The following is a 122,111-nucleotide window of genomic DNA, read 5'->3' as shown; positions in this document are numbered from 1 at the left end:
TGCTATAGATTAACAGCAAGTGAAAATAAAGTTCAAAAGAAGCGATCTGCTCAAAACTCCAGTCTCCATTAGCTGACAAGTCAGGCGACCCCTTAGTCATCTCATTTTATCATATAGCATGCTGCTTTTCCCGTGATTTTGATGTATCACCTTGTTAACTTTTGTGAGCGTTTGAACTCCCCTAAAAGTACAGTTCAAAGAGTAATCTGTCACCACCGATGCGTCAAGAGACACTGCTCTCGCTGCAGGTGCAATATATGGAGAGGTAATTGGATTCAGGCTGTTTAGAGCTTTTACATCAAAACGAAGCATCACTGTGAATAATTCCGAGCCAGAAAAAGCTCCTTTATTCACCCGAACGCCGCCCCGTTCTTTGTTTTTATTTTGCTCTCCTACCGCTTGTTTGGCTCCGTTGCTGAGTTAAGACTTGTTTATATGGGACTTGTTATTATGCAGACATGGCTATGTGAATTCTGGTATACAATGGTTTTATGGATTAGAGTGAGCTTGGTGATATTCTTCAACTTGGCAAGGATCCCAAAGGACGTGACACTGTCATGATGGACATGGAGGTGTAATAAAGAACAGAATTTAGGGGGCTGTAACAGTGAGATGTGTTGTTCAGCTGTAAGACAGCATCCCTAATTCCCAGGTTACGTTATCTCTGAGAGGCAGATGTTTCCACCAAAGACTACTATGTGTGCGCGCACAAAGCTACATGTGCGCAAATAGCACACGTACAAACTGTGTACGTCCAGAGATACATGAACACATTCAGTTATTGTACAATAGCAGCAGTGGGAAGTCTACAACAACCTTATTGACAAACCCACAGATCAATGAGGTGTATGACTTCTCTCTGGGTTTATTATGAGATATGATTAGGAAATGTAATCAGTGTCTGCAGAACAAACCAACAGAACGTTTTCCCTAGCAGTTATTAAATTTAAAAACCATATGAATTATGTTATGTACAATGACCTTTTGCCTTATTGATTATAAAATGTAAAACAAAACACATTTTACAGTGGGACACTAATTCAAAGTACATAATCTTTTAATGATCATATTAGGCAAAACAAAGCGTTGTGTATTAAACTGTCAATCAATCAGCTGCAGAGCTATTTCTGGGTCAGACACTGTAAGAAATCTGTTCTGTACAGGACATAAATTCACAGCAGAGGATAAAGATCACTTGATTCATGGCATCTCACAGCGGCTGCCAGGAAAACCCTTTGGGTTAGATAACCATCATTCTCTCTATGCTGTTAATTCGGTGTGAACGCATGGCCATGGTTATGACAAAAATAAGCACAATCTTGATAGGTATCAGGAAGGTTCTGTCAATCCACAAGTCAGCAGAGTCAATTTTGGCCTCGACCTTCTTTGTCCTTCTCCCTCGTCCTTCATGCGAAGCAGCTTATAATATTTATAAAAACAAGACACACAGATTGTTTGTACATTTTCAAGTAAATATAAGTTTATTTTGTTTATTAAAAAGGATCCCCATTAGCTGACGCCAAAACGACAGCTAGTCTTCCTGGGGTCCAAACGTTAACATACAAACTCAAACATTACAGAGTCAATTCATAGAAATACAATTCTAAATAAAATCACAAATAACAAATCACAAATAAAAACAAGAAACAACATCATACATATCATGTAAACTATAGTGATGTCAATAAATACATTCTTAGTTTCTGTTTAAAACTAACCTTTCTTTTAATGTCACGGATTTCACCTGGAAGACTGTTCCAATGTGTAACTGATCTGTAAAACACTGTCCTCCTCATAGATTCAGACCTAGGTAAGGGTGATGTTATCTGACCACTATTTGCCCTCCGAGTATTGTATGCATGAGTCTGAACAAGTAAATATAAGTGGTTTATTATAACTTTAAGGACGCAGTTTGGAGAATTAAACACAGGAGTGTATAAATAAAAACATGAGAACGGCCTCCTCCTGTTCCAGTTAACTGGTGTCGGCTTTAAATCTGCAGTTTTCAATGATTTCCTTCTTGATTTCATCGAAGAAGCGCTCCACTTAACCTTCTAGTTAGGATATAGAACAGTACATATGTTCAACACGAGGAAAACGGTGTGCAAGCGTCACCTAACTGTCGATACAAAGGCTGTCTGGATCTATTTTAAAGACACCTCTCTTCTAACACACGACCAGTTCCAGCTACTGCAGTCAGGACGAAGATATGGAGTACCACAATGCAAAACCAAATGTTTTAAACATAGTTTTATACCTACTGCTATAACCCTCCTTGGATATGGTTTTAGCCTTTTATGTTGTGATTATGGTCTATATTTATGTATGTATGTACTGATGGTGTCTTGTTGCTGGACTCGCTAGACCAACTTATTGCAAGGCAAATTTACCTTTGGGTACAATAAAGTTGAACTGAACTGAACTGTAACATTGATTGTCATGTTGATGTATTTCACATGCTAATTGAATGTTTGTGGGGCTGAATTTAAATGATTAAGACCCAATCGGGTTGTTGTTATGACAACACGTGCATTTTTTTCTAAACTGTTAATCCAGGATTATTCTCCCCTCCACTCATATCATTAATGTCGATTATTTAAAAACACATACAGGCATGCATACACAATTACTAATTAAGGGTTGGTTTCCCTGGAAACTGGAGACAGGCTGATTGGGCTTCTAATGATACCTTAATATAACCAATAGGTAAAAAAGAGAAATTTACTTCACTGAATGTTTGACCTTTCAGAGAGCAATTTTACAGCCGTAGTGGACGAGGATGCAGGAAAACAAGTGTCCTTTCCCGGTGATTGAATGCGTGTCCTTGTGTAGAAACTGCCTTCTCCCTCCTCTCAGCGGGTGATAATGTCCCTGCGGTGCTGAGGCTGATGTACAGGTGAGACAATGGCCAAGGATTTTGAGATCACCCGAGGCTTTGTGTCCACAGAGACCTGCTCACACTGGGCCAGCTCAGAATAACCACACAGGGCTGACCACAAGCTTCCGCTCAGGCCCGGAGCCATTAATCACACAGCACCGCAGATGAGCCGCTCAGACACACACGTTAACACAAAAATCCCGAGGACGCACAAGAGCCCATTTTAATAATAAAAAGGCAAATGTTAGATGACAGAATCGCTCCAGGTAGTCATTCCTTAAGGCATTTACTGGTACTTTACCAGGCACTAAACATCACAGACATGAATATTTCCGAGCAGAGCCGAATCCACAAATAGCAAAACATCATATCACATTAAGGTACTACAATGGGCAACACACACACACACACACACACACACTTTTATATGTGGGACTTTTTCTCCTGAGCTACATTTTATGCTCCTTAAACACAAACACGTACAATCAGATCACAGCATCTGAACCCCCCGTGTCCCCAAACAGGCCCCTCAGCTTGTAGCTGTGTCACTATCTGCAGAAGGATCTCAGATAACGCGCCGCTTTACCAGTTATGAAATTCTTCAAAGCGGCTGCAGAGCAATGTTTGCCCGTGGTGCGTTGTGTTTGCTAACAGGGACGGTGCACTGAGAAATACTTAATTGAGTGATTGTGTGTTTCTGTACATATGTCACATCATGCAGCAGTTTTGTTAAAAAAGTCAAAGTTGGTTTGTATAATAAACGCTTCAAGAGTACAGAAAACATGTTAAAATCCATACATTAAAAAAATGATATTCTGTTTTAAAGTGTTAAATTCAGGTTTTTCCTCATTGGATCTTATTTTAATGTTTGTTTATATTGTTCTTTTAGAATATGACAGCCATTATTTGAATGTTTGTTTATATTGTTCTTTTAGAATATGACTTTTTTTCCTTGGTTTATTGATTTTGTGGTTTAATTTTTTCTCAATAAAGGCTATGACTGGGACGTGAGTCCCAATTTCGTACTATATAATGTGTAAATGTGTGCTGGTATAACAACAAAGTGCCTTGTATTCTGGAAGCAGGTTGAAACTGAAGGAGAGGCCAGAGAGGCTGAAATTCCTAATAACAAAGAGTCCATTTTATCAGATGAGATCACAAGACCAGATACTTCAAACCCTAAAAACAAAACAAAAAACTTGGTGACATATAGTTCTTGTAAAAAAAGAAGTGCCTTTCTTCTTGAACTCAAATATTCTGGTATATTTATTGAGACAAAATGCTGCTTTGGTCTTCAGGGTATTACCTGAAAAAGCCCGGGAAAACTACAGCTGACTCAGATGAGTCCAGAGTCTCATCTCAAACAGAAAATGGATCACATCAGCCAACAGCTTCAAACACGCACCGGCTGTCTGGATCTTTTAGAATTGGCTTTAAAGCTCCTTTACTCGTCTAAAAACCTCTGAATAAACTTGCCTCTCCCTGTATCAGCTAAATTCATTTGTTTTCAATTTGAGCCGCAACACTAAGATCCTCCACTGCTTTTCTTTTAAGCGTCCCTCACGGGTCTCATAACATTGCAACTGGCTTTTGTTTTTATCGCTCCCAACTGTTCAACTCTCTGCCTCCTGACGTCAGAATGTCAAAATTACCCAACAGCATTAAAATTAATTTAAGCTAATCTTTTTAACAATGCTTTTAATGGTTTTTATTGCTAAATAGCTCCATTCATTTTCATGCTGTGACCTTTTCTCTGTTTATTTTATTCTATTGAATTTCCTTAATCGACCCAAATCCTGTTGAAGTCACATTTAAACAGATGCTATTTGAAGTGAGTTCAGCCCAAGTAGAAGGAAAAAGACTCGACTCGTTATTTTCAAAGATACCAGAAAAAAAAATAAAAGGTGGAAAGTTAAATGAATAACAATGACAAAACTTCAAGCAGGGAGCATAAACTTTGGGTATCAGAATTAGATATAAAGATACTGTTAAGTGTTTGTCAGTGTGAACTTCTTAACAATACAAGATGTTTCACTGTTTGAATTTGACAGGATAATGGTGCTGCTGTTGTGCTGAGGGAGAGCCGAGGTAATTAACGTGTTTTCTTCTGTTTTTCCTTGTATGTGTGTATGCTTGCTGCATGTTTGCTTGAAGGACGCCTGCGTGGGTGAGAGGTGAAAGCTTCCTGATGTGTTTTGCTTTCGCTGCAGATGAGAATTAAAGATTTAAAGCAAATTTTTTTCATTGTCATCTGTCAAGGAGATTATGTGAAGCATTACTCAAGTATGCACTTATTTCACCGTGGGTATTTAACAACTTGACTAAAAAAGACTGAGAGGTGTATAGCTAGGAGTTTGTGCACAACGATTTAATCTTTGATGAGCAGGTGAGAAAGGAAAAAAAAAACTGTTAAAAAAGGCACTTTAGAGAACTACAGGAAGGCAGGATGGGAAAAAGTAATATCAAAAGAAAGGTGGTGGGGGTCAGTGCTCCATGGGGGCCTCAGCATCATCATTTGCTTCCTCATCACTGCAGGGCTCAAAGTCCTCATCCAAGGCTGGATCAAGCTCCTCTGCTTCCATCTCCCCTCCCAGTTCGCCCAGCAGTTGCTCCGCATGCTCCAACATGGGCTGATCGTCACACTGTAGTTTACTGTAGAGCTGGAAAACACAGAAAGACCAAGGCAGATGATGCAAGCGTTTCATAGACTAAAAAAAGTACTGTAGGACGGGAAAATGGAAATTAGAATGGAAATAGGTTCTACAGCCGAAATACTGACACCGAGTATGAAATGCAAAATTGTAAATGTGCAAGCAATGGAGAATATGGTTGGTGAAAAGCTCTCGACAGAAACTCTTCAGTTGTGACACTGAAGTTAACAGTGCATCACTGCACTACTCCCAAAGAGCGTGGCGTTGAAAGAAGCGAACAGCCCCGAGGCCGTTAGTCTCTAAGTGCTGGTTAGGCTGCCTGAAACGTCCAGCAGCATCTGCATTCTCACAGCGAGGCACATGCGGCGCCACAAAATGCTGGTAAATACTTTTTGTGTTTCATATGACAAATCAGCAATTTGATACACGGTCTGGCCGCACAGGAGACCAAACGGAGCAATTTATCTTCCACTGTTGTGACACAAGCAAACACATGAGGCTAGGTAGTGCTTACATGTACATGCACACAGTTATGACAGGGAGACGCTCTGAAAGAGGGAAGAAAAAAATAATTAAAAAAAAGTCTCAGTCTGCCAGGACATTTATATACCTGCTTGTTTGTAATTACTGAAGTAAAAGTGGAGCCGGGTGATAAACCAACTAGTGATACCACTGTGGATAGAGAGGACAACACAGCACTTCTGCATGCAAATACAATATAAAGAGTCAGGGGAGTGAAAATACTCACCAACCACTTTATTAGGTACACCTGGGGTACAGCTATTTAAACTTGATCATCTATTTCCAGTAACAACATAAGATTTAGCAAGTTGGTTTACTGTACGTTGTCCAGGACAGAGGATTATCATTTCAATGCTCGACACCGTGAAAACTATTATTTAAAAAAACAATGCTTAAGCTCGTGGACAATAAGCAGCTGAGTACCGTCATTCTTACTGAAAGTGTAACGAGGCCAGGGGAGTGAATGAGTGCAACCGCTTTGCCCCAGGACCGGTCTCCAAGCAACAGCAGGTGCTGACAGGAGACACGCAGCCCCATGGGAACTCATTTGGAGAGTTAAAACTATGCAGTGTGTGTGTGTGTGTGTGTGTGTGTGTGTGTGTGTGTGTGTGTGTGTGTGTGTGTGTGTGTGTAAGGGGATGCTGTCTCTGCAGGTTGGAGATCCAGGGAGACAGAGCGTGACCCGGGTCCGAGCACAGGGTCGGACACAGAGGGAGCGTCGACCCTGCCAGGCTCTTTTAGAGTGCCAGAGATGCACGTACACACAAAGCCACAGAAAACAGTGATTTTCATTAGACTGGTGTGACACTGAAATACCCAGAGATGTGTCTCTGCATCTAACACTGACAAAACTTGGCTCTGCTTTCTAAAAGGTTTGGCTCAGTACCCAGAATAGTTGCACCTTATACGCCCTGGGGTGAAAAGCACAGCGTGCCTTTCATGCGAGCTGCATTAAAGAAATAATGAAATAGATAGAGCCAGCGTTCACAAACATGCTCTGTGTTGTACAATACTGAATGTTCCTTGGAAATTGTATTTGTAGGTGGGGATATTTACTAAAAATCAATAGCACATTGTGTCTCCTAGACAGGATGTGATTATTCATTGTGATACTTTCAGCGGACCTGAAAAAAAAAAAAAAAAAAAAAAAACAGGAGCTATTCTTTACGCATTCTGCAACGAGCACAGCTGAGATCAGCACCGCTCTTGCAAATAAACACAAGCATTTCTCATTTACAGCAGCCTGTTTTCTCTTTTCACTTTCATGGCTCAGAGAGCTGCCTAGAGAGGGAGGGAGAGTGTGCATGTGATCGTAAAACTTTTTCATGGTCCACTTTGCTCTACTTTCAAGCCCCAAGTCACAGCCTGAAGCACACTTGACCACTGCTATAACTACTCACTCACACACGGACTTTATGCACTTGCATACGCTGAAGTGTGCGATCACATCTGCTGTCAATGCCTACATGATTTTCCTTTGCAGGCATGCTGCCGACACTAGAACTGTTGGACTCTCGGGCCACCTGGCCTGTCTTTTACTGAAATATTTCCAAATTAAAATGTAAACTGCAAATACCGCACTGTTGTATTCAAACACTGCAGCACAAAAGAACCTGAACATTTTCAGCTCAGCGTGTCAAATCAAATATTCCATCAAACCAAATTCAACCAGGTGATGCATGAATGGGGAGATGAACAACTTATTGTGAGTGATGGCCGTCTTTGCATTGATGTTTATGCGCATATGAATGCGGAGGTGTCCATAATAGTGACAAAGAATTGGAGCTGAGTATAAAACAATATAATAATAACTCTTATCAGCAGATACACTCACATCATTAATTAATTGCAGATTTAGACCATCTCCTCTTTGCACACATCAACTCATGTAGAAAAATGTTCTTCACTCAATACTCGAGAGCCCGTTGGAGAAATACCCACATGAACTTAGATGCATCTGATATAAACATCTGCACTCTCACATGAGGACCATGAATCTTAAATGTGCGTCTAAATGGTTTAAAATGTATTTTCGGCCACTTATGTGCCAACCCAATGACAGATGCTGGCAATTTACTCAAATAATTGATGAGCCAAAATTCTCTCCAATGGAGCTGCAAGCACAGCTGAATACTTCTCTGTTTTCTTCATAGTTGTGTGACGTTGCTGAAATTATAAAAACGTATCCTACCAAGTCATTTGGCTTGGTTGAATGCAGAAAGGTTCAACCAAAACAAATGCAAAATGCAAAATGCAAAAAAAATCTCATGTAAAGAACAGACAACATAACATGAAAACAGTGTATCTTAACTGCTTTGTTTAAAGAACGGGCCACACGAACCATTGCCGGTGCATCTTCACCTACAAGTAGCAATCTTCTGAGTGGGGAGAAAGAAAGTTCAACTTGAAATTTTTGTCTCCGAGATCCATCTTTCCAGATATCTAGTGACAAGATGTGGCATAAATCAATGTGACGGGACTCATAATGAAAAAACCTTCTACGGAGTAGAGCTGGAAAATTGAATTCAAGATAATGACCGCAACTGAACTGAATAGGTCTGTGGAATTTAATACAAAACTGAATTATGTTCACTTCAGCTTCACAATGGTGCTCCGGGATTAAGGCCTCATATCGTTCATGGTCATTGTACTCCTGCCTAAAAGGGACTTTCTTCTTGTTTTGAAGTTGTATAAATGTGGCGGTGAAAAGGGAAGAAAGTGAAAAGAGTACTAATTAACAACATAAAAAAGGGTTGCTATCAGGAATCTGAACTGTGCTTTAATGATTTCATCATTTACTCGAATGCAGCTCGGGTATATACGTTATCTGTATAGTATCTGCCTGGCTTGATGAAACAAAAAAGGTGCAATAATTTGCTCCCTTACACAAAATTATAATCTTTTCCTTTCAATCTAGGCAGACACCTTTTTTTTTATTTTATTTTTTTTCTTCATCCAACCGGTATGGCAGATAAGAGGCGTGCTGATTATGCGGTGAAAGCATAATCATTCCACCTTTGTTCACCCTCTGCTCCACACCTCTGCGTAACGTCCACTTTCATTTCACCTTTTCTCTTATTTCCTTTGCTAATACTGTCATTCTCCCAGCTTGTCTGCTCACCATTTTCCTCTCACTTCACTTGTGCTTTTTTTGCTTTCTTTGCCCCACACTCGTATGCTCTCATCAGACGACCTTCCTGTCAAGGAGATAGATATGTCTTCTTACCCTCATCTATATGCTCGCTCCTGCAAGCGCACGCACACTTGTCTTCCGTTTTGGCAGAACAGTGCCAGAATCATGACCTCTTCTGAAGTTTCTCTGTATCCTTACCCGGCCTGTCTCCATCGTTGTTTCAGGCAAACGTAAAGACTTTTACACTACGTCTCTCTTTATTACGTATCAGAGTAAGATTTGAAAAAATACCCCACAATTTTGAGACGTAATATTCGTCTTAACTTTTCTCCTACCTTTCCTTGTTATACGCAGGCGCGTGCACACACACGCACACGCACACACACACACACACACACACACACACACACACACACACACACACACACACACACACACACACACACACACACACACACACACACACACACACACACACAAATCTTCCCTGGCAAAGGTTTGACATCGGCTGAGTTTAGAGCTTCTGGAGTGTGAACAGTGGAAGGAAGTCTCAAGAGGGCTGACCGCAAACTCACACAGACACACATTCAGCCAACACTCCGGTGCTCCAGTCACATCCTTTTAAAGAAAGGCATTAAAATTACATGACAAGCACACCATGGGCCAAACTTCCCCACAATCCATGCTCTTGGGATATCCTTTCAGCCACTTCAAATAGTAAAGCTTTTGACCTCCCTTTGCCCAAGCTGCCTTGCTGCCCCCCCACCACACACACACACACATACATACATACATACATACACACACATACACACACACTCTTGTCCTCTGTGCATACACTGCAGATCCCTCCTCAAATCGCACCCTATCTGGCCAAGACTCAAATTCCATTTCACGTCCAGTTTCCTATTGATTTTACCCTCGCCACTATTCACAGGCTGCACCCCGTGCATGTGCATGAACACACACACACACACACACACACACACACACACACACACACACACACACACACACACACACACACACACACACACACACACACACACACACACACACACACACACACACACACTTACACACACACACACACACCCCCCACATTCAATAAGCCCCCCCAACTCTCTGCACCCTCCACCCCCCCCCACATTTCATTCTCAACTCGCCCTGCTGGTCATATCCTACACGTCTTTCTTTTCGTCTCAATACATTTATTCTTCCACATCACTCCTACTGAGAGCATCTTTGCTGAATGCACGGTGTGCACACATGTGTGCGTGTATTGATCAGAGAGGAAGAAAAAATATATATTCATGAAATTTTCTAGAAAATTACACGACAGGAACATTGCGGCACAGACAACCATAATTAAATGCGTGTACATCTTCATAAGGCGTGCCTATGCTTGCTGTCATACTTTCTAGTCAAATGTGTGCCCACCCACCTGCAAACACACACACACACACACACACACAGAGATGTGTTTCATTCATTCTGTCAGGGAGTAATGCCTCCATGGAGCAGTGATTCATGGTGTCGAAAATCCAATAGGCTTGTAAATCAGACGGCATAGACTGAAGGCTGGCAGGCCCCACCCCCTTTTTTTCCTCTTCATTTTCCCTCTTCTTTTCACTTCCCCTCCCGTAACAAATTCTCTTCCCTCCTCTGCCACCCCATCGTGTTCTTGTAGAGATGAGTAGGGGGCAGCTGAGTGCCAAAATAATGATGTGTGTCTCTCTCTGGCCAGCAGCGTATTGATGTGAATGTCTAACCAGCATCCACTGGGCTTGTGCTCAATGAAGACTGAATTGCGGTGGGCTCAAAACTGCCAAGACAGAGAGAGCAAAAGAACCTTGTGCATATAGATTTGTGGTAAAAGTTAATATGAGAGGAAAATATAAATAACGAGTTGGAAAAAAATGCAGAGAGAAATGAGGTGAATGAAGTACGTTGTCGTCTTGCTTGAAGAAAACAAATGCAAATAAATATAATTTAAAAAAAAGGTGAAAGTCTGGTAAAAGAAAAGACTGGGGCGCCAGAGCGTGACAAGGTAACAGCGTGGCAGTTTCATTGTAAAGTGAATGAGGCAACAGGCACAGAATAATGTGAAAGGTGGAAGCGCAGCCTTTGAAAAGGTGAGATGGAATATGTTGAAAATGTGGCCGCCCTCATGGCGGATGTAATTCTGCAGCTTTGTTTCTCTGCACATGTGTCAACATCTGTCCATTGTGTGGTTTAGATTTCCCTGATTTGAAACTGAGCTTTGTTTCTGAGCATCAGAGTGTTAATTATTAACGATGAGTCAGTCTGCTAGTTAAAATGGGCTCCAGCATGGAAATGAGGTCTCAAAGCCCAACGGCTTGTTTTGGCATCGGCCCATTTCTCTGCATACTTCATGACTATGGCGTGTATGTATGTGTGTGTGTGTATGTGTGTGTGTGTGTGAGAGAGATGGGGTGAAGTGTTGGGGGGTACATTTAAACACCTCTCAGGATTATACATCTTTCTGAAGCAACAATGAAGCATGGTAAGAAAAGGCTAATCTACTTCTACCTCCTGTTGCTGCTCATAATGGCGGATGAGGCATCTGAACAAACATATAAAAAGTGTCAAACAAACTATACAACTGTTTTGTTATATTTAAATACCCCATTCTTCCTGAGAACGCATTTAAAGGTATGAGTTTGCTGTTTGCTGTGTGTGTGTGTTTTTGTTTTGTTTTGATTTCAAATTCTCCAGCTGTTCTCCACTGGGGACGTGTCGGGACTGCAGTCGTGCTCCACATATTGATTTTGGCATCGGTTTTACGTTCTTTACGCTCTTCCTGACACGAGCCTTCCCAGTTATCCAGGTACACTGGCTTGTGACGCCTTAGTGGGGGCAGTAGGGGGGGTCAACATGTTACCCAAGGCAAGACTGAAAATTAACCTGTGACCTTGAAGTTGGGGGCCAACTGATCTGCCCACTATGCCAAGGTCAACCCCTCTTATGTTTGGGATAAAATGAAATTTAAATTTAAATTAAAATGATCAACAATTAGCGAGTTAACCATCTCACAAGGAACTATGAAAATACCTTTCAATTCAACCAAGTGACTCTGGATGAAAAATGTATTAAGTAGAGTGAAAAGTCCTAAAGGTTCTTCTAAAATAAATTTGAATAGAAGAATACGAACATGAAAATGTTTCAGAAAATTACACATATGACCCCATATTTGAGTATTTGACTATTTATATTTAAAAAAAAAAAAATTCTACCAAATAAATAACTACTTATACTTGCACCCCTGACCACGCTGGGGTGGTAATCAAAAACTGGGATGATGTCTTGATCACATTTAGAAACAGTTTTTTTCAGCTGTATGTGACGGTAGTCACACCAGAAGCTCATGGTAACTGTCAGCTAAATGAGATATCACCACTTGTTTGCGTCTCTTCTTGTTCGTGATGTTGCATGTCATCTGCTGTTGTCTTTGTGGCACCACTGTGCATTTGTCCTGCTTGACTTTGTTTTGTCCCTCTCCGTGTTTGTCCAGGCGGCACTAGTCACGGTCACTGATCCCCGTATGTCAACATGCTGAGCAGCTCTGGAGTTGTTTGCTATGTGCTAAAACAGGAATATGAGCAGAGTGGAGCGTGGCAGACACGCGACGTAGAGCGGAGCCACGTAGATGAGTAAAGAGAAGATGACAAGCGGGTGATGACCCAACTTTTCAAAAGAAGCAAGATCTTCTGGGCTCCAAAATAAAAAAAGACAAAAAAAATAAACATGTTCTTCCATAAGCAGCACACTCAATAGTCTTGCACAATAGTCCATGAGCCAGACCAGATATCAGTACCACTCAAAGTCACAAAACTTGCTTATAATTTTGGAAAATATCCATGTCTATAGATGATATTTTGGTATGATAACCCTTCCTGAGTGGCAGCTGGATCATAAAGACCAGTTTGTGGCTGTTATAGTTTCATTGGAGCCTAATGATGCTCTTCTAGTTTAAGGCTCACAATGACCTGCAACAATGATATAGTATGGGGTATATTATACATTTCCTGAATCCTTATGGTCCTGTGAGTATTCCAGTTTTTGTATTTTGTGTCTCTGCTGTTCCTAGATGACACAGGGCTAAAAGATAGTATATCTTTTAGGTGAAAATTGTGTAAAAATGTGTGTTGTTTATAGTTTAAAGAGCTGCAGTGACCTCTTATGTTGGTCAGAAAGATTCACATCTTAGCTTGAATGAACGCTTAGAAGGTCCCCTTTTAAAATGATACCAAAGATAATATTGTGAAACATTGACAGATATCCTGTACATGAGTCTAAACCAGGATATGCACCAGCATATAAAATGTAATTTTCTGAACTTCATGAGCTGATAACTATGATCAAGCTGCCACTCAGGAAGGGTTATCATACCAAAATATCATCTATAGACGTGGATCTTTTCAAAAATCACAAGTAAGTTTGGTCACCTCTAGTGGTACTGACAAGTGAAATTTTGGGTTCTGGCCCATGGACTACAAGACAGGAGGTGGTGGAGCGGGGAGGTGGGATATCTTTCATATTCATAAATTGCCAAAATCTGTAGAGTTAACCTCAAAACAGTTTAGCATAAAGATTTTCTTCACAGTCTTACAGAAAGGAAACATTACATTGACTACATTTTGTTTTCTCTTCTACATCACATGCACAAAGAAGAGACTCATGTTGAGAAAGGTCCAGGTTTCTTGGCTGAATTACCTTCTTTGCATTGGTCAGGTAGGATCTGGCTGCCTCCTGCAATGCCTGCCGCTCCTCTTTCTCCTCCTCCGTCGCTTCTCTTCCCTCTCTCTCTTGCTGCTCCTTTGCTTTTACCCACTGGAGGTAGCACACCCAGCCAGAGAGGTACCACACCTGGGAGACACAGACAAAGTGAGGCAGGTTGAAGCGTTGCAAAAACAACAACAAAAAAAACGCTCTTTGTTGCAGTAAGTTTTCTCTCACCAGGGAAACTGGTTTGCAGTCTGCACTGAGCATGAAATCCCACAATCGTTTCTGACAAAAAGGTTTGACACACGTAGCAGTCACGGACACACATGATCAATCACTCAATAATCACTCAATAATTCAACTGGGTCCAACCGACTTAAGCTGTATACATTTACAAATCTAAAAAGATTATGATGGCAATATGAATGCTGCAGCTTCAAACAATACAGACCTGTGATTTGTGTCTTCACTTAGTTTATTACAAACCCTTTTTCCCCCCTAAACCCTTCAGCAGAAAGATATAAATTACTACATTATGAAATGAAACATGATTTAATATAACTCAACTGAAATAGCAACATCAGGCAAATATGCTCTCTGAATTTCAAATCATATTCTAACGGTTTGTATTGTGAGCATTAGCTTTCCTTTCAATGTTATTAACAATCATCTTGTTAACAGGTTTTAAAATGGCATTTAGGTGATCTTAAATGTCCGACTGCTCATCCTGAGACAGCTGGGACGAGATGTGGCATGAATAAATAAATTCATTGTAAAAAATGATAGGTGTTTAACCTTTCATGAAGCAACAATAAACAGCAACACATTTATTCAACAACTACTGAACCTAAAAACCAGTAGCTGTGTGTGAAAAACTATGTTTCAACAGTCTGCAGAACCGACTTCTACAGGGAGATGCAGTTGTCTGTATGACGTTAATCTTTCACACGAGGACGAATTCTGGTCAACTCTTCTGTACAACATTGTTCCAGGTTGCTGATGTCTGCAGGCATTATCTTAAATGCTTTTCAGACTTTAAGGTCTTAACTCTGAGGTGTGGACTTGGCTCATTCTTCTGCAGATTTGCTGGTGTCATTGAGATCACTGTTGGGCTGCATGACCCAGTTTCAGCCACGCTTCAGCAGTCTGACGGATGGTCTCACATTTGACTCCAGAGTACTCTGATATACTGAGACATTCATGCTTGACTCAAGACAGTTATTTTTAAAACAGATGAGGCTTTACAATGCCTCCCAACAAGCTGCACATGTGCAGTCTTTTTTCTAATTTTACTGATAAGAGATTTTAATATTTAACCTGTCAAGTCTGAGATGAGGATCCTGGGCCTTTTCTTTTCTACACAATTTGACCACAGGGTTGAACTTGCTAAGACATCCACTCCTGTGAAGACTGGTAACTGTTAAAATATATTCCACTTGTTATGAATCTTTCTCCCTGCAGAAGGATGAACTCCAGATTGTTTGGAAATGGTCTTTAAACCTTCCACAGATTGATGAACGGGAACAACTGCTTCTGATGAAATATGTTGCATTTGCTTTCCCTCTGGAGGTTACACTTTCCAGATTTTACGACATGGTAAAAAATAGACTTTAATATCATATGTAATACCTTAAAAGAGTGCTTTCTGTTTGACATGGCTGCATGCACTTTTAGCAAAATGACTATGCTTTGTATATTTAGATTTGGGGACTTCTCCCATCAGCTCCAGATTCATTGCGCGGCTTCACAGCCTGTTTAACATGAAAACAGGTTCACAAGTGGGCAGATTTAAATGCGTCCATGTTACATGGTCTCAATATTCATCAAATGACCGCTTGAGATTAAAAGTTTACTTCCTTACTTTGTATGGCAACAAATGCATAGTGTACAACCCCCCATTACACACACACAAGAAACAGCACATTAGTAGTAGGTTTACTAATGTTGCAGCAATATCCCAAAATTCATTTAGAGCACATGCAAAAGAAAATTGAGAAGAAAAAACAAAAACAAAAAAAACCCACAATAATTCAATTTCTCTGCAAAGACACAGCCCTCTGCTGGTATTTCTCTTGTTTGTATTTTGTGTTATTTTGCTTATATATCTGTGCTGCCAACAAAAGGGAACACACACAAAATATTAATTTGATTAGATTAGTTTCTGTTTACCACACGTTGCATGAATGAAGTATTAATTAAACTACTCAAATCATTTCCCTTGAAAGCATCTTCACTTTATAGCAGTTTCTGAAAACATATAAACACTTTACATATTGAACAGTTTCACAAAAGCCATGGACTGATGACAGACCGCCATTAAAGAAATTTGATAAAAAGATTGAATAAAGCAAATTAATTAGTTAGCGATCTGTGAGTGGCAAAAGCAGAAACACTTCAGAGAAAAGCAGCTGCTCTGGACATGAAATTGAAGTCAGTCATTCTAAGAAGACTTGTCAAGGTTTGATCTTTTATAGGCGAAAGAAAAGTTGTTGATGTTCATCAGGCATCAAAAGACTTTAGACTCTATCAATTCACAGTTCTTGAGAGTGTTAGACCAGCAAAGATCAATAAAAGACAAATACAACTGAACAAATATATTTCAGACTGACAGACAGAATGAAAAAAAAGATAAACTACAACATTATCCTGAAATAATCCAGTCGTGGCACAGAGTTTCAACAGAGGTGCTATATTTTCTACTTTAAGTACCTACACTGGAGTGCAATCAAGATCTGCTTGTTTTATTTCATTTCCATAATCACAATTTTAACCCTTACACAATCACGTACACTGAGCTTTGCTTCATCTTCCACCTCTGAAAACAATTACGTTAAACTCCCAGCAAACTCGGAGGTGTCTGTGTGAGCCCCTCTCATCCAAGGCCAAAGCTCACCCACCCACTCTTCAAGCACCAAGAAACAGATATTAGTTTTATTCATTATTCAGCGAGGGCAAAGGAAGTAGAGACCTGCACCTTTCACAAATCAACCATTTAGCTTACAAACACATCATGGCATGCCACACTGAATTCAGAATTGTCGCTCAGCATGCTGAGTGGGAGGCTACCCCCTGCAGCTATGCTTATCAGAACAACAGCAGCGCTGGATAACTGTGGTAGTGATGCAGAACCAGCACTATCGCATTTTTCTCCGTGCTCAAGCATTTTCTTTGAACGGGAAATGCATTCAAGAATACAATTGGGTTACTTGAATTAAAATTTTTAATTTCAGAAATGAGATCAAATTAGTACAAACCCGGCCAGAAATTTCTTAATAGCTGTTACCCCCCGAAATAAAAGTATGTTGGAAAGACTGCGCTCATAATTAAAACAAAAAGTTAACTAATTAAGAACTTCAGAGAATCATTTCTACCCTGCAACAACTAAAGCCAGATATACACATAATAAAAGAAACAATGTGTCTGTCAATCAAATGACTAGGACTATAGTCGTTTCAAAGTGAAGGCGCATCTTAGTTCCCATATGGTCCTGCTGCAGGAAGAACAAAAGCTTTATGAATCAACGGAGTGACTTTGAAAATAGATTTGCAAGGCACCAACTCAGTTGTTTGCACAGACTTAATGAAGCAAGTTGGGTTCCGACTTTGAGATGAACAAGAGCGAGTAGACAGAGGCAAGAGCTCAGCACCTCTCTGCTGCTCGGAAGAGAGGGTAGAGGAGGCCAGGCAGTAAAAGAGAAAGTGAGAGATTGATGATGTCAGTTATGTAGGTTATACTATACATTTATCTTATCACAAATACAACTATTGCCATACCATTGTGATGTGATCAAGAAAAACAGTGTCGCCTAAAACGTGTGACTGTACGCCTTTTCAACTTGAGCGTCACAGCTCTGCGCCTCCAAAGGGAGTTTAAAAGTTCAGCCCCCTGCTGACTGCTCTCAATCTGTCTGCAAAGGGGTTTGTGTGGGAGGCTGAGCCTGAGGGGGAGTGTGGAAAAGAGAGCCAAAGTACTCTTTTGTCTGACTCTCAGTGACACACCTTCACTTTCTACAGCTCTGATGGGGGACTTGGAGCACTATGGCAACACAGCGTTAGCACGAAAGCTCAAACAATGCTGCTATTTATGTCTCCGTTAGCATTTTGTGAGCACAGTTGTGGTCAGGATTAGTGGCACACCTGGATTTTAGAAAATCTTTAAAAATGAATCTTGTTTTTTGTTCAATTTTGTATTATCTGAATAAATCCATAAACTATCTGAGGCTGCTTAAAAAAAAAAAAGTTCCCCAGAAACCATTGCCATCACGCTTTCCTTTGCAACAGTGGATGTATTTCCATTACCTTTGAACTTGTGCAAATTGAAACTGGAAATACGTCAAGTCCGTGTATATAGTCAAGTTTTTACGCTCACACAAGACTGTTTTTTTTTTCTTCTGATGATTCAAAAAAGGAATATTTTAAATGCTTTTTTCACATCTACAGGTCACACGTCAAATTCTGCCTTCCATCCCTTCGGCATGAAGTAGAACACGCAACAAGAGGAGTTATTGCCTTGAATGTAAAAAGTTGCACAGGTCATCCTAAAGTTTTCAATCAACTGTTCCTCTGTGAAATCATGGAAAATGGCATCCCAGGCCGGCCGCTTGCATAAGGCGACTCCCTTCAACTATTGGTTGCAGACATCTGTCTCCTCAGAGTAACGTCAAGACAGCAAGAGAGTTGCAGAAATAGAAATTAACCTGTCAAAATGTTATGGACATCCATCACCATTATACTTGCACAACACAGCTTCATGGGAATGCAGTAATTTTACATGTGGTTTTATTGGTTTATTTCTGAATGTTGCTTATTTTTGCTCTAAAACAGTAATGGAAATGAATAAAATGACAGCCCTGGATTGTTCTCTTTACAATCTTTTTTGACTTGTGTGCTGATAGTTTTTGCTATTCCTCCACTGCTTGGACGTCTAAAGATTGTAACGCTGAAGCAGACTCTTTGCTGGCTGCTTTAAAACAGACTTTTGTGCTGTTGCATGTGATATTTTAGGTGCTGCTTTTGTGTCCTGATGAAAAACTCATTATGCCTTGACATGCTCTGGTGTCATCACGCCTTTGCTACATTTAAATGCCTCCATTATAAGTAGAAAAATTAGCAAAGCAGTCCCAGAGCATGAAAGTGTTTTCTCCAAGTCTTATTTCCAGTAAGATGTGGGTTTTTTTTTTGTATTTTTAAATCATCCTTATCGGCTTCATTTATTGTCAAAAAACCAAATGAAGCCACATTCCCAAAGAGCACTATGCCAGATAGACTTACGGTACTTATTTCATAAAGGTTTTAAAGCTTTTGTCTTGCCTTATTGTGCTAGCCTTTTCAAAGTGCTGTCCTATAGGCCAGCCTGATTCAGTCTTGACTGACATCATAAGGACATAAATCACCACATATTTATCCAGGTCAATCTAAAGCACTGCAGGTGATATTAATGTCTCTGTTTTTTTTATTCAAAAAATGCCCCAGAATGTTCTTGCATATCTGTAATTCAGTTTCTTCTTCTCATCAGATCTAAGAAGAGTCTTCGCAGTTATATAACAGAGAAACTTTGAAATAATTTTATGAAAATATTGAAGTCTTTGGCAATTGTCATGCCTCTTTTTGAATTTTGGTGTTTTTCGTATTTCTGACAGTCCTGTATTCAGCATTCTGAAATATATGTATATATATATATATATATATATATATATATATATATATACATATATATATATATATATATATATATATATATATATATATATATATATATATATTCTTTTTTATAATAAGGTTTGAGGAAGGGTTTTTAATGTTTAAGGGACTAAGTCAGATTCTTCAAAAAGAATGCCAAAGATTTTGTTCAAAGAAAAATTTAGTATGGTACTCAAACTTCAGTGATGCCAAATAACTGACTGTAAGGTGGCAAAAAAACAAAACAATACAAATTATTTTAAACACTTATACATACAAACGGTCATTTAGCAGAGAGAAAACATACAGTCTGAGGCTTTCTGCTTTTCCATTGGAGAAATGAAAGAAAAACCTAAAGTTGATTTGTTCCAGCAGTGGCCACTGTATCACAAGAATAAAAATGTCTGCAGGGAGACTGATAAAAAGTTGTTTTTTAATCCTCTGGATTGACAAGTGGTAACAGACACATTTTCCCCAGAGTACAGTTTGTCCAAGAATCAGGACAGAGCAGACTGATGATCTGACTGAACAGCCATTAATGTCAATTCACTGACCTGGACGTCATATTCATGGTGAACCGTCTTGACGGGAGGATAAGTTTGTATCTTTTATTTTCCAAGGCTGTTTTGATAGGAGCGGCATCGTTTTATGGTTACTGAGTTTATTCAGACTCCATCGCTCAAGTGAATTTTATAAAATCTTCAATGGTGGAATTTATTTATTTATTTTTTACAACCTTGCTGACAGACACAAAAAAATGGCCACAAACTGGCAGAGTGAGTTTGTGGATCCAAACAACCATACAAACACACACACACACACAGACACAGTAATGATATCCCATTTCACACACATAAAGAAAACTTCAGTATGCAAACTGTGGCAATAACACGTGAGTGAAAGCTCTGCAGACCATCGTTTGACTTATTAACAGACAGTTTGCTGCGAGCTCATCATTTACCTGTACGACTTCATCATCTTCCTCCAGAAGACCCTCCAACACATCTACGGACATCTAAAAGAGAGAAACGAAAGCAAACGGTAAGAGACACAGAAATCTGATATCATCTAACAAGAAAAGAAAAGAAAAGCACAAAGTTTTAGACTTTAGAGTTTTAGACTATTAATTCACTGTCAGGCTCTTCTCTTTAGTTGTGCCCATAAATACATTTGCACATCGCTGGCTTTCACAGCGTTGGGCATCAGCCAGGCTGCCCAATCAATCAGAGTGATCAGAGGGTCTGATAAGCATCTAGGGGGTCAGCATCCCATACACAATGTCATCAATACCAACAAGACAACAGACACGGTAATCGATAGACACATTCACCAGTGCTTATCACACAGTCGATAGTCACTACAGCCACCGTCTTCAATAGCCCTTTAATCTATTTGCTGACGCTCGATACATTCTCATCACCCTTACTTCCACTCCACAGTATGCATGATAAACCTAAAGATAAACTTGACACACTGTCCATATTCCCCCTCGTCTCAAGTTTTTGTCCTATTCCCTGTCTGTAATGCCCTCAAGAGGCAATATGAGGTCTCAGAGGAATTAAATACTGGGTGACCTTTGTCACAGCGCTGTCTGTGGGAAGTTTCCATTACAGAAATCAGACCTTGACTAAAGTAGGCTGTGTGTTTGTTTTGCTCCATCTCTCCCCCCGTGGTTAGTTAGTGTGTGTGTGTGTGTGTGTGTGTGTGTGTGTGTGTGTGTGTGTGTGTGTGTGTGTGTGTGTGTGTGTGTGTGTGTGTGTGTGTGTGTCTCTTTCAGGTGATGATATATTGATTTTTGTCAGCTTCAGGTTGGAGGCGACTGTTAGCCAATCACCCGTGGTGAAGGGCGAGAATAAAAAGGCATGCACCGACTGGTGCAAGTACAAATACACCATCTTATGGTCGCACACAAAAGGCAACACTCGTTTCTTGTTAAGGCAGTCTTATTAGCTGGAGAACTTCCCAACTTTTTTTTTTCTTTTCCCTCCCCTCCTGCTCTTTGGAGCTCCCCAGTCTTTCATTAAAGCCACCGGCGGATCTGGCGGTGATAAAGAGCTCTGCCGCTCGCATAGACTCAGAGAGAGACAGGTTAATTGAGAGTATCTCATTAAGAGTGTTCAAATGTGCAAGTCAGGGAGTCCGCTGATTGATTGCTAGACCAATTAAAAGATGTAAACCCGTTTTATTTCATTAATTAATGACTGATTAAAAATACACAAACAAAAACAACAAATCCCAAATGGTGAAGAATAAATTCATGCAGTTTTGGAAGTATCTCCTTTACTTTCACAGCACTAACCCCCGAACAAAAAAAAACAAAAAACAACCTGCACCACAGTTGGAGTAATTTGAGTCAAGCACTGGATACAAGAGATAGGAGAACAGATTTGTCTGGATACGAAAAAACCGGTGAAACGGGGAGTTTTGGAGAAGCAAAAATAGAACATGAGCTATCTGGGAGCGAGGATAAGTGAGCAATGATAAACATTATATCATCTCCAACTTCCTAACTACGCTGGTCAGCCCAGGGGCGAGTGATTAAAGATTCAGAGATTCTTAAGCTGCTTCACGCTCTAAACAACAAGATTAATATTTTTGTGAAGATAAGAAGAAAAGAGGGTGTACTACAAAGGAGGAAAAAAAATGAGAAAAATGGGAGGGACAGTGCAAAAGAAAAGAAAGCATCTCCATTAACAGAGTAAAAGGGACCCATGACCAACAAACAGGACTGGTGCTGTACTAAAGACACTACATGTATGTTGTCCTCTTTATATCCAGACAGGTAATAGGAAAAGAGCGGCACTCTGGGGGGGAACTGTGTGCATGTGTGTCATCTTCAGGCGATTCTGTTAAACAGAATCATTTTAGTGGAGCGCACAGCAGAGACAGGAAAAAGACAAATCACTTTACAAGCGAGGGCAAGCCATAGCTCACACACACACACACACAAACACACACACAAGCTGGGGCATCCTAACCAAAGTAAATAAATCTTGGAGACGTCCATGCAAACTGTGCTTTCAAGCAATACTGGAAATACAAGCTGAGCGCTGACAGCTAAATTTAAGGACAGGAGCGTTTAATAAATAAAGAGAAGAAAAGTAGAGTGACAACAACAAGGTAACCTAGTACCTAGCAGCTTGTGTGACAGCTCCCCTGAAACATGAGTCAGTGCCTGTCTGCTTTATCTGTCTGTCTGTCTGTCTGTCTATCTGTCTGTTGTTTGATAAGTGAATCAGTGGTTTTGGGAAATGATTATGGTAATGTGTGATGCTGCATGTCCAAACATGACACCACTGAGGCTGTCTTATTAATGCAAGATACATATATTATTTAATGCAAAAAAATAAGATAATTATGTACAGAATTCATTTGGACTCATTTAAAATTGTTGTTTAGCCGTGAAGGAATAGGATTCATTCATTCATTCATTCATTATCTTACCCGCTTTATCCCTTGCGGGGTCACGGGGGTCTGCTGGAGCCTATCCCAGCTTATTTCAGGTGAGAGGCAGGGGTTACACCCTGGACAGGTCACCAGTCCATCGCAGGGCCACATATAGACACACAAACCATGCTCACAATCACACTCACGCTCACACCTACGGGCAATTTAGAGTCATCAATTAACCTAACATGCATGTTTTTGGACTGTGGGAGGAAGCCGGAGTACCCGGAGAAAACCCACGCAAGCACGGGGAGAACATGCAAACTCCACACAGAAAGGCCCCTGCCGGGCCTGGGAGTCGAACCGGGGACCTTCTTGCTGTGAGGCAACAGTGCTAACCACTAAGCCACCGTGCTCCCTAGGAATAGGATGTTCTTTAATTTTATATTACATCTATCTATGAAGAATCTTTGTTTTCTGGTTGTTGTTGTTGTTTTAATTGTAACACACTGCCATGACTGCTGGTAAGAACGTCGGCACCAGCAGTCATGATATTCTGTTACATAATCGGAGAATAACTGAAAACTCTCTTATCGGGCAGAATGAAACCACAGAGCAGTCAGAATCGTTTTCATGTGTAATCAAATAGCTTCAAATTGCTCTTTTATCCCAACGATAACTTAAAAATATGCCATAAAATAAATAACAATAATAATAAATGAAGTACAGCTGCACACTCTTACTTACAGTATCAGAGTCTGAATTCATTAAGTTTTGATGTATAAATGCCTAAACACACTTTAAAATGTCTATACATTTTCCATTTACAAATTAAATAATAACCTGATTTAAGCTCTACTGTCTCCAAAATCCTTCCCATCGGGCTAGTGAACAATGAAACTGGTGCATTGGCTTCATCCCCCCCCTCATGTGTGCATACTCCATTAGCACTAAAGAAATCATGTTTTTCGGATTCATTAGAGCCTTTTCCCTTCCCCAAAACTAATCAAAGGAAAAAAAAAAAGACTTCATCCTCCAATTTAGGAGGCCCAGATCCAGACAGAGACAGATGACTGAAGATAAGAGCAGCAGTTGTAAACTGACATTTATATGAATTTATTAACTCGCTGTGTGACAAATTGTTTCATTGACCGTTTCATTTTTCTCCTCAAAGCTGATGCTGGGGTCAGTTTCCTATCACAGTCCCTCAGATAATTAGTGAGTAAATACAAGAAAGTAGAATCAAAGCTTACTTTTAAAACCTTTTTCCTCCTACTAACTCTATGAACATCAAAGGCCTGCAGTTTTTGTAAAATATGAACATTTATCCATTATATGTAGAACCTTTTTTTTCATCTTAATGAATTAATTTGCCAAATATCTTTCAAACCATTAAGACACCGACAGCAGAAGTACTATTTAACAGAACAAAAAGGTCAAAAGGCATGAGCTTCCTGTTTAGATTTTCAGCCAGTGAAGTGTTCAAGAGGATGATTTTCTGTCTGTCCGTGTGAAAACATGTCATCCTTTGGGATTGACTCCATTATCACGGTGCAGTGGGAGCAACGTTTTTCCAAATAACTAACAGTTTAAAACCAAAGTACGTAAATAACACTGACACGACTTAACTTCATTCAACAGAAAAAGAGCCTGCAAGGGAAACTAGTTTTTTACTTAAACACAAATACTGCTCCTCTACAGCTTTTGTTAACATAAAATTGAAAATTCTTTACAACAATGGCTGTTAACTGGCTACACAAAAAAATATATTTAATATTGTGTCTCTGGCAAATGCGTTAATTAAAAATCCAACGCCCTGACCAAGCTTGGAAGCGAATTCAGATGAATAATGAGGTTTTAGGATCTATAAGAAGGCAGACTTCAAACTAATAACTCAGCAGCGCATAAACACACAACAATCCGAGTCAGTTTAGAGTTGTGGATGTGTTTCTAGTCCACAGAGGGAGATAGTGCTCCCGAGTGCTCCCAAATGTTAGTAAATGTGTGACAGGATGAAGCTAAAAGAGAAGAGCACGTTCCTGTCGAATCCATCTTAATCAAGTCCCACTCAGGGAAAGAAACGGCCATAAAACATCTGTCACTGTGAAACTTCACTGCCACCAGAAACTTTTCAATCACTGATGGCTACAAGAAAATATGGCCAAAATGATGCACGAGCAGCTATATGCATATGCATGCTTGTGACTTGTGTACATGGCAAAATATTTGACATTATAAAGCGCTGAGCATGGGTGCGGTTCGGGCTCTGGGCTTGATGACACCAACAGCAGGATGAAGACAAATGACATGTCAGAAACTATGGACCGAGACGTTGTCATTTTACTGATACACCTGACAGCCCATTTCCCACACACCATACAGAATATATAACTACAGCTGAGTCGCCTTGGTGCAAGAGGGGGGGTTCTCATTTCCTCTAAGTAATAACCATAAACCACCCAACAAGATTGACTAAAAATTAATCACTGGATCACAACAGAAAATTGCTGCACTCTGTTGGTGTGGCAGTAATCACAGAAAATCACTTCAAACGTAAATGACTGTAAAATTTTTGCGCTGAACTGAAGGCAGTAAGCCACTAGAGCCGAGCCCATTTACATGGGAAATTGATGAGTGATTTAGTTGACAAGTGTGCTGTTTCAAAAATATAGCTGCAGTTCATCAAAGCAGGGCTTCATAGCATTTTTTCTTCTTTTTTTATTTCTATTCTTCAACCTTCCTCTCCAGTGCACCACCTCACCTCTGTCCCTCTCTGTAAATACCACTCTTCAATTATTGACACTAAACTCTGGAGGGCATAAAGACCAGGCACGGCCTTCCCACCTTCAGTGCTATTCACTCAAACAGAAACAACACAAGCTGGTACACACACACACACACACACACACACACACACACACACACACACACACACACACACACGCCGCCTTCCTGCCACGAAACACACACAGACCAACCAAAAAACACAGCTTGAGAGCACAACAGACAAACATTTCACCTCATATTCCTCCGACTCGATGAGCAGTTTGGCCGCGGTGATGCGAGACTCGTATGGAGGGAGCACATTCTGGAGGTAAAAAGGACAATATTATATCCTCTGTAGTGATTGTTTACACAAGAAGCCACAAGCATGGTTACACTGTTGGCAGGTTGTGAGCAGATCAACCTCCTCTGAAAGAAAAGAGTCATAACAGAGGTATCACAGAGATTTTCCAATCAAATCATCAACAAACCCATTTTTTAAATCACATTTCTTCAATAATTCCAGTGTTAACTCTGGTATGATTTATACAGAGACATTGAATACCCATGGAGATTTTTTCTTGATTTTGTCTTTCACAGCTGCTTTCTCTTCACATGCTGTGACACAAAATCATTCAGGTTTGTGATGCATTTCCTTCATCATTTTTAAATCGCTCATTTCATTATATTTTCTATGCAATCTCTGCTGGTATCTTTACATCTGTATGTGCTGCATAACACACAGTGACAATCAACTTAAATGAAAGGGCTTTATAAATAAACAGGGATGTTATTGGTGCTGGTGCAGTGAGACAAATAACAAAAGCTTAAGCTCACCTGCAGATCTTCCTCATCGGTGGAGGAAGATGCACCTGGTTTCTGTGCAGGTAACCACATTCCAACACTTTTTAACAGGTATTCTTTGCCTTCCTACAAACACACAAATACAAATCACACCAAGGGAAAAACTGTGACTGTCATTGCTAATTAAGATATTGCCAGACAGTAGGGATTAGAGAATGTATTTGTGTACAGCTGCTGCAAACGTCCTCTAATATCTAAATCTAATCCTCTAATATAATTTTACCCTTCCACACTGGCTCCAGATACTGATCATCCCTCAATTATTTTAAGATCCATTTGATTATTTGTATTATTACTAAAGTATTCCAGATATCATTTGCTGGTCAGTGAAAGTGGGAAACAATGAAAAGAGTCTAGTGTCATCCTGACCCCTACAGCTTAAACCTAATACTGCAGATCCACTTCAGCTTGGTGATGCCAGTGAACAAAAAGTTATTTTTACTGTTACATCTAAGTTGAATGACTAGGTTTATAAATTTCTGCTGTTGACAGCTTGCCAATACAATGACTGAACATTTTCATTTGAGCTGCTCAGTTTAGGAAAATAAAAGCGTTTTTGATCGGTAATTACCAAGGATAATCCTCAGTGATCTTTGTGAACATTTATTCACATACTCATATGTTACGTTTTATGAATATACTTGAATATTGCAACTTAACCCTGACTAAAATCAATGAAAGTATCAGGGAGCTCCTGCGATAAACTCAAGTGTATTATACTGTAAAGTTCCTAGGTTTTTTCTCAAATTGAGTCTGTCATACTGCTTCCTCATCTCTTTCCTTTCATCAGATGACTGTACAGTCTGACCTCAATGATCTGCCCGGTAATTAACATTCCTATCAGCATGACCCATCCGTGCTTGTGCGTGCTAATGTAAGTGTCCATCTGCTGATTAATGACATACACTTCAATCTGCTCAGAATAATTAACTCAGCAGATTCCAGCTTTAATGTGGTGATAACTCATTCTATGTGTGTGTGTGTGTGTGTGTGTGTGTGTGTGTGTGTGTGTGTGTGTGTGTGTGTGTGTACTGACCTGGTTTTTCTCTGTACTAAACAGGTAACTGGCCATAAGCTGGAGAGCTTCGGGGTTGTCATGGTGATATTTTAATGCTAATTCTATGAACTCCCTGCACTTATCTGCAGCTCCCTCATTCATGCTACACACAAACAAAAAGGAAAAACGTTAACATGTTTGGAAAGTCAAAACTTAAGATGGAGCTGGAAGTGTCAAGAGTGAAACTCGCTGTGCTCCGGTACCAGAGGTCTGTCAAGTAAATCTCAGCGATGGAGCAGTAGGCTACACTGACGTCCTTTGCTGTGGGAAGCTCACGGTCCTCATCTGTTGGAGCAGCAGCACTGGCCTGAGCCTGCAGAAAGAGCACAGAACTTCTTCCATCAGTTTTCAAACATAATATGAGCTATTATAAAAACACTGCGCAATAATCCTGCAGAAGTTGTTATTGATTGCATGGTATGGCATGTAGATCTTCTACAGTAACAGAGAAATATATTTTTGAACTAGCTTTGCCATCAAAAATATTAGTGCATCCCAGTAAGGAAATCTGAATTGTGAATTTCCTTTTCGGATTCAGTTAAGCTCTTGTTGAAGCTCATTCACTGTCACACTTCACTGAAACCTGAAGAAATGTTTCAAGTATACAACACATGTAGCTTTTCTACTAAGAGAAATGATCTGTGAAAATGAATGATGGACACAGCATAATACAAATGCATTAGAGCACATGCAACTTATAAGAATGCATTAGATAAACTAATTACATTTTTTTCTATTCCACCTAAAGACAGAAAGACAATTAAATGGTTTAATACATTGTCCAAGAGCACCCTCTTGTGATCATACCATTAATTAGCTTTCAGCCTCGAATAGGATGGCGTGTGATCATACCATTAATTAGCTTTCAGCCTCGACTAGGATGGCGTTTGAGTTTTAGTAGTTTAATACACCAGTACGGGCTTTCCAGTGTGCCTACTCACTGTTGATGTTTCTTGTTTTTCCAATGCTGGCAGAAGGACTTGAATTCCTCTCGTATAGTAGTCCACAGCCTCTTGGCCAGTGTGAATTTGTCCCAGGTACATGTACTTACTGTGGCCTTCATCTGGGCTCAGCTCAACCGCACGCAGAAAAGCGTGAAAGATTTAGTCAAGGAGAAAAGTTGATCAAAGCTTTAGAAAAGAAAGAAAACATTTTAATACAACAGCATTCTTGGTACAGAACTCCTGACATGAGTAGTAAATGAAGAAAAATAAGTATAAAGGATATTCCTTTTGCTTTTTGGACGTCTCCCAATTCAGTGCAAATATGTCCCAGTAAGTCAAGAGCTTGTAGGTTGTTAGAATCCACATCCAGGGCTCGCTGACAGAAGAGGCGAGCCATCTCAAAGTCAAAACTATCCATGTATTCCTCGGTCTGTACACATGACATGAGTGGTCAAAATAAGACGAGAATGGTGATGGGTGTCACTTTTGCTGTGTTGATGTGTTTAATGTGACCTTCTCTATCAGCTGCTGCACTGAGTACTTCTCAGCTGTTTTCTTCTTAGCCTTCTCGTGCATTCTTAATTTCACCCTTTCCTGAGGTGACAAATCGACAAATCCTCCATCTGCTGCGATGACATAAATGAAAATAGAACATTAGTTTTGTCTACAACCCACAACCTTAGGTTAAATCCAACTACTTGACATATATAAGTTGTATCTTTTATGTATACATTGGAAATGAGTAAAACACTGAACAAATAACCCCTGTTTGGACGATTCTCTTTCCTCTTCGGTTTGTTTTTCTTCTTGCCTTTAGACTGGCCTCCCATACTTATGAACAATAACTATTATATTTCCAAAGCTTCTGGCATTAAAATAGAAGTGTGACTATAGTACACGCGTGGCCAGTGTGTACTCGGTAAGTGTGAAGTGCGCATGCGGTAAGCGCTGCTACGGAGAGCAGTAATGGACATAACACTTGGATGCATGACTTAACATCTAATTGAACGTAGAGATATAATATCTATAATGTCTCACGTTATTGATCATAACGTCTTAGGAATGTGTTTCGACGTATACATAACATTTATAGTCCATTCTTTTCAGTTTCGTTTACCAGATTACTGATTTCCTAAGGAGTGGCGCTTTAAGTGCTTAAATAACAGCACTCCATTTGTTGCCGGGTTATCAATATGATTGACAGGTCTCTGGACCAATGAGGTGGCGCGTTTAAGCTGTGACCGCTGACGCAACTACGGTCTTCCGTATTTCAACCAATGGGGAGTTACGCCAACTGTACGTCTTTTTCTGCAATTACTTGTAAATAAACGAATGACAAACGCGGCTAACGGAGAAATATCTACCGAAATTATATTGAATACCAACATCCGAAGACTCGACTACATCTCAAGGTAATTAAAGTCCGTTGTGATCAAACAGCAAAGCAAAAAAAATCATGCAATCAGGCAGTCGTTTGGGTTTATATGTGAGGCACTTGAATGACAAAGCAATGAACGATTAGCTTGTTGCGGCGGCGCTAATGCTATCTGCAGATATCACTGGACCAGTTTAACTCTTTCAGTCCGAAATGAGTCTTAAGAGAGTGACTGGGTAACCTAGCAACCGGTCAGGACCTCACCGGTACATTCCCGTCATTTATTCTACCGTTTACGGGCCGTTGTATCGATCTGATATTCATTCTGAATAGGGCTGCCAACCGTCCCGTGTTTATAAACTAAAGTACGTCCCGTATGAAGGGACGCACTTTGTCCCGTATTACTGTCCTAAAATAGTCCTAAAATGCCAATGGGAAATGGCATTGAGCTGTTATTTTATTTTTTTCTGTTTTACTACAACTGTAGCCTACAGTCATGGCCTTTGAGGCACAAATATTTTTACATTTAGTATTTCTACAGACTTTCTGTTTGCACTTTTGTTATTGCACTAAAAATGTGCACTATTACAGAATGGATGTTCTTCTTTCTTTCAATTGTTTTATATTAATTTATACAAATTTAAGTTAAGCAGGACAGGTTTCTTTTAGAAAGAAAGAAATATACTTATTTTATTCAGTTCATTTTGTATTAAAGTGAATTGCTGGATAATAATTTGTTTTCCATGTGTTCATGGCTTTCATAAATATGCATCTAATTCAATTCAGGTTCAAGGCAAATAGTTAAAACATCGTTTCACTCGCAAAAAAGGGGCTAAAGAAAAACCTTTTGTTCACATTTTGTTAATTGTTATGTCCCCATCTTCCATGCTCTACTGAGGAATTTTATGTTTAAATTTATGTGTCGACTCCATGAGTCAGAAAATTGTCTAATAGGGGTGGGCAATCCTGGTCCTCGAGGGCCGGTGTCCTGCATGTTTTAGATGTTTTCCTGCTTTAACACACCTGATTCGAATTAATCATCGTCATCAGCTTGTCATCCAGGGCTGTACAATTCTGTTAATGACACAGTCACTTTTATCATGGTGCAATGAAGCAGGGAAACATCTAAAACCTGCAGGGACACCGGCCCTCGAGGACCAGGATTGCCCACCCTAACTGCACTCACTAACATCAAACGGAGTGATACAAGGTAAACATCTGGACTATGGAAACATTGGAACAGATGTTTGCATGTATTTTAATGTGTGACCTGTAATTTTTATGTATTTTATATGGAACCTTTTGAGTCTGTAATAAAGCATTCATTCATTCATTCATTCATTCATTCATTCATTCACCACACCGGGAAGGGTGAAGGTAATCGGGTTGAGGTGTCCCTTATTTATTTTACAGGGAGTTGGGAACCCTAATTCAGGATGTTGCTTTTTAACTTGAATACAGACCTCATGACTTGATAAAATTATTTATTTGGTGAAGTTGTTAATCCTTAATATGTCCAATGTCATCAGAATCAGATAGAAGTTTATTACCAAGTAGTTTAACACACACAAGGAATTTGTTATTTTGTTATTGGTGCAATACAAAACAGCAAATAATATTAAGGGAAAAAATGTACAAGTTGGTTCTGAAGTGCTGGAGTAATGATGCTGTAGGGAAAAAAATGTACATGAAGTGACCTGGGATGTGCGTTAATGTGACGCATAAGGTCAGGATTGGAGTCTTTACAGTCATTGTACATATACTTGTGTTGTCTGTGCTTATAATAATTTTCCGCTACTGGGAGAAACGTTATTGTAATCTTTTGTCCCGTCGCTGTAGGTTAACCTAACAACGTTGATGTCATTCATACCGGCCAGTTTGTTGCCACCCACCTCAGTCGGACAGAGCTGTGCCACACAGGTTGCTTGTGGCCAATGCCGCAGGCGCAACCTGCCCAGAGAAGTGGACATTAAGAAGGGCTGAAAGCAGAGATGTCAGAGTTAAATAAAGAGGTGGTGGATTTGGTTTGGGGGAGACCGTCTGGAGGAGGAGTGTCTGCGTCTATCTTCCGAAGATGGGCCCAAGGTATGATATTTTTGGCTGTTACCATGATATTACTGCAATTGTTTTTGATACATTTCCTGTGTATACACACACCCGCTCCCAAATTTTAGAAATTGGCCAATGGCATGTCTGTTGTAATGTGATTTTCTTTTTCACAGGGTTTGTTTTTAGTGAAAATGAGTCCACTGCGCTGGAGCAATTTGAAGGGGGGCCATGTGCTGTAATTGCACCTGTTCAGGTAGGATTTGTTCGACATCTTATCAGAACATAGACATCTGTGTGCATTGTTTTCATTGTGTAACCGTCTAAATAACACCTGATCACATATGAGAAGACAAAATCGGTAATCTAAGTTTTTGATATCAAACAAACTAACATCATATTTAGCAAGACAAACATATTGCATAGTGGAATGTTTGTTTATTTCAACATCACGAGGATAAGTTTGTGTTTCTCTGCAGGCTTTCCTTTTAAAGAACATTCTCTTTAACAGAGAAAGTTCCAACTGGAGACAGATGACAGGTAGATTCAACAAAAGAAATTTAACTAATCAATCTTGGTTTTGTGTTTTTAGTCTACGTGTATTTGGTATAAATACATTTGTATATTACTTTTCTGCATTTGTTAGAGGAGGAGCAGAAGACGACTCTCTGCTCAACACTGACTGAAATCCTTGAGTCTGCTTGTGCCAGCATCTCTATGGGGTATTGCTTGGTGACCTGGGCTAAGGGCCAAAGCCCACACACCAGCACCGTTTCTAAGACGCAAACACAGTCACAAACGCAAGACATGCCAGAGAGCAGCAAACCACTACAGGAACAGCAACCCAGTGAGTGATATGTTGACCACTTTCCCCGCATGAGGTTCTTGTTCAAAATAACTGCATGTGTATATATATAAATTCTAACTATTTTACAGAAGTGTTGCCTTTTTATATTTAATTATACAAATATAAAGTTGTAACACCTAATTTCTTGATAGTGTGAAGTTTTGCTTTAATAGTAAGTGATTATTGTGTTCTTTTGTGCATAGCTGCTTTGGCTGCTGAGGATCTTGGCTTTGAGCGATTTCACAGTGTTCTCCAGTAAGTGACACTTACTAGTCTAACATTAGTTAACACCTTGCATCTTAGCATGTATCTTCACCCCATACAATCTTGACATTAAATAATGCATTTGAAGTACTGGAGGGATTACATTGTTACAAATACTAATGTTACAATAATCAAGATGCTGTCTTAAAAAAAAGAGCATCAAACATCTCACAGGATGTTTAGAAGAGGCAAGATAAGGTGTGGATTTGCCTTTTCTGGAAGAATTGACTTTAACATTTAATTAGCCATTTCCCTTTTATATTCTCAGCAATTTTCATTTATTGCCTGTTTTCCCAAAAACTCTTTTGCACAAGCTGTCTATCAAAGACACATACAGTACAAGGCATATTGGGATGTCATTATGTACCTTGCTTGCAGCTGAGACCATGGTCAGCAAAAAGCAGTGCTGACTCACAGTGAAGAGGAGGCTAACTAAGTGGGACAGATTGACTGGAAAGTTTTCTAAGCTGAAGGAAAAGAGGGACGAGGCACTGAAGAGAGGATCAAATTTATTTCTGTCTCTTCATGCATTTAATTCCTTTCTTCTTTATTTTGAAGGAGCATTAAAGCGTGTTGATTGCAATTATGTGTTGGTCATAGACTGTCAGCTCTCACAAATCAAGAACGCATTGTAAGTGTTTCAATAATCTTTCTGTTTGCTTCTGTCTTGTAGTAAACGAACAGTCCTGTCATTGTCTGATCTCAAAGAAGAGGTGCTGTCTCTTTACCACTCCTGGAGGGGGTGCTGTGGAGTCTTGCTTTTTCTTTACTCTGTCATTCTCACCAAGGTAAATAAAAAGACGGTGCTAGAGAGATGGATGATAGATGAGATAGATGAGGATTGATATATTAAATACTGGCATGGAATCATGAGATTGCTTTCTACTGTATGTAGTTTGATTATTTTTGGGTTTTTTCTCCACTTTATCTAGTGGACAGCTAAAATATGTATAATTGTGTTATGATGTAAAGTACCGGTACCTTAAGTGTTTTATGAATGTTGCACTGAGATTAAATGCAGACCTTTTTTCCTCTTCTCTCTGTTCAGGGCATAGAAAACATTAGGAATGAGATTCAAGACCCAACGGAGCCTCTCATAGACCCTGTACATGGTCATGGAAGGTATAAAATCACATCTTTTGTCTGCATCAGTTTTGCCAAGACAGCATGCTATACATTATTGATTGCTCTTGATGCACTGAATATCAGATATTGCCTTTCCCATACAAACCTTTTCCACTATTGATGTAATTGTTTCTGTGTTTTGCAGTCAGAGCTTGGTAAACCTCCTTGTAATCGGCCATGCCGTCTCTAATGTGTGGGATGGAGACAGGGAATGTTCTGGCATGAGTAAGACTTGAATCTGAAATTATGAAACTTACCTTAACTTACTTATTTGTTGCCTGCAGACACCCGGGCTCAACAAATCTACACAACAGACACATTTATAACCAAACCATCAGATTTCTTCTGAAAAAAAAGAGTTATTATTAATCTAATTAATAGCTTTCAAATCCTACTGCATTGCACTGGAATAGAGTCATTACCCGTTTGGCATCAATTACATTCTTATTTTGTTACTTTTTAAAATCCCCCTCTTCTTATTTGTAGAACTACATGGAATTCAGAAACAAGCATCAGTTGGCTTCCTCACGCTAATGGAATCGCTGCGCTACTGCAAGGTACAAACACTAACATCGAAGTATAAGCAAATTGTACAGTGGTTGTTGACAGTAAGTCTACAGAGGACTGGTGTTTTTGTTTTTAAAACAAATCTTAAGTTTTGATGGAGATTGACACCACATATGTAAACTGAGAGGAATGTTAGGAATACAAATAATACACAAATGTTCACAGTTGCTTTCAAGTTTGAGATTTGGAACATTTCCAGTGTCTGAAACCAGTCTGAGAACCATTCGTGTGAAAATATGCTTAAAAGGAGCAGTCCTACTCCTTACAAAGTGTAAACTTGTACTGTACTTTTTTATTTTCTGGCACATATCTACTGTATTAACAAAGATGTTTAGATAAAATCATAAGCATAAACCAACATTGAGATGGGATTTAGGCAAGAAAGTAAGTAAAGTAGGTATAAAAGTTGTATACTAAAATGCTCTTTAGGATGATAATAATTCTGTTGAATGTTTAGAGTAGCAATATGCTGTTTATCTTAAAAAAAGATGAAAAAGAAGCATTTTAGATTTTAAATGATTACTGATCATGATGGTAACGGCTGAAAATAGACACTTTATTGTTATTCATTCCTTTTCTATCTTTGCATGTGATTGTTTTAGGTCGGGACATTCCTCAAGTCTCCAAAGTTCCCTATTTGGATTCTTGGCAGTGAAACACATCTCTCTGTATTTTTCACCAAGGCAAGTTCAGTACACTCATCCACAAGTCAGCCAGCACATATTTCACGCACCCGGCACACAGTGTGTAACACAAGCCAGTCTCCTCAGCAGGTTAGAAAAACCAAAAGTAAGGAATTTGCTAAACAGATTTAATATAATGCGGATCAGATATCAATGTGGGGGAAAACGGTGCAGAGCAGGAGGATGAGGAATAATGAGCGAAGGAGATTGTCATATATGGCTGGTGCTGTTTGGCTTTTCACCTATTCTGTATGAAAGGAGGGGAAATTGGCTCAGTTTCCAAAGAGAAGTTCAACTAGTACAGGCTTACACACAATTCCATCATGTCTCTTTCTCCCTTTCACTCTGATACACACAGTTGAAGTGTGTGTATAAGTTTTAGTGATATTTGCTTCGCAACAAAAGGACATGATGTAGGCAGCTGAATCTCCAACTCAGTGTCTCTTTCTACTTTCACTGTCTGTTTTACTCGGTGAACTTTTTTGAATTATCTTTAAAAGAGAGAGTAAGACAAAGGTAGAGATAAAAAAACATTATGTACTGGTTTCTGTAGGAATGCAGATGCAATTGGAGATGTAATTTCTGTTCGAATATTCTATTTGTTAGTAGTTTTGAATTTAAGGGTTTATATCTTAATACCACCAAAAAAAGAATAAATCCTGTCATCTGTGTTGTTGTAATACCCTGGGTTAGCATGTAGTTAGAAAAATGCCACTTTTGCACTAGTATCGGTTGAGCCCGGCTCCGCTCGGCGCGGTACGGCACGGTTCCACCCGTGTGTTTTCGCATTGCCAGGGGAGAAGCGGACAGGTTTGGGTGAAGCTGCTGTGACGTACTCGATTGCGCAACCGCTTTGTTCATGTCGCGCTGATGAGAAATCAGCTGGAGCCGGGAGCGGCTGAGAGTAAAACAGCCCGTCTACATCCCTTTTTAAATTTTTTCTCCTCAGCCACCAGGTTTATGAACATCTGCACCTCAGAGTTGGATCACCAAACAGACGTTTTGCGCTTTATAATAAAATCGCTGCGAGCCGCGAGTCTCCTCGCTCTGACTCCCGCTTCCTGATTCAAACGTCTGACTGCCCCGCCCCCCGACCAATCAGAGGCGCGGAGGGTGGTGACGTCAGAAATAGTCCCTTCTCAGCCCGCAAAGAACCTGGCTGAAATGGTTACAGAAAAAAGTATCGACTTGGAGCGGCTTTACCCGTCTCAGCCCTAGTGCGAAAGCGCAAAATGGGGCCATAGCGGGTAGAACCGGGGAGAAGTGAGACTAATGCAAAAGCGCCATAAGTGTACCTTGCAGGCCAAGTAAGTCTGGAGATTTGTGTGTGACTGGAGTTCTTTTAAAACAGCAATGACAGAATATTGGCACAAAGACATTTCTCCTGCTAAACTGATGCTGTCCCCCTTTGGTAGTTCATAGAGAACAAACACGGACAGCATCACAGTCATCTGAGCAACAGGAGCATCATTGATAAGAGCAGCATGCTCTGTGATGCCAGCTCACCCTTAACCTCAAGTCCCACAGGGTGCAGGACTGCAGTGGACTGCCAGCACCACACAAGGCGCTGTGCATCGCAGCCAATCTAGTCAATGACAGTAGTATCAGTGCAGGAGCTGAAGAGCGGTCTAGAAGAGTCCCAGAAACAACCGTCCGTTCTGCTTCATTAAAAATATGCGTCATGTCTATTTTGGTTCAAGACCACTGCTCAGTGACGTCAATTTTCACACAGCAAAACAAGCTGACAAGATAGGTGATGAAGATTTAGAGCAGCGGTGGCCAACCAGTCAGAGGCTAAAGGCTGGATTATGGTTCTGCGCTACACCAACGCAGAGCACACGCCGCTGCCGTGACGCCGTCGTGAATCCTCCGGACAGAGATAAGGACAACTATTGTGCAAAAAACCAAAACAAAAAAAATCACACATACACGAAGAAAAGAGCGTTGAAAGTTCACGACTGCTTCACGAACCGGAACCGGAAATGCGTTGCTACCAAGCAAACCAATCACAGCTCTCTCTGTCTGCGTTGGTCTGCGACCTTGACGCGTAGTTACAATTTGTGGGGGGTGCGCGTGGGGTGCGCGACGCGGCGCAACCTGCGCCGTCGGCTCGGCGTCGATTTGTTGCAGAACCATAATCCAGCCTTAAGAGCCACAGTTGGTTACTATGTTACTGCAAAGAGCCACGTCGTATACTTGCACACATCAACTGCCTCATCCCTCACTCCCTGCTTTCTCTGAGACATAAAAATACCATTATAAAATGGAAAGGTGAAATCCTGCAGTCTGATTGGTTGTTAACCTGTGGTATAATGAGCATATTATTTTTCATTCCAATGTATACTGTTTATATTTCGTAATTATATATTTTTTTTACCATTTCCCTGCATGTGTATGTTGAGTGTACTGCTGCTGCACAAAGTTAATTTCCCCATTGAGGGAGAAATAAAGGACAATCTTATCTTGTATACCACGGCTTCTATTCTAAAGCCTTATCACAGCATATCATTCCGTGTCAGGAAAGCAACAATGTATCCATGACAACAACCAACTGTTACAGATTTTTTTGACGGTTACAGCAGGTAGCAAAAAGTAGCTGGTGTTAAAGTAAATTTTTTTTATTTTCGTTAACAATTAATTAGGCATGTTCACGGTAAACTTTGATCTCCGGGGAGGGCTAACAATGGATTGACAAGTGCCTGTCTCCCAACAAAAAGACGAGCAAAAGACGACATGCGGAGCTGACATCCACAGTGGGGCTATTTTTACTGGATAATGGCCCGGTTTCACAGTAGTCTCAGACTAAAATGCTGTTTGAGCTGGCTTAACTTTAAGTCACTTGCACAGACATATCTTAAAATAGTCATAGATTTAGTCTGTTCTGGATTTAACAAAGCCAATTGCAAGAGGGTGGATTAGAGTTACTCTAGGACTACATTTAAGTTTATATTAATCCTGCAAAGAGGCAGGTTTAACTTCGGCTTAGTCCTGTTTGTGAAAGGGAGCACAGATGTTTTGGGAGCATGGAGTATTTGGAATATCTAAATGAAGACCAATATTCGCTACAGAGGCCAGCCAGACAAATACTTGTGGATAGGAGTAATCCATTGAATCAGTTTGATGAAATAACTTTCCGAGACCGCTTTCGTATGTACAAAGAAGATGTACTGGAGATAATTACTTTGCTTGAGCCTAGACTTTCCTCCATGTCTCAAAGAGGAAGGCCTGTACCCAGTTCTCTCCAAGTTCTGATCACTTTGAGATTCTTGGCATCTGGAACCTTTCATCGTGAAACTGTTGATTTGTTTGGTGTCAGCAAAGCAACAGTGTGTAGAATAGTTCACAATGTCTGCAGTGCCATTTGTGAACTGAGAAATCTGTACATTAAGTTCCCTGATGCTGCTGAGCAAACCAACTATAAAGTGCGATTCTACGAATATGGAATATGGACTATGGAACTTCCCAGGAGTGATTGGCTGTATAGATGGATGTCATGTTGAAATCAAGTGTCCATCAACTCCTGATGCTGAGGAGTACAGGAACCGTAAGAACTGGTTTTCCATCAATGTTCAGGCTGTTTGCACTCCAAATTTAGAGTTTTCAAACATTGTTGCCCGTTGGAAAGGAGCAACACATGATTCAAGGATTTTTCACAACTGTAATTGTGTGCTCAGTTTGAGAGAGGGCAACATATTGGAATACTACTTGGTGACAGTGGATATGCTCAGAGTTCCTATTTATTCACGCCTTGGCCACATCCTACAACAACTGAGCAGCAAAGATACAACAGAGCTCATATTCGCATTAGAGGGATGATCGAGCGTATGTTTGGAGTGTGGAAAAATCAATTCCAGTGTCCACTTCGTTTTGAGCCAAGAAGATGCTGCAAGGTGATCATTGCTACAGCTGTGCTGCACAACTACCTGAAGCTGCACAACTACCTGAAGCAGTATAATTGTCCTGACCCTCCAATGGAAGACCAGAATGATTCAGATGTGCCCATGCCAGTCCAACGAGGACTTGCAAAAAAGATACATTTAACCATGGAACGTATTGATTATGGCTTGTTTTTGCCTTAATAGTGTTTGTTGTGTACAACATATATAAATAGTGTGCTGAAAAATTTAATGAGAAACTCAACCAAGGCTGTTCTAAAATGTAGGTTGTGGTGACTACAATACTCACACTCTTGTCAAGTGAGAAAACATTTATTTTCATAACATATTTCATTACATTACATAGCTATCTCTTGCATCTTTATTTGAACAGCTCTCTCTTCTAATTTCATTAGATTTTCATTTGAGTTGAATTCACTGCAAATGGCAGCCCAAGCACTCCTCTTCTTATGTTCAATAGCCGCACTATGACCTTTACTTTCAATAACAGCATGATTTCCCACAATTTGTTTAAGTAGAGTTTTTTCATACTCAGTATAGTTCTTTGAGCGTGTTCTTTTAGCTTCAGCCATGTTTGGTGTCAAAATTCACTCCAGCAAAACTGTCCTCAATTCCATTCCAGGTTTTTATGAACACCATTAGGCTAACAGACTGTGCTCCCACTTAGGCTAATGAGGCGTTCTCATTTAAGCTTACTCCAGGACTCCACAGTCTGGGACTAACTAAGACAAATATAAGCCACGCTCATGCAAGCCACTTAAATGACCTAGCTTTACTAGTCTGACTTAGGCCTACTCCTGGCTTGATATAAGCTTTGTCTGTGAAACCGGGCCAATATGTATTTCTGATTAATTAAAAACTCCATAAAATAGATTGTGTATTCCTTTCTCATATTTACATTATCGGTAACTGTTTTATAAAAGCAATACATCACTTTGCTTCTGGCCGAAGATCACCCCTCCGCTGTGTGATTGTATACCATGGCCTGTCGTGATGTATTGCTTAAATATTAATAATTTATTTTATATATATTAAACTCTCCCACTCTGTTAAAAACGTCCTGTGTTTATCTTCATATTTTCATTTGGCGGTGAATATTTTCCCTGCCATTTTGAGAGTGGATTTTTTTCCCTCCAAGTTAAAGTTCCGTCACAAACGTGAGCGCGCGTGCCCGTATAACTCAACGGGTTGAGCAAGCGACTTATGTAAACCTTCCCCTGTACAGCGACACAGGTTCGATTCCAGTCGCGGCGTAGTTTGCACCCACTTCCTACGTGTCTGTCTTTCACTGCACCTATCAAATAAAGTCGCAAGATGACACCGGGCAAAGCGAGCCGCGGGTTGGCCACCCCTGATTTAGAGTGTTGAATCAAGCAGGCTCCAACTCGTACAATAACCCATGGAGGCTGTGGCTAAACCGTTCACAGGGTTTTAGGAGAAAGTTAGGTCATTCCACGACCGTGCATTTCACACAGCATGGGTGGAATAAAGCCCAGATAAAGGTGCTTTAAAGGCAGAAGGAAATGGCTGCGTCAATGGGACTTTTCACCAGGTCTTTTTTGTTCCAATCCCAGGATTCCTGAAAAGGTGCACATGTAAACATAGTTAAAGGTTTTTCCCACAAAACAGAAATCACAACCCAACTTGTTGTAATTTTGAGATGGGATGGTTCATCACATTACTGTGGCGTCGTCTATGTTTGCATCGAAAACTGTGTATACTGTCGTCTGGCTTGTGCTCAGGCAGGGTCGTTGCCTCCATCAGTGAACTGGTCACGTGCTGCTATAGCTTGTGAATTAAAGCTTTCAGTTTTTTTGTTTTTATTTATAATATCAATTCTCCCTCCTGTTGTGGAAATGGGACGAGAGAGACAAAGTGAAGGGGAAGAAACCACACCCTTTATATACTGTACCATTGATTAAAAGCTCCGTTACATAAATAAAGCTGCAGCCTGCTGGGTTAGTGTATCGTATGTTGGCTCAGTAATGACCAAATGTCGTCATGCTTGGTCTGATGACTTACCGATTGCTACAGTTCCCCAGGCACTCATGGCATGTTCATGCATCCATGCACACACACATTCCTGACCACATGAAACTTAATTCTGATTAGTATTAGGTTCAAGTTTGGAGACGTGTGCCTTCACGTAGATGGCCCCCTGTAAGCTTTATGATTCCAAAGTTTTTATCCTACATTTGTTCCATTTAAAAACTGGGAATACATTTTAACATGCACATCTATACAACCTGACAGATGCTGCTGTAATTACACTGTGCCAACAACAAATTGGTCTCCAACTTTAAAATCTAGCTGAATAGGTAAGTCGTGGGACTAGGCTACTCTGCTGTTAGACCTCAGTTTGACCTTGTGCTTCTTTTAACGGGGAACTGTTTAGAGTTATTTGAAGCACATTTTCCCAGCCATTGTAATGCAAAAATACACGCTACCTGGTTATGTAGCTTTTAGCCCCAATATAGAGCCATTTCCACAAAAGACGAAAACCTGATCCCTGCCTCTGATGTGTCAGTCGCTCCTTCTTTCTGTCACTAGGGACCGGTGTTTATTCCTCCGAGTGGTTGTCAGTGTGACTGTAGCTTTTAGACCATCAGCTTAATAGCATTTGTGTTTTTATCCATCTATCTATCAACTGAAAGACCACTTTGCCATTTTTGGACCCCACTCACAACACTCTGCCTTCTGTGTTAATGTACGAATTCATGTCAGAAAGTGCTTTGAACCCAATAATAGCATGTAATGGCACCTGGTTTCGGACAAAAGTTTCAGAGACCCATGAAAAAGGAGAGAAAGATCCAGTCAGATATATTTCAAGATAGGATCCCTCCCTCCGTCCTCCCTTTGTCTTGGAAGTAGTTTTGCTGCTCCGTCTTACAGTAGGTTAGTTGCCCGAGTAAAGGATGCCCCAGTGGATCTCAGTCTCCCTTTTTTAGATTATATGTCTGTCATGAAAAGGAAATAAGAGGAAAGGAAGTAGAGAGGAAGGATGCACTTAAAGAGAACTGCATTGGTCAATCAGGAAAATGCCTGAAGGGAGGGTGATTCTCCTGTGACTTTTCTCATCACTCTTTACTCAGCCATCACTGAGTGATGAGGTTCACAGGCTGAATCTGAGATTCCCTGGAGAGGTGTGTGTCAGTGTGTGTCAGTATGTGTGTGTGTGTACAGTAGTTGTGCACTGGGTCAGTGATTTACTACGACACAGAGCAGCTGCTGTTGTGCTCTGTCTCTCCTCAGTCTCCAGCTCCTGACTGCATACATACAAGTGTTCCTTCGAGGGTTCTCAAAGAGCAAGAAGTTGTGTGCTGATACAATTGATGTGGGTCGGTTTAAATCCATAAGGTTATTTTAACATTAACACAGTTGAACTTACTGGATTACCAAAACAATGAAGCGTGGTAAATTGTTGGAAACTGAAATGTGTCGTATGCCCCTTTTACTCAAGTTATGGATGCATCATACAACATTCTACAGTCAGTGGTGTTCTGAAGAATAATAAAAAAGGTTACATGACACATTGATCGCATGACAAGACATGAAATTTGTTGTTTTTCCACTGTTATTTATTACACCAAACCAACCTTTCTTATTGATTTTAAAATATATATATATATACACACACACACACCGGTACACACATACACACCTTCCTATTTGAACATCAGACATTTGAAAGTAGTTATAAATAAATTACATGACCATTATTGGCACTCCATAATTTCTAATCATGTCCTTAGTTGGAACAAGGCAAATCAAGTGTTTTAAAAGAGCTAAAGGAAAACAGCATCCAGGAACTTTGAAGATTTTTGCTGTTTTAAGCAGGATTGCTTACTGTTTTTTGATATGATCAGTGGGTGGGGGCCACATACGAGCACAAAATAACAAAGCAGTATACATTCACATCCATTAATAATCTGTGACAGGTCAGACCAAAGGCCATTGTAGGAGGATGAATGGCTGTCTTTTTCAGTGTGTGTGTTCTGCATTATCCATGGTTCTCGCCTGGTTGTTTATCAGTGTTATAAGACTAATCATTGGCTACAGAACTACTCTCTGGTGTCGTCTTTTTTTTTTTTGTCTCTTGATAAAAACTTTTGCTCTTCCAGGACAGCTTCATAAATCACTGCTTTGTACTGTCTGACAAGTCTGAACCACATACACCCATACACAAACCTGTAACAGAAACTGCACTGTCTTTATGTAGTAACAGAGATGTTCTCCATTGTTTATTTTGCCCTTCTGATCTCCTGGGACACATGTTAGTTAAGGTCAACGAAACAAAAAAATGCAGGAACACGTACAGTGTTTGCAGCAAGCCCTCAAGACAAACTCCTTCATCACTGTCATGTAGTGAGGCTGTTGGTACCTGCTAGGAATAAGACAGGAGACATAGACCAAGACCTCTGCTTTGTTGTTTTGAAACGGATCCCTCCAGACATACTGAATGACCACTCAAAGCCTCTCAGCACACAATAGCCCTTTGGGTGGACTGGAGTAATTCTAGTAGAGCGCTGTAGCTACCTGTCTTACCGGGAGTAGTTACCTTCATGTGGAGGTAAAGGGTGAAAGGTTGAAGGAAGAATGAACAAAAAGTCAAGGGTGGGAGGCAAGGAAATACTACAAAACTGGAGTACCTAATTAGCACAGTACTAGAAGAGTGAAGGATTAAGGAACAATGAGGAAGAGGGCTTGTGAGGCTTGAGTTGCCGACTTGAGATATCCGTTTGTTAAGTGAGTAGTAAACTATAAATTGTAGGATTGGGAAGATTTAAAGCAAGCCCAGCAGACCTACCACTGTATGACATGAGGGGTGAAAAAGGTGACGACTATCAGCTGAGGTTTTGTCTTTTATCTAGAAGAACATGATGTAGAAAATCTGGTCTGATAACAGAAAAAAGATGATGATGTGCAAACTGGATAGCACAATTAATATATTATGCTGTTGGACTGGTCTGGATTATTTGTCTGCTATAGACATGTTTTTATTGAGGTATATGTATTTTGGTTTTACCAAGAGCAAATGTTTCACATTACAGTGTGTGTTTAAGTCCATGGGGTACCATGTGTTTGTGTGTTGTTCTTGCTTTACTCCTTTAGGGTAGCTTGTTGTTGCTCTGTTGTGCAGGTCAAGGGTTTGTGCAAAAAAGGTCAGGCTGCTGAGTTTGGAATGTGCCCCTCTGATTTCATTAGCCACACTTAAAAGGAGCAGGCATTAGGGAAGCAGTTTGTGTGCATTGTTTTACTGTGTATTTACACGGGCGCTCAAGAGACTAGAATTCAGTATTCCAGTACAGACTCTGTCTCTTGCACACATTCACACGGGAGTGCTAAGAAATGCCGAGACATAAATGCACACTTACACACACACACACACACACACACACACACACGCTCCCTGCAGAGTGCGTTAGCGCCACGACTTGTTTTCCAACTCAGCAGCATCTTCCCAAGGCCTCTAATAAAACACAGATCAAAGACAAGCAGACAAGACCCGCGACTGCAGATAAACACACTATCACGTCATTTCTACTGCCATTAGGTGTCTGTGTGCATGTGCACAGTCTTACAATCACATGAGTCACTCTTTTCTATTATTTTCAGTGTTCTTACATTAGTGTTTTTAGACTAGATATAATTGCATGTTTTCCTCAATCCTCTGGTGACCACTTATTCGTGTTTGTCTGCTGGTAAAGTGACTGACTTGCTGTACAATAACTTTTAAAAAAAATAATAAGCTGTTCACTTGGCTATAGTTCATGAGGTTCACTAGACTTCCAGTTGGAGCCAGAGATTAATCAAGCCTCTCATCACTTTGGGAAGAGCCTCATATTTGCTTTTTTTTAGTTAGGCGTTTTAGTTATGCTTTATATGTTATCAAAATATTTTGAATTTCTTGACTCGTCAGCTGCCTTTTTCAGCACTCTCTTACTCTGTGAACCCCTGTCGCCAACTTAAGTGAAACATCGTCTCTGACAAATGTACCGTCGGACTCATGGAACCTGAAATGCTAACATGTCAGGCCCCTGTGTGATGGAAGATTATATGAGTGCATGTTCGCTGGTGTCCGACTGTTTTTCTTTGCATTTGAAGAGCTCACAGCTCTCCACAGCTGGGAGTTATCTCTTGTTGATGTGTCCCCCTGAACACCCCCATCTTCCCAAGTAAGCCCCAAGTACAGTAATAAGTGAACAGTGAAACCCAAGCAGCCTGCGTGATTCGGAGGCTCAAGTTTTCATAAAGGAGATGAGCAAAGTTAATTTACTTTCCGAAAACATGATGTGTTTGTCCAGCGATTGCGGTCATAAATACTTTACCCTCCCTCATTTGTAGAAAAACAGTGAGAACTATATTGCTGCACTTTGCATGAGTGTCTGTATGAGAGGGGGAAAGATAGAGGTATGGTAGAAAGAAAAACATAATTTTGTAATCTATTTTAATGAATGACCTCCGTTTCCCTTGATCTTTAATATCTTAAAAACATTTTTAAGTTGTTATTCATACAAAATATTATGTTTCAAGGAACCATATGGATTATGACCTTCAACCGCTTATAAATTATTGCTGTTAAACTATTAGTTGTAAAAACGCTGTTTTAAAAAGCTTTAATGAAGTTGTAATGTTTTTAAAAAAAAAATATCAAAGATTGTTTTTAAAAGATTAGACTGAGAATGAGAAGATATTGGTTGATAGGTCTCTGGGTTAAAAATGTTTGACTCAAACTTGGTTAAAAGTGTGCGTGCGTGCGTGCGTGCGTGCGTGATCAGCTTCACACATTTTTTCACTCCTTTCTGTAAACCATACCAACAAACTCTGAAACGTATAACCAATCCTTGTGTATGTATATAATACTTGATTCCTGATTGTGTGTTTGGAATAAAAACAAGCCATCCAACTTTATCAGTGGATCAGTTAATAACCCAGAGGATTCTGCTGATTACTGTGGCAGTTACACCCACACACAAACAAACACACACACTAAAAACATGCCTTATATACACAAGCTGTGCTTCACACAGATGCCAGTATGACTGGCACTGTTTGCTGCTGACTGTTCTGTATGTCCATGTACAATAACTTCTTCCACATTAGTGCGGCTCAGTCCGGGAAGTAGCGGTCATAGCCTGCAGGATGTCAGTAGACGTAGATAATTGCCTGGTCCCTCCTCTGCACTTGCATGTTTTATTATTGATGAAGCTGTGTTCTCCAGGAATCTTAAGTCTTCTTCCATGTTAACCATCCATCCCTGTCACCTCTCTTTAAACAGACATCTCTGTGCTCCCTTTTAAACAAAGCCTTTTTCGATTTCTCATGTAGTTTTCTAATCGTTTTCATTGTCTCCTCTTTCTCTCTGTGTTTTCTCTTTTTTACCTTCCTGACGGTTTTTCTATAGGAGATGTCGCTGGTGGGTCCAGAGTCTCCATCAGAGCAGGCAAGGAGGGTCTTCCAGTCATTTGATCCTGAAGGTAATGAGCAACTAGTGTTCATATGCACTGTACATGTGACCGTTGTCTCTCACCTTTTTCCTCTCTGCTAGTTTTTTGTTGGGAAGAGTGCCGTAATTAAAGGAAAATTCTTCCCCATGGATCACACAGCTAGACACATGATTAAGCGAACAATATCCTGGTCTTGCTTTCTTTGTTCTTTTCTGTCTATTTTCAAATGCATTTATGGGCTGTTCCACCCTCCTCGCTTCTTCTGTTGTTTTCTATTACTTTTTTTCTGCAGGGGAAACCGGGGTTTGTTTCTGTCTTTTCATCTCTTCTGTTGTTGTTTAAGTTAGAAAGATCAGCTCCTCCGACAGCTGAGTCAACCATCCTGCCTCTTTCCTCTTTCCCTCAATTTCTCTCCGCTCTTCTCACTTCCAGGAAATTGGAGGGGCACAGAGATGAGACATAGTTCTTGGATTTTTTTTGTATTTGTTTTTATCTTAATATTATTGTATTTGTTTTTATCTGTATATCACAGTTTTTCCATTAGAAAATATTGATGGAAATATTTTTTTTCTGAAAGAACTGATGACATTCAAATAGGTGCTCTTAGCCTTCAAACGGATGTGTCCTCATGTTACAAGCTTCTGGCCAAAAGAAAAATAAAACAAGGCCAACATGACATCCAGCTGCCATGTTCAATGTACATTCTACACCCTTGAAAGTACGGAATGCAGCAATTATCCAAACATTTGATTAAAATAAAACATAAACAACTCCATGTTTTTATATAGCCAGGGCATTATTAGGTGATTCTTGGGCCTATGTTTTACATAGACACAGAACAATCTGCTGTTTTTGTTTCTCATACAACTACAGTACATGGCCAACACGACTGGCTTTGTTCCTCTCTCCTTATGTTTTCAGTCATTCATCACATTGTCCATGCCAGCATTTAGTGACAACATTACACAATCTTATTTATTTTTTCCATCAAGTGAATTTATTTTCTGTTTAGTTATGCTCTAAACGTTACTCATATTTGCCTGACAGTTGGAGACAAAAAAGGTTAATTGCAAAAGAAAGATTAGTTGCGCCACCACATGGGGACGATTGATACTTTCAGTGTTAATTTTTGCAGCCTCAGTATTATACTAGGAGATGATTGTATGCATGCGCACTAACAGGGAAGAATAAGAAGCAACATGAAACGCTCAGTCCTAACATCCGCTCTGTTATGTTTTCTTACTTGGATACCAGAGAAAGAAGGGAGAGATGCCAGAAAGTGAAGACTAGCTCTCTAGACATAAACATGCATTGTGTTATCACTCTTGAAGCTGCACATGTTGCAAGAGCATTCAGCCGGGGACCTAAGTAAATCACTAGTGGTAACATAAAACATATTTATATATTTTAATTGTGAAATGAAGCACGCACTTCTCTCTTACCATAAATGGCAGTATTCACATTCTCGGCTTCAAGCAACTTGTGCTGATTTCTAGAAAAATCTCTGTATAGGATTCAAGATGAATCTTGCCAACTAAGAGCAATCCTGTACAATCATACAATCTTAACAACAGATACGTAAACATAAATGTCATCTGTTGTTTCCTTCTTCTTCATTTGTCTCTTCCTGTTGCACAGAATACCACTTAAATTATCATCTGCCAGCACATTCTGCATGCCACATGGTCCTCTCTCACGCATGCTTTGGTTACACTTGACTGTACACTCAGACTTAATTGTGTATGTGCACACATAAAGGACAACATACTGTACACAACGCATGTATGTATACTGCAGTTGTGTACAAAAGGATCATAAATCTGTCTGTCACATGTGGAGTCAGCGCAGCCCCCTGCGTTGTGCAACAAGGGTACCACACACACTCACACCCAACTCACAAGACCCATTCAGGAATCCCTGCTCCGAGTTGTTTAATATTGCTCTGTTATGGTTGATGTGCGTGCAACAGTTGTCACTCCCAGAGAATAACATCTGTCTTTGGAAAAAGAAGAAAAGAGTTGCTTGTGAGCAAACGAGCGAGAGTACTTGTCGGTTAATCATTTTCACGACACACTTGGGGTTTATTTATGAATCTAAGCAGCAGATCACACGTTTGCACGCTGATGTTTCAATGACACGGACTTCTAAGTCCCTAGCCAGATAAAACTGGACAAAGGCACATGTTAGTGTTTAAAGCTGCTTATCTCAGGTACAGTAATTAACCTACCAAAGAATGTGGGTCGTAAGGAAAGTATAAAGTTTGTGTGATTATGTGTAAGTTGTCTCAACGTCCTCGGCCTATGATAAAAATACTTCTTGTGCTGTGTGTATATAGATGAAGGCTTTGACTGGTTTTATCTTGAAGCCAAAGCTTTGACTTCAGTCTAGCGTGAGCCAGCCTTTCCTTACACCTCTTTTCCTCCTCAACTCTGTCTCCAGATAATGGCTTCATCCCTGACTCTCTGCTGGAGGACGTGATGAAAGCTCTTGACCTTGTTTCAGAGCCTGAGTAGTAAGTACTTGCATGTTGAGGCTTTTTACGCATGTGTGGGTGTGTTTTAGCTTTGCATGTATGTGCATGTCACACCTGTAGTGCTTCTAAAGTTCTACCTCCTAAGTCAAGGCCAGGCCAGGTCAGAATCGCTGTGCTCATGTTTCACTGCCAGGCTACCATAAAGTAAGAGCAGAGTCCACTATAAAAGCTGTTGAAGAAAGAGGGGAAAAGGTCCAAAACCGTGGCTTAGAGGGAGATTATTAACAGCGGCAAGAAAGACAGAGTTGGAGGAAATGGTTAAAAGCACTGCTTCAAACAGCAGCACGTTCTCCTCTGTGGAACACTGAGACCTAATGCTGCAGTAGGCCATGCCAAGTAACTGGACCACTGATTGGGTCTGCAGATCCCCAGATGGTAAATCCATCACAGCAGAACATGGCAAACACTGCAAACAGTCAGGTCTCAGGCTTTACCTCACAGCACTAGTTTCTGCAGGGATTTCCTGCATGATTTAAAAAAAAAAAAAAAAAAAAAAAAGGTAGCATCTTTACTGCATGAAAGAAATGCTTCAACAATAACTGAATTCAGAAATCCTGAATTCATCACTCCTTTTCCTCCATTTTCCTTTTTAAAGTAGTATTTAACTTAGCAGAAATTGTTGTACAGCTACATGACTCCTTTTGTTTTGTATTGTTTTGACAGAATTATCCATCGTCAGCATTTTAAAAACATACGTTATTGAGATTCCTACTGCATTTAAATTTGATTGTGGATCATAATCTTAAACATAGATTAATAAATCTACCTACAATTTCAAATATACATAGAACATTTCACATCTTCGTTATAAATCATACTAATACCAGCCAAATACCAGCTGACTGGATTCAACAGACAGCACACTGTCATCTAATGTTGTATATTCTTCATACAATGCATGATGAAATTTAAAAATAAAACAACAATCTATCTCTGTAGAGAGCCTGTGGGGACTTTCTTTTAATCACACAGCCATCCACAGAGCCTGTCATGTCAGAGAAGCAGATCTGAAGCTTTACGGACTCAGCATTGCTCAGCGGCACTTCAGGAGGGTCGGCGTCTGTTCCGTATACCATCTTGCCACATGCACATTCAGTGTTATTGGTAGAAGAAGAAAGGATCATTCTCTTCCTTCTGGGTCGGGGTATAAGAGTCTGTTCGCTCCTCATGGCCTTAAAAGGGAAACAGTGAAATCTGAACAGATTTTTTTTTTTTGAATTTTCTTTTTTTTGTAAATATCACTGTGAAAAAACAACGCTGATCTAACACGCTGGAATGTCTGGAAAGAGGTATATTTAGTTGTACCACAGTATTTATAAAAACATGCTCACACTGACCAAAACATAGATCAAGTCCACACTGACCGATGACGATACTGTATCTTTGGCTCAGCTGTCGGGTTAAAAACATGAGTATTTTTTGTTTTGTTTTGATGCTCTTTTTTTTTTTTTAAGTTTATAAGCTTTATTTCTGTATCTGTACCTTCTCAGTGTCAGTCTGGTGAAGAATAAGCTCGACCCAGAGAGCCTGGGCATAATTCTTCTGGGCCCATTCCTGTTGGAGTTTTTCCCTGATCAGGTATGTGTCTGTCTGGCGATGAACTCCCACTTCAAAGATACAAACAGTGTATGACACATGCCTTCCACCCGTCACACAGTCCATATGAAAGTTAAACCACATGGCGGACGCTCTGCATTCATGTACATATGGGTGACACCGATGTCTGTTTCCTCATCATATGGACTGCTGGTCTAGCAAATCAAAGGGTTTTGTGCCTAAACATTCCTGTGGTGGCTCATATGAAACGCTCACAATCATGTGACGTTACTTCCTGAGAAGTTTAGAAAGAGCAGCAAGATACTTTTATGAGGCCGAATTAGAGCAGAAGACAGAGAGGGCGAGATAGAAGGGAACTGTGTTAAAGTGATTAGGGCTTTAGGGACTCCACAGGAGAATGGCCCCGGGCTGCGAAGAAATTGCACTTCCATTAGCCAACTGGACATGCACACACACTCAGACACACGTGGGATTGCGGGGAAGGTTAGGGTTTCATATATTGGCATATAAACAGGAGGCTGGACCAAACTATTAGACAACTCACCCAATCGCCTCCTGCACCTTCAGGCCAGTTTCATGGGAAGTGTTTTGGCATTGTTCGGTCATTTTTGTAGTGTTGGCCCCTTTGTGGTAATTGGATTTGGTCTTTGCATTGCACAAATAAACACGCACACAGTTGAGTTTAACACGTGGGATTTAATATAAAGCTTAAGTAGCAGGCAAAAAATCTGCCTGTTTGACTATTTGGTTTCCAAATGTTTGGCTTCTGCCAGTTTTTACTTCCATCTCTGTGAGAATACACTGGCCAGACCCTCTTTGACAGAATTGCTTTTTCTTTTCACTCAGATTAATGTATGTGTTTCAGGATTCAGGAATCCCAGACTCATTTCCCGTTTTCCACTACAATGGGCTCAAACAGTCCAACCACAAAGAGAGGGTAAGCCACTCTGTCATGTAAAGGTTTTTGTTTTTTTTCTACCAATATTGTTTGTTCCTTTTAATACTATATGCCTATTTCTCTGTTACTGCAATTTTTTTTTCCTGTCATCATTCATACACACTTATACTTGCATACACACACAGCTGGAGGCCGCCGGCCACTCTAATGGCACTTTTCCACTAGTACCTACTCGGCTCTACTCATCTCATCTCAGCTCGGCTCCACTCAACTTAGCCAAGTTTGTTTTCCATATCAATTCAGCACCTGGAGCAGATAGTAGGAGGTTGGAGCGAAGCTGCTGTGACGTATTTGATTGTGTGATCTAAACGAAGAAGACAACAACACTAAAGATGTAGAACATGGAGGAGATGATATATGTGCTGCTGGTTCTGTGGCTTGTGTTCGATATCAAGTTAAAAAATGAAAGTGAGAGAAGCTTCAAGCTGCAACGCTTTACATTTTTTTTAGTTCGTCTCGGCGCTGCTGAAAAGTCAGCTGGGAGCCGCGAGCAGCTATGAAATGACAGAGCTCCTGGTGGATCTGGTCGTTCCTTATCGCCCGTCTACATCCCTTTTTAATTCTCTCCTCAGCCACCAGGTTTCTGAACACCTGCACCTCAGAGTTGGATCTTGAAACAGACTTTTGCGCTGCCATTGCCTGTCGAATAAAATGAACAAGAAGCCGCCGTCAGAGTCGCTGTTTCACTGATGTCACATCCTGACTCAGACGTCTGACTCCAACCCCCCAACCAATCGGTGGCCTGTAGTGATGATGTCAGATACAGCCGACTCAGCCGCTTACAACCTCGGCAGAATAGTTACAGAAAAGTATCTACTCTGCACGGGTAGACCCCTAGTGAGAAAGCGCCAAACCGAGTGGAGGCGAGCCGAGCTGAGTAGGTACTAGTGGAAAAGTGCCATTAAAATAAACAGAAGCTGTTGCGAGCCTTGAGGCTTGTCCATTTATCCAGTGACCCTAGCAGACCGTCCTATTTCTTCCAGTCATTTTAAGCCACAAGCCAGCAAGTGAGCAACTTTGCCATGATGAATGGTGAAACACAAGTCTATTAAGAAGGCTCAGTTTGATGGATAGTTGTCGGTGGATGTCGTCACTGGCTGCACACAAAACTGGTACTCAGGAATATCATCTTTCTCATCTGTCAGCTCCATCTAGTCTGTAAACCATTTCTCCATGCTGCTACTTGAAGTCGTAGAAATGGCACCATGTGTGCCCACACAGAAGCTCCCACCAACTCACACACAGGCATGGCAGTGAAGCGCCATTGAGATTGTGATGACATTTCCATTCCCACTCCTCCAGATGTGAATAACAGTCCTCTGACAGCAGTCTCCCGCTGCTGTTGGAGAGAACCTGCTGTATAGCTGCATCCCTTCTCTGCATTTCACCCCTTATGAAATGTCTACAAAGAGTTGAAGTGTTAAAATATGGGGATGGGGGGGTTGTTGTTTTTCTTTTTATACAAGTACTGACGTGTGTTCTTAGGTGGAGTATGTGGAAGGGACATCTTTGGTTCTGGGATTTGAGGACCCAATGGTTCGGACCGACGACACTCCCGTGAAGCGCTGCCTACAGACCAAGTGGACGTACATCGAGCTGTTGTGGACCACCGAACGTTCTCCGTCACTGAATTAGCACCGACGCGCTCTGTTTGTGTCCGTTCCACTACCGCCCCACCAGACACCCCCTTCAGCTTCCCCTCTGCACACTGACCGCCAGAGGTCAAAGGACTGCAATGACGGAGATACATGAAACGCAGACATACAATAAAGGAAAAGAAAAGCACGTGCACGGGAGACAAATATGTTCATGGACTAATAGTTGTTCAAGTCTGAGATTCATTCTTTCACTTTCACTCACACATTCCACACAAATGCAAACTTGCCTCTGCAGTCGATGCTGTTATCTATTCACCATAGCTTGTAATTGACACATGGGATGTTATGTGACTATTTAAGGGAAAAAAAAGATGAAAAAACCCCAAAAACCTGACTATTTATTTTTACAGCACTGCTCTGTGCAGACAACCTCGTCTATGCTTCAGTGGTGGACGAGACTGTTCAGATCCTGGTTCACAGGGTGCAACAGGTTTGTCATCAGACCGTGCACTGAACCACACGTAGAGCCAGTTGACTGTGAAACACTACTGTTAATCCAGCGACAGGACTGTTTGAGAGAACACCAACCAAAGCCTTCAGAAAAAAATATGAGAGCACACACGGGCTCACACCCTGGGTTTACAGTGAAAAGGGACCAACACAGACGTAGAAATGTGCTGATCTGAACCAGTGATGTTGGGGTTTTAACCAAGATGAAGTTGGTTTAAGTGCTCTCTGTGTGCGATTCTGGCACTACACTAGGATGTGCTCATGTATTTATTATCACACTCAAAGGTTCTGGAATAAACACTTTTTTTTTGTGCAAATGTTGTGATTTTTTTGTTTTGTTTTGTTTTTGTAGCTTTGAAATCTTACACATCCTCCTCCCGTGTGCCTTCCCCTCATAAATATCATGCCTTGAACCAACAGAGGACATCCTCAGGTTTCAGATGTGCGAGGTTTGTTTGCAGTTTCATCACTAAATCACATGCAAACTAATGTTGTGTGTCCCAGAGAGAGTTTAAATCAGCGATTTAGTAAATCTCCAAGTCAATAATGGTGACTTAAGTACCTCTCTGTAAACAGAAAGTAATTCTCCTTAAGACAGCCAATGGTGTTTGTCAAGCACTAAAATAAGCCTAAGGAAGACAAATGAAAGTCTGTACTTCCAGCTCATGCTGGCTTTTTGTAAGGCAGTAAAATACTGTTTTAAGGAGGTTATAACTGATTGAAGTTGTTTGTGTATTTGTGTGTCTGCATGCACATAATGGCTGTTGCACGCATACTGTGTACACAGCAATGATGTAAGATTACCTGTGAGTGTTTCTAATAGAGAGAGGACAAGGAGTTAATAATGTGACCTAATACAGATTTTAAGTAACTGGGTTTGTAAAGAGACGGCACTGTGAAAGATATAAAGTACTACCGTTCAAGTGCAGCGATCAATCCAGAATGACCTGCAGTAAATCTGATCAGAACGCATTGGCAGGCTCACGAGAGGTAACCTGAACTGCATAATGTGTCAACTGAAGTCTTTACTGGATGTCAGACGATGGGAAATGATTGCAGAGGGAGCCGTGTGCCCAATACTCTGAACGTTTGCTGCATTAAAACCAACCCCACCTGATGGGTTGTGTCACACGCCTCCTTGCTCCCTCATCTTCATGAGCCTTCTTTTCTTCTCCAAGTGTAAGTTAAAGGAACACATCTGTGCCTGATTGTGTTTTTTCTCACGTTGTGTAGAGGTTGTTTTTTTTTCTCTCTTCTCTGTTAATTTCGATTTACAAAGAAACATGAAAAACACCAGGTTTCCTCCTGCAGCCTACTGTGACTCACACACTTTAAAAAAGAAAGAACAGGTCAGCCGGGTGTCTAGAGGAGGTGGACCAGCTCTGTGTTCAAATGTAAAAGGGGGAAAACAGGGCAAGATGGATGGATGGATGGTTGGGAAGGAGCAGTTAGGGTGTGTGAAGGTCTTCACCTTTGGCAGGTTAGTGTTAGGTTTCTTCTCTCTCTCCCTCACTTTCACACCTGCTTCTTATCATCCTTCTTGATGGAAAACACTCCAGTGCCAAACTCACTTTAATACTGCTGCACTGCCGCTCTGTGGCTGTTTACACTGTTTAATTCATCATTTATATGCTCATAAACCAAAGTTTAATTAAAACAAACTCTCACGGACCATAAAAAGGGAGCACCAGATTGGGAATTTGATTAAAAGGGTATACCACATTAGTTCCCTGACGCACAAATGGCAAGATCTCCCCAAGAGAGTGAGCAAAGCTAAATATAGAGAAACAGGCTGCTCCGACCTGTCACCTCTTTAAGACACTTTTTTTTTCATAGCAGGATGCTGTTTTCAGCAAGAGTGAAGTTTGTTGGCTCTGTGGTTGAGGGGAAATCGCTTGGTGTTGAGTGAAGCATCGAGTGGGCTAAACTGCATAAAACCTGCAGCTTCACAGATTTCTGCTCCAAGGCGACGTAATAATTAGTGACATAATTACAAGAGATTATTCTCAGCGGAAGGAAACGCGGCCCTGTTTAAAGATATGGTTGGATGGAGGGGGGAAAAGGCAGGCTGAGGTGTTCAAAGTTAAGGCTGATTTATGGTTCTGCGTTACACCGACGCAGAGCCTACGCCGTAGGGTACGCGGCGACGCTCTCCGTACGGTGCGCGTCGCCGCGGTAACCTACGCCGTAGGCTACGGCGTAACCCTACGGCGTAGGCTCTGTGTCGATTTAACGCAGAACCATAATTCAGGTTTTTTAGGCAACACTTTGCGCGCGTCATGTCCCTTGAGTGCGATTGGTCTTCATTTCTAAATTTATTTGTCACCAAAGTCGCAATTTAAAACCTTTCATCAATCCGGGATGTCCTGGAAAAATGAGCTGTGCCATAAAAGCAGGGGTGACGCGCCAGCCTCCTTTTGCGCGCTCAGATGTGGTTTGTGCCTTGTAACTTGTAGTGTGTGTGTATGTGTGTGTGAGGGAGAATAGGGGGGTTATGTGCAGGGGGCGGGCTGTGTATCCTCTGAACAAGCCCAGGGCAGACCTGCTGGTTTCAGGGTGTCAGGCTGCACTTTTGGAGCAGTGCAGCAGCAGCAGGACACACAGAGATTTAACTCACCTGCAGAGAAGAAGTCGTTTTTCTTTCTTTTCTTTTTATCTTTTTTTGTGTGTGTGGAGGGAATGGTGCGCAGCCTGCTGCCCTCCAGGATGGAGCATGTATGGGATTGTTCTTCTTATGGGATGTTTACGCTGGGGATCCTGTCTGCGCTCCTGCCGGCGCCAAACGGAGTCTGGAGTTTTAACCTTTACGCGCAACATCCCACGGTTTACAGGGGACCTGCTGGAAGTTATTTCGGTTATTCTGTGGACTTCTATCAAGATTCCACCGACAAGAACACGTGAGTGCATGGCAGCAACATGGGTGCTGAAGCTGTCCCATCAGGGTCCTGCAGAGTCTGCACTGCAAACACTCAAAATCTTAACAAGAATATTTGTCTCATTTTTAGTCAAAAAATCTCATTACACTTAAAACAAGACTCATCACTGGAAAAAACAACAATTTTCACCCGTTTCAAGTAGATTTTCACTTAAAATAAGTAGAATCTGCCAGTGGAACAAGATTTTTTTGCTTGTAATGAGAAGGTAAATCTTGTCCCACTGGCAGATTTTTCTACTTATTTCAAGTGAAAATTTACTTGAAACAGGTGAAAATTGTCAAATAAGAAGTTTTTCTGGTAAGGACTTAAGTGTGATGAGATTTCTTGACTAAAAATGAGACATTTTAACTAGAAATAAGACAAATATTCCTGGTAAGATTTAGAGTTTTTGCAGTGTGTGGGCTAAAATGACTGTTGCTTTTGACTGCTGCACAAGTTTAACCTGCAAAATAAGTCTTTTCATTGTAATGTAACTGCACAGAAATCGGATGTGGATGATGTTTTATCATCTCTAGAGCTGCCCTATGCGGAACAAAATTGTGAAACAGACAAGACAATTCCTTGTAAGGTTGAGCTGGACGCTGGATTGCACCTTTCCCTGCATGTCTTGCATGTCGTCTCCTTCTGCTCAGCAGGGTCAGTGTGCTGGTTGGAGCTCCCAAAGCCAACACCTCCCAGCCGGGCATCGTGGAGGCCGGAGCCGTCTATTACTGCCCTTGGCCCGGGACGCCTGAAAGCTGCCGACAGCTCCCTTTTGACAATACCAGTAAGTGACCTGAAACATTCAAACCTTCAATTTCTCATGGATCTAGATGAGATAGGGGATAATAAGGTTAGTTGCCACTAATGTTCCTGATTTTTGTGGACAAACTATGAGACATATCCTACTGTCATTGTTTCACGAGGGCTCAGAAGGGAATTTTAGTGAATAAAGAAGCAAAATTTAATGAGCATCCAAGGCTTATTTTAAAGCCAAACCTGAGCCTAGATGTCCACACAGTTATGAAGTACTGGAATTTAGTAATGTCTATGTCTTGTGTGTCCACAAGAGCTGGCACTTGCATTGTTCCATGTAAAAAAATAGATAAGACATATGGCTCTCATCAGCTTCACCTAACAGAAAAGGCGCCTGGCAGGTTTGCTGGTGAGAGTCACGTTGATTATACTATTCACTGTGTTATCATGGGTCTCCAATCAGCCATTGCTTGTGTATCTAATGTTCCTGATGCACACTTTCCTCTCAGAGCAGTCAGTGTGTGTGCATTTGGTATTGAGAAGGGTGGGGTAAACTGTATGCACATGGGAATTTGGTTGCCGGTCGGAAGAAAGGGGGATTGGGTGAGGTCTGCTTTTTATTAGATCTTGAAAATGTATCCCTGTCTTCTTCACCATCCCCTCATCCTTCTCCTGCTCTCCCCCTGTCTGCCCCTCTGCCTCTTTCCATGAGAACTGCTATCATCTTTATGGGACCACAAAAAAAGAGAGCTGGGGAAGAAATTAACTTATTATTAGACAGCTAGCTTTGATGGAGGTAACCCTTTTCCGTTTGGAGTAATCTCCGGGGAGAAGTCGCAAGCGCTGCAAACATCAGAGGAATACACAAAGAAACAGGATCCATGAGTTGCAGCAGAGCTGTTTGTGTAAAAAGTTTCAACATGTTGGAGGAAAGGTTCATGTGATGCTGCACTTGCATGAGTAAGATCAGATATTTGTGTTACCACTGATCTGTTATCAATGAGCAGCAGCAACGTGACCAAAAAGGCTGTAAGCTGATCAACTGATGCAAGCACAGCTTCACTTGGTTACACTCCAAAATGACAAGTTTCCTCTTTGATCTAAACTTTATGACATTTATTTATCATTGCTTTGGTGTTGATGGAGGGGATAAATGTGTGAGTGAAGTAACTCTCATGTGTGCATGGTTTTACAGCGATGGGTGGGCATCTGCAGCTTGATTGATGGTAGAAGGCAGGGGGACATTTTTCAAGAGTTATAGCCAACTAATTTTTACTGATGCAGCAGAAAATATCAGCTCAAGTTAGGGAACATCTGTTTGGACCGTACTGGTTTATGTCACACACCAGCTTCTCATATGTCCGCTGTTTATGTGCATACTTGAGCGACATTATGCAGATGTGTTAAGTCATGCCAGTGCAGGGAGGGGGGAAGTTATAACTTACTGCACATTAGTGATAGATTGAATCTCTTTAATTGGAGTGGATAAATCATACAAGTTAGTGTTTAGGTGTCTGAGCTGTGCTGGGACTGATGCACAACTTCCAGCTGTAGTGATGTCCTCACAGTTCAATCCTCAGATCCTCCGTATGTCAGAGTGTCCATGGACAAGACAGTGAACCTCACACTTGTGCTCATCAGTGCGTGATTGTTGCACAAGAACTGCTGCTTATAAACTCAAAATTCTCTGCCAGTCGATTTTAATTAACAAAATCTTCTGGATGGAAGGTGAAACATCTTCAAGAATCAAGAAAGGGAAGTCCACTTGCCTTGATTCAAGCATTCATAGTTTTGCAAGGTTCTTGTGTAAAAATACAGATATCTACTGAGAAATTGCAACTAATGTTAACAACTTTAACATGTCATTAGATGGAAAAAAAGCTGTTCAGAAAACAATATAAATAACAATGCTCGTCAAAGTCCCCCATAGAAGATCAAATGAACTAACAAAGACAAAAAAAACAAAATCTAATAATTATTGTAAGCAAAGTGTAACTTTATGTGAGTCCCTGTGTGCACACATGTGCTAAATCAAGGTGTTTTACAAGGAGAGGTCTGCATGACTTTAAGGAGATCCAGCTGGCCTTAAAAATGATGGAGAATGACTACAAGAAGCAAACATGCACTCCAAATCTGACACATCCTTGTAATTTTACTGGAAATGCTCCAAAAAAATGTATGTATGATTGTGTATGCGCGTCTGTGTATCAGTCTCTTAAGTGTTAATTAATGTTTATGGGAGAGACTGACTGAAAAAAGCCTTCACATCATGTCACATGTCGGTAACTGAGGGAGCAAATGGTGTTTTTACTTGTGTTTCAGGCCCGTTAAAGATGTTGCTGTTTGCTCTTGCTCATTAAGGACAAATGCTCTCAGACCACATTACCATGGTCAACGTCAGCTTTTACGACCACCACTGTCAAAGGGTCTCGTCAGTTCAGATTTTTTCCCTTCTCACTGCTTCTGCCTCCAGATAACAGAATGATAAAGGTGAACGGCACCAGAGAGCCTCTGGAGTTTAAGTCGCACCAGTGGTTCGGAGCAACAGTCAGGACACACAAAGGAAAAGTGGTGGTGAGCAGCCACGTTCAGTAAAATCTCAATATCATGTATATTATGCACAGATTTAGCCTCTACTTTATCTTGCTCCCTTTGAAATGTTTGTTTAAAAAAAAAAAGAAAATGATAGAGTCTTGTGTTATCCAGGCGTGCGCTCCTCTCTACCACTGGCGGACAGTGAGGGTAGACGGGGAGAAGGACCCTGTGGGGACCTGCTATGTGGCTGTGCAGAACTTCAGCGCCTACGCAGAGTACTCACCCTGCAGGACCAGTGAGTAACCTCGTCTGCAAACATCTCTACCTGCCTGTCATGCCTTTCACCTTCCCTCGCTTTGTTTATCCTTCCTTTCACTCTCTGCAGGCAATGTAAACATAAAAACCCCAGATCTGAGATCATTTGTGTCTCCGGATGGAATTACCACCAGAACTTTATGACGGTGTAAAAATGCATGATTATTTTTTTTATGTTGCTTCATAAAAGGTCAAGCTAAGATGACGCTGGTTTGCACTCATTTATTGAGAACTTTAGTTTCAACTAGAACTGCTTAGTATTGTGGCGTTGGTTTTAGGAATCTATTTAACATCTTTTTAATTTTTAGAGTAATTTGTCAGTCGGTACAAGAAGCAACCAGAGGAAGGTAGAACATCCGTGCCGCTGATGTAGTTTAGAAAATCCCTTTCTTAAAACATGCCAGACTTTCCAGTAGGCAGGTGTTTTGCAGATGTATCTCAGGGAAACAAAATACTGAACTACTAAAAAAGGTGCTTCAGGCAGCACAGGAGAGGTCATGTCTCCATTTCATATAAACTACTTTCCCCAACTTTGCAGACGTTTTACGTTAAAAAAAAAACAACAACAATATATCACAGAAAGATAGTGGGGGGGAAACGGTGGCCTCTTGGATGGAAAAGAGCTTATTTCCACTGTGACGAAATAAAGAAAAGCTTGTTCACGTTCAGTGTAGTGAGAAAGGCAGAACTCTCAAAGAAAGACTCCTGAAAGTTCGGACAAATGAAACCAGACCTGTCCGTGCAGAGAGATACGAGAGCAGGAAGTGGCTAATGTCGCTTCTCCAACGGATCACCTTGCCTGATGTTTTACAAGTCACCAGACTAACCTGAATATAATCCGTCTCTCCACTAGTTTATCCGTCTCTCTCTTAACCCTTCTTCTTTTGTCATCGCCTCTGTGAGGGGGATTTATGGGATGCCCCCTGCTCTTTCCCCAAAGCCTCCTCCCGTCACACGTCCAGCTCTTCTGTCTCTCCCATTGTCTCCCTTTGAGCTTTCTCAGCCTGTGCAGTGAAACACTTTCTGATAAGGAGCCCGCTCCCTCCCGCTGTCACACACATGTAGTCAACAGAGTTGTTTAAGATCTCTATCTCTGTGTCAAGACGGAAGAATTATGAATTCAACTGGTTCAATGGAGGAAAATATTCATAATTATCTCACTGAAATGAAAAACTATTAACTTTTCCATGTTTCTACACTGTTAACTTTGAACTTGTGTGTATTTAAGTGGTTTTATTTGTTGGAAAGAACCTTCTCTGTTGTTTATAGCTGAGATTCAACAAACAGTGAGAAATGTAAAACACTGTACTCCTTTAACTTAGTCACGCTCACCAAACACAGTCAAAAAATGGAGACAAGCAACTTTAGGAGAATCATGGTGCTTTCTTTTATTCCACACGCGTTTTTCTTCCTTGTCAAAATGTGCCGGCTGCATTATAGATGATGCACCTCCACTGCCAACATTTTTTAGAAAACACTGCAGGTATGTTATTCTAGCTTGTAGTGATAAATGCAGTCTAAAGGTGTTGATTATGTGACTCACAGAAGAAGAGTACACTGCAGAAGCTCGGTATGCTTGCTTCTTTCCAAATCCCACTCCCAGATTTATTTCATTGTCAAACTTCTGCTCCCACATGTAGCACTTAACCAGGTTATTTCGAGGCACTGAGAACATTGTCTTCAAAGTTCTCAAAAACCAGTGAATCCCGTTTCAGATGCTGGCTGTGGTGTTTAGTATTTCACATATGGCATGTGCTGTTGCTGTTTTCAGATGATCCAGACCCAGAGGGGCAGGGATTCTGCCAGGCGGGTTTCAGCGTGGATTTCACCAAGGTAGAACTGCAATCACATGTTCTCACTCACACCATTATTTAGACCTACGACTGCTTTCCAAGATTTATGCCCTCGGAGGAGATGAGAAACGGTTGGTCCCTGGAGAAGCGACCCATCGCTTCTCAACACAATGGCTACGCACGCATTCTTTCACTGTATAGTCAGGGTGAACCTTGAACTCTGCCTCCCAATCCATCTTTACCCTCCTGTACAGGAAACTCACTTTCTCTGCAGAATGTCAGCAGGCATGACAATAGCAATCATATGTGCACGTTCAAACAATTGCACTCATTACGCACTATACACCCCCCCCTGGCCAAAAGCACACACACACACACACACACACACACACACACACACACACACACACACACACACACACACACACACACACACACACACACACACACACACACACACATGAACTCTCCTACTTCTGTCAGATGACTGACCATGACAAACTGCTTTCATTCCAGGAAGGAAGGTTGGTTGTAGGAGGGCCTGGAAGCTTTTACTGGCAAGGTAACTGAAACAGCCGTGTGCAAACCTGTGTTTGGTATCTGTGCTGCAAGGCTTTCATACGAGCCTAAACTAGAAGAAGTGTGGAAAAAGCAAAAGGAAAAAGTACAGAGCGAGTTGGGAATTTGGTATGATTTGTGGAACAAATATGCATCTATTTATCGATGTGGACCCAAAATAACATGGACCTATATTTATAAATGCCGATTAAAACGTACATCTTGTGTTGTGCTTGTCCAGATGTAAAATCCAGGGACATTGTCTTGGGGCTTGAAAGTATCTGGGATGAACGCATCGGAAAAGTCTATTGAGATCAAACAAGTCAGTCGTCCAGATCTTCTGATTTTATGTTCTCCTGACCCAAGATGAGCCAAGATCTGTGATGGGGTTTCAATCGATGTCTTTGGCAGCAGTCATTTACATTTCTGTGACAGTAACATTCACGCAGAACAGTGCCATGAGATTTTAGAGCAGTCCTTAGGACGTCATCTTTTCCAGGGATACTCACACATTTTTCAACAACGCCACATAGCCTCACATGTTACAAAGACATGGCTGAGGATGAAGAGCACATGGGTACCGGACCGGCCCGTCTGCAGTCACGAGTCGACCCCTAAAGATAACGAACCCCATGTGATGCACTTTTAAGACATGTTTTCAAGAAGTATAGGACAAAATATCGTCTCATGGTATCCTCAATGTAAAATTGCCTTTTAAAAATTGTGACAAGGAATGGCAGTTTACAACGGGGGAAAAGCTTTACTGTCCCACCTTTTTCCTAGAATGTGTTGAAAACCTTTCACACAATTTTTATATTTAACTAAATTAGGTTGACAAGAAAAAAAGACTGACGTCTAGAAAGAAATTTGTCAACTTCCATTTTATAATCAGTGCGTTTATTCCATTTGCATTCAACATATTGTCACAGCTTCCTCTAAATTGTGGGTTGTAGATAGGAAGCTGTTCCAATGAGAGAAAAGAATGAAGATGAGTTTAGCAGTCAGTGCATCCCACGTATCCACATGTGCACACTGATGCATTTGCCAAGTGCTCCATAAGGGAGGGTGGATTGAAGCGTGTCTCTTCTCTACCGCCTTTCATCGCTTACCCCTCTACTTAACGCCTGTCGCTGGCTGTAGTGTAACAGGAAGTGGGTGTTTGGGCACTCTAATGAGCTGATTGGAGGGTAATGGAGTGTGGAGGCACTGCACCTTTATCCAGTGATTTCCGTTGATAGAGCAACGGAAAGCTTTAAGCAGAGGGTGAACAGCAAGGGTAGGGAAAGTGAGCAAGGATCACTATCACATTGGTTCAGTGGGAGAGAAAGACAAAGAAATAAAGATGACCGCCCCCCCCCCCTGCTTTGAGGACAGCGCTGAGGTCAGCGGGCCTGCTGGATGTGCACGGCCGGTCCAGGCAGGGGGATTAAGTGTCTTAGCTGGAGTGAGGGATAGTGAAGGTGCTGAAGTGTTGAAGAACTCCTCCGTCTCCAGGTGTTTGACAGTGTTTATGTGTGTGCGTGTTATCTAAATGTAATGAAGAAGTGCAGCTGTTGTGTGGAGCGAGGTGAGACCTCTCCTAGAAACCCATCTCTTCTTTCATAGTAACTCTGGATCTATGGCTCTGCAGTAGGAATGGGCGATATTTTACCGTTCACGATATACCGTCAAAAAAATTCCCCACGATAAGAATTTGTCATCTCGTGGTAAAAACGATAAATTCCCGTTGATGATGTTTTTGTGTAAAGCTGATTTATGGTTCTGTGTTAAATCCACGCACAACGTACAGGAAGGAAGGAAGGAAGGAAGGAAGGAAGGAAGGAAGGAAGGAAGGAAGGAAGGAAGGAAGGAAGGAAGGAAGGAAGGAAGGAAGGAAGGAAGGAAGGAAGGAAGGAAGGAAGGAAGGAAGGAAAGGGGAGAAGGAAGGGAGAAAAGAGGAAGGGAAGAAGGAAGGAGAGAGCAGGAGGAAAGAAGGAAGGAAGGAAGGAAGGAAGGAAGGAAGGAAGGAAGGAAGGAAGGAAGGAAGGAAGGAAGGAAGGAAGGAAGGAAGGAAGGAAGGAAGGAAGGGAGGAAGGGAGAAAAGAGGAAGGGAAGAAGGAAGGAGAGAGCAGGAGGAAGGAAGAGAAAAAGGAAGGAAGGAAGGAAGGAAGGAAGGAAGGAAGGAAGGAAGGAAGGAAGGAAGGAAGGAAGGAAAGGGGAGAAGGAAGGGAGAAAAGAGGAAGGGAAGAAGGAAGGAGAGAGCAGGAGGAAAGAAGGAAGGAAGGAAGGAAGGAAGGAAGGAAGGAAGGAAGGAAGGAAGGAAGGAAGGAAGGAAGGAAGGAAGGAAGGAAGGAAGGAAGGAAGGAAAGGGGAGAAGGAAGGGAGAAAAGAGGAAGGGAAGAAGGAAGGAGAGAGCAGGAGGAAAGAAGGAAGGAAGGAAGGAAGGAAGGAAGGAAGGAAGGAAGGAAGGAAGGAAGGAAGGAAGGAAGGAAGGAAGGAAGGAAGGAAGGAAGGAAGGAAGGAAGGAAGGAAGGGAGAAAAGAGGAAGGGAAGAAGGAAGGAGAGAGCAGGAGGAAGGAAGAGAAAAAGGAAGGAAGGAAGGAAGGAAGGAAGGAAGGAAGGAAGGAAGGAAGGAAGGAAGGAAGGAAGGAAGGAAGGAAGGAAGGAAGGAAGGAAGGAAGGAAAGGGGAGAAGGAAGGGAGAAAAGAGGAAGGGAAGAAGGAAGGAGAGAGCAGGAGGAAGGAAGAGAAAAAGGAAGGAAGGAAGGAAGGAAGAAAGGGAGAAAAGAGGAAGGGAAGAAGGAAGGAGAGAGCAGGAGGAAAGAAGGAAGGAAGGAAGGAAGGAAGGAAGGAAGGAAGGAAGGAAGGAAGGAAGGAAGGAAGGAAGGAAGGAAGGAAGGAAGGAAGGAAGGAAGGAAGGAAGGAAGGAAGGAAATGAGCCTGAAAGAAAGAAAGAAAGAAAGAAAGAAAGAAAGAAAGAAAGAAAGAAAGAAAGAAAGAAAGAAAGAAAGAAAGAAAGAAAGAAAGAAAGAAAGAAAGAAAGAAAGAAAGAAAGAAAGATAAATTCCCATTGATGACGTTTAGTAGTATTTAGTATCTTTTACAGCAGTGTTTTGGGGGCTCCAAAGACTGAATTTGGTGATAGATTTATAGTTACAAAGGTGGAGTTGTATTGGTATTTTTTTATCGTCATTTTTATCGTTATCGGGATAAATGCCAGAAATTATCGTGATACATTTTTTAGTCCATACCGCCCATCCCTACTCTGCAGCACATCATTAGTCAAGAAAAACAGAAGAATCAGGATGTTGTCTAGAGCTGATGGTCGTTTTGCATGTTGTTAAATTATGAATCCTCCCAACATACAAGAACCAGGCTCGCCACAGAGAGAGCTAATGGGTTGCTCTCTATCTGTGCCCTCTGCGTGGAGAGGCAGGCTGCCTCCAGTTAAAACACTTCCTCCGACTGTTTATAAACGCACTCAGCCTGGATTTTTATGGCCTCTAATATGCAACAATTATCTTCAGCCTTCAGCCTGATTCACCATAAAAAAGCTCACTTATATATGATCTTGTTATCGCTGGGTGTAAAGTACCGCTCAAATTAGCAGCGGTGATTTATGTTCCTGTGTTAGCGGTTTTTTATCATTGATCAGACGTAAGGTTTAATAGAGAGTTGATATGTTGACATGATAAACTCAGCACAGTGGGAGGGGAGGTGGAGGGAGGGTTTAAGGGGGCACATTTTACTCCCCATCAGTGCACTCATACATAAAAGAGGATTTATGAAAGGTCGAAGGCGGCCGTAGATAAAATCATTTGTTTGTTTGACCTGGCTCTCAGCAGTAGAGGAAGGGTGATGTTTTTGTGCGCACACCTGTATTTCAAAATCCTCACTGCAGACAGAACTTGAGTTTTTTATGTGGGGGTTTAAAGGAACATTTGGGTATTTTTGCAGCTATTCCTGTGCCATTGATGTGTTTTAGGTTTCCTCTGGGAACACTTGAGTGTAACATTAGCTCTCAGCATCATTCAGAGGCAGCGTCCAGCTCCAGCAGATAACTGTAGCGAGGGGTGTTTCCTTTATGGGGTCCAAGTTGAAACAGATGCCCACGAAAAGATGTGTCACACACTCCCTCGGCCCTTTGTTTTTCTCAGTCTTTGTGTGTTTGTGTGTGTGTTTGTGTGAGTGCAGGTCAGGTGATGACAGCAGGGATCCCTGAGATTCTGAATGGCTACTCTTTAAAAGCCGTACTCAGAGAAATTCCAGGAGAGAAGCAAACTGCTGCAGCTGAAGACACAAACGACGACAGTTACCTCGGTAACGCATGCATTCGAGCACAGACTCGTGCACAAACCATGACCCAAATGGATCTCATAGAAAACCTTTGTTTGTGAGTTCATTCCAGCCATGTGTTTCTCTCGTTAGGTTACTCTGTGGCGGTGGGAGAGTTTACAGGAGACTCAGAACAAGGTGAGAAAACCAACAGTTCATTACAACAAACCACACGCAGCACCAGAGGAATCCCTCAGCATCAGCAGCATCAGCAGCATGCCTGCCATGCCGCTATCGCTGCGTGTTTGAGGTCTCTGCATGTACGTTTTAAGGCTGGACACTGAGATGTTCCATACGGTCAGTGATAGGAAATGGGCATTGCTGTCTGAACTTAGAAGCAGTAATGAGAACTGTCTCTGCACGTCTGGGTCACGACCCCAGGGGGACAGAACTTCAGGAGCCCCCGATAAAGAGCTTTCCTGTGCTAGGTTTTAACTGATTACAAGGAATACTGGCAGACCTTGTCAGGTCAAGAGTCAGATTTTCATCCTGATTTATTTCTTGGGTGTAGAGAGATACAGGGACGCACAAAGAATAGTTTTATTTAAGGCGTGCAGGTGGGCAGCCGTGACCTTTGAAATCATCTTGTATTTAAACTTCCAAGAATATATTGCTTGAGAAAAACGTACAAATGCTTGAAATGTACTAATCAATGTGCTCTACTTTATATAATTTTGTCTCGCACTGACTTGAGCTGCTTGAGTTGAGCTGCTCAAGTTCATTCAACACTTTTTCTGCTGTAAAATTGAAATACAAAAGCAGTGCTAAGACAAAAACATTTTTTAATGTGAGAAAAAATGATAATTGAGGGAAAACCAAAGCCACATGAGTTGTTGTTTTCTTCATCTTCAGCATCATCATGCAGTCTGTAGAAAAAAATATGAAACCCCCTTCTGAATGTCACTTCCCTAATCAGCACTTAGTGGGATCTCCACGAGACAGCTGTGGATTTACATACCCCAACTCTGCAAATGTCCCAATCGCTCTCAGCCGCAACACATGTCTCAGAGTCTTAAAGCGGGTCTTAAAGGGCCACACATGTCTGCTGATGTGCTGTGTTGTGGTACAAAGTTTGTTGTGGTCTTGTTCCTTAAACCGTCTGAAGACTGGAGAACTGCTCGTAACCGGGAGTTCTCAGTGAGGATGGAGCTGGGAAACGGGCTGGTGTCTGAGTGTGTCGGGGACAGGAACAGGAGACGCTGTCTCTGTGGGTGGGTTCCTGTGATCGGCTCCATCACTTCACAGCTGCACTCATCAATCAGTGTGCAAGCAGAGCACCAATCAGCAACTCTTGCTGGTGGGATGGGGGGGGGGGGTCCCATCTCTGTGAATCCTTTTAACACAAAGTGTTTTTTTTTTGGTTTCATGTTTTTGCAGAACTGATAGCTGGAGTTCCAAGAGGAGCACAGAACTTTGGATATGTGAGTATGAACTTGTGGTCTACAATGCAGAAATGAAAGATTGGCAAATATAAGAAAAGGCCTGGAAGGTCTCTGGCCATAATTGTTGCTCACCTGTTGAATAAAGTCCCAAAGGTTTAAATACCAAAAATGAAATGAGTACTTAATTGTGATGTTTCCTTCAATATTTGTTGATGCATGTTAAAGCATGTCGGCATGTATTTTTATTGTAAACTGACAAATGCAACAAGAAGGTACAATTATTTTTCTGTATGTAATCACATTCGTAATCACAAATCACACAGGATTAAAGGCATTACTAGCTCAACTTTTGAGATCAAAATTAGTCATGACCATTAAATACTATAAAAAAAAAACATTCATTCTGACTGGAAATTAGGATAAATTGACAGATGAGCCATCGTAGGAATATCATGTCCAAACGTACTCATGCACTCTCTGTAATCAGTTGCAAGGTCTTAATTTGCCATCAAAGCAATGAACAGTTGTTAATCCCAAGTGTCACGGCTGCAGTTTTGAACCACTCATCTTCATTGATGATCTCCAGATTCCTTCACCGTCATTCCAGGCTTTGGCTCTTAGATGCTCGATGGGTGTCAAGTCTGCAGTCTGGCCAGACAGCTCAGAAATGCTGACGCTCTTTTTCTGTCAACCAATTCTTGACCACTTTGGTTTCCTGTGTAAGATCACTGTCTTGTTGGAGAGCATAATGCTGCCTGAGGTCAAGCTCTTCTGCAGAGGGCATCTTGTTTTCCTCAAGAAATTTGAAGTTGTCATCTTCTCTCAAGTTGCTATATGCTGTGAAGATATTGGCTGCTGCATTGGTTGAGGAAAAACAAAAAAGACGATTATAGTTTGTTGGGTTTTTTTTCCTACTACCAAATATATATTGCGTGCCCGATTTGGTGAAAAGGGACACTTACAATGAAGATGCTGATCATGAAATGGGTATTGATCGTGGTCCTGATGCTCGTATGATGCTGACCAGATCAGGCCAATGCAGTGTCACACTTGAGATCTTGGCACCAGAATTGCTCAAAGCCATCGGCCTTGGATTCTGAAATAAATGTGTATTCCTAGTATTGGACTTCCAAACAAGACTATAATCAAAACATAAAGATTAAATTCTCTTTTCAGGAACTGAAAAGTTGCACAAGTTTGTGTCAGCTTAAGAAAATGTTTAAAAAAGAAAAGATAAGTGCCTACAAAAAAGAAGAAGGAGAAAGAGAAAAAAATAGATAGAAGAGTGGTATTTTTGTTTGTTTTCTTGTTTATATATGTATAGATAGATTGGTGTTCAGCAAGTCAATGTAATTGTATTAACAGAGAGGGGCAGGTATCATAAGTTTTCTTCTTCCTGCTCCTTTTCTTTCATGGTGATAATGTGTACTTCTTGGAATTTTGTACAACATGGTTAAGAAGATATACCATGAATGGAATAAATGAAATGAAATGAAATGAAATGGTCCAAAAAGAAAAAAGCAAGCCCAGCAAGAGTCTCGATCAGAATCCTTTTCATAATCTCTAGAAAGACCTAAAGACCAGAGTGATGGCAAAGAAGATGGAGACAGTTAGAAACCTGAAGATGATCAGAGAAGACAAATGTTTCCAGAGGAGAAATTGCAAAGCATATATATATTATTTGTATTTATTTTTTTCACCCTGGGAAAAAAGACTTAGTGGTCAAACAAAACAAGTTTGTTGTCCTTCGAATTGTTATATATAGCATGATCAGTTGTAAGTGTATGTATCTAAAGGGGAACAACAACAGTGTTTGCGCATCTATGTGTAAACTAGAGTTTATCATGTGTTCTCCTATGGGAACTAGTCCTCAGGGCTGACTGTTTCAATCCTCCCTAATGACACACAGCTTCCGCTGCATGTGGAGGGTGGTGACCCTACCTAACCCCGCTAACCCTTTTCTACACACACATGCATGCACACACCGCATAACCTGCAATGTAACCGCAAGACTCACCACAAAGTGCACGCACCCTGTGTAAGTCTATGTCTTGTATCTGGACTTGGTAGCCGGTGCCAGAATCCTCTTTCCTCTACAAACAACTCACGTAGAGCTCCTTAGAGGAGGTGGTTGTAGCTCACAGTAGGCCAAGTGAGCAGGTAAGCATCATTAGAGAGGCTGTCAGGCCCGCTCAGGTTTCCTCTGTGACCAATCTGTCAATTGAGACCAAAGTAAAGTTTATTATTGTTGTATTGATTCAATAATTGTGTTTACATATCCTCATCTCTCTATAAGTCTTTGAGTGATCACGGACTGAGTTAACATGTGTCCTTCTGCACACACGTGTGTGTCTGTGCATGTGTGTGTACACATAGCCCCTGGCTGTCTCCATGTGGTTGTTATTTTAGTTCTTATGAAGGAATTCTTTGCCTCCCCCCTCAAACTCTCCCTGCAACTGGGGTTAGGATGGGGGGAAGGAGAGAAGGATGAGGGGAAAATGGTAAAGGCACAAAGAGGATGGTGGTGGGGGAGGGCAGGGGAAAAGAAAGCAATTTCAGTTGAATAGGAGCTTTTTTTAATGCGGTTTTTTCCACACATTCTTCATGTGTCTGTTTGTCATACTCCTTGGCCATGTTTACTTTTGTTTACTCCTAAAAGGAAGTTTTTCAGCCCCCAGCCCCTCTATGTGTTGAAGTGTCCCTGGGCAAGACACCAAACCTCTATATTCCCCCTCGTATGCTCATCCGTGTGTCACTGTGGAGACGCTGTCGGGCTGCAGACCGTACGCTGAAGTAAGTGGACCATCACAATGACTGACTCTGCATCTTGCTTGTTTCAGGTGGCGATGATCAACTCCTCCAACCTGACTTTCATCCAGAACTTCACAGGGGAACAGGTAGGACCATCAACGCATCCCAACTGCATTATTACAGGACTGAATATAAACCATCCATGGGGGCCTGTTGATATTGATTTTCTTTTAAAGGGATTGTGACATGAAAAACTAATTTTTCTTGATTTTTTGTGTTTTGTTGGGTGTCTTGACATCAATTACACCCAAAAAAAACGAACTTTTAACATTCAGTGTATTGTGTGCTTTCTGGGAGTGATTGACAGGAAAGGGGGAAAAGGACGTGTTTTTCACTGCGCAAAAAACACCGTCATAAAAAAGCCAGGCATGGAGAACTGGAGTGAAGTTTTTCTTGTTACACCTTTTTAGACACATTTGAGGGATATTGGCCAAGACTTTTAATAGTGTTAAAAGCATGTTAAAAATTATGTCACAATACCTTTAACCATGTTTAACCACTTTATTGTGTTGTAAAAAACTAAAAATTAGGCCAATCTCATGTCACACTATTGAATATTGTTTGACGTACTATAATGTCGCCGCAGATGGCATCTTATTTTGGATACTCAGTGGCGGTCAGTGACCTGAATGGAGACTGGTAAGTAGAGAACTTCACTGTCATTTGAAGTACATGCATATCCTGCGCCTACCTCTGGTTTTACTCTGGAAACATATGCTGTGTTCCCTCAGGACGGATGACATACTGGTTGGAGCGCCCCTCTACATGGAGAGGGAGATGGAGAGCAAGCCCCGGGAGGTGGGAAGAGTGTACCTGTACCTGCAGCTGGGTCCACTCACCTTTTCCAAACCCATTGTTCTCTCCGGCACCTACACCTTCGGACGCTTCGGTACAGCTATAGCGCCCCTGGGAGACGTCAACCAGGACGGATACAATGGTATGCTCAAGGAAAATGAAACTGCAAGAAAAAAAAAACAGGAAAGAAAAGATAAAAGTTAAAAAATATCTCACATGTACTTGTACGCATGATCATTTGAGGTTCAGGCTAACAGGTTACAGGTTTTTTTCCGTGCCTGATGGGTTGTTAGCGCTCTCACTGAGGAAATCCTATAGACCCTGCAGCTTCCCAAAAACTTAAAGCTCTTTAGCCAATCAGGAAGTGTGGCGATGAAAGCATCGAGAGTGTGTGTGTGTGAATTTGTTTCATCTTCTGACGATCGGGTTTAAGACATCCGTACATGTGTGCTGGGGCTATTTTTATCCCCCCAGATGTGCCCTGAGATAAAATCATCTGGGATTATTTTTGTCCTGCAGTCAGGAGTTCATTCCTCTTCAGTTGTTTGTTTTATTCTTATGTTAATTGGACAAAGACAGACACACACACACACACACACGCGCGCACACACATGCACTCACACAAAGCCTGGAGCACAAATGCTCCACTGAACTAATGTCCATTGACTGCCCCTTTAAAGATTAATGAATGGATGCACATCTGGTCCATGTCCGACATCAATCCCACTTATTTATTTTTCATTTATCAGTAAGCAGCGTGTGTTAATGAGCATACCATACCTTAAACCCCATTAACCAGAAGATCAATAACTGTAGGATCAATACTAAAGCTTTCCCTGGCTGGTAACATAAATAACATCTGTTGTCAGGCAGTGAGAATCTCCGAGGGGCGGTCAGAGCCAGCTGTAGCAACCTGGTCACAAAATACTTAATTTAATGAGCAGTCCTCCGTGTCTGGGCATGATTGTGTTATTTAAGATTATGGCATATGGCAGTGTGTGATCTGGGTTCTCAGCTGGGCTGTTTGCGAGTGTCACGCTGCTGTGTTTGAGTATACCTGCCCTGGAGTGTGTGTGTGTTTGAACATAATCACTGACAGATTGTTCTTCCTGATGTGATGACATTGATCCTCTTGCTCCTCTCATGGCAGAGACCTCATAGCCCCATTCCCAAAATTCCTAAAAGCGAAACCATCCCCATTTTCTGTCATCTTTGGGATTTTCTGAGTGTCAACTGTTGAAACCTTACAATTTAGCTAATTTAATTTGCAAGTGGGCTCTCCGTGTTTATAATTTTCATCAGCCAGCGCCGCTGTTCTGTCACCATCGGGTGCAGTGTGTTTGGGTCTGTGAGCAGGAGTCTCCTATAGTTTTGGTTTCAGGGATCACAGTGGGTGTTCCACTGGTGGTCTGCATTGTGTGAGACAATCTTGGGCAATACCCATGAGTGACTTTCATATTATATCGGACTTTACGATGAGGAGAATTTCTAAGGAGAAAGATTATTATTTTTTGCGTAGCTATTGAGTCATGTCCACATACCCACGCACAGACACACTGACTCACACACACATGGCCTCACATAGGCGCAGTTTACACTTGCATACACACATGGTTGCATTTATCCTCTTTACCCCACAATCTGCTTCATGTGGAACCAGTTGTTTAGGCGGGGAGACGAGGGGGTCTGGAGACAAACAGGATGTCCTAAGGTATTTGGACAGTTACAGTACTGATGGGTGTGTAAATGTAGGACAGTGCCATCCATGACCACAAAGAGCTCAAGGACCAAGAACCCAAACCTGCTTTTATTGTTTAAAACTTAAAATCAGACTTTATATCAGGACAGGTGTATAGTATGTCATCATTTATATCCCTGCTTTCATGGAGTTGTTCTGTTGTTCCACAAATACAGTTAGTTCTGAAAATATTTGGTTAGTGACAAAAATATTTGTTATATTCACTGTTTACTAAAAACGCATCCAAGTAACAGACACATGACATGTTGGTGCAGTTCTCTGCGTTTTTAAAGCGTATTTAGAAACAAAAAGGGGGAAAGATTTAAAGATTGTATCACTTAAATATGTAGCCCTTCTTTCCCGTTGTCTCAAATTTAATTTAATCAAAAGATCTTTCAAGGACAGTTGCAGGCTGTTCCTAATCGGATAAGCAGGGTAAGAAACTTCAAGAATACACTGGTCAGGTTAGATGAAAAGTAATAATGTCTTAAGTGAGACTTATTACTAAAAATAACTTGTTTTCCGTGACTGACAGGACATGTGTAGGTATCTGCGGCGACTGGGACATCTTAGTATGTCATTCGGGATGCTGTTCAGATTTGCAAACCCATATCAGAGGGAAGTTATTCAACTTCCCCATCTTTCTCTCCACTCAGCTTCACATCATCCTGCTTTGCTGTACCTGATAAGTTGATACACCACCTGGAGGAGGCAGATGGAGTCTTTGCACCATCTGGCTCATTTGTTATCAGTCCATCCAGTAAAGCTGTGACCACAGCTGTGAAAATATGGTTGCAAAAGTAGCTGTCTTTGTACTGCATCCTTGTCGTATTTTAACACGAGTATCTCGGTTATATCACACTTAATGGAGACTGCAATTTTTTGATAAGATCAACCTGTAGCAGGATGTTTTGAGAGGGTACAACAGCATCACCTGTGAAGCGGATGGAGACGGTGGGATAGGTACACGTGAAAAAAACGATCACACCGGGGGAAACCCTTTCATCAGTCATGCTTGTGGTTTCCACACTGAAGGCAATTGTTGCTGACAAAATAAAGCAGCTAAGCTGAACATTTTAGTTTGGGTGATATTATTTACGATTACGGTACCTTTGGGTCTGAAAAAGAAAATTCTTCATATGAAGGAGCTGTTTTTTCTAAACCTTTTCCCCAATTCAAAATCGGAAAGTAATATATTCTCAAAGCGGGGAAAATTTACTTCACATGTTAAGATAAAGTCATTTGAATATGTTAAAGTAACTGAAAGATGGGTTGTGTGTCTGTGTGCCTGAAGGAATACTGAAAGAGTAGTTGTCACTTTGTATATATGCGTAGATGAGCTGAGTGCTAGTGCTCATGTGGAGCACGGTGAGAGACAGAGCATTGATCTGACCAGTGCAGACGGATAAAGGAAGACAGAACTATGAATAAACGTTTTTAAAAAAATTTAACAGAAAGTAAACAACCATCCCTTGTTCAGAAAGCTCATTATCTTTTTCTTCCCCTCTCTTCTCCTTTTCCTTCAAACCAAATGTTTTCCTCTGCCTGTGTCTCAGAAGGCCCCTCAACCCTGATGTCTAAACCATACATGTGTGTGTCACCCCTTAGACGTGGCAGTGGGCTGTCCGTTTGGAGGCGAGGACCATGGAGGTAGAGTGTTGATCTTTAACGGTAACAGAGATGCAGCCACGCAAGGTCTGACACTGAGTCAAGAACTGAGAGCCGCGTCGACCCCCAGCGGCACTTTGCCAGGATATGGATTCACTCTGAGAGGAGAGCAAGACCTGGACAACAATCAGTATCCTGGTAAATACTCAACATGTTAGCCCCACTTCACTCAGGTCCCAATGTTGCAATCACACTTGGATTCTTTCACTTCCCGCTTCCCTTCCAGCCCCTGCTCTTCTTTCTTGACCTCTACTCTTCATGGATTCCCCCTCCACTCCTTCACTACTATCTCCGTGTTTCTCCTGTGTTGCTTCCCTCCTTTTCTCTGGTAAAGTCATCAGAAGGGGGTATGGGGATGTGTGCCATGAGCTGCTGTTGCGTCTGTTCTATGGGGATTTACAGTACTCAAATAGGGGAGAAAGTAAGAAGCATAATAATACATTATCCGCATGTTCTCTCTCTGCCAGACATTCAAGCCTCCTCCTATATCCCTGAAGCGGTGAGCAGACAAAGGAGCATTCAATCAAATTAGAAGCAGCAAAGTTTTTTGTGGCACCTACATTGAAATTCCCCCTCACATATGTTAAAAAAATGCACAAAAATAATATTACGTCTGAAAAGCATAATGTTTCTTAAGCGACCTCTGCGTATACGTTAAATTTTAAGTTCACAAAAACAAAGCAGGTCTGTAAAAACCACAGTTTTTTACGACCTTATTTTCTCCCTAATTTAGACCCACTCTGCTCCCTGCTTTACTTTGGCTTAATACTTCCACAAATTAGGTTGAAATGAATTGTTTGTTTAGTTTTATCCTTTCTTTTTCTATGCCCCCACTCTCTTTCCTCCCTTTTCTTCTCATTCCGCTACGAAAACACACTTCTCCGTTCCACAAACAGGATATCAAGGGAAATACGCACACAAGTACACAGAGGTTCATATGTGCGGCTTGCGATCAGTTTCACTGGCGCCCAGAGAGAGTGTGTGTTGAGCGTGTGCCAGGCTCCAGCTCACGGTCAAACCTGCGCAGGCCCACTGCAAATCACAAGTAAAAAAAAAACTGCACAATAAATATACAAATGCAGGGTTTACAGAATAAAACTTATGCAGGTGGAGGCCTTTTGGGAGAATGAAGTAGGGCCGGAACTCTTGGGTGGCAGAGCTTTAGCCAACACACACACTGGAAGTTTAAACTCGCTCACACTCACACACACATAAACATGCAGTTCTTCTGTCGTCTGTCATTAAAGAGCTGGCTGACGGAAGTGTGACGGTCTTGTTTGCTGGGTAGTAAAGTCACACTGTTCAAAGGGACCAGGAATGTTTGATCGGTATTTCAAGAGGACTGCCCGCTCAACTGGGAGGCCTAGTAAAGCTTCAATAACCTCTCGCCAACATTAAATATCATTAGTCTGATGAAGAAGGAAAGAGAGGATGATGACAAAGCTCCACTTTTAGCTTTAATATACTGCATATCTAAATAACACATCAAATATTTGTATTTGAATTAGTAGGAAAGCACTGCAGATGAAAGGTGGTGGGAAAAACATGAACAAGTAGGCAGTAATATGACCAAAAGCAGTTTACAGCCTAACATCAAGCTTAATTACAAGAGTCCCTGGCCTTGACTCAGCAGTAGCATCAACATGAGATGTTGTGTGGTGAGGCTGAGCTTGGCTGTGTATCGGAGGGGTCAGACGGCCTCAGGCTCCGTCTAAGGTTCAGCCGATCAGTTAAATGTGGAAAACTGCCAATCACGGCCCTGTTGAAAGATGAACGGACACAGCGACATGTCAGTGTTGGTGATTTGGATTTGTGTGCCATTAAAGGGTCATTAGGTTCGCTAGTTGGTTGCCAAGTATGTGTAAAATTGATCACCAGAGTCCAGGTCTACTAGGATATTCAGTTACTAACCTATTCTTCTTTAACTAGAAAGTTAAAGAAACACTGAGGGGATAAAGTTAGTGCTAAGTTTACTTTTTATTCCTCTTTTGATGTTTTAACTTCGTACGTCCCCTTCGCTGATGTACCTGTATTAGTGTGTTATAGTTACTCTGAATACATTTAAACAAAGCTTATTTAAGGAGGATCGACACATTTCACTTCTATTTAACTATCATTAGTATGTTAAATAGTTGGTAAATGCTTGAATAGGAAACGTCCCTCTTTTCCTATTGAGTGCCATTGACCTTTGGCCTTTCATGGTGAAGTCCAGCCCCCCTGCAGCCAAGCAGGCAGCCGCACCACACATCCAGTGACAGCTTGACAGTCTGTCTAAACTCTGGGTGGAGGTTGTGTTTTCACAGCCCAGGACAGACACCATCAACTAATGCAGCTCAGTAACCCTGGCCGTACCTGGACTAAGAAATGCCATCAATGTGTCAGTCATTTGTGTGTGTATAAGCTTCAGTCAGCGGGTCTCCGCGCACCTCAGATCAACGGTGGTTGACAAGATTTCCTGTGTGTGAGGAAATGGGATTTACATAGAAAGAAAAAGCGGGTCTTTTATTTGATTTAGCTCTCGGTGCAGCCGTGGGAGCTCTTACACTCTCACACACACTTAACCTCAAAGGTGCCCCTTTGTTCAAATCAGTCTCATGTCATGCAGCATTAACTGAGCAAACATAAGCGTTAGATTATGCAGCACTGGCATCGCTCAAATTGATAAATCTCTGCTAAGAGCCACAATTTCCACTGCAAGCTCCAGCAGCGGGGAGCACCGAGAAATGTGGACTGTAAGGTGGTCCTTGTCGGCCCTCTTTTTTTTGTCCACTCCGATGAAAACACACCTTGCTTCTAATTACTTTCGCAGATTGTGGTTTCATGGCAGAGCGCACACTCCGCTTCTCTCGTTTTCCTCATGTAATTCGCTTCCTCTGTCTTGGGCTGCTGTCTTTTCCTCTTAATCCCCAACTGGTCCACAAAAAAGAAAAAAAAAACGATACATCTTGCTGGGGTTTATGATGCAGTGCTGTCTCGCATACACACATGCATATGACAACGCACTCTCGGAGCAGCTCCAGAGGAAAAGGGACAAGGTCTAAATGTTTAATGTTGTGGTTTCAAGGGGACTCAAAGGCTCCAGTCAAAGGCAGGAACAGATGTGCTTCACTTAGATTCAATTAGTCTTGTTCTTTTCAAATATGCAGGACAGGAAAGGAAACAGCGAATGACGAGCTATGTCTGCAAGAGGACGCTTCCACTTGCTTAATCGTCCTGCAGAAAGTTGCCTTGGTGTTTCACATAGAGATTTATGTGACTGAGTCCGCTTAATGAATTAGAAAACCTTTAATTGTATTGTATCTGTAGGTACGGTGCTACATTAAAAAACCCAAACAAACGTGATTTTTTAAAAAGTAATGGTTGGATAAAAGCAGTTGCATGAAGGTACTGTCTTTCTCAAGATCACACAACTTCACTTCCTGCTGCATCTGGCAGTGAAGGCTTTTATCCATTAAGTGACTCTCTTCGCTTTTCACATTGTTTTAATCAGTACTTATGCGTGCCTGTGCGTGCGTGTGTGTGTTTGCATGTGTGGCTTACATCGGTATGTGTCCCCTGACCACAACCATTAAATGCCGTCTCTATTTTAAACTTTTGGAGCCAATTAACAATGCGTGTTCATCATGAAACCCATAAAAATAAATAAAATCACATATAGATGCGATCTGGTGCTGCTTACAATTAGTAATTGTAGCTGCGTAGGCTGTTGGGAACTTTAGTTGTTTAGCGGAGTCTGATTGGAGTGATGTGAACTTTCTAATGGCCCAGGAATGCAGCGCGGGGTTCTGTCTCACATGTGCATATACAACTCCTGCATATTTATTTATGATTTACTGACTTAATGTGGTCTGAAAAACTTCATATATGAAAGAAAAGTTGTGATGGTATTAGATTGTTAACTCTATGCAACAGTCAAAGTGTGCGCGTGTGTTTGTGTGCATTTTACATGTGCGATGTCTGTGTTTGATGAAAATTGCTGGAGACCTTGAAATCAGTCCCATCTGTGGCATTCTTTGAAGCTCGCTATTTCCCGTTTCTCCTTGCTCTCTCTGTCTCTCTGTGCAGATCTCATTGTGGGGGCATTTGGCGCAGCCGAGGTATCGGTGTACAGGTACGGCTCTCAAAATAGAAACATGTTTGTCATATGTGTGCTTCCCTGAAAAGTTTGTGAATCTTCCAAGTTTTCTTTTGTCAAATCTCATCTTGCGCTTCCTTTCTGTGCTTGTCCTGTGTCTGTTTGCAGATCTAGGGCCGTGGTGTCTGTGGAAGCTACGATGACCCTGACGCCCAAAATCTTGAATCCCGATGACAGACAGTGTCTCCTGCCTCAAACACATCTCATGGTTACCTGGTAAACAGCACGTCTCAGTCTATTTTATCTTCTCATGTATTTATCCTACGCATTTCTTTAACCATTAAGCATCAAGTCGTTGCTGTGAGTCTTTCAGGGCCACATAAAAAAGCCCAGCCTGAAGGCTAGTACTTTCCCCAAAAACAAAGTGTCGCAGGTATTCAGCAGCTGAAACATGCAGAACTGGATGAGCCATCTCGAAATGGCATGCAAGTAACCTAGAAATCTCGACGTACCGTTATCAAATTTGAATTTGCTTTGCAGGTACGTCTAGCTACCATCCGTTGGAGCTCATTGAATATGACCAGCAGTCATTGGGAGCCAATCAAATCAGTTTATCCTTGTAGAGAGAGTCTCTGGACAGGTTAAACACGATGTCGACAGAGTGGTGACGTAGTCTGTGTGTAAATAGTGTAGACGGCTGCAGCTGAGGTTGAACAGGTTTGAATCGGCCCTGGCATGGACAGTTAAAGATTCTGACCTTTTCTTTGAAAACTGAAGAGAACACGGCACTCAAATCATTTCTTTGCAAAGTAGATGTATTTGCTGTTTTGGCAACAGACTACGGTCAAAGTTTAATTTACTATTCTACACAGCACACTCCAGTTGACACCTTGTTCATTGCTCTGATTGCTCGTAGTTTGACAACCAAGCGTTGGCACCACCCCTTGGATGCGGAGGGCTTATCTGTATAGACGTGGGTCTGGTCTATCAGGCTGGCATGCAAGGTTGTGCCGTTTAATACTGGCTAGAGAAAACCAAATGTGAACTTTGAGACTCCACAAGTAATTAAACATTTCCCAAATTAATCTGTACAGCTTTGCTTTCCTTTCTTTTAGATGTTTTTCCAGCTCTTTACCACAATTTATAGTGTTGTTTTACTTTTTCAAGCTGTAGGTTTCTCTGGACATGGCAGTGCTTGTAGTGTGTAATGATGGTGTCCATCAACAGCAAAGGGAACCTGAAGCCTTAAACATGAGATTTGCCTGATTAATTCATTTATTAGCTTTACTCACCTGCAGGAAAGTAAAGGTTGGAAGATATATAGGCGAGGATGAAAAAAAAGTCAGCTGAATGCTGAGTCAACATTTACTTCTAGCTTGGTATAAAAGTTGAAATAAAAGCTGCGGGTATCATAGTCTAAAACAAACACGAGGCTAATGAGGCCCACTGCTGCAATGAAGCCCAGATTTGCACCAGAGATCGTCCTACTTGCAATGCATCATTAAATGGCATGTAGTATAAAGTATACGCTTTCACAATTTGCACTCAAACCAACAGATGTGACAAGTATTTCACCCCTGTTTTCTAGGCGTCTGCTGTAAAGCCAGAGTCTGTTTGTCTGGATCTGCAGTGCAGAAATGTAGCAATCCAGATGAAAAAGTAGACTCATAACCTGGAAATTCTGGAAATTTATGGGACTCTGCAATTAATTTGAAACTACATAATTCTGTTTTGATTGTATCATTGTGTGGGTGGCAGACTGACTTTGAACCGCCTGGGGGTTAGTTTAGTTGAGGGGAACCACTCTAAGTGTTCCTGCTGCTTCACCATAGACTATTGTTAACTTATTGGAACTGGAACTGCTCTGCGACCAGATGAATGGGAGACGTGGTCTCGGCTGGTTGCCATCGTGGTTTCTGCTCGGTGGTGTCTGAGTATCGGCAGTGAGCGAAGACGGAACTGCACTTAGGTCAAATCAACATAGAGCGCTAAACTGTGTGAATTTTGTCAAAACAAGACTCTGCCTATTTAAATAAACCTTCATAAAATTTTGGTCCATGGTATGAAATCAGAGAACATTCTGGTCATGCGCACGCACGCACACACACACACACACACACACACACACACACACACACATGCTGTTTCAAACAGAAACAGGAGGAGAGATGGATGTCAGAGGAACTGTGTTTAAAAAGGGTGAAGATTTGGGACACTTTAGCTGCTTCCCTGCAGGCAGAACTGAAGAGAAGGATAATGATAGATGGCGTTGGTTTACGCCTCGTGCACTACCATTACATCTAAGTCACAAACTAAATCATTCGATTCCATGAAAAACACAGTAATTAACCAACGGTCTTTCAACCCTGAGGTCGTTAAACAATACTCACTGTTGTTCGGCTGTTTTGCTACAAAATTCAAATATAATTTTAACCCGCTGTCTAAAGAATATGATGTTCCATTTTTGGTGCATCGTGACCCTTTCAAGGGTAAGTTGCATGTTAGCAATTAAGATTTTGTTACATCTTTAATCAAATATAATTACATAACGTGAACATACGAGACTCAATGGAATATGAAAAAGAGTCTAAAATGTAACTTTGCCTCTTAATATGATTTCTGCTTCAGTACAGAAGATATTCATCAACAGCGATGATGGACACAATCATTTCATACAACCTCAGAAGGTTAAAAAGGTTGTTGCTTCATGATCTAAAGCCCTAATTTGAAACTGACATGCTGTGTAAGTTTAAGAAATGTATTTCAAGTAAATAAAGCTCAAAATAAACAGCAGTAAATATTCTTCTTGTTGAGCTTTTATCATTTCCAGCTGCGAATAGTGTTTGGAAATACCGTTCACAATTGAGAAGATCAAAGTTCAAAAGTTAAAATGGTCCGAACGTAAAGCCAGAAAAGAAAAGATGCAACCTCGGCAGGAAAACCACCGAGTATAAGGAGACCCGGACGAATCTGGGAACTATGCTGAGGGTTTACCGAAGCACAAACAAAACCAAGGAGTCATAAATACTCAGGGAGATGATGACAAACACAATGCAGGTGTTGCAATCAATAACAGAAAGCACAAAGAAGAAGCTGCTTCAAAAGAAAGCAGGTAATGGTGCCAGAATGTAAAACGCTGAGGTCCAAAAAAGGTCCAGAAAAAAAAAGGTCCAGAAAAGACCAACGCTAAAACAAAGAAAATGACAAAAATCTAGTAAAAACCAAAACAGACCTCCTGCATGACCTCCCACTCTATATGCCCACATTTTCTGTCAAATTAATTTCTACAAAGGCCACCAGAGCCACAGAATCATTACAAAATAAGGTATGGTAAACACTAAAATTCAGAATCAACAAAGGAAAGTGTATTTTAAAAGGGATCCAACACAACTCCAGACTACTGTTAATACCAGACACGGTCCTGCTAATATGGCACAGCATAGCTATTAACCTTGTTCTGCTGCAGAAAGTCTGAAATTTAGGGGTTAAACCTTTTGAAATATTTGTGGGTTATTATTTTCTCTTATTGCAGAAAATGCGTGAAACCGGGGACTAGGTGGGAGAATGGAAGGCCAAGGGTGAGGGAAATGGGTGCCTCTGGAATTGTTGTGCGTGGAATAAAGCCAGTTACGCAGGGGAAGAAGAATGTTTACACATTACTTGTTGTCTGGCCTCTTTGGGAATCAAACGTGCGTGCATGTGCACTCAAGGTCAAGTGAAACGCTAGCCCTCATTAAAAGAGGTAGCGTTTGAATCCAAAGTGGAGCATTTGGAAACTGCATATCTCTGTAAAAGCAGTAATAATGATAATAGATAACAGATTAAGAAATATATATATATATATATATATATATATATATATATATATATATATATATATATATATATATATATATATATATATAATAAATTAGGTCTGGGACTTCTGAGATTTTCAATTATATTTGTTTGATCTTTTTCAGTAATCCAACGACAGCCTTTGTCTGAGCTAAAAACAGCCCTCTAATCAGAGTTCATAAAGGTGTGTGTGTGTTTGTGTGTTTGTGTGTGTGTGTGTACGTGTGTACGTGTGTACGTGTGTACGTGTGTACGCGCGCGTGGAGTGGTTACAGAGTGGACTTTTGCTAGCGCAGGAAAGGATTTACTGTACAGACTGTGAGTGGGAAGGCCGTCTAGCAGTGTGGAGGACGGTGGAGTGCAGATGCATTTGGGGAAAATTACATACAGTAATGACTAACCTGGGGGTCATTTTTGCACAGCATACACTTAAGTGTGACACACAGTGCTTATTAGTGTCACGCCCTTCCAAAACTGTGAAATACACATGCATGCGTACAGCCCATAAAAACATCAAACCACCTGGAGATGTTGAAACTTAGGGGAGCCGTTTTTGAAAACACCATCTTGTAATTTATTACGCACATGCATTGACCCCACATCTGCACTGCACACGCTAACAGAAAGGTAAACTACCAGTGCGCATCATTAACGAGTCATCTAACGGGAATCCTAATTATTAACAAACAAACAAACAAGCACCAACAACATCTGCATTCTGCTTGTTTAGTTCGGGGAACTAAACCAAACAAAAAATAATGAGATGAAGTCATCTGCTAGAAGCAGGAGTGTTGCGTCCTCAAGCTTCCCCCCCAATTAGTCCATATTAACAGTGCAGGCCTCCCTGTGTGAGAGTCACTTTCCTGTTCTTGATTAAGGAGGTGATAACACACAGAAACACACTTGCACATAGGGGTAATACACACATAAATAGAGGAAATGCAGAAATGTTTCCCAGTCTCCCATGTCTGTGTCTAATGGTGGGGCCTCCGTGGTAATTCCCATTGCCCCCTGGACTACAGGAAGGACAAATGCCATGTTTAGAGGCAGTTTATTTATTTAGTCAGCGATCCAGTAGAGGTCTTCTTTATTATCTTGCATCTAGAAATATCTGAAATGAACAAAAGATTGACAAGCTTGGTGTTCATTCATGGTTCCTTTTAAGTAGTCAGTTCTGTGAGTTAAGGTGCACGTTCACCTTTTATTTGTGCATTTTGGACCAGGCTCTTACTGCAAATACCCAAATATGTAACGTGCATTTAAAATGTGTGTTAATAATGTGTTGTGTATGGTGTGTTATAAATGACCACAATATTATCCTGTCCCTTGACTGTTTTCCTTGTACTTTTTTCATCTAGTTTGAAAGTGGATGTGTGCGCAGACGTGAGCGGTGTTGGGATCCCCAGCTCTGTAGGTGAGCGGCTGCGCACTGTAACGCACTTCCAGGGGAAGGGAGGAAAACACGTGGGTTCGGAAAGGCATCAGAGCCAGTTGTTTTTACTGTCTAATGATTCTCTGCATATCTGCATATAGAAACACCTGCAGAAGGGCTCCTCACTGTTAACCAGTGCCATCAATAAGGAGTGCCACACTTAGACATGTCCTCGTGGATTTAATAATTAAATTGTCTGGTTACACCCTTCATCCATCCCTCTTTCCCTGTTACCAAGATCTGAGAGCTGAACTGCATCTGGATTGGTTGAAAGGCAGCCGCGGGGGAGTTAAGAGGGTTCTCTTCTTGGACACCCAGCAGCCTCAGCACACGGGGCTCCTGAGGCTCGGTCACAACCGACCACACGCATGCCTGAGCTACATGATTTACCTAAGAGTATGCAAGTTACACAATACACACACAAACAAGTGTTAATCACAAATACTGACTGCTGGACTCACAACTTTAGCCAAAACAAAATTAATTGATAGTGGGGGGGTTTTTTTCTCCTTTCTTGTTTCTTTCCAGGAGGATGATGAGTTCAGGGACAAGTTGACCCCCATCTCGCTGGCCCTGAACTACAGCCTGGCTCCCCCTTCTGAGGACCAGACCCTCCCACCAGTTCTCAACCAGTACAGCAGCACCTTCCTCCAAGAGCATGTGGGTGTTCTCTGTTCAGATGTCCTCGTGTTATCATAGCTCAGAATATGCTGTGCATGAAAGGCGGCTCTGTGGCCTTTGCTGAGCATTAAAGACATGGACGTGAATCAGTAACTGTTACAGTTGAGAACCATTTCCAAACAATCTCATCTACTGGGACAGCATTGTCAACTACAAAAGGAAAGAAAACACTAAATCATCACCGGGAAATCAGTTGTTTTGCGTACAAAATTGATTTCAGTTCAAGTGATCCAGCTAAAAATAATATTTATTCTCCATGATAAATAAGTGACAGCTGTTGAATCCTGTCATCATTTGTTTGACAGGGAGATGAGGGGATGACTTCATCTCAAGCATCTGATCAACCAGTTAGTTTGTATTGTGCTTGTGAAATGTAAGACATGAAAGGGCATCCCAGGACCCCCAATGGGCCCAAGTGCTTACTGTTTCTGCCATCAACTGGATTTTCTTTTCCTGCTTGTTTACAAGGTACTTGTGTGCACTGGTCTCGTGCATATTTGGTGCATGTAAACAGTGCTGTAAGTATGTGGATGTGCCAATAGTTGTTGGTGGTGATGACAGCAAGTTACGCTGGTATACTCCACAAGCTCAATGGTCAAGAAAGCACCAGAGACTTGTGTGGGTGGAAAAAGAAACTCTGTATCCAAGAAACAGCAAAAGACAAAAGAAGTGTGGATGCTACAATCAATGCAGATGATCCGGCATCATTTTGCTAAGTTTGATGACAGAAGTGCTACAGTAGATGCAGCAGGATGAAAATGTCAGGTTGGAGCAATATGCTAGAACATCTTCATGAATCATGATACATGGAAAAGAAAACATGTCATATATTCGACACACCACAAGAGTGCCACTTCTTAACCAAGCGCATCCCTTATTTATATTATTTACCTGCCATTGTTTATGTAATAATTGCTCAGGGGTTTATGCTCTGGGTCTCTGGAAAGCGTCTAGAGACAACTTTTGTTGTATTAGACGCTATATAAATAAAATTGAATTGAATTGAGTATTTAGGGTATATATCTGGTGTAAAAATAACACTAATACCACTTTTTTTAATACTATCTAAGAAAACCTCAATGTAAATGTATTTCTTACAAATGAATAATCGAAACCATTGCTATTACTGTCTTTAGAGTTGTGGCCGCCGGCTTATTTAGACGTACTGGAAAGAGCTAATGCAGAATAATCAACAAAGGGGAAAAAGCCCACTGTCTGCTGCACAGCAAAAAACCCAGTTCTGGACCAACTTCACACTTGGCATTTATTTGTTAAACATGCAGGCTTGATGGAAAATATGCTCATCCAATCCTGGGATGTGTACAAATAAATACTGAGATCTTTAAAGTTTTCCAGAGCCGTGTGTTTGGTGTACAGCAAGCTTTCTTAATTTTCAGCTCCATTTCTGAACGATGTTTATGCACTCAATCTTTCAAGCTCAGGATACCTCTTTGAGGTTTTAATAGAAATTGTGTAAACTGTGTTTTAATAATAACACACCAGTCACAGATCAGGATAAACGTAGGGAAATGAGACCACTCACATCCTATTTTAGGATGAGCAAACTAGGCTTCTTCCCCCAAAATAAACCTCAGGAGCAGAGGTTCAGCAAGTCTGTATGCACATTCACATACACAACACCTGCATCCTTGATTCTTGCTTTGTTTCATGCTTATGTCTACGGTACCTTCAACATTTCCCCTCCCTGTGTGCCTCTCTTCCTCTCAGGCCTACATCCTTCTGGACTGTGGTGATGACAATATTTGCGTCCCTGACCTCCGGCTCTCTGCCAGCATGTAAGACCTACACAGCCACGCACTCTGACCTCTGCCTGTAAACACTCAGCACTTCCACATCCAGATGCAGACACACAAGGAACACGGCTCTAAAAAAAAAGGGAAAAAGTATGTCTGTTATGCCTCAAAACAATGAACAAAGTTTACATTGAAGTTGCTGACATTATTGTCCCCTTTTCTGTGTGTGTGCGTGTGTGTGTGTGTAGGTGTGTGTGTGTGCATTGTCAAATTAGCCCACTCTGTGTAGTCTTTCCAGCAGGACAGCATCACCATGGCAGCATTATATAAACATCCTCTCACCTTCCACTGACTGAAACACACACGTACAATGTTGGGTTTAGCGCTGGCGTCGGGCGTGTTGCATTCCTCGCGGTTGATTGCCCATAAAGTCCAGTCTAAAAAATGTTGTTATAGTTCCAAAACACAGAAGATCTTCTGTGTTTGTTACAGCAGAATTACTTGTTTTCTGCCCCCTCTTTGCACAAAGAAAGTAAATATTTTCAGCCAGAATGACTTCTTTTTTTTTTGTTTACTTTGACACTCAAATGCAGGGATCGCACAGAGCTGGTGATTGGAGATGACAATCTGGTCACGCTGACCATCACTGCAGTGAACCTCGGAGAGGGAGCCTACGAGACGTGGCTGTACGCACTGATACCACAAGAGGCCGACTACATCGGCGTGTCACGCAAGGTGGAGGTGAGTACGAGGCCACGCAACATACATGCACATAGATCTGTCAAAGGTGATATTCTCTCTTTTTCACAAATTTCCTGAAGTCTTACACAGTCTTACAACTGGTTGTTTTATTTTTATCCATGATGTCTCTTTTGAAATCTGTGGTCCACCCCATCATTTTTTTTTTTTTGTCCTCAAATGACTCTAATATACCATCATCAGATGCCCTGCAGATAAGAACACCCAAACATATGCTATCCAGCTATTAAGGGCCAGTTTGGGTTGTTGCTGTAAATAGATGTATAGACCTTAAGAAAACTGTCTAATTGTGGTCGTAGCCATGGCTACTATTTTGGGCTATCGTTCCAGTGCAACATCACATCCTGTTGCGTCTCTGTGGCGTGTGTTTGTTTGCCGTGATTAAGGAAAAGCTATCAGCAGGATATGCTTTACTGCCCAAAATCCCCTATAATGATTTACAGACTGCATTAGTGAATGCGGAAATGGATAGGGTCTGCTGTCCGTGTGTGTGTTTGCGTGCACGTGTGTGTGTGTATGTGTGTGTTAATGAGTGTGTAATGGGGCTGCCTGATTGATGATCTTCTTACTGTCAGCGCATTCATCTCTCTTCCTCCCTTATCCTCTCTGACCTCCATCGTCTCTTCCAATTCTAATTCTGTTATTTTTCTTTACTTCTTTTTGTCTCTCACTGCTCCCTCTGTCATTGTAATTCATTTTTTTATTGACTAATTACTCCCTTTTTTTCATTTCTTCATCTAGTCCCTCTCTGAGTTAAATTGTGAGTACAAGATGATCAACGAGTCCAGGATGGTGGTGTGTGACCTCGGGAATCCGATGGTGGCAGGAACAGAGGTGAGTTATTATACACAGAAGCCGACCCACACACACACAATTTTCAATAAAGCATCCCTGCTAAGGAGACTCTGTTACCCTTCAGGTTTAATTCACACTGATTGATGTTTTCCAATGATTACTGATCATCACCTTGACCTCCACATGGCTATCCTTCACGCTCAACGTGTGCATGTATGTGTAATAAAAATCCATTTAGCTTCTGCATGGTTGACATATGCAGGAAGTCAAGGCTTTGTTGAGGAAAGCGTGGTCCCCTCTGACATGAAACTCTAGCACTCTGTTGTGCACACAAGTGTTACAAAGCATGTCACATGCGTGAGTATAAGAATTTCAGAGCGGTGCATTTGTGCTCTGGAGGTGACACGCAACATTCTGATAAATCAATTATGTGGTCATGTTTCACAGTTTGCAGGAGGGGGGTCATGTGAAAGGCAAAAAGGCGTGCATATGTGTGTTTGTGCGCTCCCCAGCTCTCCAGATGTTTCCCATATTCGATTCTCCCCTTGCTTTGTCGGACACTCAGGAATCCGTGAGCTTGTGCAGAACATACCTCCACGCACCCCCATGCAGGCTCCGCCTCTATTGTGAAACTAAATAGTTCTGATCACTGGAGTTCATTCGTTGTGCCGCGCGACGCAGCTGTGGCGCCTCGCTGAGCAGACTGACCAGTGTTGGAGGTGCATGTCTGAAAGAGAGCAGATTGTGAGACATCTGCAAGGCTCTGACTTATCCCACTCTCGTTTTGCATCAATGATGTCAATTGATTTGATCACCAATCTTCTGTCATTTCAGTGGAATCCTAATTTGAAAATACGATTAAGCTGTATAATTGTCACCATTTGTTACAGTTACAGTTATTACTGCCTTGCTGTAAAGAGAATCCAGAGTTCTCTATTAGTGATGTTGTTCATTGTTGTGTAAGTGATTAATTTACCTAAAAACAACAATGATCAAAGAATATGCCAAATACATCACTTATTTTGAGGAAAATCTGTTCTTGACCTTATAAAACTCTATTATTGGTATATAGGTTGGCAAAGTTGTGTAACCACAATCATTTCAGTAGTTTCAGTAGTTCCAGGTGCATCAAATGTTAGTGTACAAAATGCAGTAGACTTTAACTTGATCTCGTTTGCCATCAGGATGTGTAGCCACTAATCAGCATGATGCAGGTCAGTCCCGTTCAGTCGCTGTCTAGGCTGTTGCCCAGGACGCCTGCTTACAGAGTGAAAAAGAAAAAAAATGCTCTCAGCAGTTCACTTAACATCCATCTGGTTTGTTTTTTTTGCTGTTCTTGTTTTTTTTACATCCATTTATATCAAGACTGAGAAAAAACGCACTACAATGGCCATCTCCAACCTTCTGTAACTTCTCTAACCGCTGCCGCAGCATAAACCACTTCTCCCACTGTTGCTCCAGGAATCATCGTTTTGCACATCATGCCTAATTACACTGAGGCAAAGCTGTGCGGCTGCCAAGAGGGCATTAGCTTAACGCAAAACCAGTGTATTTACTAGGCCAAGTGATATTTATGATACACAAGAGTGTTTAGATGGATACAAATGAACATGACATCACTGCAAGTGCTTTGGTGGATGTTTTGATGACTTTTTTGAATAAAAATGTTTAGTCTATCGTAACTAACATGAAGTCTAGCTGATCGCAGAGACCGACCTATGGGATAAAAATACAAATGCCTTCCAAGTGAGAATCATTTTGCTGATCGCAGTGACCGATCTATGGGATAAAAATACAGATGCTTTTCAAGTGAGAATCATTTTGCTGATCGCAGTGACCGATCTATGGGATAAAAATACAAATGCTTTTCAAGTGAGAATCATTTTGCTGATCGCAGTGACCGATCTATGGGATAAAAATACAAATGCTTTTCAAGTGAGAATCATTTTGCTGATCGCAGTGACCGATCTATGGGATAAAAATACAAATGCCTTCCAAGTGAGAATCATTTTGCTGATCGCAGAGACCAATCTATGGGATAAAAATACAAATGCTTTTCAAGTGAGAATCATTTTGTGATTTTAATACAGGCCTTAATACACTTGACTTTGTTGTTTGGAAACCAGTCACCTGTCTTCTTCGTCCTCCTTCCTCTCTGATAGTAATGACTTCCCTCTGAACGACACATTTGCTGCCCGTTACTTTAGATCTTCCCTGCCTGGCTCTTCCCATCCAGTCTCTGTAATGTGTCCCATAAAGATATCTTGGCTTTGTAGTCCTTTAGACCAGCCCCTCTCCACCACAGGCCTTGCTCTTGAAGTTTTAAAGCGGGCCTGCATGCTGTCATTTGCCTCTCTGGACCATGAGCTTGACCTGTTTTTCAACAGAATTCATGTCATATTCATGTAAAAATGCACGTACACTGCTGTTCGGTCTGATGAATCAAACCTTCCACGTGTTTTGAGTTAGCTTTGAGGATAAGGGGGGATTGAAACAGGGGAGAGACAAGGAACTGTGGCTTCTAAGTATGTGTCTGCAGTCTGGCTTTTTTCATTCTTAAGGATCTTGCTGTTATCGACACACAAAATCCTGATACTGTGACCAAGATACAAGGAGGGGGGTCTATTTAACATGGATTTTGCAGTTTATTCCAAGACACGCAAGGCGTGACCTTGCCTTTGGTGTACAGATGCTTCTTATTACTGGCTATCATTGATAATCTCATCTTCTTAATCGTTCTCCTGTCACCACCAGCAAATCATGTCTGTCTTTGTACTTCCTTCACAGCTGTCTGTCGGCTTGAGGTTTTCAGTCCAAAGGCTGGAAGATTCAGGACCAAAAATCAGCTTTGAGCTCCACATCCACAGGTGACACATCAGCAGACACATAACTCCTAAGCTTCATTACACGCACCCATACACAAAAGCTTTTTGTCTTTCCTCTGATGCATGTAAATAAGCTCTGTGTCTGCCCTGATCTCCTCGCTGTCTGCGGTCACATGAAACTGACCACAGGGACGGAGGGAGACAGATGGGCCCGGAGGAATTGCAAAACGAGACAAGTTCGAGACAAAATGCTCACTGTTCGCTTCGTTGAACTAATTTAAACACAGCATCATTAGATCCAGCTCTGCGCCAGGGGGACTTCTTGGAGCTTTATCATCAGTTCCTCTTAAGCTTTAATTCAGACTGTGTTGTAGCTGTATTTGAAAGGTTGGATCCAGAAGGTAAAGCTTATCAAGTATACATACTCCTGTTAATAACGGTATGGTTATGTCATGTTAGAAATTAAAACAGCTTGCAATCTTTGTAAAAGAAATTGACTGGTATGAACTAATCATAATTTCTTCAACTTTAATTAACATCCAACTCCAGCTTTGCTTGTTTAACTAACTATGTGTCCTACAGTAAGTCATTTTTGTGCATGGTTTACTTATTTGTCAACCAACTCTCTTCTCGTTGAATTGACAGGGATGTTCTGTTCTTGTTGGTGTCACAGTTCTGAGACGCTTTACATAACTTGTTGAAAAATGGCCTCTCCGTATTTTATGGTATTTCTAATCCCCTTAAATGTGCTTTAGCGTCCCTCTGCTCGTGAAAAGCTCCTGATGAAGCACGGCCTTTAGCAAAAATGATCCCTCAGGAACCCCTGAACTTGGCCTGGTGTCCACCAGTATCACTTGAGCAGCTGCAGAAACATATTAACTGCTGCTTGACATTAAATTGAATATGATTTGCTGATTTTAAACACAGCCATGTCTGCAATTATAGAATAGTCAGTGCAATAACGCAAACACATGTTTGTACATTTCAGATTTTATTATTTCTGATTTGTGGTTTTTTGGAGTTTTAAATATAAAGAGGACAACGTTCTGACATTCACGCTGATATGATCGTATTTCACCATAAAGAGCTCACTGCAGTGGGTGTAGTTTGGGTAAATGCATGCCTTTTTAGTTAAACTGTTTGTGAATCTCTCCACAGCTCCAACAAGGACAACTCTTCCAGCAACCTGGTCAGTCTGAATCTGTCCATTGTTGCCAACGCTAAGCTCAATATACGTGGGTGAGTCCAGCGTCTCTATCCTTCAGATTGTGACTGTCCTCGCCCTCATGTCCGCTCCCCGAATATGCAGCTGATCCTGTTTTAGTTTAAACTTTTTGATCTTTTGCATGACATAACCCTTTTCTTTTGAGATGTTTGAATCTGTGAGCCATGGTTTATGCACTGCTGGAAAATGACATAAAATAAAACATATTGCTAGAAATAAATTTGAGCTGATTATGTGCACATGGGGATATTTGCTCTAACACACACACACACACCTCAGATGCACGCAGTTCAAAGCTTGAAGCCTGACGTGGTCTTGTTTGGGTGTGGTCAGCTGCACACAAACAGAAAAAGGCCTGGGTTGAGTCAGGCGGGCACATTTTCCAGTGTTTCCATAATAAGTGTAACCTGCTTTAGTTATGTCCTTTTAACATTTAGAAATTGACATTTCACCTTTTAAATCAGTGCTGTTGTAACACATGACGGCATCGTTAATGTAGCCCGGATGAAACTGTCACATTGAAGTAAACTAGTTTAGTTTGACTTGTCGCTGGTTGCGGCTCCTCGCTAAACCAACTAACACTACGCCTCCAGCTGGCATAAATATTTTTGTCCACTGAGGTCAATTTACCTTGAATTCTTTAATATTGTGTCATCAAATGTGGTAAAATTAGATTTGCAGCGGTTACTCTTACACTCAAGGGGGTGATTTAAATCTGAATATTTTCTGTATTAATGAAAGGATTTGTGTTTTTTGATAATCCTACAAATTCAATGCATGCTTAAGACATTTGTCTTCGCAGTCTCTCTAGGCCCTTTCACACAGCCAGTTCGAGGCGGGAACGTTGCGCCTTTAAGCCGCCTCGCTGTTCTGTGTGAAAGTCACGGAGGCGGAATGGGGGGGCCAAGTGGCCCCACCAATAAGCCGGCAGCGGAGGTAGTCACAGAGCCGTCACAGAGACGAAACGGGGTCTGTGTGAATGACACAGCCGGCATGCCGCTGACATGACGGTCGGACTGACGCTGTCGTCACGCCTCTGATTGCGGAACGCCGGCATGCTGTGTGAATTTACAGACGGGAGCGGCGTTATGCCGGCGTTGTATGGTTCTGTGTGAACCAACAAAGGCGGCGTATTGGCAGGACTTCTTTACACCAATATTGCGGAATCTCTGTGTGAAAGGGGCTTCTATCTGTCATCGATACATCATCACTGAATGGCAACACGGACAAAAAAAACGTATTTGCCACGCCTTGACCATAAACCCTTCCGTTAAATCTTCTTTAGCTAATAATTCTGTATGATTTTTTTTTTTAATAATAATAATTCTGTATGTTTAATGGTAAGGGATGATATTATCAGATATATTTCTAAAACTAAAAATATAAAGAGTGACAAACATAAAAGGATATCTCTGAGTAGTCCTGTCTTTTACAACTTTTCCTTCACTGAATACATACCGGACAGATCCCTTACATCATCAAATAAGAGTCTTCTCATCATACCTAGAATTTACACTAGATCTGCTCATGGTGCTTTCAGCCACTACTACACTCTCTGGAATCTGCTCCAACAGTGCCCTCTTTCAAAAGCAGACTAAAAACTTACCTTTTTTGCTTTTGCTTTTGCTTTTGTAGACCAAACATTGAGTACCAATTATAGCAGAACTGTTAAGCGTTCCCAATACAGCAGACAGAGACGTGGAAGTGCTGAATCTAAATGTTTCAGTATTTCTAAATGCGACTTCACTGTTTAACTCTCTGGTAACAGTGCAAACCCAGTGAAGTTAAAATATTATTGTTACTGCGTCTCATATGTAACTCTCCATCTATAACTTTTTGGTTGCTATGGACAAAAAGTGTTTTTTTTTTGTTTTTTTTTTGGGGGGTAAATGTTAAAAATGTAAAAAAAAAAAAGGGTTTTAAGCGTTTTAGGTGGATTTTCCCAAATCACATATGTTGTGCCACAGAGTGGGTGCTGGTTCAGTTATCAAAGAGTCATTAATGATTGTCCTTCAACAATTATTAATAATTAATAAAGTAGATTATTCATCCAATCGAATTATCAAAATGAATTAATCAAAACGGGGGAACCACCTGACATAATCAGGAAAATGATAACTAAACAGCAAAATCAGTCTCAAGGTAAGACTGTGGCCAACACATACGGTAGTTCACTTCCAAATGTCTTGTATTGGTAAAGCTAAACTGTAAGGATGCCAGAAACTGAGTCACGATTCATAAAAGTTTTTTTTTTGCTCCCTTCAGGGTGTCTCATCCCTCTCAAGTGGTGCTGCCATTTCCAAACTGGGAACCTAAAGAGAAGCCCGTCAAAGAAGATGATGTTGGACCACAAGTTACGCATATTTATGAGGTAGATTTCAGTTTGTTTGTTGTTGGGTTTTTTTCTTGGTTTTTTTGTGGCTAAGGTAAGAACGCCCTGTCTTGTGCAGAAAAATAGGTGTGAAGTTGTAATTAGCCAACAACAAGGGTCGAGGAAGTCTACAGCAACACACACACACACACACTCCCAGTAAAACCAGTAGCTCTATAAAGACTTAAGATCTGGCTGATCAAAGGTCTCAAACTCATGACTAATTACTGGTGAGAAAGGTAGGAAAGAGTGAGAAGGATGAAAAACAGAAGGCAATAGAGAGCAAGGTAACAAGGGAGGGACAATGGACTGGCCCAAGTGTTGGCGTTAACAGAGAATGAAATATGATGAATATTAATAATTGAAAGCTACAGACAAAGGTAGAGAAGGAGGGAGAGTGGCAGACAGACTGCCGGCGGTTTTGCACGTGTGCCGGTGTACATGAGATTTGTTTCTGGTTTTAAATGGGGAGGGGCCGCCCTATTGAACCAGAGAGCAGCAGGGTCCGGCCTGTCCTGCAGCTGATAATGATTTTCATTTGGGATGCATGTCCCGACGCACAGCTGCTTCTAGTTAGAGAGGACAGAGTTTGGGGCTCCTTTAGAATTGCTGCCCTGCAGCACCAGGATCATGTCCTGTTTGGATGACTTGTTTAAGTGTTAATGACCGCGTGCATGTGCATGGATGTATATAAATGTGGGCGAGAATTTTGGAGAAAGAGAAAGAGGCTAAACAAGATTAGTGGAATTGATGGTTCATTTGAACTCATAAGCCCACCTATAGTCTCAGGTGGACTGACAAACCCGGGGATGCTCCGGGTTTTACCCGACTCGTATTTCAGTCCCTGGTGACCGAAGGCTGCATTAGTATCATCTTCATGAAAACACAGGTGGTCTGTGTCATCATCCCCCAGTTATGATAACCTCATTATAACGTCAGCCACATGAGACCCACTGATTAGACAGAAGAGCGTAACATCCTGACAGCTCTGTTTTTGTTTCTCCTCCCGTCTTTGTGCAGCTTCATAACTCCGGTCCCAGCAGCATCGCAGCGGCGGAGCTTCAGGTCGGCTGGCCTGCCCGTTTCCGCGATGAGAACCTGCTGTACGCCATGGAGATTCAAACAGACGGTCCAATAAGCTGCCGGACAAACACCAGCCTCAACCCCCGTGGGCTTGAGGTAACGTGAACATGTGCATATTTAAAAACCAATCCCAAGATGTTTCCATGGATTTACTGGGAACTGACATGTTTCCATTCCTACTTGGAATAGCCTGCATGCATAAAGGGATGGACTTGGAGCCATTTGAAGCCTCTAGTTGTAACACTCCTCTTTTATCTTTACCCACCTATCACATAACTGCAGCCATTGTTCGAGCTGTCGTCCAAGTTCTTAACCAGCTGGCGCAAGAAAATGTTTCCAAAATGCTGTTATATCATAAACCATCCTTATGCGCCTGCAGACAATATGAATGATGTTTGTAGGGTCTTCTAGTGTTTCAGATCTTCCAGCAGCTCCCAGGTGTCCGCTCTACTACGTTTGTGCAGACAAGTTATATTGCAGGATTGTGGCAATGAAAGGCATCCCTTCTTTTAACAGATGTTTCAGAAATACTATTTTAAAATCACTGATTGAATTAGCTGGTGCTTTGTTGTAAAATTATCTGATTATTGGAAATGTCTGTAGCTTGTTTTATTTCTGGATAACCACAGAGCTGCAGGAATAAAAGAAATTATCCATCTATGTGCTTCTAAACATAGTTGAATTGAGAGGAACAAGCAACAATCCATATCCTCAGCTTGGTGACTATTTTTGAAAATTTTGATTAAATTATTAAATGGAGCTGTTGCCTCTGGCCTGCGTCCAAAGCCAAAGCCAGGCTTCCTGGGGAGAAACAATAAAAACCTCTCGACCTATTATCCGAGACTTGAGGAGGCTCGGGTTATTCTCTCCTGTTGGTTATCTTTTTGTCGGCGTGATTGTACGAACAGGAAATTAAAACATCCACATGTCCAACTTTCAGAGAACCACTCTGATCTGATCTCTCAATGTCCAGCTTGTTTTCACAGCTGGAGCTTTAGTGGCATTTTATTGTGTCTTTAAGATCTTCAGGTTCACGGGTCTTTCTCAGTGGTCGGCAAGACTGCGCCATGTGCTACGCGGATCTTTATAAAATAACCAATATGTGGTAATCAGCGAGCCCTGATGGAAGATCGGCCTCAAAAGGCCCAACAGATGCTGTCCTGGCATCAGAAAAGCTGTTTAATCTAATTCATCTCTATTATTTTTGCCAAACGTGTATATTTTATCAGATAAATCTGCCTGAGGCCCCTGTAAACACAGCTAAGATCTGTGTTACTGTGTCGTACGGTAAACATTCAAGTATAACAGTTGAAACACTCTGTTGATAATCTCCTTTTGGACCTGATCTTTTCTTTTTTGTCTCTTAAGCGCAGATTCACTGTATTCAGTCACTGCGCTGCAGTATTAAGAGTTGATAACTAACTAGTCTGCTGGTACTCTGTTTCAGGTCTCCACTCTCCAGGACACACCTGAATTACTTGGCTTCTTGCGGAACAGCAGCGCTCCTCCTCACCGCCACAAACGATCTGTCAGCACGGCAGAGGGCTACATCAGTAAGACCTTGGTGAGCCTCACATGTGTGCATTCTCTAAAGGAAACACACTAAACCAAATGTTCATTAGGAATTTACAGCTGCTTGGTGTCTTTCCTCTCCCTCTCCTCGTGCAGAACTGCACCAACATCTCTTGTCTGAGGATTATGTGTCTAATTGGTCGCTTGGATCGGGGTCAGAGCGCGGTGGTTAAGATCCGATCGAGACTTTGGGCACACACTTTCCTGCAGGTTAGGGCCGTTGCATCATTCTATGATTTACTTTGGCTTTTCATTAAATTGTTGTATTCCTTTTCTTAAGGTTTTTCATTATTTTATCAATTCTATCAGTGTCTGGTGGCTTTATTTTTTGTACACCCAGCCTAAATCTAATAAGGCAGGTGTGTTTGTAAAATAAATCACTTTAAATTGTGTGTTTTATCTCAAAGCGGCGTAACGACCCCTACATTCTCAACTCCACTGTTGCCTTCACGGTCATATCCATGCCTTACCGTATTCAACCCCCAACCCTGCCTCAACACACAACCTCGGTAAGAAGAGAGCAACATCAAATTAGTGCGCAATTGGTGAAATGGACCAAAACGTATCACCACTGCATGTTGTTGTCCTGCAGATGGGAACCCTGGTGTTATGGGGGACTCCTGATGTGTCGTTTGCTGTTCCACTCTGGGTCATTATCCTGGCCATCCTGCTGGGGCTGCTGGTGCTGGCCATGCTGACATTGGCCATGTGGAAGGTACACACACAAATAATATCCGTACAATAGCCTCAACATTTTCTCTCAGTAGCTTTTCTTTATTGTTTATTTTACTAACTAATGCAATTCCCTCAGTGTGGTTTCTTTGACCGGGCGCGGCTACCAGTTGACGATGACATCTCCGACCAGGAGAAGCTGACGTCTGATCAAACAGGGGATGCTTAAGATGACACGTAGCAGCACCCAGTCAGAGGTTTTGGAGGGATGTGCACCTTCTGAATAACTTAAAATTCAGATCTGAGATCTGTCTTGGTTGGAAAATCCATTTCCTGGAGGTCTTCTGCCTTTTTGTGAATGAAGCCGACTGAAAAGCGAAGCCTGCAGCGCCACGCAGACTGGGACCAGAACAATCGGATTCACAGCAGACAGAGAGGGACCAACATACATAACAGGCTAAATCACACACACATGTCCTTTTGTTTATACGTTGCAATGAAGCACCAGAACTGAAGACAGAGCGAACTTTTGTTTCAAGGACAATGCTTTAAATGTTTCTTGTTTTTGTGTCTTTGTAAGTGAAACGCAGAGACTTAAGGTCAATGAACAAGTGCTTTTGTGAGCTTTTGAGAGTTTGTGAGCGTGTGTGTGTGCGTGCTTGTGTCTTTGTGTGCAAGTACTGTATGTGTTTTATTAAGCGCCACTTGTTTCATAATCCGTCCACCACGGGATTCAGAAAATCCCTGTTTCCATTAAATCGCGATGTGTGCTGCATAGTTCACACAGACTTGCAGTAAGATGCAGCAACATGCTTCAGCAAAACAAAGCAAAAAGTTACAAAGCTGATGTGTATATTTATGAATGTATGTGCAATATTTGGGCATTGTGTGATACTGAACTTGTTGTTACACTGGCACTATTTTATTAGAGCTTCATGTCTCCGTGTATGTATATACTGTAATGATCGATTGGTATATTAGATAATTGATATTAATGAAAACAAAGAATTTTTACACTGATTTAAGCCACCACTTATAAAAGCATTTCAAAAAAGACAAAAGGGAGGAAATCAATAACGAATAAATACCTGTTAATGACTTTGCATTTTTTGTATGTGAAGAAACAGAACATGTCTTCATTGCTGAAGTCCTGCACCACATCTGTAGGCTTTACAAACTAAAGATACGACAAGATTTCAAGAATTACTTGCAAAGATAAACAGTGTAATCAAAAACAAAAACCTTTCTTGACTGAAACTGTGTACATGGCTGCACATGCAGTAACATGAATGTATACATCAGACTTGTTGGTTGTTTTTAATCTGGTTGTTTAAACACAAAGTGTTTAGGACATCAGCGATACCCTGAAATTATAATTTTTTTTTTCATATATATGTAATGTTTGAGTTTATTTTTGCGTGGGATATTTAATCAAGAAAAAATGGTTATTTGGTAAATGATTCACATTTGGTAATAAGGTGTGGGATGCGGTGGTTATTTTATATTCAGAAAGTCCTACAGATTTTTAGGGTGTGGGAAACATGCACATAATATTTGAAAAGTGTACTGTAGCACGCTCTTCGTGAGAGCCAATGTGCTCAGTTTGCTGAAAGCCAGGGCTGGTTTCTATGTCTCAGACGAAGGCATCTTGCTCCCCCAGGTGGTTCAAAGTAGATATAAACTTACATTTATTTCTGGGAAGAAGGACAGCACCATCCTGTGGTCCGGCCCGAAACATCACAGTGGGGCTCCATGTCATTTGAGAATAAAATAGTGAGAATATAAAAGTGGCTGGGAGGTGAGCAGATGGACATTTTATCACTGGTTTATTTGTTGCTAATCCTCTGTTTTCAAATTGGATATTCATGTACTGTGATGATGACAGGAATGTTTGTTGCCGATACCATTATTTCTGTGCTGGAGAGTGACCTTAGCTGTCAATTCAGCATTGAGCCACACAATCTTACACTGCATGTTAACTCACTCTGGTGGTCTTATACTTGACTTGGTGCCATCCCTTGGTCTGGATGTAAGTGACATCCACTGTGAGGACATGATTATTGATCATAAATGTATCTTTTGTAATATCTGTAGTGTCTCTGACCCCCCATGTCAGAAAAAACGATCACCCGGTCTTCCACTGAGCAGTTCCTTTCCAGATTTTGTTGTGACTTTAATAGTAAGGGAAAAATTGATGTTAAGCTATTAGTACATTCTTTCAGTCATTATTGCTCTTCCATACTGGATGTCATGGCTCCTCTAAAAATTAAATCTAAGCCCACACGGAAACCTCTGCCCTGGATGACTGAGGCTGTTCGGTGCTGCACGATTGAACATCTGTGGAAATCCACTGGGTTGGGTACACCGTCTGTATTTTAAGGATCTCATGCAAAACTTCCATGTCGAAGTCAAAGAAACTAGGAAAGCTTATTTTTCTAATCTTATTGCTTTTTCAATGAGAAACCCAAAGGTCTTATTTGACACTATTAATAATGTTGTGTTTGCTCCTGTCTTAGAGGCAGCAACCTTCTCTCACAATGATCGCAAAATAATTATTTCATTCTTTGTGAACAAAGTTAACACTATCCATTCAAATATTATATCCGGTCCACATCTACCGGTACATGGAATCAGCTTTTTTCCAAATAGGCCAGTTCTTATTGACTTTTTCCAACCTATTGACTTCCACAGTCTGCTAAGTATAACAAGGAAGATGAAAATAACCTTTGCCCCCCCAGGACTTAATCCCAACCTCATTTTTTCTCAAAGCATTAGCAGCCATCGGTCCTGCTATAGTTAGCATCATTAACTCCTCTCTGATTACAGGTTGTACCCCCTCCTATTTCAAACAAGCTATTGTTGAACCTATTGTAAAAAAAAAGCCCAATTTGGACCCATTGGTGTTGAAAAATTACCGACCCATATCAAAATTACCACTATTTTCAAAATGTATGAAGGTTGTTGCCAGTCAACTCATAACTGTGCCTGAAAGATCTGAGTTTTTCAACAAATTCCAGTCCACGTTTAGGAACAATCCTTTTACTGAAACTGCTTTGATAAGAGTCCATAATGACATCCATATGGCATCTGATGCTGGTCACTGCTCCCTTCTGGTACCCCTTGAACTTAGCTCAGCGTTTGATACATTTGATCACAATACCCTGATTACTAGTTACGTGAGTGGGTGGGTGTATCAGGCGTAACCTAGACTCGTTTAAGTCTTACCTTAAAGACAGGAGTTTCGCTGTCTCTCTTAGGGCATTTCTCTCTGATCCCTCATCCGTGACCTGTGGTGTCCCTCAGGGATCAGTGCTGAGGCCGATATTATTTACTGACTATTTACTACTAGACTTTAAAATTGTGTTGCAGCAATAAAGCGCTGGATGGCTGGTAACTTCCTTCAGCTAAATCCCAATAAGCCTGAGGTTCTAATCATAGCTCCTGAAAAGCTGGGTCCTGAAATAATGCAGCATCTTGGGCCCTTATCGTCTTCAGTCTGTTCTGCTGTGAGAACTCTAGGGGTGCTGTTTGACCATTGTCTGTCATTCAACACACACATAAAATCACTGGTAAAATCATGTTTTTTCCACCTCCGTAATATTAGCAGACTGTGGGTACTGTGGGGACAGAGCTTTCGACTCTGGAACGCTCTCCCTGCCAACACTAGATCTGCCAACAGTGTAGACTATTTTATGTCCCAGCTCAAGATGCATTTGTTTAAATCTGCTTATGGTTAGCCAACAATTTGGATGTTATTCCCTTTTTATGTTATTTTACTTGCTTTGTTCTGTTTTTTATGTGTGTTTTATGGTGCTTTGTTTTGAAGAGGTTGTCTTTTTGTTTTCTGTCTGTTATTATAAAGCACTTTGTGATTTCTATCTGTGAAAAGCACTCTATAAAAAACCATGACTTACTTAACGTTATTTACTTACTACAGCGCTGTCAGGATGTTTTATATCCATATAGAGATTAAAGCACAGATGCAGGTTAGAGGCAAATCACGTGCCTCCGTTTCAAAACTTTCACTGGTGGATACAGAGTCCTGCTACTCATTTACTCTGTGGCAGTTTCAGACTTAATATTCTGTTGCTTACTCTTACACCTTCAACATGATCTCTTCAAGTATTAATACAAACCACTTCAAAGGGGAAAAAATCAGATCAGAGCAAATTTGCAAATATAGGTTTCATATCGGCAGCTTTTGCTCAGAAAGAAAAAAAGAAGCCCAAACTGTAGAAGTGTCAAAGAGAAGGCAGAACAATTGTCTTATGGTAATACTTTACTTTTCCAGTTGTTTTGCAAAGGGAGGAATTTCATAAATATTGATAATGAATATTTAAACCAAATGATGTGCTTTTCAGCCCACCCCTCATCCACCGTGACCGATAGTGAAGATGAAAACTAAAAAAGGACAATTGAACAATTTAACAACACCTTTGAGTCAATCCCGATTCCTAATATAGAAATTGTTCCTGAACTGTTACATTTGTGCAATGTCACTTTTGCGACGGTGCCACATCATGCAAAACACAGCTATGTAATGAATTTAAACTTCAGGAAGTGTAGAAAATGTTATAGCTTTTTTATAGTGAAATTTAAGTTTTAAGCTGGATCCATGTGGCAAATACAGGCTCTGTTTTACGACTTGATTAATTTACAAGCTAATTTAACTTAATCGCGAGTAGAAGGAGCGAAAGAGAAATCTGAACATATGAAAACAAGTCATACATGATTAATCAACACTTGTGAACTTTAAAACGGTCTCACTAGCATCTTAAAAAGAAGTACTGTTCCATTCAGAAGCAATGTGCATGTTTTCCAATGTGAGTTTCTTTAATAGCTGATGCACAGAAGGTTGAGGTCCTCCAATCAGGAGGTGGTCGGTTTGATCCCTGACCTTTCTGCGCCTATTTAGGAAGGGCTTCTTTTGGCAAAAAAGTGAAGTTTGAAAATTGCCCTTGAATTATCATCTACTGTATGTGAGTGTGTGATATCGAAAAATACTACAATAAAAGGCTTTGATTCTGAGAGGGTGACTGTGGCTTGTCATGTGCAGGACTGACTGGTCAAATGGAATAGAAAAGCATTATACTTCACTTATTGAACAGCTACAAAACAATATCTTGTGATCTGAATAAAGAAGATGCACTTTTCTGCAGCTGGGCATTTTAAACACCTGCTATCAGTACTGTTATTCAAGGTATACAATGTATTTGTATAGATAGTATTTGTATGTATAGAATTGAGTAATACGATTTATCAGACTTCAGCAGCTGGTAAACCACATTAAAACACCACCAAAAACAGTCCATCTCTCTCAGTCCTAAATCTAAAAATCACTGCCGCTTGTCAACAATCAAATATGTGCAAAAGTAAATTATAAGTTGTAGGATGAACCTGGATGTCTGATGAAAAAGACGCACAGCACTTTTCTTTATATTCTTTATTTCTTTGAATATATTTGATCAAATGTAAACATTTGAAGTAAAGATTGAACAGTTTTTGACTAGCAAATTTCAACACCATCAAAATAAAAGAACATTATTGGGACTTACTACATAGTGTACGCAAAGAGAACAAATCGTTTCTTATCTAGAGGTTTATCCAAACAGGCTCAAATCATTAATTCTTTTAAAAGACTTTAACTCCCACCATTTCCTGGGTTTTTGAGCTGGTGCAAAAGAAAATATGTATGTTGAAGCAACATTTTTTATTTATGTCAAATAAACAGTAAAATATTCTTGAAATTGAAAATCACTTCAAAGGTCTGTACATGGGGATCACCGTTTCTCCTCTTCACCAACAATAAGGTCAGACCAACATCATGGAAGACTTTGGCTATTTACAAATATCCAAGATGTTGTACAAATAGTGTACAATAATTTCCCTCAGCCATGCTGTAGATAACTTCATAGTAGTCAAGGCAACACCCTCACACATGAACACCCACATGTCAAAGTGCAATTCAACACATAACCACTCATATGCCATTTTCAACATTGGACTGAAACACTGTGAAAATTACATATTTTAAGAAGGACGCTTGAACATATTTGCAAACGAGAAAGGGTTCAGTATCAATATTAAACCTCTCTGATAAAATGATGTTGGTTCAGACCACACACCTGTATCTGTGCTCCACCTTCTCAGGTGTCCTAACTACTTTTCCTGATTAGACCTCTTTGTCCAAAAGCATGCACAGATGAGAAGAGGTCCACCCGGCATGCAGAACTGTGAACTGACAATAAATCCTAGGAGATGACCAAAATCAACAAGGATTTATTGAGAAGTGGTGTCTGCGTAGCCTCACGAACCCTGTTACATTGTGCTTCACATATCTATTGTCCAAAGGTAATTAAACACAAATAAATGACCCATGCGTGGCATGTATTTTCATCACAAACATGAACACTGACATTTTGATCAGGATTACATACATTATGGTACCCTAAGCACCAAAAGAATCAATCCACATCTGAAAATAGCCAGTAATTAGTAATTGTTTGTAAAATATGTGGGACACACCTGTTTAAGAGAATTTTTAACCTTTAAGGAAGAAAAAAAAAGCAACAGCATTTTTGTGACCAGTTTATTGAAGATCTTTGTTTTTGCAGGAAAAAAATAATCTTAGGGATGCAACAGATGAGAAAATGGATAAAGTGCAACACGAATAAGGACGGCTAGGCGCAGGCACCAAAACATGTCAGTCACCAATAGACTCCCATACAAAAAGTGTATATTTTTCTTATTAAATACCATTTCAAAACATTTTTTTACAACTCATTACGATGTCATTTGCAAACATATTCCCAATTAGCTTTTGAAAAGAATGTCATACATACTGAACGAAATATTGGGCCTCAACGATGTTTGAGGATGTGGCTGGCGTCACTGAAATAATGTATTCTATAGCCCTTTTCATAGTGGACTGAAAAAAAACCTATTTCTCTTGTTGTTTTCTGTGGGATAGGTTACTATTAATATTTCTTTACAGGTCAAATGACTCTGCAGTAATAACGTATTCATTAGCTCCATCTCCGATCAACAGTGATGGAAACATTGATGGACACACGAATTTACAGCTATTTTCTGCACAATGTAGTGAGTTATCGTGGTAGTTTCTGTGACTCTTTGTCACCTCAGCCCTTCATTCCATCTACTATATTTCAGCTCCAGTTGCACCTAAACAGTTTAACTGGCATCCAATTTTCTTTCTATTGTTTTCCGGTGAGTTTTTGGGAGTTTACGGTGCTGAATGTGAAGCATCTGAAATGAAATGGGAAGGCAAATGTAATTACTAACAAATGAGAAGGTGTCATCATCTTTTTTTATTGATATATTAATTTATTTTTGGAATGGTTTTCCCTCACTTACTGAGCATATGAGCTAATTGTTCTAACTTTCACAGGCCTCCATCCTTATTCAAAAGTGAACTGGAGATGCATGCAATTTGTTTTGGTTCAGGACTGTTATTTTTGTCATAATTTTGCAGAGAGACAAAACTCCATTTTCCAAAAGAAGCACTGCAGTTTCATCACTTGTTCCATTATGTATCAATTGTATCAATTTTGATTCACTGAATTTCACTGAAAGTATGGCTTGTGCTCAGGTTGAATGGACTAACAAGCCTTATTGCATTCCAATATGGAGTTTCAATAGTGAATAAATGTTTCCCTAATGTTTTGTTTCTTGTTTGTTTAATGCTAAGTATTTATTATTAATATTATATTCAATAAAACACAAAAGCTTTTGTGTTTAGTTTGCTTTTGTGTTTTAACCTGAAGAAACAGGTGATAAAAGAAAAGCAGAGGTAATAGCGTCGTAACTGATTTCAGAGTGAATTTAGATGCATCTTGCCAACCAAGCACTAGTGTCAGCTCATAACATAGCTCTACTTTATCTCATACAAATAAGGTTACTCCTGGCAAAATGAGAATGAAAATAAAAAGTAAAAACTTCCATGCAAATGCCAAAATCAAGGGTTCAAAACTCTAAAACAGTAGTTCACAAACCGCTTAGTCGTGATGCTACAGGCATGTCCTTTACACAGTCTATGAAAGTGACACCACACTATTATTTTTTTTTCTCAGAATCATGATGACATTTCAAATCTGTATTTGAAAAATAATTTGCTTTACGAAAGTACAAACACAGGCCAGGTTAAAAGACAGAAAATGGCTATTAAGACAAGTAGTAGCTGTACTTTTGTAACAGTGAAAGATATAAGACCACGTAGCTTTGGAGGAGAACAGTCAGAGGGCAGTGTTTAGCCTGAGCGAGTCAAACACAAACAGAACAGTCTGGTTACTGGGTTTTACAATTAACACCGTTCAAAAGTTAAATGGCTATTAGAAGAAACCGCAGTCCGTTTTCACACACGCTGCATGTCACCGAGTCAAATTAATCCTGCGGTGGCCCGTTTATGGAGATGTTTCCCAAAGAGCAATCGGACATTCATGAACATTTGATCAATATACCAGAGCTGACGCAATCAGCAGCAGAACGTCTCTTCGTATTGGTGAGTCAATGGAATGATTGAAGAAGGAGGTGCTGTGGCACATACAGTACATAGGCCATATAAAGGTTAGAATACACACTGTACACTTGCTAAGATAAAATTCACTGTACATGATTAACACTAATTTACTAGTTAACTCTTCATCTCTCTCTCTCTGTCTTCCTCTGAATAGTATCTCTATAATTCATCAGAAAAAATAACGTTTGCCAAATGTCTGTTTACATTCCATAATGTTTTCTCTCTGTGATGAACCTGCAGGACGTGTGATGCAATGAGAAACACTCGTCGTTACATGTAACAGCTGATGGAGGGGGGCTCGACTGCCACCGCACTCCAACTGGATGAGCCATCAAAGTGCTGCTTTTTCCAAATCCAAACGTACAAGTGACTGTGAACATGCACGTACTGTCTCAGGCACACGCACGTACACTAAAACATCTGCTGTACATTCTCTCACACACACACACACACACAGACACAGACGGATACACACTGTTCCTGAGTATGAGCAAAAGAGCTCTCTTTTCTCTAAGATAAGAATCACGTGTACTCAAATCTAATAGGAGTGTGCTGCTTTGATCAAAACAGCGGTACTCTGACACATCAAGTATGGACACCATGCATACCATCGCTTACATTTTAAAATTAAAAAAAAAAAAAAATGCTTCTGTGAACTTGGTATTGATTGTTTATCTAAGATAGAAGTTTTCTATACAGAAAGCAACATCGCCACAGCTAGAGGGGCTGCGCACAATGTCAAACGCTGAAATAATTGTCACCTGACTGCAGTTTTTCCCAGATTTGTCGTAGAATTTTTAGGCATCCTTTAGCAAAAATATTGTGGTTTCTTGAACGGCAACATACCATCAACGCACTCATCAGGATTGATTTTCATCTCAAAAAGCAGAACAATTGCCTTCTTTTCTGTTCTGCATCAGACAAAGACACAAGCAAGTAGTGTAGAAAATGAAAATAAGACATGTGTTAACCTCAGGAGCTCGCTGATTTAAAAGGCAAAGTAAAAAAGCAAAGTAAATAAAAATAGGGTACAATAAACTACAAGTTATTAGGTTCCTTGTATAAGTGAATGCTTGTATCGCTTTGTGTAAGCGTTATCAAGTTTCCAATTTAAACTGCATGTTTTAAGCAAAGATTGTATAAAAAAACTATGAACACCATCAACTAGGTTTGTGATTGGGAGCGAACATGGTAATGTGTTCAAACAGTATTCTTATATTCATGCAATTGTCCAAGTGGCTGTTGTGATTAGATCTGGTGGAATTCGCTGAATGCCGAAAAGAAAAAAAAAGGAGCTTACAATTTTTTTCTTTCTCCTTTTGCACAGTTTTGTATCCTACGCTAAAGGATGTTCAAGTCTTTTTTAATTATCTCCTTCAGCACACGATACATGCAACATTCAAGGTCCATCTACTTTCCGCAGCTCCACTTGTAATTATGTGGATGAATATGAGGACAGGAAGGTGAGTGAGCAACCAGGGTCACGAATATACCTTATTCTGTGACTTTTTGGTATCTATTCATGGATTTTAATAACCAACTTTCACTTGGTTTCCATGTAGCCTATATGCAACAATATTGTAAAATTGCAGGTGGTGCAGTAATGCTCTTTTTTTTGTGCACCGTTGGAACATTTCCACTACGGTTAATCCCACATCACAGCCAAGTGTGACTGCGGGTGATTTCTGTTTGCAATGCACTTTATCCTAACTCCTGTGGTGTACGTCTCCTACGTGTTTTCTCACTTTATTTGTTGCCTGCGTAAACTTCTTCCCTGTGCGCTTGTAAATTGAGAGAGCCAAGCCTTCTTGCATGTTTTATAAATGATGCTCCCATTTTGGGTAAAATTGACACTAAAGCAGAATGTCTTTAAAAGAAAGGATACCTTTGGATTCGGAAACCAATAAGCTATGAGAAAACAACATTTTCCAGCATTCTCACTTAGATCCCCACCTACCACCTCCCTATGATACTGATGCTGGTGACAGACAAAATATTAAACTATAGTGTTGACTTTCCTGTATTACTGCATGTGTCCAAAATTGATGGGGTTAGCCAAGTTTGGCAGCTGTGCTTTGTATAGCAGTTAAAGGCCTGTATTCATATATAGATCTTGTAAAAACACAGTGGTATCACAAAGAAACACATTGATTTTCTCTCTGTACATATCTGAAATACTGCAAATGAGACCAAATCTCTAGGTCACTGCGTCAAGGTAAACCCGACTAAGGAACTTCAAAAGAATTCAACTACCGTAGTGAATGTGCAACACATACGGCAAAAGCATTGCTGGCGCACTCGTCTGTGTTGTTGCAAAAGAAAAAAAGAAAGAAAGAAGGAAATATTTTCCATATTTCATGAGATAGTGTCTGGTGGTTTACATTCACGCCGTTTTCCTCTTGATTTGTTCACAGCTACCAGCAAAACCAGCTTAAATCATGTGCCACATACGTACGGGCCGGCACACACGCTCAAACACACAGCAACACAGAGAAACAAGGCCATCTGCAGCAGATCATGCATATGCAATGGTACGAAAAAGATAAACAATATAAACTCTAAACCATATCAGATGCATAAGATGGCAGAGGTCACAGCCATAATTGCTAAGCATGTCGTCAAAGCACCAAAGGTCTCACTTTCCCTTGACCTTTTGCCCGCATCACTAAAATACATTTTGAAACGGAGTGAAAATAAACTTTCCTACTTCCCACTCACCGGCAGTGGGGTCTGTGCTTAATCGTGTAATAAGGGTAATGTTTAAAACATTTGTATCCAACAGGTTTAAGCTCCATGAGGGAGGAGATCCAGCTGATTTGTATCACTCTCAGATGTCTGACTGCCATCCATACTCAACATTCGCACTGCATTCATTTTTGCTTTTAGCATTGATTGCACTGATCTGGTGTATGATACCACTCATGAAGGTGCTGTACTGTACTTCATCAAAGATATCAGACTCGTGTGAAAGGAAACAAGTAAATACTGCCAAAAGTCAGTCTATATTACAATAATTGGGATAGAGTAAAAGACAGAAGCTAAACACAAAGCAAACCACAGGTATTTTAAGGTTTTCTTAACAGTCCACTCTTTTGTTCAAGCATTATTTCTCTCCCAGCACTGGAGTGACCTTCAATGCTAATTTTGACCTCCTGTGGGATAAAGGAGGGTTTGGGCAGAGTTACAGGAGGCTCCTCCTCAACTTTATCAGTCTGGTCTCGCTCGGGAGCTGACCAGCGCCTCTTGCGGACCGAGTGTCTCTGATGATCAACACACTGTAATTTAGACATGTCTGTTTTCATTGGTTCATGTCTGTCGTCTCCAGTCCCTGGGACTGCTAGCATTGGTCCAGCTCTGTAGATGCCCTCTCCTTGTCCTTGAACCGGTCCCATTCCTGCGGGTAGCCCAAATCCTGGTCCCGTTCCAGTAACCTGCCGTCTCTCCAACCTGTCTGCGCTGGAACCCTTCATGAGGAGACCACTGTTACTGCCTGCAGCACCGGGACTCGTATTGTTCCTCATATTGAGATCCGTGTTGTGAGAAGAGTCACAGAGGTTAGCGGTCTTCAGCTTGGTCCCCATGGACTGAATGTCCGTCACTGAGCCGGTCTTCAAGCTCCGCAGGGTCAGTGACACACATACGTCACCCACGCACAGCTTAGCACAGGACAGCTCAAACAGCTGCGTGGTCCGGTCGGGGCAGCAGGACGACCAGCCCTGGCCGAATACAAAGAAAGGATACTCTACCAGAACCTCCACACACACCTGGACAGGAGCAAATAAACACAAGTTAGTGACCATTCTGCTGAAACTCATCCGGAAACCTTACAACTTGCTTGAAAAAAACATTCAAAGTCATCAGGTATAGAATTTGCATTCGATTGCCATTTTTACCTGCAGAACAAAAACATTCAGATGTGTCCAACATTTATATAAACATTTACATTTTAATTTCAGCTGTTTTTTAGTCGTCTGAGTGCTCTTTAGTTTTTACAATGGAAGTAATCCATAATCAATGTTAGTACCTTCTCTGCGAAGGAAAAAGTTGTCTCCTTGGGGAATTAGGAGCGTTTTTAGCAAAGCTTGAACGATATGTTTTGAAATTTTAAGTTAACAAAGGTGCATTGTCATGAGTTCGTAACGTTTAAGGATAAGTATGAAAGTGTACTGGTATAAACTCTTTGAAAAAAAAAATAATTTTACCTCTTTTTGAATATTTAAAAAAAATGTTTTTTATACTTTTTATACTTTATACTATAAAATACAATTATCTACATTTAAAGTTATGCAAAGGGATTTGGGAGGCATTTTGTCCTTTCACAAGTTAATTATAAAAAATTAAAATTTTTTTTTTTCTTTCAAGTCTATTCTTCTCTTGACACAATTAAAAGATGAACAACTGTTCAAGATGTCCTTTAACACATATATTTTCATCTTGTACATGTGCACTTCCACGAAAACATGGATTCAAGTTTTTGATTTTGTAACAATCTTTAATTGGCAGTTTTGTTCAATGCAAAGCAAAAATATTGAATGACTGAATGCTGAAGCTGACTCTTTCCACCCCTCATCCCTGCTAACTCTCTCCTTCAGTTCCTTGCACTTGAGTCCTCAACCCCTCATTACCAACTGTATATTTAACCACTTCACATTTTCAAAACACAATAATGATGGGATTTCCAAACACTTTTTTTTCCATCATTTTGTCTCTTTAGCTCTCTGACTTGTACTGTATCTACTGATAAGTACATGAGTTTACAAAGCAATCTTTTGGATATTGTCAATTCATCCTGGGTATCCTATGTACTTGACTTTTGCTTTCTAGACATTCCTATGTGTTTCCTGTCTTTGAGTGGAGTCTGATGACCTTTCCTTAACTCTCTCAACATCTGGTCCTTCACCAACCTCAGCTTGCTCAGTATCTTCATCTCAGATGAAGTTCTAGTTCTTTGATTGACAGCCATTCATCATCAATGTTGGCATCATGCTCACATAACCAGGATGATAATTGCTGACAAAAAAACCCTGACATAATAGAGCTATTCTGCTAAAAAAAAACAATTTGTTACAAAAAAGTGCAAATTAAAATCTATCAATATAAATGCAATTTTAACAAATCCTTCAGGTATTTCATTAATTGTTCATTAAATATGAACCGAGTGATGCGTGACATCCAGTTGAGTGGACAGATGATTGATTATTTCCAAAACTAAATCAATATTTTCATTTTAACAATTTTACTGTTCTTGATGCTTAAAGCGACACTACGTAACTTTTCCACCTTAATATCATATTTCCAGAGTCATTGTGATGGTACATCAACTTCCAACAGGTTTAATGACACCTCTGTCATGCTCTGGGGGGGTCTGTATCGCCTTCACTGGCACTATGTAACTTTGAGGAGCATGGTAGGAACCCTGCCACACTAAAAAACTACAAATCTTTACGGCTTTGACTGCTTTACGGCATACGTCACTTCCCCCTCCTTCCCGATTCGCAGTCGAGACGAAAATGGGCGGGGCTTGGAGCGCAGCTCCGCAGAAGCTGGTAACCCGTTGCTGTTGCGGCTGCAGCAGCTCCACACAACAGACGTGGGGAAAAGATCCTAATGGTTTAACTTTTCACCGGTTTCCTGCTCGGAGGCAGAACCACGGACGCCAAGTATCTGATATAACAGAGTAAAAGAGTGAAAGAGTCGTCGGCTCGCTTGGATCGCGGCTGTAACGACCAAACACCTTCCACACAGTACCACAAACACTCACACAGACCGGGTCGGATCAAAACACGGGTTTTATTCCCCACTTCGCCAGCTAAACGCAGTTGCTGGCCAGCTCTCTGCGGTGCGATTAACCCCAATCTTCAGATAAAACTAGTTTGTTGAGGAAAAAATATTAACTCTTATTTGTAGCTGCAGAGGAAAAAAATAATCTCACAAGGAAAACAAAAATATTGCTCACGCCTCGGAGCCTCTTCAACATAATATAGCAGTCAAAAAAAAAAGAAAAGAGAAGTAAGAGAGATACAAAACATGTACTGTATGTTGTACTATTATACAAATTTATTGAAACACATGGCGAGTCAAACATTTACCAAAGCAGCTGCCAAACACTCCTAAACAAGGTAGCCGGAGACGGTGGTTCTGCAAAACTGCAGCAGTAAATCCCTTCTAAAGAGTGTAGCTCCGACGAGGAGCTCCATTCTTTGATAGGGGATTTCATATGGATCCAGACCGTTAATAATCATTATTTTCTCCATATACTTCTCCCTGGCTTCCTTGTTTAAGGTATCCCGGTAAATTCCAGTTCCTTTCCAGCAGTTTAACATCTTTTTTTTGCGTTCCGTCTGTTCACTTGGTGAAACAGAAAAGTCCGTCCCGTCTTCATTCACTATCAAAACAAATGCACGCGACGGGACAGGATCTTTCCGGCAGTACGCGCTGGTGCTCATGGGAAACGTAGTGTTCTTTCTGGTAAAGCACTACCGCTTTTGTCCAAAAGATGCCGCCAAACTCAGAAAAGCTGAAAGTTAAGTTGTGCTGCTTTAAATGAAGGGAGTTTTTAGGACAGAGGGATTTAGATGAAATTGCAAAGCTGGATGAGAAGCCTGGCATTCCTTCAGTCTTTGTTTTGAGACATATGTGCCACTCTGACACTGTTTATTCAAAGAGTTGAAGCGCATGGGATAACTCCCTAATGTCCACTGAGGTGAATATTGTGCAACTAAACCATCCAAGTTCCAGCACATGCTTATAGCAACCAAGAAGAGTGAAGAGAGGAGTTAAAACCTGGCATTAGCCAGCCAGACCAACAATGGACGAAGGAGACACAGGGCTATAAACAGCACACACAGGGGCTGAGGAGGAACAATCCAGGAAAGCATGGGTTAATGATGTTTACCTGACCTGACCCACAATTAAGTATACCTCAGAGACAGGTTATTGATGGAGCCAGCTCAACACCCAACCCTGTATCAGTTAATGTAAAAAAGGACAGGCGATGTGCTAAATTGGGGTAATAAACACGGGCTATCTGGCAATGTAAAAGTGGCTAAAGGTAGGACCGAACAGTAGGACGAGGACCGAACAGAGAAAACAGAGCACAGAGGCTTCATTAAGAAAAAAATATCAATGAACCCAAAAACCCCAAATCAGTACCATGACAGATATGTTGTAGATAACCGATAAACTTGCAGGTCTGGCAGTAGCAGCCTTTGGTTGGCACAAAAACTTCATTGGTACCAGCAAGAATACATCTGCAGTTATTAACTAATTACATAGTTTAGTCAGTCAACTCATGCAATGATGACAACACACATTTCTTCATGATTATATTCAAATATTTTTAATTTGGTACTCCCTACAGATTATATCTACATTTAGAGGATGGGGTTTTAGAACAGCAGCAGCAGCAGCAGCAGCGCTGTTTTTTTTCCCTTTAAATAGACCGATGACTTTGAGAGTGGAATTGGATTAAACCATGTAGAGGGTTCTACATACGGCTCAAGTTGACTGGCTGAAGTAGCTCACAGGCATCACCACAGCTTAAGAGTGATTTGAAATGACCCGACAGATGTTGTGGGTCATTTCACAACAACAGCTTTCCATAAACCGAGAAAAAAAATCTGACTTTTACCAAGGTGTCACCAGGCTGTCAAAGTTCTGCCCGTTAATAAATGCTAATAAACTGCTATGAGCCAAACTGTTGGACCATACCTAAATGAAGCGTGGCACCTGTCATGTCAGCTACAGATATCTAATCATTTATATTGATTATAATGAAAATCTTTATCTGTAAGCAGAACTAAAACTGCAGCAGGCGGTGAACCTCGCTCTTAGCGCACTGAGGTCTTTATATTGGTAATAAGTGAAGGCAGGGGAACTAACAGATAACAGACAGTGAGTGTGAGGTTGTGGAAATAAGAGTAAAAGCATATACATTACTTCTACAGTAAAAAAAAAAGAGAAAATATATTGGTACAAAATTTCAATGTGGTTATTAATGATAACATTATTCCCATGCTGGTACTAATTAGCAGTATTGATAACAGTATGAATAAAAGCCCAACATTACCCATACCCAAGTTTTTATTGCAAAAAATGTACAAATAAAAGTCTTATAATGAACTGTTTGTTTTATAAACTGCAGCCCACAAGCTCTGTGATATGTAAATAAATATTGACAAATATTCATGCTGCTGCCACATGTTTTATATTTTTCATTTGTATACTTGTCAGTAATTCAACTCAGTCAAGTTCTGGACTGTATCATCTTTAAAAACTATGAATATATAATATCAGCGGGATCAATTTATAAAAAAAACTGGAAACACAAGAGACTGCTGTTATATAACATTTTTAGTATCTGGTTGGTGAACGAGTGAAGTTTGAAAATAATGATATATCTGTCTAAGTGGGCTTTTTTTTCCTTAACAACTGTTTTCCTCAATTTTATCTTTTTTTGGATACAGTATACATTTCCACTGCTGATGTATTAATTTCACCCTGTTTACTAGAAGTTTCCTACATTGTTACTGGGAAGAGCCGAAGAAACATTTTTAAATTCTGCACATAATGACACAATAATGAAACAGACAAGAAAGATGAATCAGACATCACTTACCTGAGCTTTGAGCTCTCCTACTGAAAACTGGATGACCACAGCATTAGGACTTTGGCCACTGTCAATGCGCTCCACGGTACTGGAGTCAATCTTCAGCTCACTGCTGATCTCAGCGCTCTGGATAAAGTCTTCTGTCTTGAGATCTTCCACACGCTTGAGCTCCCCATCAGCCAGCTGGATAATGGAGCCTCGCATGAAGAATGGAGGAAGCGCAACGGGCGAAGAAGAAGAAGTAGAAGAAGAAGATGAAGAAGATGAAGATAATGAAGAAGAAGAGATGGATGGGGAGGCCTGGATAGAAACGGGGGCAGGAGTGAGAACAGGAGGTGGAGCTGGGGATGAAGCTGCCGCTGCTGCAGGAACAGGATTTGAGGGCAGTACTGCCAATGCTGGAGTCTGTGCCACATGGGAGGGTGGATGTCCATCTGGTCCAAGTGCCTCGCACTTGGACAGCGCTGTGGCCAGATAGGCATGTGGCATGGCAGTCGATATCTGAGGAGTGGTGGTGGCAGTCAGGGCGCCGACTGTACGACCAACCTCTATTTCTGCGCTGTTATTTGCATTGCTGACTGGGATGAGGAGGGACTGTCCACTCGGGATGACCAGGTGCTGGGGCAGTGTTGCATGGTAGCTGACAGCGTGCTGGTTTGCGCTGGTGATATAGCCGATGATGGGGGGCTGTGTGGTGGAGTAGAGACTGGCTGGCAACTCCTCGTGGGCTAAAGTGGTCTGGATGACAGTATGAGGAGCCACAGACTTCACCATATCTGAGGTTGACAGGGAAGTGAAGGAGGGGGCTCTGGAAACTGGTTTTCCTAAGCAGATGCTTCCTTTCTCAGTTTGGACTAAGGAGATCTTGTTTGAGCCAGGTTCGTGTTCAGCTCCGTGGTTGGGCTGGGCCAAAAGCACCAAGGAGGTCTGGAGCCCTGTGGGATTTTGGCCATAGTCAGCAGGTAGAAGGATATGTCTGGCCTCATAGCTTTGGACTTGCTGATGATTTGCTGGCTGACTGGTGGCTTTTGCCTGTTTCACCAACTCCAATTCCCCATTCATCATAGCCTTAGCATGCCCATCTGGTTTCTTTCCACCCGAACCATCTGCATACTGAACCACAAGCTGTGATGGAGCAAGAGTTAGCGTCTGGGGAAGGACGGCTGTGTGAGGGTGAAGCTGGAGGTGGCCTGCGGGTGATGTCATAGCGTTTCCGCTGACAGTCAGAGGTGTTCTGCTGTCCAGATGGATGTACTGGCTGGTGACTTGAGGAGAACTTGAAAGCGACACAGGGGCCAGCTCTGTGGAGGAGAGGCCTATTTGAAACTGCTGCTCCCCTTTGGTGTTTGAGGGGAGCAGAGCAGTGGTGTAACCATCTGGATGTGGGCGCTGGCCTACTATAGAGCTGTTGGATACAGAAGTAGCATTAGTTGGGATGATGTGAGAGGAGATGTACCCAGCGTATGGTCCAGAGCTGATGAACTGAACATTGGGTCCAAGCTGAGCGAACTGGATAGTCCCGGCTTGCTGTGGAAGGGCAGCTGGGTAAACTGCAGGTAGAGATGCCAAGGGCACTGCAGAAAGAGGAGTGGCTGGGGAAGGAATAGATGTGGAAGGAGAGGAGGATGAAGCAGAAGAGACATGACATCTTGGGCTCTCAGACTCTCTGGACTTACAGCGTTCACTGGCTACACTGGCCAGCCATGCTAGGTTTTCAGCATGGGCACTATCAGTAACCACTGCAGGAGGTGTTGTTGTGGCTACTACCAATGGCCTCTGCTCCAGAGCCAGGATCTCACGCTTCTTAGGAGGCAGACATCCATTGCTCCGCTCTTGATTGGCTTTCATTGTCTCGCTGTGGTCTAACTCTTCCCTCGTATTACTTCTAGGCTCCTCTGAGGCCCCTTTCTCAAGCACTTAACTACACTCAGTGGTTATGTGCCAGGGTCAGCCTCTGGGGATGCTCTGTGGCTCTGATTCTTTGTGTTTACTGGTGGACAGTTCCAGGTCTCACACCAGAGAAGATGGAGTTACTCCAGCTCACAAAATGAGCCCCATAAACTTCATGAGGAATCATCTCTGATCGATCCCTCTCTTCCACGATGTTGACAGAAGTCTGAAACAGAGAGAAGCTGAAATCAGACAAGTAATGTGAGGTGAGATTCAAAGGGCTTTTTGCAAAACATAAGTCATGTTTTGCAAAAAAAAATCTCCACTTTTGCAGAGAGGGCTATAAAAGTAAACCTTACTCACATAAACTTAAATGTTATTCTCTGTAGCAGTCACTCAATAAAGAAAATAAAAAAAATTAAAGGCTCCTGCAAGTCTGAAAATGTAAAACAGCCAAGACCAACTTCATTTAAAGACTTCTCTGCTCTCATAGCCTCCCATGTTTGATTGTATAGCTTTTTGCCGCCAGGTGGCACCAGAAATAAATAAACACTGCATTTGATTTCTTCTATTCTAATGCACAACAAGTGATCCTTCTATGTATATCTTCCTCCAAGTGTAACCTATTGCATTATGAGTAACTGTCGTAACGCAACCTGCCTTTCCATGAGTGATGATGGATGACACACATTAATCAAAATACAAAGTTGCATGTCATTGTGTCTTGCCAGGCAGGAGTGATCTGAACTTTGTGTACATCATTGTGTTCTGTATGTATTATTCTTTAGGGTCTATTGTAAGAAAACAGAGGTGAGTGAAAGAAGAAAGACACTTGGAAAGGGCGGAGGACGAGCTCATAATTTTGTCTCTATCTTAATAGTCCCAGACCTTGTGTTGAGTCACTCTGGTTGTACTGTAAATATAACATCCACCTCCCGAAAAGGAAACTCTAGGTCATTTCATAGTGAAAACAATGTAGCCTGAAATTTGATTTTGCATACATTTTGCCAGCACTGTGTGCTATCACTGAAGTTCCTCAAAATATGTAAGCAATTATATTTTGCTGTGACCTGTTTGAATAATGTTTCAAAGTTCAAGGGAATACAACCTGAGCAACAAATAATGAGGGTGTTAACTCTTAGAGTGAGGTTTAGCAAATGAAAGACTGACAACTGGGTTAAAAGAGACATGTAAGAAACTATCAGCACAGTTAAAGAAAAGGGTAGGTTCCTGGAAATTACAACACATGCAAGGTTGGTAGGTGAAAGGTAATTCACTATCTCGCCTAACTACAGCAACAGCCAAGCGATTTAACAAGCGTATCTGAAAAATGCACAATATATGAATTCAAATGTTAATATGTTTTGTGCATCCACTACTTCTAACAATTCACCATGCATTTTTCTTCCTTTGAGCTCTTTTCCCTCCACCATTTCTGTTCTTTTCTCCAAGCTTATCTGTGGGTCAATGCAAAGACCTGAGTTGTTCATTAGCTAGACACAAATAGCCATCCTTCCATTCATTTTTCCTCTTGTGCATTCATTTCTTTACCATTTGACAATGCTTAAGTGTGTTCACTCAAGAGATTCACAACAACAGGCAGACATAGACATGTTACATAAAGAGGGAGGGGAGCTGCATTAAAGGCGACCTTGGTCAGTCTTTATTAGGACACATCTACTTCTAACATTGGTCTTGACAAGGTCACTGCATCCAGAAGCAGCGAGAACCTCTGCTTGATTTATAGCAGCGAAGATTCACCAAGTACAACAAAGGGGGGGGAACCAGTAGGGATGGAAAGAAACAGCGGCAGAAAGAGGAGAATGAGGGGAAGGAGATGGGAAAAGCACTGGAAGATGCAAAATGTAGTAGGAGTGGGATAGGGAGCCAACGAAAGAGGCAAGATCATTATGAATCGGGAAGAAGGAGAGAGGATAGGCAAAGGGGAGAAGACAAAGTGCTGTTTCTCCTGACCCACATTGAGCGGTGCCTGCAGCATCAGAGCGCCATAGCCCCCACCTCACTGAGAGATCCCCGATCAGCAACACAACCGCCGCTACAGTCTGAGCTACACTGTGCAGCATCGCTCAGTGGCAACAACCCCACCTCAGCAACACCATGTCAACACCGTAATGACATCACATCTGAAGCACAAGGACCTCCTATCATCAAAATAGCAGTAAAAGACAAAGCCGGCATCCATTGATTTTACAAAGCCACAAATATACTATTAGTTTAAACAGACTACACTTAAACCGAGAGGTTGTCTCTCCTCTTTTGGACAAAGCAGATAGAGCTCAGCAGCCGGTGTCAGCCTATAATTAGAGCACCAACACTAACAGACAAGGCTTATGTGATACTATGGAGAACAAAGGTGAGCTTTCAAGACATGACTGTCACACCAAGTCACACATCCTGTCCCCAAGTTCAAGCCTGACACCTCTAAGACACGCATGGAGGGATGACAACACAGAGAGGAGGGACTCTGTTTGGTTTGATGCTTTTCTGCTCAGACACAGTGATGGAGTCTGCTATACGTGTGATACCTTCTCAATATCCCCGGACAAAGAGCTACACAAACCACAGAGATAGCTTTGTGCAGTGGTGTGTGTTTGCTGTCACTGTGTGGATGAGATGTTTTCACTCAGTCTCCTCCCTGCTGTCTCCAGGTGAGAGGCCCCCCAGCAGGGTTACATCTCCTCCTCTTACGCTGCAGTTGCCATCTACTTCAGTCCTCCACCTCTCCTCCCTCCGCTAGAGCCCCAAGCCTTCTCTCATGCTCCCAGACCCACTATTTACTCCTTGTATCGATCCATAGCTTCATAGCAACAACATTTCTCTGCAGCAGGATTATGCAGAGAGGCATGAAGAAGGCACCCAAATTATTTATTGACAGTGAGCAGAGACATTGCTCTCTGCAAAAGACCAACACAAAACAGCTAATTCAACCACCCTGGAGTGATAAATCTGTTGTCAAGACCAGTCATAGATAGTCGGAGAGTACCCTGTACAGCAAATGGCTATATATAGAAAACAAAAACATCATTATCAATCTGAGCTCTGACATGAAGTGGTGGGGGGGGGGGGGGGGTACTGTGGAGGACAATATGTACATGCATTTAAGTATGATTCCCTGCATGCAAATATGGTTTCATCCCAACTGGCTTACAAATAAATCTGCTTTCGTTGCCAAAGAGCAGATCAATACCGTTTTCTGCTTTTTCCTAATATTCATAATAGCCTTCTTTTTATTTGTCCTCTTCTCTGTGCAACAGTGGTGCCTGTACCTTTAAGAGGCGGAGCGACCGTGTGGCAGCAGACAGTAAGAACAGGCAGTGGGGTTCAGGCTGTTTGTCTTCACAATGACTCCAGAGTTCTGCATCACTGCTTGACATACTCCGATCACACCACATAACAAGCATTAGCGTGTAAACATGCCCCCCGCTTAGAGAAAGAGGAAAAAATTAAACTAAGCCGGTGCTGTTAAACGTTAAACAACTGGGACCCTGTACAGAGCAGGGGACAGATGCTATGACTCCAGTCCCTGGGGATTTAACAGTGAGAGCGCATGAGTGTAGTAGCAGGGCAGAATTACTACTATGCCACAAATCGAGAAGAAAAAGAGAGCCCCACTCCCCCCTCCCCTCCTATGGTTAAAGTACTAAGAATAGCTCACCAGTCTCTCCACAGCCACTGCTTGCAGAGCATGTCCAAGGATTCCTCCTCACTGTCAGTGTGTGTGTGCGGGTGTGTGTGCGTGTCTGTGTGTTGGAGACGTGTTTCCTAGGACTCCTCTTCTTGAATCTCTCCTTTGTGCTGCTCTCTTCTCGTGGAAATAGCGCTGTGGCTGGTCCAGCTCTCCCCTTCCTCTCTGTGGATTCTGCTCAGGAGGTTGCGCTGGCCCTGCAGCCGGCCGAAGGTAAAGGAAGTCCCCCCCTGCTGGAGATCACACCAAGACCTGCGTGAGTACTGCGTGTTATGCAAGGCCACCAGTCCGCCAGATCCCTCTCTGCCTGGTTGCTTCTCTGTCTCCTGTGCTCTGAGTGTTTCTGCCTCCCTTCCTTTCCCTCCCTCTCTTCCTCCCTCCCCTCCTCCCTCCCCCCATTTCTTTTTCTCTCTCTCAGTACTCCACTGACACAGCTCCTCCCCCAGCCAGCCTCATCAGCCGCATCAGGTATTCATTCAAAAAAACACACTCCACTTGGCTCGGTGCCCAGACTATGCTCACACAGAAAGAGAAAGGGAGGGAGGAGATGTGAGGTGGGCAGACGGAGGGTGCGGAGGGAGGGAGGGAGCTGGAGATTCAGAAAAGGTTTGCTCAGACATAGCCTGATAGATCAGAAAGATGTACCTGCAAAGCAAATTTTAATTTGCTAGTGGCCCGACT

The 122,111-nt window shown here is 41.3% G+C and overlaps 4 protein-coding genes across 6 annotated transcripts; 2 read left to right on the top strand and 2 right to left on the bottom strand.

Annotated features, from left to right (window-relative positions):
- Positions 1 to 5,225: 5,225 nt before the first annotated feature.
- si:dkey-12j5.1 (uncharacterized) lies at positions 5,226 to 29,655 on the bottom strand. 2 transcript variants are annotated; one of them, XM_061716744.1, is made up of 11 exons: positions 29,387 to 29,655; positions 29,137 to 29,246; positions 28,907 to 29,053; positions 28,621 to 28,773; positions 27,883 to 27,992; positions 27,659 to 27,782; positions 26,596 to 26,688; positions 26,015 to 26,083; positions 20,570 to 20,623; positions 13,922 to 14,074; positions 5,226 to 5,538 (listed from the first exon to the last, which is right to left on the bottom strand). In XM_061716744.1, exons 1-11 carry the CDS (start codon positions 29,451 to 29,453, stop codon positions 5,362 to 5,364), a joined length of 1,257 nt encoding a protein of 418 aa, XP_061572728.1. In that variant the 5' UTR covers positions 29,454 to 29,655; the 3' UTR covers positions 5,226 to 5,361. The 2 variants fall into 2 exon arrangements, with proteins under 2 accessions (XP_061572728.1, XP_061572727.1); XM_061716743.1 differs by having other exon boundaries at positions 29,137 to 29,249; positions 29,387 to 29,654.
- Positions 29,656 to 29,920: 265 nt separating this feature from the next.
- mindy3 (MINDY lysine 48 deubiquitinase 3) lies at positions 29,921 to 54,347 on the top strand. Its single transcript, XM_061716742.1, has 16 exons — positions 29,921 to 30,035; positions 31,838 to 32,083; positions 32,221 to 32,300; positions 32,524 to 32,584; positions 32,691 to 32,891; positions 33,095 to 33,146; positions 33,829 to 33,943; positions 34,204 to 34,277; positions 34,426 to 34,505; positions 34,767 to 34,837; positions 35,450 to 35,530; positions 46,832 to 46,904; positions 49,314 to 49,386; positions 50,898 to 50,985; positions 51,830 to 51,901; positions 53,408 to 54,347. Exons 2-16 carry the CDS (start codon positions 31,990 to 31,992, stop codon positions 53,555 to 53,557), a joined length of 1,365 nt encoding a protein of 454 aa, XP_061572726.1. The 5' UTR covers positions 29,921 to 30,035; positions 31,838 to 31,989; the 3' UTR covers positions 53,558 to 54,347.
- Positions 54,348 to 56,593: 2,246 nt separating this feature from the next.
- On the top strand, positions 56,594 to 99,788 carry itga8 (integrin, alpha 8). Of its 2 annotated transcripts, none has more exons than XM_061716740.1 (30): positions 56,594 to 56,927; positions 57,602 to 57,732; positions 60,175 to 60,275; positions 60,408 to 60,531; positions 62,323 to 62,384; positions 62,861 to 62,906; positions 67,075 to 67,200; positions 67,309 to 67,353; positions 68,593 to 68,636; positions 71,438 to 71,494; positions 71,995 to 72,047; positions 72,140 to 72,345; positions 75,550 to 75,747; positions 79,675 to 79,720; positions 79,853 to 79,960; positions 84,880 to 84,935; positions 85,192 to 85,349; positions 85,482 to 85,613; positions 87,363 to 87,430; positions 87,982 to 88,129; positions 88,889 to 88,981; positions 91,730 to 91,809; positions 92,926 to 93,006; positions 95,258 to 95,363; positions 96,384 to 96,542; positions 97,894 to 98,010; positions 98,115 to 98,228; positions 98,426 to 98,527; positions 98,611 to 98,733; positions 98,830 to 99,788. In XM_061716740.1, exons 1-30 carry the CDS (start codon positions 56,710 to 56,712, stop codon positions 98,917 to 98,919), a joined length of 3,192 nt encoding a protein of 1,063 aa, XP_061572724.1. In that variant the 5' UTR covers positions 56,594 to 56,709; the 3' UTR covers positions 98,920 to 99,788. The 2 variants fall into 2 exon arrangements, with proteins under 2 accessions (XP_061572724.1, XP_061572723.1); XM_061716739.1 differs by having other exon boundaries at positions 57,599 to 57,732.
- Positions 99,789 to 106,779: 6,991 nt separating this feature from the next.
- LOC133430585 (ataxin-1-like) lies at positions 106,780 to 121,783 on the bottom strand. Its single transcript, XM_061716738.1, has 3 exons — positions 121,401 to 121,783; positions 115,844 to 117,950; positions 106,780 to 110,990 (listed from the first exon to the last, which is right to left on the bottom strand). Exons 2-3 carry the CDS (start codon positions 117,680 to 117,682, stop codon positions 110,292 to 110,294), a joined length of 2,538 nt encoding a protein of 845 aa, XP_061572722.1. The 5' UTR covers positions 117,683 to 117,950; positions 121,401 to 121,783; the 3' UTR covers positions 106,780 to 110,291.
- Between the last annotated feature and the right edge of the window lie 328 nt (positions 121,784 to 122,111).

This window comes from Cololabis saira, chromosome 3 (genome assembly GCF_033807715.1).
Source record: "Cololabis saira isolate AMF1-May2022 chromosome 3, fColSai1.1, whole genome shotgun sequence".
NCBI lineage: Eukaryota > Metazoa > Chordata > Actinopteri > Beloniformes > Belonidae > Cololabis > Cololabis saira.
The sequence above is the reverse complement of the archived record's forward strand: the minus strand, read 5'-3'. Positions and strand labels throughout refer to the sequence as shown.

Coding starts and splice junctions, on each gene's coding strand:
- si:dkey-12j5.1 (XM_061716743.1), bottom strand. CDS start 29,453: ATGGGAGGCCAGTCTAAAGGCAAGAAGAAAAACAAACCGAAGAGGAAA. Junction 26,689..27,658: donor TTAGTACAGAGAAAAACCAG/GTCAGTACACAC, acceptor GTGTGTTTGTAG/GAAGGCAAAGAATACCTGTT. Junction 20,624..26,014: donor TCGAGTCGGAGGAATATGAG/GTGAAATGTTTG, acceptor TCTCTCTTTTAG/ATGTCCGTAGATGTGTTGGA.
- mindy3 (XM_061716742.1), top strand. CDS start 31,990: ATGTCAGAGTTAAATAAAGAGGTGGTGGATTTGGTTTGGGGGAGACCG. Junction 34,506..34,766: donor CAGGGAATGTTCTGGCATGA/GTAAGACTTGAA, acceptor TCTTATTTGTAG/AACTACATGGAATTCAGAAA. Junction 51,902..53,407: donor AGTCCAACCACAAAGAGAGG/GTAAGCCACTCT, acceptor GTGTGTTCTTAG/GTGGAGTATGTGGAAGGGAC.
- itga8 (XM_061716739.1), top strand. CDS start 56,710: ATGGTGCGCAGCCTGCTGCCCTCCAGGATGGAGCATGTATGGGATTGT. Junction 67,201..67,308: donor AAACGACGACAGTTACCTCG/GTAACGCATGCA, acceptor TTCTCTCGTTAG/GTTACTCTGTGGCGGTGGGA. Junction 88,130..88,888: donor GCGTGTCACGCAAGGTGGAG/GTGAGTACGAGG, acceptor TTCTTCATCTAG/TCCCTCTCTGAGTTAAATTG.
- LOC133430585 (XM_061716738.1), bottom strand. CDS start 117,682: ATGAAAGCCAATCAAGAGCGGAGCAATGGATGTCTGCCTCCTAAGAAG. Junction 110,991..115,843: donor TAGGAGAGCTCAAAGCTCAG/GTAAGTGATGTC, acceptor GCTCCTGTCCAG/GTGTGTGTGGAGGTTCTGGT.